The sequence below is a fragment of the Catharus ustulatus genome, chromosome 29 (genome assembly GCF_009819885.2).
Source record: "Catharus ustulatus isolate bCatUst1 chromosome 29, bCatUst1.pri.v2, whole genome shotgun sequence".
NCBI classification, from domain to species: Eukaryota; Metazoa; Chordata; class Aves; order Passeriformes; family Turdidae; genus Catharus; species Catharus ustulatus.
In genome coordinates this window covers 5,434,991-5,574,774 of record NC_046249.1, presented here as the reverse complement: position 1 = coordinate 5,574,774, position 139,784 = coordinate 5,434,991, and the positions used below count along the sequence as shown (strand labels likewise).

The window sequence follows — 139,784 nt, the reverse complement described above, 5'->3', positions numbered from 1 at the left end:
CCCTCCAGCCCTTGTCCCCAGTCCCTCTCCAGCTCTCCTGGAGCCCCTTCAGGCCCTGCAAGGGGCTCTCAGCTCTCCCTGGAGCCTTCTCTTCTCCAGGTGAGCACCCCCAGCTCTCCCAGGCTGTCCCCAGAGCAGAGGGGCTCCAGCCCTTGCAGCATCTCCGTGGCCTCCTCTGGCCTGGCTCCAGCAGCTCCACGTCCTCCTGCTGCTGTTCCCCAGGGCTGGGGGCAGCTCTGCAGGTGGGGTCTCACCTGAGTGGGGCACAGGGGCAGAATCCCCCCCTCCCCTGCTGCCCACGCTGGGGGCTCAGCCCAGGGCACAGATGGATTTTGGGACTGGGACCTGTTCAATGCCCGGAGCAGGAGCATCTGTGGGAAAAAGGAGAAGGCAGACCCAGAGCAGCGTCACCCAGCCTGAACAGGGACAAATCTCCCTGTGGCAGATGTCCCCATTGGTTCCTGCTCCTGCCCCCAGGCTGGCACCTTTCTCCCTGGTTCCAAGGAAATAGGAACAGGTACCAAGAGAGGGTCCAGGCAGAGAGACACCGCAGCTAGCACAAGAATTCATATATAGTAAAAAGTCTTTATTAAGAAGGCTTTGAAGTCAAAAAATAAAACTCTTGATACAATTTTCATAACCGTCAAGTCAGCTCAGCAAATATATAATCAGTACTTTAGCCATGTAAGGTTAAAGGTCCGTTATTTTCTTTTTAAAATAAAATATATTTTAGTTTTTAAAATTTATTCAATAAAGTACATATTTTCCTATAAATTCCCTACATATACATAAAGAGGTAAAAAATAAAAAAATAAAACAAAAACAACAACAACAAAAAAAAACCCCAAACCCAACCAAAGAAATAAAAAGCAAACCAAAAACAAAACAAAACAAACAAAAAAATAAAATCCCCAAACCAACCCTAAAATAAAATGGAGATAGAAATCTGTCTGGTTTTTGTGACACGGTGTGTTAACTGGGCCCCCTCCATTCCACAACCTCCTGAAATCACATCACACATTCCTGGGCAGTTTTCACATTGGCAAAACACAAGATAGACCTGCATTACAAAAAAAAAAAAAATATATATATATTTATAGAACAACTGAGAATCATCCAAAAAAAAAAAAAAAAAAAAAAACAACCAAACAACCCTACATACAAAAAGAACCACAAAAAATTATTATAATAATAATAGAATGATTTTAGAAAAATAAAAGACAACCCTTGCGTGTCCTAAAATAAAAAGTGCAACCGGACCTTTTCTTTCTGGTTATTTCAGTTTGCAAACGGAATACTGGTATTTGGGAAGGACTGGTGGAGAACAGCCGGGCTCCCTACCCAGCCCCACAGCCAGGTGAAGAGTTAAAGCTATTCTGTAAACATCGGAGTTTCCTCCTCGCGGAATTCACGCCCCTCTTTCCTCATCCTCATCCTCATCCTTGTCTTCTTCTTCTTCTTCTTCTTCTTCTTCTTCTTCTTCTTCTTCTTCTTCTTCTTCTTCTTCTTCTTCGGCCCCTTCGCCCCCACCCTCCCAACCCCCCGGATTCAGCCTCCCCCCGCCCCCGCCGTGCCCTCTGCGCCTCTCCAGCTCCTCGCCAACGCCTCTCCCCCCTCCCGCCCCGTGCGCCCATCACATCTGTAGTTAAATAAAAAGCTTGATTTAAACAGTATAAGTCCTCAAAACGCCGTGGTGTTGGGGTGGAGGAGGGGACCACTGGGCGAGCCCCCGGGCTAGGAGAAGATGTGGATGGCTTGGGTGGCGGGCACGTGGCACGCGGGGCACTGCGGCTGCGCCCGGCCGCAGATGCGCAGGGCACACTCCATGCAGAACAGGTTGTGGCCGCAGGGCACCAGCGCGGCCATCACCTCGCTCTCCAGGCACACCATGCACTCCCGGGAGCTCTTGCGGTGCCCGTCCGAGCTGCTCGAGTCGGTGGGCGAGCCCGAGGCGGCCGAGATGCTGCCGGGCAGCGAGGAGGAGGAGGAGTAGCCGGTGCTGTTGGAGAAGGAGGAGAGCGAGCCCTGGGCGGGCAGCCAGGCCAGGGCACCGGTGGGGTCGCTGGGGATGCGCCGCGCCGAGGGGTGCTCCAGCCCCGCCGCCCCGCTCTCGGGCAGGGTGGGCGAGTGGCGTGGCGTGGCCGGGCCGCTGTTGCGTCTCTGCGAGCTGTTGATGGAGGAGCAGCTGCTGAAGGCTTGCAGGGGGTTGCCCGAGCGCTCGAAGGGGGACCAGATGGTGGTGGGCGTGGTGAGGTCGAGGGCCAAGAAGTCGAAGCCGAAGTCGCACTCGTCGGAGCCCAGCGGGGCCGGGGGCTCGCTGAAGGTGCTGTAGGGGCTGGTGGGGCTGGCGGCCGCCACACGCCCGCTGTAGAAGGACTCGGTGGAGCCGCTGCCCAGGGAGCTGAGGCTGTCGTTGCGCAGCGCGGCCGAGGGGCGCTGGGCGGGGTGCGGGGCCTTGGCCCACGGGGCTGCCGCACTGCCCTGCAGGTCCAGGCACACGTCGGTGCCGTTGGAGTGGAAGTCGTTGTCGGCGTTGACGTCGATGAAGGAGCCTGTCCTCATGGTGATGTGCGCCTCGATCTCCTCGCGCGCCCGGTCCACGTTCTCGGGCATGCCCGTCACCTCGAACACGGGCTCCTTGTCCCGGCTGGGCGTCACGATGTACGTGTGTGTCTGCTGCTGGATGCGCTTAATGGTGGCTCCCTTGGGGCCCACCACCAGCCCCACCACGCGGTAGGGGACCCTCACCTGGATGGTGGTCTGGCCTGGCAGGTTGGGGGGCCCCTGCAGGGCCCCTGTCAGCCCGTTGACTTTGTTGCGCGTGGCCCGGATCATGGAGAAGTGCTCGGCGGCTGACAGGATCTCCCGCTTGGCCATCTCCACATCCTCCTTCCTGCCAGTGACGATGAACACGGGCTCCTCACCCCTGACCGGTGTCTTGATGTACGTGTTGGTCTTGGCACGCAGGGCTTTGATTTTGCAGCCTGCAGGGCAAGGAAAAGGGGGAAAATGACACATCAACGGTGAGAGCTCAGCGACCCTCTGCTCACCCAGGATGGGACACAACAGAGCAACAGGAACCTGCAGGTCCCTTTGGCTCTGTATCTGCAGCAGGGACACCCATGGAGACAGGGGTCCCTCCTGCTTCCAAGGCTCATGGCTCAGCGCTGGGAGGCTGCCCTGGCTTCTCCCAGCTCCTGGCACTGTTCTGACCCTCAGGGGTTGGGGATCAGCAGGATGCAGACTGCAGCCCTGCTCCAGAAGGCTCGGCAGAGGTGCCAGGACAGGCAGTCACGGGGGGCACCATCAGGGCAGGTGAAAAGCTGGATTCACTCCAGAGGTGTTTAAGGAGGTACAAGGGAAAAAAAAATTGCCAAGATGGAAAGGAAGGAAGAGGCTGTTTGGATCCTGCAGGTCCATGGACACCTCTGAGCCAGCAGCTGAACTTGAGGAACAGCCCTGGATGCACTCCTGGAGAGACAGGGGAGCTGGACAAGGCAGACACAGCCACCCTCTCCCTCTCCTTGTCTCATGGGAGGGATCCCCAGTGCCTGGGCTGGGGCAGGGGTGCTCCCTGGGCTCCTGCTTCCCCTGCAGGAGGAAGGGGATTCAGCAGGTAGAGCTGCCCACGGCTGGCTGTGGGATCATGAGATGGTGCTGCAGCTCTGCCTTTGCCCCGTGCAGCTCTGGGCACAGCCCTGTCCCAGCCCAGCTGGGCTCTGGCTGCAGGTCCTGGCAGCATTGTCCAGCCAAAGGCTCCCACTCTCCTCTGGGGCTGCAAAAGGCTTCAACTCTCCTCCAGGGCCACTTTGCTCTGCTCCACTGAGCAGCAGTCTGTGGCTGCCAGCCCAGCTCCACTCCCTGCACCCCCAGCCCTAATTACATACACTCTTCATTAAGTCCCTGCGAATCAGGCACAGTGCAAATGGAGCTGAGCTCACTGGCCACTGGCACACAGCAGTGAATGGCCCCTGTCTGCCCCCTCCCACCCCTGAGCTTTGCAGGGCATCCAACACAAAGCTGGGAGCCAGCAGGGATGGAGGGTGCTCCACTGGAGCTCTGAGCTGTCCCTGTCCATGGCACTCACTGCTGCAGATGCCTGTGGATAAACAGCTCCACTCCTCCGGGCACAGCCGAGCAGCTGCGAGTGCCTGCCTGGCTCCTCTGTGAATGGCTCAGGGCACTCCTTCCCCTCCTCCTCTTCCCAGACGCTCCCTGAGGAAGGGCAGGGCTGCTCTTCCAGCTGGAGGCTGGAGGAGAGGCCTAGAAGGCTGAAGGGCCTCAGCATATGAAAGATGCAGAGCTGCTGGAGAGAGTCCAGAGAGCTGCTGCAAGGGCTGGAGCCCCTCTGCTCTGGGGACAGCCTGGGAGAGCTGGGAGCGCTCACCTGGAGAAGAGAAGGCTCCAGGGAGAGCTGAGAGCCCCTTGCAGGGCCTGAAGGGGCTCCAGGAGAGCTGGAGAGGGACTGGGGACAAGGGCTGGAGGGACAGGACACAGGGAATGGCTTCCACTGCCAGAGGGCAGGGCTGGATGGGATATTGGGCAGGAATTGTTCCCTGGGAGGGTGGGGAGTATTGGGTTTCTGTAGCCAGGTTTTGCTAGCAGTGAGGTTACAGGGGTGGTTTCTGTGAGTAGCTGCCAGAAGCTTCCCCTGTCTCCAGCACAGCCAATTCCAACCAGCTCCAGAATGGACCTGCCCAGCAGAGATGGTGGGGACACCTCAGGATCATGGATTTAAGAAGGAAAAAAGGTCTTGTGCAGTTGTAATTGGGTCTAGAGAAGAGTAGGGATAGATGTGAGGAGCAGTCCTGCAGACACCCAGGGCATGGCAGGAGGAAGGGCAGGAGCTGCTCCAGGCACTGCAGATTTCCCTGCAGCCTCTGGGGAAAACCACGATGAAAGCCATGGAGATCCACAGGGGTGCATAAGATGCACCTGCAGCCCCAGGAGGAGCCTGTGCTGGAGCAGGGACATGCCCAAAGAGGGCTGTGACTCTGTGGCAAGTCCTGGCAGGTAGCTGCAGACCCATGGAGAGAGGAGCCCATGCTGGAGCAGGTTTGCTGGAAGCACTTGTGACCCTGAGGGGGACCCAGGCTGGGACAGTGTGTGACCTGTGTCCCACGGGAGGGACCCCACACTGGGGCAGGGAAAGGGCTCCCACTCCTCTCCCTGAGCAACAGCAGGAACAACAGCAGTGGGATGAACTGTGATTCCCATTCCCATCTCCCTGTGCTGCTGGAAGGTGGAGGAAGAGCCCAAGAAGGAGGGAGGGAGGAGTAAGGGGAAGGTATTTTTAAGATTTATTTTACTTCTTATGGTCCTGCTGTGATTTTGTTAATAATAAATTCAATTAGTATCCCCAAGTTGGGTCTATTTTGTCCTTGACAATATTGAGTGAGGGATCTTCCCCATGTTGTATTTTCTCTCCCCTGTCCACTTGTGGAGGGCAGTGATGGAGCAGCTTTGGTGGGTGCCTGGAACAGGCCAGAGTCAACCCACTACAGTGAAACAGGGTGCCCAGAGCAGCTGTGGCTGTCCCTGGATCCCTGAGGGGCCCAGGCCAGGCTGGACATTGGGGCTGGGATAGTGGAAGGTGTCCCTGCCATGGCAGGGAGGGGCACTGGATGAGCTTTAACATCCCCTCCAACATAAACCATTCTGGGATTCTGTGACTCAGCCAGGGCTGGAATGGCACAAGGTCAGGTCTGTTCCAACCAGGTAAATCAGTCCAGGCTCTCCAGCAGCACCTGGAAAGCAGAGGGAGAACAAGAGCTGTGCTGTTCCTGCAGCCCCAGGTGCGCTGCAATTCCCAGAGCATTAAGCCTCGTGGATGACAAGAAGTAAAAACCTGTCACAGTACAAGAGCAGCAGGAGCTGCCCTGGGTGTCACAGCCAGGCTCTTCTGCACTACAAACCCCTGGCAGGTGGATTTATGGCTGGGGCACACAGTAAAGCAATGGCCCAAGACTGGGGAAGGACAAAACCATGGAAAAGTGACATTTACTGAATTATTATCATGTGCCAGTTCCTACAGGGCTGTCCTGGAAGAGACGCCTACAACTCCCACGTTCCCCTCCTAGATTCATCCTGCTGTAAGATCTGCCCCTGCTCCACTGCTTGGCAAACCAGGACAAACCCAGGGCAGCGGGAAGAGGCTCTGCTGGTGCCTCCCATGGGCATCAGCCTCATGCCCAAGGTCTCAAATTCATCCCCTGCAGTATCGCAGAATCACGGAATATCCCAGCTTAGAAGGGACCCACCAGGATGGAGTCCAACCCCTGGCCCTGCACAGAGACCCCAACAACCCCACCCTGAGAAGCCTGGGCAGTGTCCAGCACCCTTGGGGGGAAGAACCTTTCCCTGAGCTCCATCCCAACCCTCATCAAGTGGCAGCTCCAGGACACAAAGCTATGGCAGCTCCAGGAGCTGCATACAGAAGCCACTCAGGAGCCACATCCCACGGGGGGCATGGCCCAGTCAGGCTCTTCCTCACCCCACTCTATCACACCAGCAGCACCAGTGGGACCCAAATGATGCCATGTCAGCACCAAAGAGAGGAAGAGTTTGTCTGGCTGCTCCTGTGAGCTCTTCACAGTGACAAAGCCAGAAACCTCGGATAAAAATCAAAGAGGTGCCTGGCTTGGCCAGTTCCACTCTCCTCAAACCAGCAGCACAGGAATAATGCCTCCAACCCATGGCTGCTGGATGCTGCCAGGGCCATGGATGGCACCAAACACAGCTGGAGTGGGAACTGGGTTTCCCAGGGGAGGGGTAGGAGATAGCAGATCTAGGAGGGTGGGGGTGTGAGGTCACTCCCCACCTGTCCCAGAACCAGGAAGCACTGGGAAGGGAGGCATGGGCCAGGGAAGCCACTGCCTGAGGCCATGTGCTGGCACCAGCACCAGGAACTGAGCCTGGAGGAGTCTCCAGCATGGGGACACACCAGGAGACCAATCTGTCCTGCCCTGTCCCCAGGCCCAAACTCCTCCTGAGACTGTCAGGCAAAGATGCCAAAGCCTGGAGCGGGCAGGATGGGCAGGATGAGCTGCAGCCTCCCCAGGCTGGCATTCACAGAAGTGCTGAGCCCTGCCCAGCACAGGGAGCACTGGCTCTGGGACACCAGGAACTGCTGAGGAGACACAAACACAACCTCCCAGCAGGACTCCCCTGTCCTCCAGCACACCTGCACCCCCTGAGGGGGCTGAGCCACGGCGCCCCTGCTCCTGCTCGGGCTGGGGGGCAGGGATGGGACCTCCTGGCTGAGCCCCCAGAGCCAGATGGACCTGAACTGCAAACTGGGGGTTTAACCAGCAACTGCAGCTGGGAGAATCATAGAAAGGTTTGGGTTAGAGAGGACCTTAGAGTTAATCTTGTTCCACCCCCTGCCATGGCAGGGACACCTTTCACTATCCCAGGCTGCTCCAAGCCCCATCCAACCTGGCCTTGGACAGCTGCCCTGTGCCAGGGCCTCCTCACCCTCCCAGGGAACAATTCCTGCCCAATATCCCATCCAGCCCTGCCCTCTGGCAGTGGAAGCCATTCCCTGTGTCCTGTCCCTCCATTCCTTGTCCCAAGTCCCTCTCCAGCTCTCCTGGAGCCTCTTTAGGCCCTGCAAGGGGCTCTCAGCTCTCCCTGGAGCCTTCTCTTCTCCAGGTGAGCACCCCCAGCTCTCCCAGCCTGTCCCTAGAGTAGAGGGGTCCAGCCCTTGGAGCATCTCCATGGCCTCCTCTGGATTGACTTCAGTAGCTCTGCATCTTTCTTGCACTTGGAAGAATCCAGAGCAGTACGAGATATTTCAGATGAGGTTGCCCCTGCAAACCTCCACCCCAGCATGCTGTGACACCATCCTGGATGGCCACACCCCTGTGAAGCTGCTGCAGGATCAGGGTCACGCCAGAGGGGCTGTGGCAGGGACCTGGAGCTGTCTGGAAGTGCCGGTGAGCCCCCAGCCCAGGCAGTGCCACACCTCAGCCCAGCACCAGCTGGTGGCATCTACACATTCCCCTGGCCAAGGGCTGCTGTGCAGCACCAATGGCAACAGAGTAGAACAAAGTGCCACACTTTGCTGCAAGTCTCCACTGAAGTGGCTTTAAAGATCCAGATAAAACCAGCCCCAAACCAGAAGCAGGATGGAGGGGACAGACCCAGGGATGTTTCAGCCCCAACAACCCCTTGTGAACACCAGAGCCTGGGTCTTACCGGAGCCCCAGAGTGGTTCAGCTGCTGTGTTACATCTCCCTGGTGGAGCTCTGAGTTCCAAACTCCTCCTGACACCCCACAGCCACACTCAGATGCCAGCAAACCCGGGCATTCCAAAGGTCTCACCCCCCCTCTAAGTCCCAGCCCCCTGTGCCACCACACCCAGCTCTGCCCTGCAGGGACAGCCCCGATGGAGGGGTGAGCAGGACACTCCTTCCAAACCTTCTGTCTCAGCTCCATGCCCTCCTCTTTCACCCTCTCCCCATCCCACACAGCTTCCATTACACTCCACTCTGCATAACTGCCCTGGCTGAACCCATCCCACCTGCCCTTGGGATGGGATATTGGTAATTTCCAACAAGAAACAGAATCCCAGGAAATTCTCCCTGGGATAATGGTGGTGATGGAGGCAGCACTCCAGGAAAGGCAGGTGCTCTCCCTGGACATCCTCACTTGGCATCACCAAAGAAAACTTGGCCCCAGACAGATCAGGGCTGAGACCACTGCAAGAGTCCATGAGAACCAGTACAGTCCTGGAAGGAGGGCTGGGAAGAGCCTCTCCATCCTTTGTGCTCCAGCGACCACACTGCAGGTGACAGATGCCACACAGCTCATCCACACCCTGATCCCAGCATGGCCCAGCAGCCTCTGCTCCCACATCAGCTGCCTCCTGCACACAATGAGGACAGAGCCACATTCCTGCTTGACCAAGGAGATCTGTGCTGGCAATGCCCAGCTCAGACTGGTGAGCTGGTGAAAACCCAAAGAACACCAGCAGAGCTTTTCTGGAGGAGCCTCTGATGGCAGCAGGCAGGAGGATGGTGTCTGTCACATGTTTAGGAACCCTCTGGTGCCTCACCCTGGAGTGTTCTACCCAGGGCTCTTCCTCTTCCCCAGCTCTGCAGCATCTTCCGGCCTCCGATCCAGAGTTCTGGAGCTCTCAGTCCCCTTTATTACCAGTGAACGGCACAGGATGGGTCAGCACTGGGGCCAGGCATGGAGAAAATGCTGCACCTCTATCAGAGCTCCTCTCCCCTTGCTGAGTGCTCCTTCCCAATTCTGCACACAGGAACAAACTCATCCCTGCAGCCCTACTGCAGGCAGTGAGCACATCACACCTTGGCTTCTCCTCCAGACACTGAAGAGCAGGGCAGGGAGGCTGGGCTCCTTTCCTTGAGACACAGTGTGCAGCCAGTGCCAGTTCTCAGATGTACAGGCAGATCCTTCAGCAACCAGATCCATCTGTGTGACCAAGCTCAGGAGTTCCCAGCTCTGCTATGACCCAGCTGCCAGAAGGATGTGCCAGGTGCCTCCAAGGACATGGCACCTGGGCAGGAGACAACAGAGCAGCAACCCAGGGCTCTGGAATGAGAGGATTCCTTGCACCCCTGTGATCCACGGCAAGGTTACAGATGCTCAGGCTGGCCCAGAGAGGCCCATGGTCACTCTGTGCATCCTCTCAGCACGGGAATGACATCCACACTCCAGCAGCAAGGAGATGTGCCATGTGCCATCCTTCCATGGATCTATCCTTCCAGCATCCCAGCATCTTCAATGAACAGCAACTTTCCTATTGTAGAGCTGTGACAGACCCTGGGTGTCACAGATGGAGAGAGAAGCTGTGGCTCCATCCCATGGGAGTCACCTGGGAGGGGAGAGCAGCAGCTGCTGGAAATGCCCCTCCAAAACTGGGGCAGCAGGAATCCACACCAGCACAGCACCCACATGCCAGAGTCAGAGCAGCTCTAACACCTGCCCCGTGCTCCTGGTGATTCCTGTTATCCCCACGGCTCTCTCTGCTGCATGGCAAGAGGAGCCCGTGCTGCTCCAATTGGTGCCCACAGCACTTTTTGGAGATGGTCCCTCCCACAGCAGGAGTCATGACCAGGCTTGCAGGCAAAGGCACAGCCAGGGAATCCCGCCCGGCCACGGAGCCGTGTAGGCAGGGGGGAGAAGAGCTGCAGATCCTGGCTGGAAGAGGAGCCACAGATCCCAGCAGGAAGAGCCAGATTCCAGCAGGCAGATGCTGCTCCACAGGGTCACTGATGTCAATCTAGACATGGGATCATGACAAACATTCCTCCAGCTCAGGGAAGAAAACACCAATTTGATTCAGAGAACAAAGATTTACCTGATGGGCTGCTGCTGCTCCTTTGTGAAAGGGTTAAATTAGGATATCTGGAGGAGAGAAATTGAAGAAAAGGGCAGTGTCCAACTGCCTGTCCCATCTCAGCCTGCACAGGACAGCACATCCATGTGCTGGTTCTGGCTGCCAGCACCCCCCTGGTCCCCACTTGCCACAGTAGCGAGGTCTGGGCAAAGCAGGACCGGTCCCAAAGTGCCTCAAGGTGTGTGGGGAGAGATCCTGAGCCTTGCCCTGACTCCAGGCCCTGCCAGGGCACCCAAAACGCACATCTTCATCCCTTCCTATGTTCCAGGCACGGTGGCACTGCAAATTTCTGCTCCCTGGGTCACAAGCAGGCTGGGCAGTGAAGGAAAGACAAGAGTGACAGGGCATTGGCACCAGCAGGGCACATTTTGTCACCATGATGATGATGGTCCAGCCAAACATCCCAAAGGTCAGCTCTACAGCCAGACCCCACTGCCATGGGGCTGCCAAAACTGAGGGAGACTCACAGGGATGAGCTGGGAACCAGAAGGACCTGGGAGTCAGCACAGGGTGAGTGTGAAGGGCTCTGCTCAGCGTGAGCCCTGAGGAATAAGCTCGGTGTCGCCCAGAGCATCCTTACTGTAATCCAGCTGCCAGTGGCATGGAGAGCAGCTGGAGCACAGGCACTGCCAGCCCTGTGCCCCCAACCACCCCATCCTACAATGTGATTGAGGGTGCCGAGTGCCCCTTCCCAACACAAACCCAGTGCAAGGCCACCACACTGCATTCCAGCAGGCCAAGAGCAGGAGAGGGGCAGGAAACACAAGGGAAACCCCTGGGGAGGGCTGGTCCCGCTCATGGGCTGGGGCTGCAGCAGGGAGCTCCAGCTCACATCTGGCCCCAGGTCACCTCCAAGCCCACCCGGTACCCCTCAAGCACCCTCTTCAAGACAATATAATAATCTCTTTGGTAGTATTTCTTTCAAAAGTTTCACAAGCCCGTGAAGCTTAGTGAGCACCCGAACTCCACCAAGGTGTTTGGGCAGGGACCCGGCTGTGCACCAACCTCCTCGGGGTGCTGGAGGGGCAGCACCGGGGTCTCACCACTCCCAAACACCGAGGGAAAGGAAGGCACCGACCGGCAGCTCCCGGGCCGAAGGCAGCCATTCCCCGGCAGAACCAGCGGGCTCCCAGCAGAACCCAGCCCCCGGACAGGCTCGGTCTCAAGCCGCGGGACCCCGTGGCTCCGCAGAGCTCGGCGTGGCCACCAAAGCCAGGTGTCCATGCAGCCCGGGAGGAGGAGGAGAAGCCTCGGGAGCAGGGCGCGGTGCCACGCTCCGCTCCGCTGCCCCGGCTCTGCCCCGGCTCTGCCCGGCCCGGCGGGGTCCGGCAGCCCGGGGCGACCCCCGGCCGGGGCGCTGGGACCGCGGAGGGGTGCACGGAAAGTTGGGAGGCCGGGAAGCGGGGCCGGCTGGGAGGCAGCGCAGGCCAATGGGAAGCGCAGAGCATGATGTCACCGCGCTCATCACAGCATGGCTCTGGCTAACAAAGAGAACAATGAGCCTGCCCAGTTCCCCGCTTCTCCCCTGGAAAAAAAGCCCCCCGACCCCCGGCCCGCAGCCCCCCGGGCAGGGAGGGCTGGGAGCTACCGGGCGGGGGCAGGGCTGGGGTGCCAGAGCCCACAAGGGCAAAACACCCCGGAGGTCACGCTCCCTGCCAGGGGATTCCTGCCGGGATCCCTGCGGGCAGCTGCTCTCTTCCTTTTCCTTTTTTTTTTTTTCTCCTTAAATCCTCCGCCCTGGGTCTTTGATTTTTCAAGGTGAAAGTTTGGTTTATTTGGTATGTCCTGGAGACAAAGCCCACTCGAGGCACACCCACCCGGCGGGGCTGGGGCGTCCCTTTGTGACAGCTGGGTGCGAGGGGCTCCTCGGCCGCCTGCAGAGCTCCGGTCACCTACAGACGGGCGGGTTAATGACCATTTATATCGGATTTATCGGTAGGATTTGTAAACGAAGTCTGAGATGAGTGGCACCGTTTACACGCCGGGTCTGAGATACGGAGCTGGAGGGAGGAGGCAGAGGCACAACTACAATGAAAGCAAAGCTCTCGCCTCGCTCCGTGTCCTGGCAGCTCCCATGGACTCGCGTGGCTCCCGGGAACTTTCCGTGGGCACCCGGCGTTATCCCACCCGGGCCGATGGAGTTTAATTGCTATTTGCAGGCAGTTCGGTGGGACCGGCGCGGCGCGCAGCTCCCGGGACCGCGGCCGACTTTCGGGGCCGCGGGAGCTGTCGCCGTTGAGTTTCCGCCTCCGCACGGAGACAAAGCCCCGAAAGTGCCCCAAATCGCGGCGGGCCGGCGCGAGGGAGGGGGGTCCCCGAGTCCCGCCGTGTCCCCACGCCGCGTTACCTTGCCGGCCCACGATCTCGGCGACGTGCTCGGAGCTGGGCACGGGCACGCACTCAGTCATGTTCACGCTCTTCTTCCTGCTCGCCGGCGGCTCGGGCAGCAGCGCGGGCGGCCCCAGCGGCGGGGCCAGGCTGCCGAAGGCGCCCGCGGCCGGGGCGGGGGCCGGCACCGGGGAGCCGCCGCCGCGCTCCCGCTCCCTTAGGCCGCCCGGCCCCGCGCCCCCCGCCGGCTCCTCCGCGCCCTCCAGCCCCAGCAGCGAGAGCTGGTCCAGGGCGAACCTCAGCGCGGCGGCTTCGCCCTGCGCCGGCGGCCCCGGCGGCCCCTCCCGCTCCCGGCCGGGCTCGGGCTCCGGCGGCAGGTCCTGCCCGGCGGGCGGCGGCGGGCTGAGCAGGGTGAGGCAGCGAGGCGGGCCGCGGGCCGGCTGCCCGGGCTCGGGCTGGTACATGGAGCCGGGCATGGCGCGGAGCGGGCGCGGAGCGCAGCGGGCCGGGGCCGGGGCGGTGCCGCTGCCCGGGGCCGCCGCCGCCGCCTCCCTGCGCCCCCCGCCCCGCCCGGCGATGGGCCGGGCCGCGCCCGCCGCGCGCATGCGCGTCCTGCGCCCCGCCCACCGGGCAGGGCCCGCCCCGCCGCAGCCCCGCCCAGCCAGCCACGCCCTTGGGGACCCCGCCCTCCCCGCGGAACCGCGACCCCGGCCCGGGCCGGCACGAGGGGTCCCAGCATTTGGGGGGGGGCCCGAGCGTGGGGCACGGGGGCCCTGAGCATCGTAGGGCGTGTCCGAGCATCGCTGGGGCGTTCTGAGCATCCCGAGGAGCTCTCAACATCCCGGGAAGGAGCCGAGGGGTTCGAGCATCCCCAGGAGCCACGAGCATCCCCGGCGCACGGCACCGCCCCATCCACAGCTCAGACCCGGCTGCTCCCATCGCGGAGCGGCGGCTGGGCTGCCTGAAAAACGCTGCCGAAGCCGAGAGAGGCGGGAGGCAATCGGCGCGGAGGGGACAGCCCCGCAGTGCCACCGCTGGCACCGTCACTCGGCAGAGGGGACCGAGCAGGGCACTGGGGACGGCTAGGCACCGCAGGGACCGGGGCCGCGCAGCGCCGGAGCAGCGGCAGCTCCTCCCGCTACCGGGCAGCCGCTGCCCCCGCCCCTCCCAGGCACTCGGGGACAGAGCCACGGCACAGCCCCGCACCGGGACCCTCGATTCCTCCTTCTCGCCGAGTTACTAAACTTAAGAAAACATAAAATTTGTCTTTCCCTCTACCATTTCCCTTTGGATCTTCAACTTCTATTTCACACTGTTATTTCACGGAGTCCCAGAGCACTTTGGGGTAGAAGGGGCTACCCAGTTCCAACCCCCAATTTTGCTGCTCACGCTCAGCAGCAGCGTCACCTGGTTCTGCCTGACAAAGCCACAAACACCTCAGCAGCCCGGACACCCCGAGACCAGGGATCCCAGTCACCCTCCCCACAATAGCAGGTCACCACCACAGCAGGTCCCTGGAGCCACGGATGTCCCCTCCATGGCTCACTGCCAAGCAGCTGCCTCCAACCCCTTTGTCCCAGCCAGGACTTGAGAAAACCTCCCCTGGCTGTGCTGGCACAGCACACTCCTTCCCTGGAAAAACACAGACCAATTCCCAGCTCACCCAAGATCTCACATGCCCAGACATTCCCATTCCACAGCTCCACACTCAAGTTTAATTTTCTCCATTTACACATAATTGTTAATTGTCTTTCCCAATCACTGTCTTTGGGATTAATTCAACCGTTTGGCTTGGGATTGTTTTTAATTGCAAGAACCATCAGTGTCTGGGCTAGAAACCCCCCCTTCAATCCACCCACTCTGTTCCCATTTCAGATCCCAGGAAACATTAACTCCTGCTTCTCCATGGCCCCAAAACAAGCCACATGGGCTGGCCCTGTGCTTCCAAACCAGTGACTCTTCTATGGACAGAGACTTTCACATTCTGATACTTTGAAAAGCACACCTGAAACTTCTGTGGGATCTTTCCAGCAAGGTAACAGCCACCAGGAACTGTCTCCTTAATTCTTTCCCCTGCTTTCACGTGACAACTAAACTCACTATCTTCCAGATGCTAAAAAGTTTAATGAAAACAGTTAACAAGCTGCTTCTCCTCCTGTTTTGCCCCTTCTTCCTCTCCTCCTGCATTCTCTCCAGAGGACTCAGCTGTGAACTCCCACCAGCCCTTTCCTTCTGTCAGGCTGTTGCAGAGAAAGCTGCAGCAACTTGTTTTCCCCCCAGACAGCTCGATTTCATGGAGATGTGTCCGTATCCATCCCAATTCCTGTGCTTACACAGATCCAACAGCATCAGCACAGCTCTGGGAATCCTCCAACTCCAGACCTGCCTTCTCCATGCCATGAGCTGTTCAGAGAGCTGGCAGGCTCCAGGATTATTGCATGGAATCCTTAAATATCCCAGCTTGGAACAGACTCACAGGGACCCCTGTCCCTGCCCAGACCCCCCAACAATCCCACCCTGAGCATCCCTGAGAGCGGTGTCCAAACGCTCCTGGAGCTCTGGCAGCCTTGGGGCCAGGACCATTCCCTGGGGAGCCTGGGCAGTGCCCAGCACCCTCGGGGGGAAGAACCTTTCCCTGAGCTCCATGCCAAGCCCTGACACAGCTCCATGCCATTTTTGGCTTGATGGTTTGCACCTATTGAGGAGAAGCTTCTCCTCCAGGAACAGGCACAGGAAATCCAAGTCTGAGTTTGAGACATCTCCCCTCTCTTTGCCCTTTCACTTCCCAAAATATTTAACATAGTAAGTTGAAACAACTAAAAATAGTGGGGTTTCCATAATTTGAGACAGAAGGGTACAACCCCTTCTAAAGCTCCTTTTGTTCCCAGATAATGGAGGAAACTCAGGCATGACCAATGCTGGCTCTCCACCAGGCAACCTTGAGCAACCCAAGAGGAGTACACAGGTACCTGAACAGCTCCTCAGGGATGTCCTTGCTGCAGTTCCAACACCAAACACAGGCCTGGCCACTGCAGGCCACCACATCCCCTGCTCTGAAGCCACTGACACGTCCTGTACATGTGCTTTCAAACCCCCACTCAGGAGCTGCACTCCCAACACTGCCATTTTTGTCTCTCTGCTCTCTCACTCCTTCTGGGAAATTTCTATGTCAAGTCCAACAACACCCAGGGAAACTGCCAGTTGTTATTTTAAGCACTTTGGCAAACCTGGTTTGTAGATGTTGTGCCTCTGATCTGTTCCATTTTCAGCAGAACTAGCTCACACTTTCTTCTGAGAGTCTTAATTCCACACATGACACCAAGTGGCCTTTGGGGTTTTTTTAACCTGAGCAATTAGCAGTTCTTAAAGAGACTTGTCTTCCATTAACAGAGGAAATGAGTCTACAAATCAGGGAAGTTGTTCAGCACAATTATATTTTTTTACCAAAACATGATCATGAAGTAGAACCAACTTCACTAAACACAAGAGGAAAGAGAAGGCACTTGCTGCTTCCAGGCCCATCTGTCCAGGTGCTTCCACATTTCCTATCAGAAGTCATTCCCAAATGTTTGTACAACCTGTAACCATTTGGTGTCTGACCATTAAAGCTGTGGTTGCCCCATCCTTGGAAGTGTCCAAGGTCAGGCTGGACAGGGGTTGGAGCAACCTAGGATAGTGGAAGGTGTCCCTGCCCATGGCAGGGAGTGGGACTGGTTGGGCTTTGAGGTCCTTTCCAACCTAAACTATTCTGGGATTCTTCCACCTACAGAATAAAGATATCCCCAAAAAGAACAATAGAATCCCGTGTACAGACAGGGAATTCCAGAACACTGGGCTGAAGCATACCAGGTGTCACAGCCCATCAAGGTATTTCCTGTATGGAGAAAAAGCAACAGAAGCTCAGCAGAGCATCAGTGCTACCTACCACAGCTCCCTACTCCCTCAGGAACAACTCTGCAACTGCTGCTTATTCCAGGTCAAATGTGCAATGGCAGAAGTGACCATATCTGAGCTGGAATGCTTATTCTGCAATACAGATCATCCTTTGTAGATCCACCCCTAAAGATGGGTGAATGCACACAAGGGGGAGGCTCCTGCTTCCCCAACAAAAAAATCCCTAATTTTTCATAGAATCATCCCAGACTGATTTAAGTTGGAAGGGATGCTAGAAATCATCCAGATCCATTCCCTGCCATGGCAGTGAGACCTTCCACTGTCCCAGGCTGCTCCAAGCCTCAGGGTCCAACCTGGCCTTGGACACTGCCAGGGATCCAGGGGCAGCCACAGCTGCTCTGGGCACCCTGTGCCAGCCCTGCCCACCCTCCCAGGGAACAATTCCTGCCCAATATCCCATCCAGCCCTGCCCTCTGGCAGTGGAAGCCATTCCCTGTGTCCTGTCCCTCCAGCCCTTGTCCCCAGTCCCTCTCCAGCTCTCCTGGAGCCCCTTCAGGCCCTGCAAGGGGCTCTCAGCTCTCTCTGGAGCCTTCTCCTCTCCAGGTGAGCACCCCCAGCTCTCCCAACCTGTCCCCAGAGCAGAGGGGCTCCAGCCCTTGCAGCATCTCCGTGGCCTCCTCTGGCCTGGCTCCAGCAGCTCCACGTCCTCCTGCTGCTGTTCCCCAGGGCTGGGGGCAGCTCTGCAGGTGGGGTCTCACCTGAGTGGGGCACAGGGGCAGAATCCCCCCCTCCCCTGCTGCCCACGCTGGGGGCTCAGCCCAGCACAGGGGGGTTTCTGGGGTCAGTGCCCATGGCCAGGGCAGGGTGAGCCTCTCACCCACCAACACCCCAAATCCTTCTCCCCAGGGTTGCTCTCTGTATTTTACCATTTGTCCAAATCACAGCACTTTAGCCAAATTCTATGTAATGGGATCCAAAATCTAGAGGGAAAACTACTTTTAAAGAACGATAATAGCTGCTCTTCTCCTCTTCAGGAGGTCAATCTCTACTTTGTGCAGCTCTCCAAGCACATGCAAATCCCATGCAGAAAGCACAGGCTTGGAGCACAGCACAGTAGAGGTGCTGCAGCTCCAAGCAGAATCACAAAAAAGCCCTTACTCTGTGTGGGAAGGCTTAAGTGAATATTTCAGCACATCAGGAGCTGAATCACTGCATGTGGGTGGAGCCAGACAGATTGACAAGATCTGGAACTTGAAAGATGACCTCAGCCTGAGATCAATCATCCCACAAAGTCGCTGACTGAGGGAACAGCATATGGGGACAGCTCAAGGTGATGAGGCTCAGTGTCACAGCTGCAGTACAGGCACAAGCTACAGCTGAGGTCACCCAAAGCCTGGCCCACTGTGGTCCCTCAGAACCAGCACAGCCTTCTCTGTCACTCTGGGCATCCCCATCACCCGGGCATCTGCAGACAGACCTCCCTACAGCAGGACGTGAAAGAGGCACCTCAGGGGAAGCCATTAGAAAGGGGCTCTATTTAATGCATTTGAAGAATGAAGAATTGAGCTGTCAGGTAATGACTTTGGAGTTGTGGAGAAGCCAACTTGATGGAAAGCTAAGAATTAATTGCAGATCAGACAAAAGCATGAAAAAATAAAAGCTGGTACACCACACTTTCAGGTTTTACAGCCCTTCAGATCACTAAACCCCAGAAAATGTGCTCAGTAGGCTAATCCAGGACATGAACTGGCCTCATCTCGCAAACAAAAACATGATAGGAACTTTTCAGGATCCAACTTTTTCCAAAAGCTCAAGCTTGGGGATGTATACCCTCCCTGGAGAACCTTGTCCAGGTCTGAGTCCACAACATCAGGGGGATGTGGAGCTGCTGGAGCCAGGCCAGAGGAGGCCACGGAGATGCTGCAAGGGCTGGAGCCCCTCTGCTCTGGGGACAGCCTGGGAGAGCTGGGGGTGCTCACCTGGAGAAGAGAAGGCTCCAGGGAGAGCTCAGAGCCCCTTGCAGGGCCTGAAGGGGCTCTCAGGGACACAGGGAATGACTTCCACTGCAGAGGGCAGGGCTGGATGGGATATTGGGCAGGAATTGTTCCCTGGGAGGGTGGGCAGGCCCTGGCACAGGGTGCCCAGAGCAGCTGTGGCTGCCCCTGGATCCCTGGCAGTGTCCAAGGCCAGGTTGGACAGGGTGTCCCTGTCCCTGGCAGGAGATGGATCTGGATGGGCTTTGAGGTCCCTTCCAATTCAAACCATTCTGGGATTTTATGTATCAGAAAACCTCTCATTTGTAAATTCAAATTAAATCAGATTTCTTCAGCAAAGCATTTCTGAATTTTTCTACTGAAGATAAACCAGTTCAGGTCACTCATCGCCCAGTTCTGTGCAGTCTCCAACTGCTGATGATTGTGGTTCTGCAAGACATGAAAAATCCTCTCAGACTTACTAATGAATTGACTAGAAGTTTTCCCATTGGATGCCAAAGTTACTTCTTTACTAGTAGTTCATGTCACTAGCTAGTCAGTAGTAGTTATGGATATTGGTAAGGAACTAGCAATACTAAATGAGATGGCAAAGCAATGCCCTGACAATTCCAAGTGCATTTGGTGGGTCATTCAGGAGTTCAAAACGTTTTTCTCTCCCCACCCTCCCAAATGTTCTGTCACTGTAAATACAATTTAGCACACACTGTTCTGTGCTGTTCTCTCCTACACTCCAGCTACTCACGGGATCAGCCTGGGGAGGAGGGGGAGAAAGGTTTTCCCTCATTAATTCAAGTTGATCCCTGCTAATCTGAGAACAAATCCAAATTTTTAGCTCACTACAGCCCAGAGAGGACATTATTTTCTGTGCTGCAGAATTAGGACACCACCTTCCCATGGCTGTGTTTCATTAAAGCAGGAAGGTAAAATAGGCAACACCAGGATCCTCAACCGACCCCAAAGTCTGGAGCTATTCCAGCAGATGCAGAAATTCCTGTTCAGAGTGACAACAGCTAGGAATATGCATTTTATGTGATAGGGAAGAAGTGGTATTATACAAGTATTTGCATGGGCATCTGGACTTTAGAGATTGTTCTTATGCACATAATCCCAAATAACTAGGATTTCCTGATAGGAGAAAAAAACTTATTTTTTTTTCTCCATTAAGCATACTTCAGCCTCCTCCTCCTTAAAACACATGATCTCACACTCTTTCCAAAGGACCAGGATAATCAGTCCAGACAGAATGGTCCCTCCTTAAAGCAAGACAAAAGCACATGACTCAGGAGTCCTTCCAGGTGTCCTGCCTCATTCATATCCCACAGAGCAGCAACAAGTATTTAGATGGCACACTGGGAAGAGATTCCTGGCTGTGAGGGTGGGCAGGCCCTGGCACAGGGTGCCCAGAGCAGCTGTGGCTGCCCCTGGATCTCTGGCAGTGTCCCAGGCCAGGTTGGACATTGGGGCTTGGAGCAGCCTGGGACAGTGAAGGTGTCCCTGCCATGGCAGGAGTGGCACTGGATGAGCTTTAAGGTCCTTTCCAACCCAAACTCCCAGGCATGGTGTCACAGCCTCCCCAGGCAGGGTTCAACATGCCTGCATTCCCAGAGTCCAGCCATGTCATCCCTCCCTCTCCTCTCTCCTCTTCCTGGTGTGCTCAGTTTACAAGCAAGAAAACTCCTCCCTTTCCTTGCTCAACAGCCAGTTCAGCAAGTTCAATTTCAGATGTGAATCGAGCCAACTTTTCCTGGGCAGAACCACCTCCAAGAGCTCTGCTGGCCAAATCCAGACTGCACCAATATCCATTCCAAGTCATTCTATGGTTTGCACAAAATTTCATCCAGCTAGAATTCAGTAAAAATAACACTCCTCAAAGAGCAGAATTATGACATTCCCTTCAAGTTTTGTAAAAACAAATGGAGAGGAAAAAACTGTAGCCATCAACACCTCATACAGAAGAGAATATTAATTAATGAAATACAAGCTTTGCCTCAATTCTACTCAACTGCTTTTAAGTACATTATTTACTAATCATGTGCTTAACAAGTTATACCTCAAACAAGCTGCTTTCTCCACCCTGGGGACAGATTTGATGATAGCAGACACTTTATGCTCATCAGTCATGTCCAGGACTGAGATAAGACAAACTAATCCAGTTGTTATTGCAGCAACATGAAAAAGACACCATGGGCAGTGAAAATAAACAGTTGATTTCCTTACCTTGATAAGCAGGTAAAGTTATTGCACTTTCTTTGGCTGTGAGAGGAGTCCTGGGTCTTTTTTGGCACTTTGCACAAACAACTCCTCCGTATCAATGAAAACACAATAAACTTTGTAAACTGAAGGAAAGAGCTGAACTAGGAAAGCAGGGGGTGAGGAACAAAGAGAGTTGGCAATTTAAACTTGATATTCAGTACTTCAAAACATGAGTATCAACATCTCAATCACCTGTGTTGTGGTCTCTCAATGGTATGTTGAGATTGAAGTAGAAGTAGATAAAAACATCGCCAGATATTAAAAAAGTTTTCAAAATGTGTCAGAGGAAGACTGCTCTGGTCACAAAGACACTTCCAGTGTGGGATATGAACTGCTGGACTTGAGATCCAAAGGCTACATGGGAATAGACTCAAGTTGAGCCAGGAGAGATTTAGATTGGATTAGATTGGATATTAGGGTGGTTTTTTGTGGTGTGGGGGTTTTTTTGTTGTTGTTGTTGTTGTTTTTTGGGTTTTTTGTTGTTTTTGGTGGTTGGTTTTTGTTGTTGTTGTTGGGTTTGTTTGTTTTTTTATCTCACAGAAAGGGCTGTCCAGCCCTGGCATTACTGGGAGTGTTCAAAAGCAGTGTGGATGTGGCACTTGGAGACATGCTTTGGTGGTGAATGTGGTGGTGCTGGGCTGATGGTTGGACTTTATTATCTTAAAGATCTTTACCCACCTTAACAATTCTGTGACTCTGTATCACCAACCTGCCCAAGAGATGGGACACCCTGGCAGCCTGTCCCTTGGTGAGGACACAGGAGAGGATTCTGCAACAGGAATGAACTGCTTTCCATGAGTTTCCCTCCACATTGCCCTGTGCAGGCCCCATATGCCAAGATCCAAATCTTAGCGTGTTCTGCTCAGAGCATCTCCACTGGGAGAAGTCGGAAGGACAGAGCACAAAACTCCAGGTAAGGGCTTGAGGCAGACCAGAAGAACCTCTTCTTTGTGAGAAACATTTAATTCATCACCGTGACTTACAAGAGGACAGGTTTACAGAGTAGTAACTGTAACAGACTGTTCAGAAAGGAAAATAATGGTCACTGCCTGCAGTGCCAGGTAAAACTCCCCAAAGCAGCACCTGGCAGAGCAGCAGCAAAGTACAATTCAGCCTCCTTGCAGTACTCAAAATGAGCAATATCAACCAATTTTGTGTTTTCAAGCCTTTAAGAAAGGAGTGAATAAAGGATCAATCACTTTGGCATGGGATATTTTTCAGGGATCACTAAGCTGCACTACTCCCAAAGGCAATTCCCTGGCCCCTGGCTGTCCCTGCTAATCTTTCTCACACAATAAAGGCTCTGGGAGCTACTTTCTTCCCCAAGTTTTGGGATACCAACAACTTATACAATTGGTTGGTGGCACAATATTTAATCCACCACTCTGTAGTGTTCTCTCAGCCGAGACGGCCACGTATGGATTATGCAATGGATACCCTAAGATGAAAATAATTTTTGCAACCCAGTCAACACATTCCCCAAGCTATCAACTCTCATCTTCCTTTCCTCCCCTTGTCTCCCTTCCCAGAGATATCCATTTTTAGCCACAAGTTATGCCAATATGCTCAAAGAGGTACTGGATGAGACTGAGGAATCAATCAAGGTACCCATGGTGAAGCTGAATACTTATGAACACATTAAGGCAGGTTTCACATCAGTCCAATTTTTGACACGAAATGCTGGTCACTTCACTGCACATGCAAATAAGAAAGATTCAATACTTAATAAAAAGCTTTAAATTCATTTTTTAGATATCAATTATAGAAAAATCAACCTTTTTCCTTTCTTTTTTTTTTTAAGAGGTCAGAACATTACTGCACACAAAAGCAGGTGTGTAGTCACACCTGTTGGAATGGATCCCCTTCCCTCCACACTGAGGAACAGAGGGCAGGTTCTTGGCACCAGAAGAGAAAAAGGAGGAAGTTTTCCTCATTATCAGTCAGAAATGAGTCATCCTTCCATCCCCAGTTGAGAAAGTCCTTCTGACTGGACTTAAACCAAAGTAAAATATACCTCAGGTTGGGTATACTTGCCTCCAAGCTTCTGTTCAGAATGTCTGGACACACAGACCTCTGTATCCAAACCGTGGTGTGGAATAACCCAAATCCCCAATTCCCAGAGCTGGCAGCCCAAGTCCTCGAGTGCAGCTTCTCCTCCTCACCCAAGCTCAGGTGGGAGAGGCACTGGCAGCTCAGCTCTGAGACTACACTTCCAAGACCAATGTGGTCTTGTGAGGAAATGGTAATTCAGTGACTGCAATTCACACATGGAATGAACCATTCACAACATGAAATGACCTCCCTACAGTCAGGTACAAACAGGTAGCCCACAGCAGAGTAGCCAAGGAATGAAACAGCATCTCCCTCCCTTGGGTTAGAGAAAAAATTTCTGTGGGTCATTAAAAGTACTTCAATAGAAAAGCTTAAAAATGTATCACCCAGCACCGACCCACAAAAAGTAATACCAAAAAAAAATAAAATAATAAAAGCCAGCAAATTCAGTTCCTAGGATATCCCTCCCACCATGTGATATTCCTTTATCCCCTCCCACTTCTGCATGCCCAATCACCCTATCCCATTAGAAAAAGGAAGGGGAGTAGAGTTTAGTCAAGTTCCATCTGCAAAACTCCCCAGCAATGAATGAACCATCAGCTTCCACGTTTCCTGAAGTCCATCCAAAGGCTCTGGGGTACAGGTGGACTGGTGGTGCACTCTTGGCTCTGTGAATGGTTGTGCTGACCCTGCTGAATGGGTTTTTACTGGGAATTCTTAGATGGAACTTCCTGAAAGAGGAAAAAAAACCTTGTAACTCAAAAAGAATTTTTGTATCTTTTCTTAAGAAGAGAAATCCCACTGTCACAACACACACATGTCTTTATCTCCTGGATTTCACCTGAGGCAGACAGTTTGTTCCGGCTCCTGACTGCTGCCAGACCTCTACAGCAGAGAGGAATTCAAGGTATTCACTGTCCAAATAATGCTGCTGTTGGTGATACAGGAAAATGGGAAAAAAGAGCCCAGACACATGATGGAGTCTGCCAAAGGCCAAGCAGACTGTACATTATAATCAATCTTCAAGTTTTAGGGATTGCTTAACAAAATCAATCTTCCTCCTACCTGAAACCCACATTCCCTCCAAAGAAGCTCTTCTGCTATTCATCCTAAAAAGTCCCTTTACTCCCCCACCATATTCTTGGTTCTTGTCTGAGAGGCTCTAGAGGAGGCCAATGAGTTGATCTTAGGGCTTCACTATAGAGACAGGGGCTGAACCCTGAGCCTCCTTTTCTCCAGTCTGAGCTCCCCCAGTTCCCTCGGCCACTCTTGGTGCTCCAGAGCCTTCCCCAGCCTGGTCCAACCTGGCCTTGGACACTGCCAGGGATCCAGGGGCAGCCACAGCTGCTCTGGGCACCCTGTGCCAGGGCCTGCCCACCCTCCCAGGGAACAATTCCTGCCCAATATCCCATCCAGACCTGCCCTCTGGCAGTGGAAGCCATTCCCTGTGTCCTGTCCCTCCAGCCCTTGTCCCCAGTCCCTCTCCAGCTCTCCTGGAGCCCCTTCAGGCCCTGCAAGGGGCTCTCAGCTCTCCCTGGAGCCTTCTCTTCTCCAGGTGAGCACCCCCAGCTCTCCCAGGCTGTCCCCAGAGCAGAGGGGCTCCAGCCCTTGCAGCATCTCCGTGGCCTCCTCTGGCCTGGCTCCAGCAGCTCCACGTCCTCCTGCTGCTGTTCCCCAGGGCTGGGGGCAGCTCTGCAGGTGGGGTCTCACCTGAGTGGGGCACAGGGGCAGAATCCCCCCCTCCCCTGCTGCCCACGCTGGGGGCTCAGCCCAGCACAGGGGGGTTTCTGGGGTCAGTGCCCATGGCCAGGGCAGGGTGAGCCTCTCACCCACCAACACCCCAAATCCTTCTCCCCAGGGTTGCTCTCTGTATTTTACCATTTGTCCAAATCACAGCACTTTAGCCAAATTCTATGTAATGGGATCCAAAATCTAGAGGGAAAACTACTTTTAAAGAACGATAATAGCTGCTCTTCTCCTCTTCAGGAGGTCAATCTCTACTTTGTGCAGCTCTCCAAGCACATGCAAATCCCATGCAGAAAGCACAGGCTTGGAGCACAGCAGCTCTGCAGGTGGGGTCTCATTCTCACCTCCCCCATTCCTGACCCAAGGCCACCACACCTTTCAAAGCACAGGCTAAAAAAGCCAGTCTCATCAATATTTAAGATTCCTCCTGAAAACCTTCCTGTCCCCAGTGTTTAAGGTGAGACATGGCACCTTACCTGGACTATACATTTTCCATCTCCTGGTCATGGTCCTGCTCCTCCTCCTCCTCTTCCTCTTCTCCTTCCTCCTCTGCTCCTTCTTTCTCCGAGGGAGGATCCCCATCCCTGGCGATCTCCTCCACGTGGGCCAGCATGTCAGCCATCAGGGCCTCCTCCAGCCTCTTCCTCACCTGCTGCACCAGCTCCTCCTGCTTCCTGCCCAACACAAGGGACACCCAACATCAGCCCCCAGCGCTGCCCCTGCAAGGGAAAAGAGTCTCCAATCCCTCCAACAGAACAAAGCATGGACTGGAAAAGCCCTCTGAGAACTCCATTGTACAACAGCAACAAAAAAAACCAAACCAAAAAACCCCACCTTGCATTGTCATGCAAGTGAAGATGAAAAACACTTAAAAATTTGTCCAGTATTTGTATTATGAGTCCTGCACCTGTTTTCTGGCTGACATTTGGCTATTCTAGGAGTTGACTTTTTTTTTTAGCCTAATGCTAATTTTTAACTCCTACTACTAATACCTAACAGGTCAGCCTACTCTGCACAGACTTTCAAAAATAAGATTAGAGAAAATGAAGTTTTAGGCCATTTATTTCTGCTCATTTTCCTTTTGAGTTCCAACTCTAAGAAGTCAAAAACACAGCAAAGAAGTGATCTGCAATCAGTGGCTCATGGGGCTCCTATTTCAGCTCAGCCACAGGACATCAAAGTTACAGACTGTTTTTCCTGGTCATTTATGTCTCAGTCAAGCCCAGAAAAGTCATCCTGCAATTCCAAAAGATTTATCAAGCAATCAAAACAAGGACTGCCTTTATACAATGAATGCAAATTGCATGCTGCAGGCCTTTGGTATATTCAGTTCTTCATCAAAAGCTTCAAGTTGATTTTGACCAATCCTGATTTAACAATATTTCATTACTAAAGCAACCTATAGCAGAATAAACTGCATCCTTGTACACTGTCACCACAGCAGGCACGCCTTGGATTTGATCAATCCATAAGCTTTATTTAATTAATTTACTGACACAGAGGAAGGCAAAGAGAATCCAATCCCACTGTTTGGGATTTCTCCAATCCTTTTTTGATCAGAGATGCCTCACTCAAGGTTCCCCCAACTCAGACACTTTTGTAAAACAGGGAAACTTGACATGAAAAACAAACGTGATCCCAAAACTTCAGAGTAACTGAGCACAGCCAAAATAAAAAATAGTGGGGCTTAAGCACATGACAGAGCTTAATGGAACTACTTTTGTCTACTCAATTGCTAGAGAGCCATTCAAATTAATTCCCAAGCCACAGTGCTCCATCAGACATTCAGAAAGAAAAGTAAAGCACTGTTTGAGCACAAGGAACCTTGCTCCAGGACAGCAAGTGCTATTTCCAGTTCACACCTGATATCTTCATCTGTCACCATGAAGGCTTTGCAGAGAGGCTGGGAGGTGTTCAGCCAGACCCCAGGGTTCTTCTCCACGGCTGCAGAGAGCTGGCCAGTGATGGGCATGGTGCTGGTGTGCAGGGCACTGGCGATGGCAGAGAGCAGAGTCTCATCTGTGCAGCCTGGACCAACCCCTGCAATGGGGAGGAAAATCCATAACCAGCACTGCCCCAGGCACGGAGCAGGAAATCAGGACAAGGGGAATTAAATTTTAATGCCAAGCACAGGCTGTCAGCTTGAAAGCTCACACGACATAAATCTAGACCTAAATGCTTCTAACAGCACCTGTGCAGCTCTCTGAGGGTATTTAAACTTAGAGCACCTCCTCATTTTGTTACAAGCAAAAAGATAGTAAAACCCACCAAATTAGGAAGGAAAGATATTCCCATTCTGCTTGAACAAGGCTCAGAGAGCTGGAGGTGCTCACCTGGAGAGAAGGCTCAAAAGAGACCTCAGAGCCCCTCACAGTGCCTAAAGAGGCTCCAGGAGAGCTGGAAAAGGACTTTGGACATGGGATTAGAGGGACAGGACACAGGGAATGGCTTCCCACTGCCAGAGGGCAGGCCTAGATGGGATAATGGGAAGGAATTCCTGGCTGTGAGGGTGGGCAGGCCCTGGCACAGGGTGCCCCGAGCAGCTGTGGCTGCCCCTGAATCCCTGGCAGTGCCCAAGGCCAGGCTGGACAGGGCTTAGAGCAGCCTGGGACAGTGGAAGGTGTCCCTGCCCACGGCAGGGTCTGGAACAGGATGAGCTTTAAGGTCCCTTCCAACTCAAACCCAAGCAGCATTCTGGGATGCTCTGTTGTTTCTGGAAAATGAATCCCCCAAAATGCTGACAAGCTTTGCTTCAGCGTCTCCTCAGAACAAAGAGCACTGGGATCCCCAGGCAAACCTCTACAGCTCCTGCTGCAGCAGGAATGGCCATGGCCCTGCCAGGCCCTGGGAACAGGGAGCTCACCTTCAGCACCTTCATTCACTGCTGCCAGGTGCCAAGATTCCAGCCCTGAGTGAAGGGCACCCTCTGATTACCTTGCAAGCCTTTGGGAAGGTCCATTGTCTTCACCAGCTCCTCTGCAATGTCAAAGGCATTCAGTCCACTCAGCTTCTTCTCCCAAAAGAGCTGCAATCAAAGCAGGTGGTTATTGGTGGTTATTGGCACAACCAGAAATGGAACTGACAGCTCCACAAAATCCTTGCTTCCTGGGTAGAGAGGAAACAGCAGTGCTGGGGACAGTTTAATGTGGATGTACCAGAGAAGGGATCCAGGAACAATCTTCACTGCCAGTCAGCCCCACAACTCCTCTCTCCCAATTTGCTGCCTTGGAAATCTCTCTTTTCTTCCAGGGCCTGGTACTTTCATTGCTCTGGGTTGCAGCAGCAAGGCCAGGCTTGCTGACTTTCAGCTGCAAGCCCACAGTGTGAGACAGCCTTTTTTATACCCTATTTCTCTCCTACATATCCCACAGAAAGTTAAGGAATGCAAGACCTGTATTCAAGGCAAAGTATTATTTTCTTCCTGTCCAGCAGTTTGGTCCTTTCTCCCATGTCTGGTCCTTCACCAGGTTTTGAGACATGGGCTCTCCCCAGGTTTAAAAGCACCTGAATGTCTGGTGTGGTAGAAAGTCAAATACGTCACCTTGATAGCAATGCATAGCTGGAGGATCAACTATCTTGCAAATAACCACACTCTTATTGAGGTTTTGAGAAATCAAGAATTCACCTCTAGAGTCCATGCACACCCCACTCCTTTTTCCTGCCTTAAAAATCCAAGTGGAATTGACCCTATGTGACTTTTCCAAAAAGGGGAATGAGGGCACTCAGAGCCCAAACACAGGAGGGATGTCCTCTAGCTTTTCAAATAGTTGTTTTCTGGGTTTTTTGTTACTCAGAGAAGCTGTGGTTGCCCCAGTCCTGGAATTGTTGGATGTGGCTTGGAGCAACCTGGGAGAGTGCAAGGTGTCCCTGCCATGGCAGGGGGTGGGACTGGATGGGCCTTTAAATTTTGCAGAAATATCTGGAGTCTGCTGAGCAAAAGTTGAAATATTCTGCAGTCCAGTCAAATATCTTAAACAGGAACACAAATCCAGCTTGGAACTGGAAGAGGGCATTTTATCTTTAGTGCTCTCTTTTATAGCCTTAACTATAAAAACTGCAGGAATAGCAACAACACAGTGAGCATACAGGATCTACTTCCCCAGAAAACCATGGTAAGACCCTGTCAACCTGTAAAAAAACCAGAAAAAATCCACCCCAACCACCAAAAAACCCCACATATTTCAGATAAGTTCTACCTCACACCTAGAGGTTCTAGTTGAACTAAATTTACGTAGTTCTTAGAAACTGCCTTCAAAATGTGTTTTCTAAAGTTTTCAGAAAAGGTTTTCAGTGTTCCAACAGGTACAGCTCATTTTACCAGGGCCTTCCCTTGTCCTGAGCACCCTCTCCTTCAGTTTTGGTGTGTTCTCTTGCTTGCAAATACACACTTGTGATAAGAAAAACACTTTGATTTTGTATTAATAATAACATTCTACGTGAATTTATGATCTTATACTGGCAGAGTTGACTTCTACTGATGTACAGTCCCTTGCACTGCAACAAACACCACACTGAATGTGATCCATGCAGGAACATGGATTTAATGGAACATGGAATTCTTACACAGCTGCAACATTTGATAGTGATTCTAAACCTAAGTGTCCTCTAAAGTGGTTACAATGTCTGAGTAATTTTGTAGCTAATACTTAATTAATGACATTCAGGTTTAACAACACCAGAAGTGTGATCTAACCAAAGACTGGAGTTTGTAAAACCCAGTGCACAGAGACTGGGAATGGGATTTGTTCTGATTTTAAGAGCTGAAAGCTCTCCAAGCCACTGCTTCTGAAAGATCAGATTTTTCTGAAGTGTCAGAGATCAGGAGTTGCCAGGGAATATTTGTTCAGCATCACAAAATTAAAGTGGATTATTTTGGGATTCTCCCAGTAGCAAATCCAGGAGTTTCTCAGCCTTACCTGCCTGGGTTGGTCCACAGCTTTCTGGGGGTCACTCTTCACCTTGTTGCTAGGGTGGTTTGTGATCTTTGTGACAGGCTGTTTGAAGATAGAGGCTGTCTGTCTCACAGGCAGGGCAGTGTTCAAATCAGGCTTGCCCTGTTTCAAACAAGAAGAAAAGGAAAAATCCACAAAAACAGTTTCAATTTGCTAAAATGCTATTACAGACACAAAGAAGTGCAGCAGGGAACAGTTCCTGGGCTTGAAATCTTGGCTAATCTCAAGTTATACAAGTTAGGCTGCTAAAAATACATAACTAAATTCAAATCTTGCCTTAGACCTATCAAAGTTTTCCTCTCATTCTCTTTAACATAGCAGTCTCCTCCCATGTTAGTTCACACACATCAGTTTTACTCTCATTTTTAATGACTTTAGGAGTCAGAACAAACCATGTGTGATCACTAAAAGAGAGGATTACAACACAACAGTTGTAATAAATAAAAAAATTACGAACAGGGTTTTAGAGGCTGGTTTCTGAATCCCAAAACTACTCCAAACTATTCCTTCTAAACTCAGTTATGACCAAAAAGCAAATCAACACAGCTGGAAGTTGAATCCCTTTTTTAACCTTTGGTTCTGAACAAAGCTCAGCTTTTAAATGAAGCTGATAATCAATTTTGCACTACATGACTGCATTTTCTGTTAGGGGAAGCATAGGAAGACTGTTCCTCGTGCCCAAAATCTAACACACAACTCTTGGAATGGCTGTAGGACACGCTTTGTTCTCAGGGATGCAAACACTGCGTCTGCTTCACAGATTTATTCATGAGATGTAGAAAAGATGCATTCAGGACAAATATAATTCTGAACCATCTGGGTGCTAATCCATTCAGAAGCCAGTGATAACATTTGTACATTTATTGAGAGTTTTGGGCAGAATTTTTAGCCCAAGAGGTGTGTGAGCTGCTGGTCTCTGCCTCAAGGCAGGTCTCGAAATATCACTGCAGCACCCAGGACTGCAACAAATGTTCCCAGCACTCTTGTGATGATGATCCTTGACTGGCTGATGTATTTTAAAAATGAGCATTGTGCCTTTTCCACATTCAGTGTTTAGGTGCATACAAAGTAGCTTTTGGGTTCTGGGAAAGATTTTAGCACCTGATGAAGAACCTCAGGAATGACTTGGGACAATCAATTCAGACAGGGAATCTGTCACTGCCATCCTGACACCTCAACAATCTGAATTACCAGCTAGAGAATCTTTAATTTTGTTCTACAAATAGACCTCACAGTCCTCTTCCCTCTCACACTTTTTGCCCCAAATGCCACCTCCCCTCCCATCAATGCCAAAGCTGGGTCACCAGCACAGCCTGAGAGAGCTCCAGTGAGTCACAGGCAGGAGTTGCAGCATCTCGTCATCCCTGTGGACCCAAATCCCTCCTCTCCTCTCAAACCAAAGGCAAGGGCAGGGCAGAGCTGCTGCACAGCCCCAGGAGATGTGGGGCTCTGGAGCAGATTGCACTGGAGGAGGTGAGCTCACGCTCTAGGCAGGTGGATCACAGAATCATGGAATGGTTTAGATTGGAAGGGACCCTAAAGCCCATCCAGTCTCACCCCCTGCCATAGGCAGGGACATCATCCACTGTCCCACTCTGCTCCAAGCCCTGTCCAACCTGACCTGGGACACTGCCAGGGATCCAGGAACAGCCACAGCTGCTCTGGACACCCTGTGCCAGGGCTCCCCGCCCTCCCAGGGAACAATTCCTGCCCAATATCCCATCTCTGAGCTCTCCCTGGAGCCTCCTTTTCTCCAGGTGAACACCCCCAGCTCTCCCAGTCTGGCTCCAGAGTAGAGGGGCTCCTCAGCACTCATTCCCACAGGTCAGTGCCTTTCTTGTATTGGGAACTGAGGAAGGTGACAGTCTCTTCCCTGCCCTCCTCCACAGAAAACTGAGCAGTGACACAACTCTCTTGCATAGCACCAACCCCCTGGCAGCAGCATTTGTCCAACCCTTACCAACAGAGATCTTCTGACCCAGCTCCAAGTTCACACTTCAGTTACCAAATGCTGCCTTTTCCCTCATTCCCAGACACTGCTCTGGCAGTCCCACAGCAGGGGAAGTGCTGCTGCTGCTCAGTCTTACTTTGGCTTGGTTGGAGCAGTCGTAGCGCATCCTCTGCCTGTTCTTGTTCATTTTGTTCATCAGCATTTTCCCCGTGCGGAAGTCAAAGGTGCCCAGGTCCATGGAGCTGCCCAGGTAACGCGCCAGCTGAGGTTTGCTCCGGAACTTCTTCCCACTGGGGCTGGAAAAAATACACCAGAGAGAGATGGAGGCAAACTTAAACCCTGTGGGCTTCCACAATGGCACCTCTGCAACTCAGGAGAGAGAATTTTTATTTCCTTCCTGAAAAACACATGCTGGAATTTCAAGAATGAAGCTCACATTCAACTCTAAAACTCACGTTTTTGCTTTCATGTTGACTCCTTCTCGCGTGGAACACATAAGTTAAGCTAAAATGTTTTTATATGTCAAGAGAAAGAGTTAGTTTAGGTAAACAAATGCAGCACAATAACCATCAAGGGAGATCTCAGCACAGAAGTACTTTTTATTCAGTTGACTCTCATAGTAAATGCCCATTTTCAAGTATAATTTCTTCTCCCAGGACTATTGTATTTGACCAGCACTACAAATGCTCCCTGTCTCCTCTCCCTGCCCCTTGAACAACACATTCAGGTTTGATTCTATGTCTTTTGTAACATCCTGAAGACTTTAGAAAAGGAGAAAATCAGAAGTTACCTACTGACAGGCTGCAAAACAAAGAATCACAAAGTGATGCGAAGATAAATGTCAAAACCTCATAAAACTTTCCATGAATGGCAAAAGGGAAGAGAGATTGTTCTGCAGCACCTGGGTTTCCATGAAGACTTAACTTGGAGAGCAGGTACAAATAATTCCAAATCTTTATTGCTTTTTTCTTTGGGTTTTTTTGTGGGTTTTTTAATAATCCAATATCATAAAGTAGAATAAGTCAGTGTGTTATGGTTGCAGTGCAGGACTATAAGCACCAAGTATTCTTTACCTTCTCACTGAGCATCATAACACCTCTGTATTCCCTTGATTGCTCTCACTTCTGGTTTTCTCCACCTTGCAACTTGCATATTCAATCCTAGTTCACATCCAGGAGAAGTCCATTCCCTGTATATCCATCCCACTATCACAGGTTAATGGGCTGGAAGGCATTTTAAGACCAAAAATGCCAGTTACCACCTTATCTCACACTGGTGAGATACTGGCAACCTTACCAGGGTCTTAACAACAACAAAACAAAAAGGAAAGTCTATTTTCTCATATTGTCTCCTCCTCTGAAGCTTTATTAGGGAAAAACCAGCATAAGCAGAGAATTTCTGGTATAGGACACTGACAAAGCAATTAGGCTAAGTCAGACTGTACATGAAAAAAAAAATAGGTTAAGAAAAAAACAAACCCAGAAAGTACCAAAGTATTAAAAGCTCTCCAAAAACTGAGATAAATTTAATAGAAATTACACTAAAACTGAAATTAGAATAAGTGTCTCGAAGGAGTTAAGACTGAAAGGTTGTGGTGATCCCACACAGCATCTGCTTAGGAAGCTCCTGGCTCCAACTGCTCCCAAGCTGCTTATCCTGCCTGGATCTCCTCCCTGCCACCACCACTGCTCACATATGCCAGTGTTCATGCAAATGAACCAGCTGAGGAAAATAATCCATCTTTGCAGGGCAGGGAGAAGAGAAGGAAGCACTCCCTCACTGGTTATTCCTCAGCTGGACCAGCTCCCTGTGGAGCTGCACTTGGGCCAGGAGACAACACAGAGTAAGACCAAGCAGCCAGGAACAGAGCCTGTGTCCAGCCTCAAATTTATGAATCCCTTTTTCATACTATAAAGGGAGTTATTTGCCTCAGTCCAGAGAGAGGAATAACCAATCCAGCAGCTTCAGGGCAGAGCTGTTGCTGCCAGTGAAGCCAGGAAGAGAAACTCCTGCAACATGAAGAACATGGCACTGCTTCCTCTTCCAAGATCTGCTGCTCCAATTAAGGGTTTAGTGTCTTAGCAGGTTTAAAAATAACACATTAAAGTGCAGAGTAACTTCCAGAACAGTCAGTACAGTCAAAAGACAAGATTTTAAGTGAACAGAGCCCTTCATCTCTGTGTGTTTAGTACGTGCTGTGGTTGTTTTGCAAGGAAGAACTGAAAAGCTGCTCAGAGTCTCAAAAAACCCACCTGAAATGACTGAGAGTCCTGTCTCTTCCTGGGGAAGCTTGGCCCAAAGGAAAAGCACTGAAATGTTCAGAAGAAAAACTTTTATTCTGATTAGGTCGTGCAAAAGGCAGGATCATCCCCAGGCTCTCTGGGACAACAGCAGACCAGGGAGCAAAGCTATGACCAAAAGGTGACAGTGAACTGAGAAAGGGGTGGGGTGCCCTGGAGCTCCGGGGGACCCTGTGGCAGGACCATGCAGGACACTGGGGCACCTACACACACCAGGGAGGGTCAGAGGTGGTGGGAGTGCCACAGGAACCCAAACCTGAGTGGGACTCCTGCTGCACACCGGGACACACAGAAACTCCCCCAGCACCACAGAACTCTGAGCCCTGTTAAAGTGCCCTTTAAATGTCACAAAATACAAAATTTACCTCCTTCTGCTCCTCCTGCACTCCTGGTTTTGCACAAAGAGGGCCATTTTGGTATAAAGCTGCAAACCCCAAGCTCTGCTCTGTAACATCCCCCCAGGCAGTGACGCTGAGAGTTGGATTGATCCGGGCTCCCGAATGAGGCTCTGTCACAGTTGCCCGTGTGTGAAAGGCAAGGACACGGCCAAGTTGCAAAGGAGTTAACAAGTTGCAAAGGATTTTCCATGCTCATCCATCACCAGCTCCGGGGCTTTATTCGCTTGGGCCGCCTGGCTCCGGCTAACAAAACAGACCTGGCTGCTGGGAGCCGCCCCGAGCCACCCCCAGCTCTCATTCCCAGACTTTTCCGCGCGGATTAAGCCGCGTTCGGGGCAGTCTATTGAAGGGCCAGGTGCCCCTGCTCTCCATGTGCAGCTCACCCTTTGTTTCCTGCCTTATATTCTTAAGGAGAGAGCGGCTGCCCAGGCCCTCTCCCCTCCTCCTTCATCAGAGTCTCCTCCCCTCTGCTCTCCCATTTAGCCTGCACAGAATCTGCACAACTTGGGAAGCAAGGGACAAAAGAAAAAAAAACAAAAAAAACCAAAAAAAACCCAAAAACCTGAGCAAACCCAGCCACCGCCTGCCTCTGGAAGAAATGGAGGCAGGATTAAGCCAGGGAAAACGGGTCACTGAAAGCAGACACTCAGAGCCTCGTTCCCTCGCTGGATGGGGCAAGGGAAAAACACAAAATTATTCTCCTTGCTTTCCATCCTTCCCTCCCCAGCTCTGCTCCAGGCAAATCCCAGCACCAGGGGCTCCTGGAGTGCTGCAGGACCTCCCGATGGTGCTCCCAGGGAGATGGGGACCCCAGGACACTGCACAACCCACCAGTGTCAGCATCTCTTTCACAGCATCCTCACTTTATCCCTGGATGCAGCATCCACACCCAGCCCTGCCTCGGGGTCCCACACTCCAGCTGGGTTATGCTGGGATGAGCTGGTACAGCCATAAAAACCATGCCAGACCAGCTGGGGACACCTCCAGCTGCCACAGCCCATCCCACCCCACACCCTTAGACACATCCACAGCCCCATCCCTACCCCACATCCTCACACATCCACAGCCCCATCCCACGGCTCTGCAGGAGCAGCCTCGTGGACCCGACCTGTCCCAAGCACAGAAGGGATGATGTTCCCAAGGGATGATGCTCCCTGCCCCACAGGTCAATGGGGGGGCTTCGTTCAGCAACTTGGACTCCAACCATACCAACCCCCCCAAAAAAACCCAAACAAAGCACTTGGAAACACACAAAATATCCCAAATTTTCAGAGGCATCACATCCCTAAAGAAGAGCCCAAGTGGCAGCTCTGCAACCTCCCGGTGCTACAAACACAAACACAACCAGATGATTTTGTAGGGCTCAACTCAGGCATCATGGAATTGTTAAGGATAAAAAAGACCTTTAAGATGATCAGATCCAACCATCGCCCCAGCATCACCACCATGGTCACCACTAAACCACGTCCCCAAGTGCCACATCCACAGGTTTCTTGAACATTTCCAGGGATGATGACGCCACCACCGCCCTGGGCAGCCTGTTCTAATCCTCTACAACCCTTTCCATGAAAAAAATCTCCCTAATACCCACCCTAAACAGCCCCTGGTGCAACTTGAGGCCACTTCCTTCTCCTGTGAAAAATCATGAGCTTTCCTGCAGCCAAAGCAGAGCAACAGAGGAAAAGCAAAGCACAGACTCGGTAAAAGCATTCTGCTTCACATTTTTTTCAAAAAAAGATTGCACTGATCAAAATATCCCTGGAGGAGTGTTAAAAACATTCCCTTCCAACTTCTTACATTTGTGCTGCAAAGGTAAAGAATTCTCAACAAAGTAAGTTTCACACAAGAGTGTGAAGTTTCCCAGCACAGTGATGTCAACAACTTGAGGCAGAGATGAGCAGCAATCCCAAATTTCTGACACTTGGTCATCAAACCGTCAGGAGAAAAGCTCTGAACAAAAAAGCCCCACAAAGCAGCACTAAACTCTCCTTCTCCTGTGTGAGAACCCTGAGTTTGAAGAGAGCCAAAACTCTCTCAAAGACAACATACCACTTGGACAAAATCCCTGTCACGATTTTCTTCCCGAAATCCTCCATCCCTGCACTTTTCCTGCTCACTCCAAATCCAGCCCACAGGTCCCACCATATCAGCCAGAAGCCCTCCTAATGGTGAGGTTCGAGGACTGGCTTTAAAAACCTGCCCAGGGACTCACACCTCGAGGAAGATGTAATTTCCAGCCAGAGACTGGCTCGAACACACATCTCACAGGAGGTATTCCACAAGCCCTCCTTGCATCTGTATATCCCCAGGAGCTGGACAGAACAATCACCCAGCTAACAGGCAGAACTTGCACAGGTATTACTGAACTGCCACACCTGTATTTGCCACTCTGAGGTAATGCAAAATGCAACAGAAACCAAAAATTAATGCAACAAAGTTCTGTTCTACCTTTGATCTCTGTCCAAATTGATACAAAGGGAAAACCCGTAATTTGGGAATAAAAGCGTGCTACTTATCCTCTCTCTCCCTTTTCTAAAGTTCAGCTTAGACATTGCAACTTAACAAACAAGTTCTGGGAAAAACAGGATATTTGAAGCTTTCTGCTGCTGGTGGTGGTCTCATCCTGCCCTCAGCCCCCAAGCTGCAGCAGCAGAATCGGCTTCACGCTCTCGAGGATGGCATTTTCTGGATCGCTCACCCTTTTCTCACAACCACAATCTGATTCTAAAAACGAAACCTGAAGCTAAAGCTGTGGCTGCCCCATCCCTGGAAGTGTTCAAGGCCAGGTTGGACGGGACTTGGAGCCACCTGGTCCAGTGGAAGGCGTCCTGGCGGGGGGTGGAACGAGACCGGCTTTAAAGTCCCTCCCAACCCAAACCAGCCTGTGAGGGAGGATTCTGTGACAGATGCAGAAGCCGATGCTATGTATGGATCTTCCCGACAAGCAGGGCCAGGTGAGGACACAGGGACAGCTCCTGCCGCGTTCCCAGCTCCCGCCGGACCCGAGTTTCACACCTCAGCCCGCGGGTGCGGGGAGGATCCATATGGCCACCTACAGCCGTATGAGCCATGCAGGGCTATAAATAGCAAGCCTCCAGCTCCCGGGCCATGTGCTCCCCCACAGCCACACTCCGGGAAGGTGCATGCCGAGCCCGCCCCGCGGCCGCCACCCCCGGCAGCCGACGCTGCCTCCCCACAATTCCTAAGTACGCCCAAAAAGCAGCAGGGCGAGCCCCGAGAAACAAGAAACAAGAGCCCTGCTGCTCATTTGAGAATGAAGAGCCCCGGGTGTTCGCAGGGCTCCGAGAGGACACGGGGGCTCCTCAGGGCGCTCCCCCATCCCTGAGGGGGCCGAGCATCCCCGGCCTCCCCCGGGCCGGGGTCCCGCTCCCTTCCCCTCCACCTGTGGCTGCAGCCCCGGCCCGGCCTCCCGCGGCCCCCCCGCGCCCGGGGCGGCCCCGCCGAGCGCTCCCACCTCTTCCGCTCCATGGCGGCTCCTCCCGGCCCGCTCCTGCCTGGCTCCGGCCGCCTCCCGCCGGCTCTTCCCGGCCGCCGCGCTCGCCTCCCGCCGCCGCCTCTTCCGCGCTCCCGCTGCCCCCGGGAGGCGGCGCCACGGCCCCGGCTGGTCCCGCTCCCGGTCCCGCTCCTTTTCCGGTCCCGTTCCCGCGGGCGCCGCCGGGCCCTGGCCCCGCTCCCGCCGGCCGGTGTACGCCGCTCCCTCCGCCCGCCCCTTCCACCCACCGAGCCACCTCCCACCGCCCGCCGCGCCCGGATCCCTCCGCCCGCATATAGTCCCTCCCCCCGCTGCCCCCGCGTGGGACCCCCCCCGGCCCAGCCCCGCTCCCCACGGCGAACCCCGACGGTCCCGGCCTTACCCCAGCGCCGAGCGCCGCGGGCCCCCCCGGTGTCCCGGCAGCGCCGCTTTGGGCATCTTCCCCCGCGCCCGCCCCGGCCGCACTGGCGGCCCCGCGACCCCCGGCCCCGCCCCGCGCCCTGGGGATGCGGACCCGCCCGGACCCCCGGGGAGAACCGGCCCTCGCAGTGGGGCTGCCCCTGGGGGGGTTCGTTCCGCGCAACAGCGGCACGCCAAAAATAAACGCTAAAAAAAAAAAAAAGAACAAACAAAAAAACAAAAAATGGGGTAAATCTGCACATGAGGAACTGGAGTGAAGACAAAGCAATGAAAAGTTTTTCAGGAAAGCGTGTAAAGCAACACCTACTGCAGCTGCACTAGCAAATCCCCTACTGTGGTACCGCCAGGAGAGATGTCTGCCTCCTGCCACCAGGGAACATCCACCTGGGAGCCCCAGCTTTGGGAATGAGGTACCACCCAGCACCTGAATTTCAGCAGCTCGTGTTCCTTGCCATTCCAGTATCCACATGCTGGGAAACACCATAAGGCAGCCTCCTTCCCAAAGCAATCAGAAGAATCAATTTTCCTTTAATGAATGATGTATTAGATTTTTGTATAGAATACTGCTTGGAGCAGTCAGGAGGGATCGGTGTCAGACATTACAGCAGGGTGTCCATAGCAGTGTGCCCGCTCTCCAGCCACTGCACTGGTCTGACTATGTCAACAACCAGTGTTTCCTCCAGTCAGTTTAGAATCCTGGAATATCCTGACTCAGAAGGGACTACAGGGTTCCAGTCCAAACTTGCCCAGACCCCCCAGCAATCCCACCCTGAGCATCCCTGAGAGCGGTGTCCAATCGCTCCTGGAGCTCTGGCAGCCTTGGGGCCGGGACCATTCCCTGGGGAGCCTGGGCAGTGCCCAGCACCCTCGGGGGGAAGAACCTTTCCCTGAGCTCCATGCCAAGCCCTGACACAGCTCCAGCCCTTCCTGGGCTCCTGTCCCTGTCCCAGAGCAGAGCTCAGCCCCTGCCCCTCTGCCTCCCCTCGGGAGGAGCTGCAGCCCCCGAGGAGTCTCCCCTCAGTCTCCTCTGTTCCAGCTGAACGAGCCAAGTGCCCTCAGCTGCTCCCCAGACCTTCCCCAGCTCCGTGTCCCTCCTTTGGACACTCTGCAACAGCTTTGGGTCCTTCTGACCTTGTGGTGCCCAAGGTGCCCCCAGCACTGGAGGTGAGGCTGCCCCAGTGCAGAGCAGAGTGGGACAATCCCTCCCTGGTTCTGGTGCCCCCCAGGACACGGTGACCCTTTGGGCTGCCAGCAGTGACTCAGATCCAACTTGCCACCGACCAGGACCCCCAGGTCCCTTCTCACAGTGCTGCTCTCCAGCCTCTCATTCCCAGCCTGTCCCTGCACCCAGGGCTGCCCCATCCCACGGCAAGAACCAGCACTGGCCATCGTTAAACATCACATTGTTAGGTATTACTTATTATCTTTTTTTTTTTTTTTTTTTTTTAAGTCAGGACTCACTCGTTTCTAACAAGCAGCAGGAGATTGAGGGAGGATGCGAGACGAGTCATGGATGGGAGGAAAGCCCACACCCCCACAATGGGCTGCAAATTGTCCTGACGGCCCAAACTGGAAACAATTTCCAAGCGCCAGGTGTGACTGTAGGTGCTGGGTTACATTTGCTTCGCTTAAAAAGGTTTAAAATCCATGAGGGTGGAGGTAGAGTCTTTAATTCGATCAATGCTGAGCTTTGCCCTGAAGGCATTCCAGCTCCCCAGGGATGTGATAGTTTATGTTTTCTCCTCTGGGCTCACAGGTAAGAAATATCTTGGTCTGCCACTGCTATTATTTCCTGCAATCTTGCACAAAAGACATTAAAATCTTCCAATTCCCACTATTGATCAAACCCACTGTATTTTCCATAAATGCACTTCCCTGTTTTGTTTTTTTAATGAAAACACCCCAAATCTCACAATACAGCTCAACTGATACTTTTGTAACCAAAAATTTGTACTGACATGGAGTTCTGAAGTGCAAAAGGGAAACGAAGCACGGTGAAACCTTCAGTTGTATTTTTTAGGAATGAACTGGCAGAGCTGGGAGCAAGTGGAGCTGTGGGTTTGGATATGGAAAAGCATCCCTGAAATGTCGTCTGGACCTGGAGCTGAGGGTATCAGGAGGTAGAAAATCAGTTTTCACTGGCAGCTGGCACTGGTTTGTGGAAGGGAAACATTTACTCTCTCCTAGGACTGCGTGAAATGTTTGGGTAGAAATGAACTCTTGAGCTGAAGGGAAAATATTCCAGCGTTCCTCTGGGAACACTGCCAAGGTGAGGTATTTGCAGGTATAACCACCAGCTGAAAGTGGATGCAGCTGCCAGAGACTCTGAGTTGCCCCCAAATGAGCAGATAAAAATTAACCAAAATCAACAACCAAAGTTGTTGTCAGGCATGGAAGGAAGCAGCAGGATATCCTGACAAAAACTCTTGATTTCACTCTGCAGGCATCCCTGGTTTGAAGCTTCCTACTCTGCATTCCCTGAGCCAATTGAGGAGTTTATTACAGACCAGGACTGGCCACGGAATTCCCAATCCAGGAGCCCCAGCAGAGGCTCTTCCACCAGGAGAGACCAACAAGGGCTGTTGCAGACTCACAGTGCTGAGGTGGCTGCAGTAAAAAAATCCTGTTACATCTCCACTTGCACATTCCACGAGGGAAGTGAAGTGGGGGTACCACAAGGACAAACACTTGGAAAAGGCAGGCAGGAATGCAAAGTCTCCCTTTTCTTAAGGGCTGTTTCAAAGTTACATCATCAACCCCCAGCTTGTTTGATCCCTGTAAACCCAAAGTTACCTCTGTGCCCTCTGCAGGTTTGGAAGGGGAAGCTTTTTCCCCCTCTGTCTTTCCCCCTGACAGAAAAAAAAAATTGTTCTTTTAATTTTGTTCCTCTAACATATGTGGTATTCATAGCTCATTATGAAAACAATTAACTGTTAGAAGAGAGGCAATGCTAGGATATTAAAAATTAGAAAGATCACCCATGCCACTTGAACAGTAATTATTTGAAATTTAACAGAGACTTGCCCAAGAATGCAGGAAGTATTTTCAAGAGTGTTTCTTGCTCTTGTAGCAAGAAAAATATAGCAATTAAAACAGTTATACACTAATCCTAGGGTTAATTAGCAATAAATCCATCACTGGAAACGCTGCACAAGAACAAGGAACTGAACAATCCCCAAACAAATCCAAGGTCTGTACATTCCTTGCAGTGCTGCCTGTGCACACAGCTGGGATTTTAAATATGTTTTTCTTCTTTCAGTATCCCATCTCACCTGCTGGGCACACCTCTACCACTGGGGCTGTGTGAAGGTGACTGTCACACTGATTGGCAGCTTGGGGACCTCAGGCACCTCAGACAGATGGACACCACAACCCCTAGCTTCAGGCTTCCCAAAGAACTCCAAGCCATGGGAACAGGTCACTCACCCATGGGAACAAGGAAAAACCAGGGAATTTCTGAAGCAGCAGGTTACACCCATCCTGTCCAGGCGTGTTACACAGGTAAAGTAAGAGCAGGGACTGAGCTGGCCAGACCTGAGGTTACAATCCCGCTGCTGTGCAAGGACAGGCTGACAGAATATCCACTTTTCAAGCACAATTTGGTTGGCTATGGATCAGTATGAACGCTCACATATGGCAGAGGGCTGCTCTTGTCAAAGCTACGCTCTCAGTATCCTGAGGTTCAGGTGAGGCTTTGGCCTCCTGCAGATCAGTCAGGAGCATGGCTGGAGCAGGGAGGGACAGCCTGAGGAATCAGCACTGGTATCCCATTATTCCATAGCTTCTGTTCTATCAGATCCCAGGGAAGCTGCCCCAAGGCTGCCAGAGCTCCAGGAGCGTTCAGACACCCCTCTCAGGGTGGGATTGTTGGGGGGTCTGTGCAGGGCCAGGGGCTGCATTCGAGGGTCCCTCTGAGTCCCTTCTCACTCAGGATATTCCAGGATTCTGTGATTGCATCTTACTGGACATAGCAGAGCAGCAAAGGCAGTTTTAGTGTGTGAAAATGATATTCTTTGTCCCTAATTAATTAACAGTGATGCTGCTGAAGCAACACTAAGAAATTTTACTGTTAATTAAGTAATTCAAGTGTCCTGCATAGTGCCACTGTTCAGGCAGGTTTTCCAAGAGTTTTCCATAGAAACATCCCAGAGGGTGACACAGCCCTGACAGTGACACACAGACAGCACAGCTACTACAACTGGGATTTTCCCCTAAAGAGATTCAAACCTTGCATTACAGCCAAACATTCTAGTAAGTGAAATTGGGCACTAAGCAGAGAGAAAACAGTGACCCTGTTGTCACACAGAGGAAGTTTGTTTGTAAATTCTGGTCTTTGTGAAAAGGGATGAACTTTTCCCCCCATGAGTCTGAGTCATCTGTGGCTGAGACCAGAGCAAAATAATCCTCTATCTTCCTTTTTTGAACAGCTACAAACTCTCATCTAAAGAGTTGTGGTAGGGGTTTTCTAACAGCTAGGAACTCTCACCTAAGGGTTTGTGTTTGGGGGTTGTTTCATCACTGATTTAAGTTCACAAATAAACAGATCTATGAATTGAGGATACAGATACCTTTTCTACTGAAACCCCAAATTAAGATCTGAGCAGCTCTCTGAACCCCTGGTTTTCATCCTGGTACAAAGAAAGACAGCCAGGATTTGAGGCCAGCCTTCCTCAAACCCCTAGATGAAGTCAGAGAAGCTTTAAAAACAGACCATTTAAGGGGTCCATGAACTGATGTCAAAAACCCCAAATCCTCTCTTTAAACTACATTTCAGGAATCTGTTACCATGAAACTCTGCAATATGGGCTATGAAAAATTAACTGTATCCATGAGGCCATAATGACCCAGGAATGATGAGCCTAAAATCAACACATCCCTTAGAGTAGCTCAAGAGTTGTAATTGATATAAATAAATCATCAAACTCAGTATCCTAGCAGCCAGTGGCTGATTCCCAAGGAACCTGCACAAGGAAAGAGGCAAACGTGGCAGACCTGCCTTAGGACACACAGTCCAAGAAGCTGAAGACATAACACAGCGCCCAGAGCAGCTGTGCCTGCCCCTGGATCCCTGAAGTGTCCAAGCCAGGCTGGACAAGGCTTGGAGCAATCTGGGATAGTGCCAGGTATCCCAGTCCAAACCAGTCTGTGATTCCATGATTCTGTAACCCAAAACCAAACCAGGAGTCTGGTCTTAAGAATGTGGACTAAGAAGGTAACACACACAAATAAACCCAAAAACCCAAACACCCCAAAATCATTCACTTGGTTTATTTTGTACACCAGGTTTATAAATTACTCCCATCAAGGCAAGATGTGCTGGGAAAGTGCTCAGAGGAAGTGGTCAGTGAAGGTGAATTTGCTCACAGCTGTTCATGGGACAGACAGACAGATCACAGCCTGTTGCAGAACCTGTACTGGGCATTTCAGGGTCAGCCCAAGCAGGGTCTCAGCGGACGGATGCTCCGAACACTCTCCAGCAATAACAATCCTACAACAAACACAGAGCAGAGGTTAAGCACAGCTTCCTGCACAGTGCCATAGCAGCCAACAGCACAGATCTCAAAAGCCTCCAGTATCCAGGCAGGAAGTTTCTAGTACAGGAGCTGATCTGGGTGCAGGTGTGCAGGTCTGGAGTCCCTTTGGAAGGGAGCACAGGCCACCACAGACACATCCCCTTTCTCTGCTCCTCTTTCCAGAGGACTGACACACCAAGTTCTTACTTCAAAATGGGAAACACAGACTGTTGGCTCAGGAACAGAGCTGTGTCCCTATTAGTGACAACTTTTAAGGAAGGAAAGTCCTTAGAAGGTAATTTAATTGCCCCTACATAACTTGAGAGCTTTTCCACTTGAAAACTTTTTCTATCTCCAGGTTGGACAGGGCTTGGAGCAGCCTCAGATAGTGGAAGGTGTCCCTGCCCATGGCAGGGAGTGGCACTGAATGGGCTTTAAGGACTCTTCCCACCCAAACCATTCTGTAAACATCACAATGACCCAAAATGACTCCAGCTCAGCTGACTTCCAAGACAAGTTTCATTCCTCTCTTGGTTACAGAAGGATCAGTGCAGTATCAGATTTGCAAACAGTAAATTGTTTAAATTGCAACAACTCTTGCTGAAAAAAAGACTTAAAAAGTACTGTTTGTGCTTTCCAAACTGAAAGTAGCTCACTTTCACTGATCAACGTTCAGATGTAACTGTTGTTCTGACCAGAAGAGGCAAACACTTAGGTGCACAGTTTTCTCCGGAGTCAGAATTTCCCCATTACCATCCTTTAATGAATGGAAAAATCTTCCTGACCCCCCCTCTATCTACAGCAAGGAGTAAAGAAATCTGAAGCCTGCCTAGGAGAAAGAATATGCAGTTACAGCCCCAATAGAGGATTGTCTAGTTGCTGCTCCAGCTTTAGGAATGGTCAGACTTTCAGAACATTCAGCACAGCACTTCTGATATGCATTTAAAGAAGGAAAATAACCAAAACCTTGAGAAATCAAATCTTCAAAGGAATTTGTGGAATACAATAACCAGCTCTGAAAATTCAATTTACTTTTAATACCAGTTATAAAGGGCAGAAAGGAGCCTGAATTTGCATAGTCACAAAAGTAGTCCTGAGCTTGTAGCCCTTCTGCTCAGGAACAGAAGTAAACAGATACGTCAAAAGTTCCAAATTAGCTTGATGTGACCTTTTAAGAACCACATTGTGCTGTGGAAAACCTACTGCTTGCAAAATAATCACTTGAAAAACATATTCTAATGAATATTTCATCTTTCTGGTGCTCTGTGAAGCTCGATTTAAGAAAAAAATTTAACAAAATATGATTGTGCCCCAGGCAAAGAGGAACATCCAGTGTTACACCAACACAGGGTTATCGTGTTCAAGTATTCCAGGCCAGGCTCTCCTGGACACAGCTTGGAGCAATCTGGGATAGTGGAAGTTGTCCCTGCCCATGGCAAGGAGTGAGCAGGATGAGCTTTAAGGTCCTTCCAACCCAAACCCGTCTGGGATTCTGTGATATTATAATTCTACTGATTAAGCCAAGAGATGCACAAACAAAACTCACCATTAGAGGGAAGCTCAGTCTTCAGTTTTGAACTTGCCGCCGATGTAGGGAACATACTGCAAGACCAGCTTCCAGTCAGTGGCCCAGATCACACCGACACCAGCCACACCACCCCATGTCACAAGGGTGGGGGTCCTAAAGAAGAGACACACACCTAGGTAAACAACAAATTACCACTGTGAAAGGCCTGGCAGATGCTCATGGCTGAAGTACTTGAGAAAATCACTTCAATCAGGAAAAAAGCTTAGAATTCCAGAATATCCTGAGCTGGGAGGGACCCTCAGGGATCATCAGAGCAGCCCCTGGCCCTGCCCAGACCCCCCAACAATCCCACCCTGAGCATCCCTGAGAGTGGTATCCAAACGCTCCTGGAGCTCTGGCAGCCTTGGGGCCGGGACCATTCCCTGGGGAGCCTGGGCAGTGCCCAGCACCCTCGCGGGGAAGAACCTTTCCCTGAGCTCCATGCCAAGCCCTGACACAGCTCCAGCCCTTCCTGGGCTCCTGTCCCTGTCCCAGAGCAGAGCTCAGCCCCTGCCCCTCTGCCTCCCCTCGGGAGGAGCTGCAGCCCCCGAGGAGTCTCCCCTCAGTCTCCTCTGCTCCAGCTGAACGAGCCAAGTGCCCTCAGCTGCTCCCCAGACCTTCCCCAGCTCCGTGTCCCTCCTTTGGACACTCTGCAACAGCTTTGGGTCCTTCTGATCTTGTGGTGACCAAACTGGACTCATAAATACTGAAACAACCTCACAGACACGGAACATCATTAGTCCTCAGGGCAGCCTACATATTTGACAAGAAAAAGGTCATAGTCTTTTACTTAAAAAGACAACCAGGCAGCAAGGAGAAGTCACACTGCCATACACTGCTGCAGCCCCACCCCCTCGGTTCTACCCCCCACCATCCCCCCGAAAAAAACTTCGTTTTCCCTCCCACAGCCCTGCAAAGGGCACCCACGGGGACTGCTATATTTATATATGTGAAATACAGACTGCGCCGGGTGGGCCGCAAGCCCTTTCCCTCCCCGGCCCCTCAGCCCCGGCCTTGCGCTGCTCCGCACCCCGGGACCGGCCCCAGCGACCCTCACAGAGCGCGGACGGAACGGGGAGGCCCCGGCACCGCTTCGGGAAGGGGTCGGGCCGCCCTTCAGGCTCCCACAGTGTGCGGCCGTGCCCGGAGGGCAGCGCGGAGCCCCGGGCCGGGCGGACAGGGCCGGGCGGGGCGAGTAGAGCCCGAGTCGGAGCGGACAGACAGCCCCGGGTCGGGGTGGGCAGGCCCAGCCAGCCGCAGCCCCAGGGCCAGGCGGGCAGCCCGGTCCCTCCTCACCAGGTCTGCAGCAGTTGCGCGTAGCGCGGCCCCAGCAGTTGGCTCAACATGGCGACGGCACCGCCTCAAAGTGACCCCGAGCGCCGGCGCGGCCGTGGCGGCGGGGCCGCTCCGAGCACGCGCGGGGCTGCGGCGGGGCGGGGCTGGCACCGGGGCGGGCCCGCGGGGGTGAGGGGGGAGGCCGTGCCTGTGGGGAGCGGGCTCAGGGGGACGGGCTGTGCTGGCGAGCAGCCCTGATGAGACTCGGGCCTTGATGGGATATGAGCCCTGAGAGGACGGACTTGTCTCTGTGCTGGAGGGGGGGACGCGAGTCCTGAGGGGACACGGGCCGAGGGGACCAGCTGTTCCCACACCGGAGAGGGGACACGAGCCCTGAAGGGATGGGCTGTCCCTGTGCTGGGGAGGGACAAGTGCTCTGCCACCAGCCCTGAGGGGACATGGGCCGAGGACGGGCTGTCCCCACACCGGAGAGAGCACAGCAGTGGGGGAACAGGCACTGCACTGCAGAGGGGACATGAGCCTTGTAGGGACAGGATGTCCCCAGGCTGGAGACGGGACGCGAGCCCTGAGGGTGGCAGCGCTCCCGCACTGAGCTGAGACTGCTGCTCGGCCTCTTGTGCTGCAGGGAAGGGCCCCCTTCCCAAAGCGCTTTCCCCAGCGCCCATCCGTGCCTCCCCAACCCTTCCTGTCATGGCCACTCAGTGTCCCCCAAGAGGAGAGCGAGTTTCCAGACAGGTATTTCAGGAGAGGGTCATAAAATAACCATAAATTCCATAAAGTTCCCAGGCTCTGCTCAGAGCCTGCTCAGCCTACTATGAACATGCAAGAGGAACACTGGAACAGATATCCCAGAGAAGCTGTGGCTGCCCCTGGATCCCTGGCAGTGTCCAAGGTCAGGCTGGACCAGGCTTGGAGCAGCCTGGGATAGTGAAGGGGTCTCTGCCCATGGAATGAGCTTTAGGATCCCTTAGAACCCAAACCATTCCATGATTCTGTGCTTGTCTGGCAGTGTGAACATGCCATTTGCCCACAAGATCTGGTAGTCTCATCCCAGCTCATCTCCAGGGAGGGAGTGCTGGCAGGAAGCTCACTTGGTGGCCACTGCTCAGATCTTGGGAAGCTGTATGCTCTCAGCAACTCCTCTGTGCTGCTCCTTGCTCCTGTCCTCGATGGCTCTCCCAGCCCAAGCCTGCTCTGGACACCAGCACTTGCCTGCTTTCTGCTCCACCCTGTGCATTTGTTGAGCATCCATCTTCCAGGCTGCTCCCAAGCCCACACTTCTCCCTTGTCTGGATCTGAGTTGTGAACCGCTGGCACAGGCTGCCCAGGGCAGTGGTGGAATCACCATCCCTGGTGAAGCATTCAAAAAATGTGTGGATGTGGCTCATGAGGACATTTTTAGTGGTGAACATGGCAGTGCTGCCAGGTTAATGGTTGGACTGGGTGATCTTCAAAGTCTTTCCCCATCTAATAATTCTGTGATTTTATGATGGAGTTTAAGGGACTGTCATTCCATGCACCCAGAGCAGCCTGGGGAGGGCAGAGGTGCCCCACTGCTGAGAGAAGGCACCCGAGGCTAAGGGAGGTGGTCCAGGGGAAGCTGTCCCTGCTTGTGGCAGGGAGTGGAACAAGATGGGCTTTATGGTCCTTTCCAACCCAAATCAATCTGTAATTCTGTGAAAGTCTGGGGACACGGGAGCCCAAAGGGCAGGAGGATGCAGCCAGGTGGGGATTGGGTTCTGTTCCCAGGGAACAAGGGACAGGATGAGAGGAAACGGCCTCAAGTTGTGCTAGAAAAGGTTTAGGTTGGATATTAGGACAAATTTCTTCCCAAAGAGGGTTGTCAGGTACTGGAACAGGCTGCTCAGGGCAGAAGGGTAAAGTCAGCATCCCTGGAAGTGTTCAAACAATGGATGTGGTGCTTGGGGCATGGGTTAGTGGAGAGCTGACAGTTGGACTTGATGATCTTAAAGGTCTTTTTCAACCTTAACGATGCTGATTTGATGAATTTCTCTCATCACCAGCCTGTGCTGGGCTCCTGGGATGGGCTGGGGGCATTTAACTGGATTTCCCACTTGTGGGTGCTCCCCAGGGGCAGAGGCAAGGAAACAACAGTGATGCAGGGGGCAGGATCCACACCCAGATCAAGTGTCTGAAAACCTGTCTGCTGTTTTCTTTAGTTTTTTGTTTTTTAGTACAAGGCAAAGCCTTTATTCCAGCTTTTCATTCCTAGGGATACAACATCTGAAGGACACAAATGGGGATAAAAAAAGTAATATTGTTATAAAATGTCACATTTATTGCTACATTACTGTTATATACAGGACAGTTCTCAAAATCTACTTTAAAAAAGTTAGGATTATTTAAAAATTCCAAATAATCCAGCCAGCTGTTTTGACACTTGTATAAAATTATTTAAAAAAATGAAAACAATTCATATCTTGAGGCACTCAGAAACACAATTTCATCCCCCAATTGTGATTCATTTCAAAGAGCAACGCATTTCCCACCCCCAAATACTTTATTTTTTTTTTTTTTTTGCTGGGTTAGGCATATATATATATATATTTACTATATATATAGTTCAAAACTATAATGTGTATCTGATTTAAGAACAAGGATTTCAGCCACTTAAGTACATCTGGATTTACAGGTAGGCAGCATAAACATCAAAAGCAAGGACCATTTTTTATTTTAAAGGCCAAAAACCAAAAACAACCCAAAACTTTCTACAGGGTTAAAAATAAACAACTTCCGCAGGCATCTTCCATCTGCTCTCCCACCCCCAATCCTACAAAAATATAAAGAACATCCCAGGAATGCTTTGTTTCCCCAGAGAGCAAGAGCCCTGGGCACCCAGCAGGTCATTCCCACCGTGGGGTTGGGATCCTCCCTGTCCTGCCTCACCAGGCGCCTCTTTCCCCTCTCCTGGCACGTGAGCAGTGCCTGGTGCGTGGCTTCCCACGGCTCCTTCCCTCGAGTGGCTCCACGTTACAAGGTTTGCTCAAAAGCTGCTGGGTTTGAGTCATTTGGGAAGACGTGGCCCTGGGAAGGGGGACCTGCGGTGTCCTGGAGCTCCAGCCCGCCACAGCCCGGGGATGCAGGGCACGGGGATGCTCTGGCAAAAGGCCTCGGTAGCAGCACACCCCGGCTGGAAGCAGCACACCCCGGCTGGAAGCAGAAATCCTCTGCAATCCCGAGCTGGTGCTGCAGCTGAGATGTCCCAGGGTGTGTTACAGCCTCGCCCTCCACCACGGCATGGGCTGGGCTGGGCCAGGATGGGAATGGAGAGCCCTGAGGAGCAGCAGGGGTACAAAACCAGGGGAACAGAGATACCAGTGTGGAGACCCATGAGAGGACTGCCCTTGGCCCTGAGCTGGCTGAAGATAGACACACAAGGTTTGGCAGAAGGTGACGTGGAGCCTGCACCACCCTCCTAACCAGAGCCCACCTCCCCGTGGGAGTCCTGCAGGCCAAGGCACAGCAGTGCTGGCTCCCCAGAAGGGCTGAATTGTCCTGGAAATCAAAGTACAGAGCACCAGGTCCCCTGACACCTGCTCCAGGGCAGGGAGAGGCAGCTGTGCTGTGGGACACTGGCAGCACCCACCCCCAAATCCTCCTGCCTGCAGCCCAGTCAATGGGCACTGGGAGGAAGGGGAACACCCCTCAGGCTTGGAGTGGCTGAAGGAAGAGCAGCCCCAGCCGAGCCTGAGGCTCGGGTGTTAGAACAGGGCAGTCTGGGCAGCACAAGGTGGAACAGAGCTTCTCCTCTCAGGGGGCTGGGGGATGAAGGATGCTGGCAGTGCCCACCAGCATCAAGCTGAAGGCACAGGAGAGTGAAGGGTGTGTGGAGGAGCCCCAGGAGCAGGCCTTGCCCCCTCCAGTTCAGTGCTCAGTGTGGCTGGATGTTCCCACAGACTCACCTGCCCCCTCCCAGCTCCAGGGCACAAGTCTCAAATGCTTCTGGAGCTGCCAGGAATGAATCCGGACCCTGGGGGCAGCAGGGAGCAGGAACTCAGGAGCAATCATGGACAAGAGCAGAGAGAATGGGCTAGGCTGGGATCTGCAGAGTCCTGGGACAGGGGAGAGGGATAAGATTTGCATAGGATTTTTAACAGGGCAAAGACCTTGTGCAAGCTCAGGGTACTAAAAACAGGCCTTGCTATTGCTGGTGTTGAGCAGGAATGCGGGAGTCAAGTGGCCAGGGCTTGCTCTGGGTTAGCCAGCACTGCAGGTGGGGGCTGAAGCTTGTCCTGGCCCAGCTCCATCCCCAGCTTTGCTCCACCTCCCAAAGCTCAGGGATGGAAATGGAGCAGGCCCAGGCTCCCCACTATAGCACAGCAGGGCCTGCAAGAGGAACTTGGGTTCCACAGGCCCCAAAGTTGGCAGCAAAGCTTAGGGGGTGCAGGAGACTGGGGGTTTCCAAAGCCTCCTGTTTCTCCAGCTCCCACAACTGGAACCACCCAGCAAGGGCCCAAAGGCTCTGCTGGATTCAGTGGGGGCACTGGTGAGACACAAAGGACCTTGGAGAGCAGTTTCTGCACTGACTCTGGAATTGCAGCCTCCTGAGGAAATGACAGCTTGATTCCATCTTTCCTGCCAACACACCTCTATGGGATAGCTGGGACAGCAGGGGAGCAGAGAGCCCCAAGATGCTGGCTGGGGCTGTGAGTAGGGGGTCATGGGCAGGGGTGAATGCCAAACAGCTGGAATTCTGCTCCCTGGGGCTGAGAGCAGGAGCTGCCTCTACTGCCTGAGCACCAACCCATGGGAAGCTGCAGCTGCTTTGAAAAAGGAGAAAAAAAAATCTGCAATTTTACTGTTCATAGACTGGATTCCAGCTACTCCCCAGTATTGTGGCATGCACAGCTCGTGAGCAGGGAGGCAGGGGCTGGCTGAGTGGGGCAAGAGAGGCCCCTGGGCTGGGGACACAAGAAATGTCCCATGGCAGTGTCCCAGTTCTGCTGCTTCACTGGGATGCAGCCTGGGGAAAGAGGAACAAGAAACTGCACAGAAGGGAAGGCAGCCCCATCTGATGAAGGAAGCTTTGGGGGGGCTCAGTGGCCTCAGAGGAGGGCACGTGTCCCCAGGAGCGGCCACGCAAGCAAAGGCTGAGAGAGGAAGGAGAAAATGGAATAAATGGCACTGTACAGCATGTCACCCACGTGTGACACCTGTCCTGGCAGCACCACTGCTGTGGGGACATGCAGACAGGCAGAGGAGCAGGTCTGGGGATCTGTAAGATCCCAAGTGGAATGGAGAAGAGCTGTAGGCTGGGGAGGGTGCAGAGCTGGCCCTCACTCACCACAACACCTAAAGACAAAAGTTTCATTGCTACAGGGTGACATTTCAGGGCTGGGCTGGTGGTATTTTGGGGACAGCACCTGGCAGTGATTGTTTTTAGAAAAGCCACTTCCCCTGGCTGGTTGCAGGCACCATGTTCACACTGAACAAGACATAAGAATTTTTTCTTGCTGCTCTTCTCAATTGTTCCCTGAGCACCTGGAAAGCAGAGATGCCACATTGGGCTGGCACACAAAGCTGTCACCCTGTGCCATCGAGGCAGCTTCAGGGAGACCACTGACCCCCCCTTACATTGTGCTTTTGAAATGATCTTTCCAAACCCTGGCTCTGAGGGCCTGTGCTCAAGGACCTTCACCCAAGCCTTGCCACAGAAGGAAGTTGGCTGGATTTGCTGTCAGAGTAACCACTTAAACCACCTAAATGCAGCTGAAAAAGCCCCATTTTTGTTGCAATGCCTGGGGATTCAGGCACTGTGAGAAAGGCTCTGGCTTACTGGGATTCCTCCCTGGCTGCAGGACTCAGAGGAGATGAAGAAGTTCAGCAAATTTGTGAACAACTCATAAATCTTCTCAGATTTCCAATTTTGTTGAATTTATGGAATTTTCTTGATTAGTCTATTTAAGTCCAATTGTCCATGACTGCCACCTCCAATTTGTGGGGCAAAATCAAAGGGTTTGTGAACCACTTTTAAGTATTTTTTAATAGGGTTTCAAGCTTTCCAGGGCTGGGACACTGCTCCATCTCTCCTGGGACAGGGGCGCTGAGCCAGCCAAACCCCTGAGCAGTGGGTACTTTGCAGCCCCAGCACTGTCCCACCAATGGAGCAGGAATTCTCATGGAGGAAACAAAAAGCAGTGCTGAGCCCTCCAATTTGCACTCTAAAGCATGAATGGGAGTCAAGGTTGTCACACATGGAGGAAAACCTCATCCATTTCTCTGCCCACTGCTTCAGCAGCCAGAAGAACCCAAGAGAGGGAAGCATAACCTGACGAGCTGATGAGGCTAAAATGTGTCTGTTGACACAGGCAAGAAGAACCTGGGTTACTGGAACCACTGAGCTTTCCTGGCCTTCCCAGGGACAGAGCTGGGGCTGCTGAGGTTTCACCATACAGAAGGAATGGTGGGAGCAGCAAGCTGGGGAATGCCAGGAGCACCAAAAAGCTTCAGAGTGATGGCTGGATGTTGGGGAGCCCCAGGGCAGGGCCAGGAGCAGCAGGGACAGTCCCAGCCTGCCCTGGCACTTGGAGTGGCTCAGCTTGGAGCTGCCACAGGGGCTGAAGCCACAGTGCCCAGGTGTGGGTGGGAGATAAGCACTTGTAGCAGGGTTTGCCAAAGCACAGAGCACAGCCATGAGCATGGAGGAGCACCAGGCTATGCCAAAGCCTGGGGTTGCTGGGAAGTACCACAGGACCTAATCCTGTTTGCCAGTCCTTCCCTTTCCCTGTGCCAAAGCAACAGAGCTTCCCCAGGAGCCCAGGCTGGAGCAGCACAGGGGAGAGATGGACCCTGCAGGGGAAAGGGGTTACAGCACCACATCCCCCCAGACCAGCACCCACGTCCCATACACCATCCTTCCTGACTGGGGGCTCTGCAGAGCTGGGAAGAACCAGGCACAAAATGTTTCAGAAGAGGAAGGAGAAGGAAGAAACAAGAGTAAATTCCTGGTGGATGTTTTTCTATGGCCATCACCAGACCAGCTGCTGCAGCTCAGCACTGCCCAGCACCTCTTTGCTCCACACACCTCCGCGGCACCCAGAGGGGCTGCCAAGGATCCTTCTCCTGCTGAGCACTCCAGAGTGGTCTGGAGTGACTGGGAATCCCTTGGAGTGAAGGGTTGGCTGGCCCAGGTTGGCTGCTGGAGCACACGGTACAGGACAGGCACTCCTGCTGCCCTCCTTCCCAGTGCTAAGAGAGGAGCCCACGTGCAGGTGATGGTGCCCGCTCAAAGCCCTTGGCACAGTGCTGAGCTCAGTTTGCCTCCAAGGATGCCTGGGAGATGTGACAGCAGGTGACAGCAGGCAGTGAAGCCACCCCTCTCTCCGAGCCAGCACTTGGCATTTCCGATGGCAGCAGCTCCACTGCAGGAGGGGATCCTGCTGCTGGTCATGGCTTTGCCGAGGCTGGAGTGAGCCAGGTCCCTGCTCCCTTCCTGCTCCAGCATCCTCAGGTCTGCTGCTGCCCGGCTTCCTGGCCTTGTATCCACTGCTGCTGCTGTGCTCTGGCTGCCTCTGCCTCTTGCCTGTGCTCCAGCTTTGTTCAGTTGGTCTTTGTTCAGTGCTGCTCCTGGAAGTGCCTCCATAGCTCTGGGAAGAGGCGCTCCTCTCGTGCATCCCTTGCTGCTCTGCTCACCTGGAAGCACCTCAGTCCCTTGGTTCTCCTCCACCCGGGGCTGCTCTCTCTCAGCAGCTTGTCCTCCCCTCGGGATCTCCGGGAACAAAGCAAACCTTGCGAGTCACCTCAGTCACCCACCGCCGGGGGGAGCGGGAGCACTGCTGCCACTTGCTTTGCTGTTCAACTTCCTTTTCCCAAATCAGAAGTGGCCGAAGCAAAGAGATGGTGAATTCAGCACATGAGTTTGTTTGTTTTTTGTCATGGAAGGTACAAGCCAGGCAAGGAAGAACATTCCCTCACTGTGGCTACATTCGCTTTTAGTGGCTTTCTGAGCCGAATCTGAGAATTCCTCTCTTTATATCCAGTCTCTCTTAATACAATTTTAATATTCTGGTTGATCCTAAAGATGCAACGTTAACTATAGAAACAGCAGCAGAAAAGCGGAGGGTACAAGACATGTTTTTATACAAAAAAAAAATTTTTCGTTGCTTACAAAACATATGCAAAAGAAGCTAAAAAAAACCAAAAGGCATTGCTATTTGTTCTACATAAAAAATCTCATAACTAATGTTCTTTTTTTTTAAAAAAGAAATATCAAGCTTAGGCACAATTTTGCTGCTGGCTGCTTGTGAACAAGCCAAGAGAACACGCCACCCCCTCCTAACTGAGTGATATGTATTGACTGTTCTGCACTTTATACTTAAGGCAATTTTTTGTTTCCGTTTTGTTTCTGACAAAGTGTTTTTTTTTTCCCACCCCTTACGTCACACCAGGATCCGTCTGCATGTGTCAGTATGAGCAGTACTACAGTTTGTGGTTCAACAGGGTTGCAGGTCACGCCAAGGGTTTTCTTCCTACAGATCTCCATACCCAGAGGAACAAAAAGATCTAAAAAAAAAAAAAAAAAAAAAAATCTGAAGTGATAGGAACCCAAATGAGAATAAAACTGTGCTCCTTGCACAGACCCCAAGGCTCCTGCTGCAGCTTGTCCCGGCAGGGCTGGGCAGGGCTGCAGCTGAGCTTTGCCTTTGTTCTGGTCAGGCCATCCCCAGGCACCCACTGGGGCAGGGGACACCAAGGGACTGTGTCCTCTCCATGCACTCTACGGAATTAGCTCCTGACCTGCCACTCCTGGATCTGCTCAATCCCCCCACCATCTCTGCACTGCTCAGATGCTCCTAGGTTCCCTTAAAAATGGGAACAGCCCATCAGAGTCTGTGCCTGCCAGCACTTTACCAGGGGATTTTCACCTTCTCTGACTCGCTTGGAATTTCTGGGACCTGCCCATTCCCTCTCACAAGGAAAAGGAAGTACTCATTCCCAGTAGCTAAATGGGGCAGGACTGGGAGGTGCAGACAGAGCTGAGCCCACTCAGAGAGCTCCAAACCCCCCATCCCAGCTATGGGGCTGCACTCTACTGTGGGCCAGAGGCTTTGGGTGTCCACAGGGCACATGACACACAGACAGAATCATGGAATGGGTTGAGACCTTAAAGTTCATCTTATTTCACCCCCTGCCATGGGCAGGGACACCTCCCACTACCTCAGATTGCTCCAAGCCCTTCCAACCTGGCCTTGGACACTTCAGGGATGGGGCTGCTCTGGGCACCCTGTGCCAGGCCTTGCAGGTCATTGATCTCAGGGAAACAAAGCAGGACCATGGCTGGTGCTGAGGGAGTGGGGCTGACCAGACAGAGCAGAGCAGGGCATGGGCACAGGGCTGGACCCACACTGGGATCAAAGGTGGGAACAGTACCTTTACATGTGTCCAACAGGGTTGTGACCATCTCCTAGACCAGGATGTGAAGCTGACAGTGTCATCTGGGGGTCTCCTACCACTCCGGACACTTTCTCCTCTTCCCGACGCTTCAAGCAGGCCGCTTTTGGGTTCAGATTGCGCTCTGTGCCCAAAACAGCAAGGGAGAGGAGCAACCTCAGTCTGGGCACAGCATCACCCCTGGTAGCAGCATCCCAGAGGGACAGCGGGGACAGTGCCAGGCAGGCCCATGGGAGGAGATGAGCTCTGTGCAGGCCCTGCAGGAATCTGCCAGGCCCCTGCTCAAGCAGAACCCCAGGCCCAGCTGCACCCCCACTTAAACATGGAATCATGGAATGGTTTGGGTTGGAAGGAATGTTAAAGCCCATCTTGTTCCAACCCCCTGCCATGGGCAGGGACACCTTCCACTATCCCAGGCTGCTCCAAGCCCTGTCCAACCTGGCCTTGGACACTGCCAGGGATCCAGGGGCAGCCACAGCTGTGCCAGGGCATGTCCATGTGCTTGTTACTGGAATCCCCAAGTGCCTCAGCCAACACTCAAAGTTGTGGACTGAATTTTCCAAAGCTGCTTAATGGGATCCAGGTGCCAAATCATATTAAGCATGAGCAGAGAGAGAGAGGAGCCTCAAATCCACCCCAGGCCGGGGCTGGGGAGAGCTCAGCACCCAGAGGTGCTGCTGGCGCTGCAAACACACACCTCACACCAAAAGCAGGAGTCAGGACAGAGAAGCACGAGCATGCAGAGACAGGGGAAGAGACAGGCCCCAAAATGCACCTGCCAGTGGTACCATACCTCGTACTTGCTGCTCCAGGCCCAGAATGACCTGCACCGCTTGCTGTAGGATGATCAGTTTGGTCTGTGCTTTGTCCGTTTTTAAGTGCATCTGGCACATGCGTCCCAGTTCTTTAAAGGCCTCGTTAATGTCCCGCACACGCACCCTTTCCCTGGCGTTATTGGCCATTCTCCTCTCCCGGTCCCTCAGATCTTTGTCCTCCAGTGACAAGGCCTCGTCTGTACTGCTGGGTTCATAGCACCACAGGGGTTAGTCAGGGGGTGCCACCGAGGTGGGGCTCTATGTTGCCGTGCTGGAAGTGCTCCGGGTGTCCACTGGAAATGGCCCAAACAGCCTCGCTTTGCAAAGCATATTCCTCTGGGTGCTTCCCAGAGCAGCCCAGGCTGTGCCACCTCTGTGAGCCCAGGGAAGGTGCTGCCAGCACAGGGCCAGGTTGAAGGGGTGACTGGGGACAAGGGTGGGTATTGATGCAGCATCACCCACCAACACCTTCTACCCTCTGCAAAATTTTATTTTCAACTGAAAACTCAAAGACTGGGAGAGGGTCTCTGCCAAAAACATCAGGTTTGTCCCCCAAGGAGAGATTTTGGCAGGAAGCAAATCCTTCTTTGTAAGATTTCCTTCCCAAATTCCACCTGCAGCTCCCAGTGCTGGTGTTTGGAGCAGTGGTGCTGCAGCAGCAGGAACAGCCTGGCCTGGGCAGCGTTGGGAGCAGGAGCCAGGGCTGCTCTGAGGATCAGACTCGGATGCAGACACTGAATCCCGATCTTTCCACATAGCCAAAAGCCCACCAGAAGGGGTGACTTTCTTTTCCAGGCACAGTCAGAAGCTCTGGGAGAGCCCCCACTGCTGAGAGCACCCAGGGATGCCTGACACATGCAGGGATGGGGGGAAGCAAAGTTGTGCTGGCAGCATCTTGAACCGTGGCCTTGCCCAACCCCTCAAAAGCCCCAATTTAAGCCCAGACGACTTTCTCCCCCAGAGCAAAACTTCTTGCAGGAAGACACCTGTCTGAGGAGGGTCCTTGGGTGAGACCTGACACTGGGACAGCCTGTGGCCTTGGGCTCCTGGGGAGCAAGGTGGGGATAAGCCTTTAGCAAAGAGGGGCCGCAGAGTCAGAGCCTTCCTGGAGAGCCTCCGGACAGTGTACGGCCATGTGAAGGGGAGCAGGGGCTCCCCTGGCAAGCACTGCCTGTGTGGGACAGAGGGCTGCCCACTGCCCCTGCTGCACCCTCTCCTTGCTGCCTGGTCCCTGTCTGTGTCCCCTCGTCACTGCCCCAGCTGCACTCTCCACACGCCCAGCACAGGCTGGGGGACAGGGCCATCCTGGCACCTGTGCCCTCCACACAGGATCCCAGATCCTTCCTCCAACATGGGTTGGTGCCTGCAGGTCCTTGCTGGTGGCTAGTCCTGGCTGGTGGCTCCCCCAGCAGGGACAAGGCTTGCATGTCACACCAGGGCAGGACAGAGCTGTGTCCCCACTACTGGCAGCTTGCACTGGGTGAGGATGGGATGCTTTGGCTGCCTTGTGCCCCTGGGGGTCACCAACCAGCCTAAAACTCCTCATCTCCTCCTTTCCCTTCCTGTAGCTGCTGTGGCAGTGGGAGGATCCTGGCAGCCCCCCTGGGCACGCAGGGACCTGATGGTCCCATGCCCGTGGCAGTGTTGCCAGAGAGGCAGTGAGGTGGCATTCTCTCCTGGAAAGCAGCACAAACCCATGAAAAGGACACTGCCTGTCTGCACTAACTGCTGATGGAGCCTGCAAGGCTCAGCCACCTCCCTGGCTGCCTCCAGGAAGGGTTTAAAAAGGGACAAGCTTGGGAGACCAAAGTGAACATGGTGCCAACTCTGCCTAAGCTCTGCCCCACCCTCGGTCCTGCCTGGGATCCGCGAGCAGCAAGTACAAGGTAGAGTGGGACCACCGAGAGGTCACGGCTGGGGCATGTCTGTAGGAGATTGGAAAGAACAGAACCAAAAAATAAAAACTCAAAATTAAAAAAAAAAAACAAAAGGAAGGGGAAATTAAAAAAGAAGACAGGAAAAAATATACATGTTATGAAAGGCAAAAAATTACAAACTGAAGAGAGGCACAAAGGACTCCAACATCAAGGCACAGCAAGGCCAGCAGAGAGGAGCACAGGCAGGCACAGCCCCCGACGCGTGTTACGACAGCTCTGCAGAGAGAAAGGGTTATCCTGCCCCAGCACCCACGCTGCAGGGGGAGCAGGAGCGGGAGCAGGAGCAGGGGCAGGAGCAGAGCATGCACTGCAGGGTGCAGGACAAAGCAGCCATGTCCTGGGAGCAGGACAGCCAGCCCTCGCTTCCCTCCCTGGGACGCTGCACACACACCATGGTGCACACGAGCGTGGAAGGGACAGAAGGTGCCCTGAGGGTGTCCTGGTGAGGGGCAGAGCCTGCAGGTGCCTGCTGACAGCGCCAGGCTCAGAAGGCACAGCACTCCCAGCCTGTGTCAGACACCAGCAAGTGCAGGCAGCGAGGGCTGCTCAGCTCAGGGCACCCCGCTGCCCTCGCACAGCTCCCGTGGTGCCAGGGCTTTTGCCAGGTGCCACACTGCGGAGACAGGAGCACAGAGTCCCATCAGGCACACAGAGGGGACAGGAATGGGCTCTGTGCTCACAGCAGCCCTTGGAGATGGCAGAGCTGGACCCCTCTGGGAGATTTTCTAGTGGTGTTTCTGTCACTTTGCTGGCCAAGCACTGAGCACTCTTGGCTGGAGGAAGCAGGATGGCACAGGTGTCCCCACAGGGACCAGCATGCAGCACACACGGTGGCAGCGGGGGACAAAGGAGGGTACAGCAGGGATGGATGCAAAAAAGGCAAAAAAAAAAAACAAAACAAAAAGGACATTGACGGCCTTGGGTTGGTCCCCAAGGCCACAGGGCAGAGAGACAGTGTGAGGCACCACAGCACGTCACAGGAGACAGACAGACAGACAGCCCCGTGCCGATCAGATACGTAAAATATCACCACTCCGGGACCCTCACTGACCTCTAACTTGTTGCTCCAGGTTCAGTATGACTGATACGGCCTGGTGTAGGATTAGCAGTTTGGTCTGCGGTTTTTCGCTGTTTAGGTGCAGTTGGCACATGCGTCCGAGCTCTTTAAAGGCCTCGTTGATGTCACGAACCCGCAGGCGCTCACGGGCATTATTGGCGACCCTCCTTTCTCTCTCTCTCTCGGCTTTTTGCTCTGGGGGAAGAAGATCGTCCTCCTCATCCTCATCTTGACTAATGGTTTAAAATAAGAACGAGACAGGGACATTCCTCGTGTGCACTCTCAGCACTGGTCAACTCACAGACAAGAAACACACGGTGACACACAGAGATGCCGAGCCCCCCATGTGCCCTGCCAGGACCTGCTGGCCTGTGCCACATGCAGGGGCTTCGGAGAGAAGCAGTGAAGGCTCTTCTTCTGCCTCTTTTTTGTTTTGTTTTGTTTTGTTTTTAAACAGTAAAGAAAGAAACCACAATGTGATTAAGGCCTGAGCTTGTTGCCAGGAAAGTGCAGGGTGGCCCAGGCAAGGTGAAGGCCAATACTGGAATCGCCAGCTGGAATTTGGGAAGATGCAGCCCTCTGCCCCCAGGGCAGGAGTGGGGCTGGTGCTGCCTCTCTGGACACCATCACCCTGGTGAGGTCTCTGAGTTGGTGGCAAGGCCACAGAGCAGCCAACACGCTGAAGGACTCTACCTGAGCCACTGCCTCTCCTCTGGCTGGATGTGACAGAGGATACAAGAGCCCAAAGCAGAAGTGCCTCAAGGCAGGGAAGGGGTCAAACCGTGTCTGACTGGGGTGGAGCACTTGCTCCTTCCCTGCACAGCACCAAGTGCCCACACAAGCAGGCAGGGGATCAGGTGCATCCCTCTGCTTTAGGAGCATGAGGACACCCTGAGGCCACAGGGACAGGAGACAGCAGGAGGGTGGCAGAGACCCTTTCCCCTGGGGCAGTAGCAGGAGCCCAGACTGTGTGAGACCACACCAGGCTCCAGGGTGGGCAGGGGCTGGGGGTTTGTGCTGCAGGCCAAAGCTCAGTGTCTGGTGGGTCCTGGCAGCCAGATCCCAGCCCAAACACCCCTGGCCTGGGAACAGGGAAAGTGAAGGGAGAGACCTGTTCAAAGAGCACCTTGTTCTGTTCCGGGAGGGTTTCAGCTCCTTCTTCTCCTCTTCTGAGTTATCTGCCACTGACGTGTTCTCTTCATCCTCCTTCTCTTCCCTCTTTATTTCGCTCGTTCCTGAGGAGACGCTGCTCCGGCCCAGCCCCCCAGACAGGCCTGCAGAGAGAGCACAGCCACATGCACGGCTTGAGGGGCCTGTCCCACACAGGAGGCTGGGGGGTCCCCCAGGCCCTGCTTCTGCAGTGGCATCCCAAACTCATCCTGCACTGCTGCTCCACACTCAGGGAAAATGGCTGGCTTTGCCTTGCTGACACATCCTGTTCTCCCTCTTACTTCCCAAACCCTCCAGTTTGGGAACTCAACTATATAGCAGAGCACTGCAAACTGTGCACCCACACGTGTCAAGGGGATGGGAAAATACAGGTCAAACATGTAGGGTTAGATGGGATATTGGGAAGGAATTGTTCCCTGTGAGAGTGGTGAGGCCCTGGCACAGGGTGCCCAGAGCAGCTGTGGCTGCCCCTGGATCCCTGGAAATGTTCCAGGCCAGGTTGGACAGGGCTTGGAGCACCCTGGGATGGTGGAATGTGTCCCTGCCCATGGGAGGGGGTGGAAGAGGATGAGCTTTAAGGTCCCTTGCAAGCCAGACCATTCCAGGATTCTGCAAAACCTCTGAAAAAGGCTCCAAGTAGAAACTAGCCTGTGAATGCTACACCAGCCCTGCAGATACATCCATCTCCTCCCAGGCTGCTGCTGCACAGTTCTGAACTCAAGCCCCACAGGTGACTCCCCAGCAAGTGATCCTTAGCACAGATGAAACCCCAGCACAGGTGAGCCCTGGCACAGGTGAGCCCCATCCTGCACCCGTGCAGAGCTGCCTTACCACTGTACGTGTCCTGCTGCCTGCTGAGGTCTGGGAGTGAGCTGGGCTGTGATGGAAGTGTGACATGGTTGTGGAGCAAGCTGGGGTTGCTGGACAAACCATCTTCAGGGTGGCCTCCTCCCACCTGCAGCACAACGAGCAGAGCAAGCCTTAGGTACAGGGAAGTGTCACAGCCAGTGGACAGTGGGGACGTTCACCTGAGCAGTCACCCCAGGACACCCTGGGGGCTCCAGACTGGGGACCAAGCTGAGGCACAGCTGTGTGCTCCCCTCACCCTCCCACCCCTGAAGCTCTGGAATCCAGGAGGGAAGAGCCAGCCTGCCCCAGCACCAGCTCTCTGGGACCGTGGTGGGGACACTGAAGCTCCCTGCTCTGAACAGAAGATGCAGCTGTCCCTGTCCCTGTCTCTGCTGTCCCCCACCCTGAGGAAAAGCCCCTCTGTGCCTGGTGCAAGGCCAGCACACCTGAGAGGACACGTGTCCTGTGTCCATTGAGCACCACTCTTTCTGCCACCTCCCCAGTGCCACCAGAGCAAGGGACATCCCAACAACATGAACTTGGCTCCAAAGGGGCTGGAGGCAAAGAGTGAGGGCCCCTTCTGAGCCCACAGCCCCGAGGCTGTGCCGCACAGGCTGGCAGCAGCTTGCAGAGGACATGTCTCATTCCCTGCTCAGGAACAGAATCCAGGGAGCCTGGAAGGGGATCACAGCTGATTCTCTGGAGACTGCAGATGTGTCACTGTTTGCTGCAGCAGGCAAGCAGCTCTGCCAAAAACGTGCTACTGTGGTCACCAACCTCTAGACAAGTGTGGACCCAGGTGACCCTACATAGGACCCCAGCATCCACATGCCCAGGGCGCCCTGGATCCATCACATTCCCTGGAGCTGGAATGAGCCCTTATACACCAGCACTCTCCATGTGCACAGAGGGACATGGTGCCTGCCCTAGCCATTCAGAGTAGGGAATTCCTGGTGACACTTGGCACTCCTGTACCCACTGGAACCCTCTTTTCCCTGCATATTCCAGGGATGCCTTGAAGTTATTTTGAGGGATTTCCAATCATGTTGCAGGGTAAGAAGAGCAGCTCCCTCATCACCTCTGCCTGCCCTGAGAAGGGGCACAGGGAAGGGCAGAGCTTGTGTCAAGGGTGGACTCAATGTCCCCAGAGCAGCTGTGGCTGCCCCTGGATCCCTGGAAGTGTCCGAGGCCAGGCTGGACGGGGCTTGGAGCACCCTGAGGTAGTGGAAGGTGTCCCTGCCCATGGCAGGAGGTGGAACAAGATGAACTTTGAGGTCCCTCCAATCCAAACCACTCTGGGATTGTGACTCAACTCTCCCTTGCAGGAACATGGGAAGTGACTTCTGTCACCCATGCAACGCTGCCAACGCCTGACCCAAGCTGAACCACACTGTGCTATTCTTACCCCAAAGGCAATGTCCCCCTGAATGCCAGAGCATGCCACACATGACATGTGTCTCCAGAGTGTCCCTGCCAGCTCCCACACTCACCAGACTCGGGTGCCTGTTCCCCAGGGCCATGACTGAGGCAGGGAAGGCCTGGCCCAGGCTGCCCACGGCGGCACTGTGTGGTGGTGCTGAGCCCAGCAGCCCGTGCATGTCTCCGTGGTTGCTGGACATGGCAGAGGTCTGGCCCACGGCATGGTTCCTCAGCACGTGGATGGCTTCATCCAACCTGTCTTCCATTTTGTTTTGCTGGAAGGGCAGGACAGAGACAGGTCTGTGTTAAGTGCCCCATCCCTGCAAGTGTCCAAGGTTTGACAGAGCTTGGAGCACCCTGGTCTAGCAGTAGGTGTCTCTGCCCATGGCAGGGGGTGAAACTGGATGAGCTTTAAGATCCCTTCCAACCCAAACATTTCCATGATTCCAATCCAATTCTATGACTGCAATCCCATAAAGCCAGCAGCCCCCTGCTTCTCAGCACTATGGAATGACTGATGGCAATCCTGGACTCAGGCGCTCAGGGATGGGGAGAAATAACCCCACCCAAGCAGTGCCATTCCCCAAAGGCACAACAGGTCACACGAGTGGAACTGCTCAGGGCAGAAACTGCCGGGAATGCCTTGGGCTGGGCCATAACCCCGGGATGGGCCTGGGCTGGGGGCAGGGGGAGGGTGCTGGGGGACTCCAGGTCAGGGATGCAGCACTGAGCTCTGCTTAGCTGCTGCCACCCAAATATCCATTCCTGACCAACCAGCTGATTCCAGGCGTCCAGGGGAGAGGGCATCACCCAAAAACCCTTCATCACCAAGCCCTGAGGGATGAGAGAGTAAAGGAGAAGCTGGAATTTTTGGTGCCACTTACCAAAGTGTGGAGGCTCCCTTCGTAGCTGGGAGATAAGGCACCCGCTCCACCCGCCCGCGGCCACTGCGATGAGCCTGGGGACAAACGCACAGTTGGGGACCGGCCATGGCCACGGCTGCCACTAGATGGGGCTGGAAGCTGGGGCACCGCAGCGGCCACCGTGCTAAGCACAGCACTGCCCACCGTGCCCAGCACAGCACTGCCCACCGTGCCAAGCACAGCACTGCCCGGGCACTGCTCGGGCCACACCAGCACCCCCAGCACTGCACAGGCTCCTGTGGCACCACACGGCACTGCATGGGCCACCACTGTACTGCATGGGCCACCACAGCACTGCATGGTACTACATGGGTCACCATGGCACTACATGGGTCACCATGGCACTGCATGGGCCACCATGGCACTGTACAGCACTGCACTAGCCACTGTGGCACCACATGCTCTGCATGGGCCACTACAGCCCCATACAAGCTCCCACGGCAGTGTTCAGGCCACCACGGCACTGCTTGCCACCTCCTGGGCCACCACAGAGCCATGTGGCACTGTGTAGCACTATGAGCTCTGCTCTGGCTCAGACCCTGAGAGGTGTCCAAATGTCCCAGGTCCCTGACTCGCTGTGACCTTGGGGCCAGGTTATGCTGCACCCCAGGCAAAGGGAGCCTGGGCACCAGCTCTGCTGGCCACAACAGGACCTGTCCTGTCCGAAGGGAGCAGGAATGGGCTCTCAGCAGGTGCTGAACATGGGTTTTAACCCCTTGGCTGCTTCCCAGTTCCCACCGTGCTTCTCCCATGGGAGGCAAATCCAGCCACAGCCTCTCCAAGATGGGATGCTCAGGGACAGGTTCAGGAATGGCACAAGAAGGTCCTGAGGCTGGTGCCAGCTGAGGCTGAGGGTTGGGGGCTGACCTGGGAAATTCACTGCCTGGGAAGTCCCCAAAGCAAACCCGACCCCCCTTACCCCTGACATTGTCACTTACCTGCAAGGCCCTGTGGGGACCCGACGGGGGTGGAGGGGTTGGACGAGAAGTTATTGCTAGAGTGGTCAGGGGAGTAAATCTGCAGGGACAGAAGGGGGATGGTCAGCAGTGCCACCCTGAGCTAGCTGTCCCCTCCCAGTGGCACCCACCACCTGTTGGGACTTCCCTTCCCAAACCCACAGCCAGCACAAAGACCGAGCCCAGTTCCCCCATTAATCCTGGGGTTTCTCTCTGTCCCTACTGTCACCACCCTGAGTGCAGCCTCTGTTCTTCAGGTCCCCTGTCAGGAGGAAGCAGGAGCTCTCAGGAATTGTTGCAGGGTGCACTGTCACCTGCAACCTGGGGTGTCATAGACACCCCTCTGCCACCTGCAAAGATCACTGAATAGGACAGAGGTAACTCCCTGAAAACCCAGTGAAACCACTGCCCTCCAGTTTGAACCAGCACACACAGGGCAAGCACTACTGGGACCTGCAAGACCTGTTACAAGGTCTGTGTAGGGTGGTCTTGGCAGAGCAGCACCTGGCTGGGAGGGCACAGAGCAGGAAATGGGGCTGCAGGGCCACCACAACCTGCAGTGCCTCAGTTTCCCCATCCACCAAAAGGTGCCAGGACTGAGATGACAGCACATGGAGAGGGGAAAACCCTCCATCAGAGGCTGCTGTGGATTTGGGGTGCATTCACCAAATGTGGCCATGTTCCCTGCTGGGTAGAGGGTCCCTGCAGCAGCAGGACTGGGAGGGGGTCAGGACTGTCCCAAACTCTTACCGAGGCCAGAGCCTTCCCAAGTGCATCTCCAGAGCTCCCAGCTGTGGTTCCTCTGTTACCTGCCAAGAGAGGATACAGATGCCACTGCCAAGGCCCCAGACCCCAGCAGTACACAGTACCCTACAAGACCTTCTTTGAGGTCACCTGCTCTGGGCTGAGAATTTTCTGCTTTTAGTGCTTTGCTTGAAAATTAAATGTTTGTCCAGCTCGGAGCAGCTTGGACATGGGGCACCTTCCCCTAGAAGCTGTCAAGGAGCTGCAGGGACATCTCTCCAAGCTCTGGGCTGGAGGTGTAGTGACACCAACATCAACCAGACATCTCTGCTGCAGCACAGCCATTGCCATGGTGCATCTCAAACCCCAACAACCACTGGATGATCCCAGAGGTCTCCTCCAACCTTAATGATACTTCCATTGTATGAATCCCAACCTTACTGCTCCATAGAAAAACAAGTTTTTTTCGACAAATCTGTGTCAGGATCCTTATTTCCTGGGGAGCACAAGCTCATTTCAGTAACAGGCTTTGTAACAGGTTCAGCAGGGTCAGAGACTAAAGCACTCGGGTGTTAACACGGTATCCAAACCCAGCACGAACATTCCCGTTCTGGATCTAGGGGAGCAGCTTCACACAGGTGCAAATCCATCCCACAACTCATCTAAGCCACATCACTTCCAGGAGATAATGACAGAGCTCCTGGGCTCCTCCCAGACCCACCCCACGCGGTGTAAACACCCAGGTGCTCCAGCAGCAAGAACCTCACTGTGTCTGTTCCCCAGGCAGGGACTCCAGGCACAGGTGACACGCGAGGGACCAAAGGAATCTGGGTGTGTTGGATGCCTCAGGCACCAGGTTTGCACCATCCCTGGTTTTCCAGGTGAGCCTGTGCCCAGCTGTGGAGCAGGAGGGTCACTCCTGGCCATACCCATGATGCTGTCTGTGCCGCTGATCGGGGGGGTGTGACTGGACACTCCGTACGCCGTGGAGGCTGAGGAGAAGCCGGACACAGAGGGGAGTCCACCGTTCACCTCTCCTGTATGCAGCTGGTAGTTCTGGCAGGGAGGGGGACAGGGGTGAGAGGGGCCCTGGACAATCTGTGGGCTTCAGCAGCTGGGACAGAACCCAGGTGGCCTGAGCCCACAGCCAGGGGAGAAGGTAGCAGGGAGGTGACACAGCCATGGGGACACGTTACCATGCGTTCGTGCTGATGCAAACTGTTGAAGCCACTGGACTGCGGGAGCGGGGACGAGGAACTGCCCAGCATGGCACCGTAACTTGACTGGCTCATGGCACCTGGGGAACTCCACAGGTCTGCTGAGTTATGGAGTCCGTCTGCAAGGAACCCAGAGCTGAGTGGGGCAGGGACAGCAGCCCCCAGCCCCCAGGGAAGAACAAGTCAGCCCTGGCTGAGGGGCTGGGACTGCCCCCACGTCCTGCCTGTGCTGAGCATCATCTGCTGAGCAAACCAGGACAAACTCTCTGGGACAGGGACAGGAGCCCAGGAAGGGCTGGAGCTGTGTCAGGGCTTGGCATGGAGCTCAGGGAAAGGCTCTTCCCCCCGAGGGTGCTGGGCACTGCCCAGGCTCCCCAGGGAATGGTCCCGGCCCCAAGGCTGCCAGAGCTCCAGCAGTGTTTGGACACCGCTCTCAGGGATGCTCAGGGTGGGATTGTTGGAGGGTCTGGGCAGGGCCAGGGGTGGGACTCCATGATCCCTATGGGTCCCTTCCCACTCAGGATTTTGGGGCTGCACTGTGTCTCATGCACTCCTGCCCTGAGCTCCCTCCAGATGTGCAATCCCTTCCACAGTCCATAATCCAAGGCTGCCTCTGCTCTGCCCAGCATGTGGGATCACAGTCTGGGCATAACTCACCTGTCATATAAAAGGCTCCAGGATACACAGTGCTGGGAGGTTTCGAGGGAGTATATCCAGCTGCATCCCTGCTGTAGTCATCACCTGAGTTGGATGGATACACCTGTGGGGCAGGAAAGGGGTTGAAGAGGAGGGCTTGGTCAGTCCATGGCCTCACATCCTAACAGTGGCTGCCCCTAACCCTGCACAGCTTAAACTTCGAACTTCAAACTTCAGTAGTGTGTGACCACCCCTCCCATGGCAACAGAGCAGCAAGGGCTTCACTCAACTGACCTTTCAGGGCATGGAGGGACAGGACACAGGGAATGGCTCCCACTGCCAGAGGGCAGGGCTGGATGGGATATTGGGAGTCCCTGGGAGGGTGGGCAGGCCCTGGCACAGGGTACCCAGAGCAGCTGTGGCTGTCCCTGGATCCCTGGCAATGTCCAAGGCCATGCTGGACAGAGCTTGGAGCAGCCTGGAATAGTGGAAGGTGTCCCTGCCATGGCAGTGGTGGCACTGGATGGGCTTTAAGGTCCCTTCCAATCCAAACCATCTGATGAGTCCAGGAGCTTTGCTTTGACTCATTCCACAGCAGATCTGGGGGGGGGAACTGGAGCAGCTCAGCCAAAATCCTCAAAAGGCACAGCCCTGCATGGAGCAGGGCAGGGGACAGGGCACAGAACACACAAAGGGCACAAAGAACAGCACAGAGGGCACAGGTGATAGAGCACAGAGCAGAGGGCACAGGGTGCAGAGGAGAGGGCACAGAGGTCTGGGCAGAGGACACAGGGCACAGGGTTTCTCTCTGCTCCTGTCACCCTCCTTGGTCCCCAGAACCTGCCCAGCTCCAGCAGAAGTTTCGACTCTGCTCCAGTTCCGTTTTCCATGGTTATAACTTTTTCTGGGTAACCACAAAAGCCACCACTGCTGCAGTGACCCCACACTGGGGGGACAGGTTGGGTGGTGGCAGCAGGCACCCCCCTGTGCCAACCCTGCCCTGTGCCAGGCTCCTGAGCACAGCCCCTGCTTAAATCCCACAGGGAAATCGGGCTGAGGGGGAACTGAGGCATGGGGGGCTGAGCAGCCCCTCACAATCATTGTCCCAGGGGAGGGGACAGCCCTCACACAGCTCTTGGGTCAGATTTCTGCAGCACTGCTCAGATATGTGATTTAACAGCACATTAAGCACAAGAAAAAGCTTTTCCTTCCCTTCTAAATTAGCCAAACCCATCCTAGAAAGCCCTGACTGAAAATCAGCTTCTGCCAGGACAGACTTTTTTTAAAGCAGAAATTGAACACGCAAAGGAACCGAAATGGCATTCAAAGAAACTGAAATAGCACTCAGATGATGTGAGAACTTTTGTCACAGCTTATTTTCATCCCCTTTGATTCATTCTGAAACCGATAATCTTTTTATTTAAATCCAGCCGAAAGCAGAGGTGGGGCAGGGGCCGGGCTCTGCCTGGCACACACAGTTCTCTTTGGGAAGGAAACTTGCCTGAGTTTCTTTTTCCCCACAGCCAGCTGCTCCCTTCCAGCCCTCGTCTTCACCAGCAAAAAGGAACAAAATTGATGGTGGGAAATGAAAGACACAATCAGAGAATCCTTAATGTTGGAAGAGATTTTTAAGTCCAACCATAAAAGAAGCACCACCACCATGTTCACTACTAACCCACGTCCTCAAGTGCCACAGCCACATGTTTTCTGAACAATTCCAAGATGGTGACTCCACTACGGCCCTGGAGAGCCTGTGCCAGGCTTCTTTTTCTTTAAAAATCAACCCCAAAGTCTCCCAGAAACAAGGGTCAATGGAGCTGGGGAAGGGGCTGGAGCCCCAGGAATGGCTGAGGGAGCTGGGGGGGCTCAGCCTGGAGAAAAGGAGGCTCAGGGGGACCCTGTGGCTCTGCACAACTCCCTGACAGGAGGGGACAGCCAGGGGGGTCGGGCTCTGCTCCAGGGAACAGGGACAGGAGGAGGGGGAACGGCCTCAGGCTGGGCCAGGGGAAGTTTAGATGGGATAGTGGGAAAATTTCTTCACTGAAAGTGTGATCAGGCAATGGCACAGACTGCCCAGGGCAGCAGTGGAGTCACCATCCCTGGAAGTGATCAAACAACGTGTGAATGAGGCACTTGGGGACATGGGTCAGCAGTGGCCTTGGCATTGTAGGGGAACAGTTGGACTCTGTGACCTTTAGAGGGCTTTTCCAACCTTAATGGCTCTGTGATTCTACAGGGAACTCATAAAATAAAGACAAAAAAAAAAAAAGAGAGAGGGGGAAGGGCAAATCCTGACAGACACTAGCAGCTGCCCTTTGTCCCTTTCTCAAAAAAGAGAATTCCAGGCCCTGGTCCTCAGGATGCTGCCGGTGCTGTGGGCAGAGGGAGCTGCGCGTGGGCTGGGGGATGGGGGAGGCAGGGGAGAACGGGAATCCAGCAAATTGACTTTTCCTATAATTTGATTAAATAGCGGGAGCCGGGACAGGGAATGGAGTGCAGCACGTCTGAGAGCCCCGCGCCATCTGGCAGGGGCTGGCTCGGGGCCAGGCGCCCGGCAGCTGCACCAACAGCCAAGCCAGGAACCCACGGAGAAAACAACGGGGATAAAATGGCAGCGATGGAGGGACCGGGGGTGCAAAGCAGGGAGGAAGAGCAGGGGGAGGTTCACCTTGCCGTGTATCCTCCCTGCTCCAGCACTCCCAGAACATCTCCTGCTGGATCCTGGGGGGCCAAGTTTCACCACAATCCTGGCCCTGACCCCTGCTGATTTTATCTTTTGCTGCCCAGCACAGGGAGGCTGTGAAAAGCCAATTCCATCCTTCTGTGCACGGAGCCAGGAGCACGGAGCCGGAGCCGTGTGCTCCTGTAAATCAGGGCCAGCCCCGTTCCCCAGCCCATGGCCCCAACCCTCACGCCAGCGGCCTCAGGGACCTCCAGGTGAGGTCATTTCCTCTGGTTAAAATTTGCCAGCACGGCGAGAGTGGCTCGAAAAGCCCCAGCGCTGGGATTCGCAGCACTTTGTGGTCTTGGGTTGTTTTTCCCTCCCTGTTTTTCTTGCTTAAAAGCAGGAGCTGGGGTGGGACTTTGGGCAGACTGAGGCTAAACAGAGCAGCGACCAGACTGGGAATGCACAGCCTGAAACAGCTCCCAGGCACTGAACTCACTGCAGCAACAAAATCCTGCAGGAACCCAATTGCACAAAATCCCTCCCTGGGTTCCTCTGGCACTGCAGCCAAAGTGGGGCCACATCCAGCCCTGGATCCCGTGCCCAGACACAGCAGCCCGTGGCCAGGAACTCCAGACAGACTCCAAGGGGCTCCATGCCCTGAGGGCAGCCCTAACTCAGCACCTACTGCATAGAATCATCAGATGGTTTGGGCTCAGAGGGACCTCAGAGTTCAACCCATTTCATCCCCTGCCATGGCAGGGACACCTTCCACTGTCCCAGGGTTCCAAGCCCTGTCCAGCCTGGGACACTCCCAAGGATCCAGGGGCTGCTCTGGGCACCCTGTGCCAGGGCCTCCCCACCCTCACAGGGAACAATTCCTGCCCAATATCCCATCCAACACTGCCCCCTGGCTCCTGGAGCCCCTTTAGGCCCTGCAAGGGCCTCTGAGTTTCCCTAGAGCTTTCTCCAGGTGAACACCCCCACTCTCCCAGCCTAGCTCCAGAACAGAGGGGCCCCAGCCCTTGGAGCAGCTCCGTGACCTCCTCAGGACAAAGCCCTGAGCCCAAAGGCCCTGGATTCCCAGCACAGGTATCTCTGTGTCCATTCCTGCCTGGCACTGCTGCTCACGCCCCCTGAAGCCCCTCATGCTGCCAGTGCCTCTCGGTGCCTTTGGCATCACTCCCTGTTCACCCACCCACCCTCAACTCCTGCAGCCACTGACCTCAGCGAGTTTTCAAAGCAGCTCGGGAATTACAGATTAAAGCACTTCAATTTAATGAGATGCTGATTAACCTATTTATTTTGCACGGGGTCCAGCGATAACATGGGGCGGGCTCCTGCATGGGCGAGTCAGACAAGAAAGAGCCTTTGATCCACTGCCTTTGAGGCCACTCCTGCTTCACACTTCTCCTGCTGCCTAGGCACAGATCTGCCTCTCCAGGTGTGGAAGTTCAAAAACAAACCAGGAAGCTGGAGCTCCCAGCACAGGGAGGGTGAGGGAAAGAGGCAGAACCAGCTCATGCTCTGAAAATTGGAGCTTTGGCATCAAGGGGCAGCTGAGGCAACAGCCAGGGCAGAGAGGGAGATTTAGGTTGGATATTGGGGAAAAATTCCTCCCTGTGAGGGTGGGGAGGCCCTGGCACAGGGTGCCCAGAGCAGCTGGAAGTGAACAAGGCCAGGCTGGATGGGGCTTGGAGCAGCCTGGGACAGTGGAAAGTGTCCCTGCCCATGGCAGTGGAGGCACTGGAAGAACTTTAATGTTCCTTCCAACCCAAACCATTCCATGATCTATGAAAGGCTGGATTGCAGGGGTCACTTAATCACAGGGAAGGGGCTGAGCTGTGGCAAATGCCAAGCAGGTCTTCCTGTGGGAATCAGGGCCCTCCAGAGCCCTGCCAGCAGGATGGGCCAAGCCCCAGCACTTTGAAATTCGAGGCCAATAAAGGCCATTTGTCAGGGCGATGTTTTCCCCACATGTCGACTGGGGTAAAGCTCCAAATTTCACACAGAAACTCGAGGCAGCAACAGGGATTGTGATTTGAGCAGGTTTTCTCTGTAAAAACGGACTCTTAGAGCTGATCTTTGCCTCACATGGATCCACACAGATCCTCCAACAACCCCAGGTCTGTGAGTCCAGCCCGGCAAGGTCTCAGTGCCCTCCTCTCCCTCTGTCCTCCAAACCCAGCACCTCGGGTCCTATCCCAAAGAACACAGCCTGTGGTGGAGGTTCCAGCTCTGCACCAGTAGTCAGGGAATGCCACAGCATGGATTTCCCCCGTGGAAGGGAGTGTTCCCTGGGGAATGGGGGAAGATTTCCCCTGTGGATGGGGGTGTTCCCTGGGGAATGGGGGAAGATTTCCCCCGTGGATGAGGGTGTCCCCTATGGAATGGGAGAGCATCACATCAGCTCTGGCAGAGAGTGAGGGCTCATCTCCAGCACAGCCCCGGGCTGGGGACAGAGCCCGATGGGACAGAGCCGTCCCCCTCCAAGCACTCCAACATTCCAGCCAGGAATGCAGCCCCGGCCGCCAGACAGCTCCCGTGTTCCTGCAGGAACCCTGCAGCCCGCTCCAATTAGCTTTCCTGGAGATCCCATTACTTGCAGCCACAAAGCCATTGTTGAGTTTATTCCCCTGGAACAGCCGCGGGAGCAGGGATCGCGTAGTCCCGCTCAGCTTTCCTATAAAGCAGCGCACACCTGGAGCGGGCTCAGCTGCCTCCCCCGGCGCAACTGCGCTGAAAGCCGAGCCCCGGTGTCGCCTTTCACTCGCCACATAGCGGCAAACCCGGCCCAGGGGCTCCTTCCCCACCGAGCTCTGCCGTTCTGGCACACGGGAAATCCCTTCCCCACCCGCTGCAATCCCACCGCCGTGCCCGGGATTGTCCGGCCTGCAGGGATGGTCCCCAGGCTCCGCGGAAATGGGGAACACGCTGCTGCCACTTACCGAGGAGGGGAGTCCAGGAGGCACCTTCCGAACCTTTTTGGGCTGTCCATCTGGGGCAGAGAAGAGAGGATCTGAGTTTTCAAGGGGGTTACAGGGAGGGGAAACGAGCTGCAGCAAAAGTCTCCGAGGTTGGAAACTGCAGGCACACACAGGGCTGAGATCCCAAATGTCCCGTGGGCAAGGAAGCATCAGCAATGACAATGTCCAAGCATGAGCCTCTCCAAATCTTGTCTGCACCCTTTGGGGGCAGATTTAACATCCACACAGAGATCCCAGCACAGCAAGGGCTTGTTGGGAGACACTGAGCCCATAAATATAATAACATGTAATATCATAACCCCTCATTGGGGTTTTCTTTGGAAACACTTTTAATTTGAAGTGGGTTTGTGGAGAGAGGATACAGAAAGGGAACACATACAGGGCTGGGCTGTATTTTCATTTGCTTCCTACACAGGGATAGACTTGGGAAAGCTTCCCTGCTGCAGGAGGCAGGGATGTGCTCAGAGACAGACCCCAGCCCATCCCTCCAGTTCCAGCTCTGGAGGGGGACACAGTGTCCTGGAGGAAGGTGACAGTTCAGGGAGGTGGTGGGGAAACATCCAGAAGTGGCTCAAGGGGAAGCACAAGCTAAATAATAGTAATAATAATAATAAAATCTATTTTTCATAATAATTGTTTTTATAACTATTTCCCAAAAATTATGTTTTATTATTTTTCATCATGATTTTTTACGATTTTTCATGATTAAGGAAAGCCCTGGCTGGGGGGTGCAGGGTGCTAATACAGCAACCTGCCAAGCCAGGGACTCTGCTGGGATGTACCTCCAGAACAGAAATTCATCCCACAGAATGCTAGAGAATCTTTCCAGGCTAAAATCAGAGTAGGTGCCTTTTTCTGAAAAGTACTGAAATATGCACCCATCACTGGGTCACTTCTGGTTTCATGTGTTGGGGAAAGCCCAGAATAGCAGCAGGAAAGTGGCTCTGGAGGGTGCAGGGGGAACTGTGATGAGAAACACGAGTTCTGGGGAACTGGAGCTTGTCTTCTCTCTGAAGTTAAACTCAGACTTGGCTCCAGCCTTTGGTAAAAGCTTATTCCCAGGTGGATCCAGACATGGGCAAGCCCTGCTTGGAAACAGCAGAGCGGGCAGGGAGAGCTCCTGGAGCACAACCCTGTGTCCCAGGCACAGCTGGTCCTGCTGCCTCCTACCCTGCTCCTGCCAGTCCTGCCTGTGGCAGCTCCTGGAGGGCCACCAGCCACAGGGACAGCCTCCATGGCAGCCCAGGGTTTGCCAGGAAGGACAAGTCATGTGCAGTGTGGCTGGAGGTGTTTTTACAAGAGCCTCAAGCCATTTGCTGCTTTCCGCTAATCTGGCATTTTCCAGAAAGAGGAAAATTGTACCTGACTCTGAGCACCCCTTTTCTGAGGTTAGATATCTCTCTCTCTCTCTCTCTCTATACATATATATATATATGTATATGTAAGAGATATTTATGTACATTCCCTCCCCAGAAAAGAGCAAAAGCCAAATTCATGCCAGGGGCACACATGGCAACATCAGTCCCTCGTTCCCAGCATCAGTGTCCTCATTCCCACGGGCAGATGTGACAAGGGCAGGTGCCCAGGTGGCATGGTGGCACCCGGGGGACACGCAGTCACTCACCTATGCTGCTCTCAGCACCTCTCCTGCGAGGATTGTTGGGGTAAGAAAAATACTGAGACCCCCCTTTGCCCCCCGTGGGGGAAAGCGTGCTCGGGCTGGCGATTCCCATCTCGCCTGGCAGGAAACCGGGCTGCAAACAAGGAGAGAGAAAAGCCCTTCCATGGAATTACACTGCAAAATGACTGGCTGGCAGAGAACAGAGCTGCTTTGAGCCACCTTCACACCAATTCAGTTGAGGGGAAAAATAAACATGAGCCAAGGGGCCAGGAGGGAAAGCAAATGCGTAAATATGGGGGTGGAGGGGGGGGAATAGGTGTGGAGGAACAAAAGGGGCTTTCAGCTTGTGCTTTCCTGCTGGACCCCAGCAAGGAACCTCTGCAAACCAGGGGTGCAAACCAGCAGGTGCCATGGTGGGGGACATCGTGGTCCCATGCTCACCCTGATGTCCAGGAGGACAGGATGGGCTCCATGTCACCAGCCCATGTTGTGACCAGTGCCCTGGAATGGCGCTGCCACTGCTCAGGGTGGTTTTCTCCTGAGTTTTATCAGGGAAAAGCCAAATCCCTCTTTCTAAAGCCAGGAAACTCCTCCCTCGTGTTTATCCCGGCTGACCTTGGGCACGCTGGGAAGCAGCACGGAGCTGGGGAGCTGGAGCCCAGGGTGCTCCCTCCTGGGCTGGAGCCTCTCGTCCAGCACTGCCCCTCTCACCTCGGGAGGAAGTTCAGTGTATTTACATGGAATTGCACAGGGCTGGCAAAGGGCCCTCAAGTCCCAAAAGCTCAGCTTTGACCCATCTTCCGAGGGCAACACATGGAAATAAAGAAGGATTTCAGGCTTTTGAGAAACTGGAAAGAAAAACCTTTGCTTTCAAACTCTGTCTCCTCCAGAAAGGGGTCAGGGAGGGAAAGAGGAGCTCGTGTGTTCACAGCTGGTGACATTCCTGCAATCTGTTCCACTGCTCAGGTTTCCTCTGCTCTGGACCCGCTCTGTGCGCGGCCAAGGAAAGCACCCGGAGGGATCCCGGGAGCTGCTGCCCTGCTGCTCCTGCAGGCAGGAGCCACGCTGGGATTTTGAGGCAATTTCCCAGAGAAAGGGGTTTTTTTTCCATTTCCTCTCTTTGGGGATGCCCCAGGAGATGGTTCAGGGTTAAACAAGGAGGAAATGCCTTCCCTCGAGCAGGGCATTTTTTGGGGAAGAACCTGATCCCCATCTAGGGCATCTCCAACAGACAATTTTTTATCTTTTTAAAAATAGTTTAAAAAAAAGGTCAACCCCCCTCACTCCTGCAAATTGGAGCCAGAAGCAACAACTGCTCTAGGGGCCACAGAGGCTCCATTGGCCTCCCCCCACCCCCACAAGGGGGTTTTGTCTCCTCTCCACATCAAGTGGGATTTGCCACCCGATCCCAAGCTCAGTGCCTGCCTCTCCTGGGGCCTCTCCCGGCCATTTGCCCCCCCCCCCTTTTGTTACCTTATATTCCCCCTCCTCCACGAAAGCCCAGCAAAACCATCACATCCAAAAGTAACACTTGGCACCGGGCCCGGTTTTCTTTGAGCAGCTTCAGTGGTAAATGAAATCCACTCTGGCACAGCCAGCACAGCTGCTCCAGCAAAGGAAACATCCTCACTTCAGAGAGGAGGAAATTATGACAAATTTGTGTAAAATTAAAACATGTAATATGTGTGTGTGTACATGGATAAAATATAACTGTCCAGCCAAAAGCTCCTCCCTTGGCTGCAGTGCTGGGACTGTTTCCTCAGGGCCATGCCAGGCACTGAGGGGGCACTTGGAGCCACACATCAAAGGGAGGTGCTCACTCCTTCCTGACAAACTATTTCTGGATGCTGGTGGCAGCAGGGGAGGTTATCTCAGGGCTCCTCACTTGGTTCCAGGCTTGGATTGACACCTGTGGTATTCCCCACAGGAACCAAAGTTGTTCCCCCCAGCAGAGCCCCGGGGTTCACATGGGGTGACCCAACAGGGCTGGGCTGTGTCTGCAAGAGGTGGCTCTGGTGTGCTGGGTCCCTTCCAGGATTGTGGAGAACATGGAGTCCCAGAAGGATTTGGGTTGGGACCCTCACAGGGAACAATTCCTTCCCAATATCCCATCTAACCCTGCCCTCTGGCAGTGGGAAGCCATTCCTCATCCCTTGCCCCCAGTCCCTCTCCAGCTCTCCTGGAGCCCCTTCAGGCCCTACAAAGGGCTCTGAGCTCTCCCTGGGGCCTTTTCCAGGTGAGCACCCCCAGCTCTCCCAGCCTGTCCCCAGAGCAGAGGGGCTCCAGCCCTGTGAGTATCTGTGCCTCCTCTGGACTGGCTCCAGCAGTCCTGATGGGCTACCCCAGAGCAGGACAGAGAACTCCTGCTGCAGGTCCTGCATCAACAGCCCCACCATAAAATCTCAGCTCCACCCAACAGTCACTTGATGCTGCAGCAGCACAGAAACCACTCAAGGGACCCTCCCTCCCCAGAACTGGGACACAGGACACTGGCCAGGGAACTGGGAGATGCTGCTGAAGCCCAGGGCAGGCAATGGAGGAGGAAGGAGCCTCCTGGAATGCTCACCTGGCCCACGGCCAGCCTGGCACAGGAAAAGGTGTTGCTTGGATCTGACTCCCTGAACTCCCCAGCCAAGGCAGCGTGGCTGGGTCAGGGCTGATCAAATCCAAACCAGGAGTAACAATAACAAAACGAGTGAGGCTGAAGAAGGTTGGGAAGGAATTGAGAGGTTGCTACAGCCAACATTCTCTAAGCTCTGACAAATCTTCTAAGCCATCAGCACACACCAGTATGAACCACCAACACTCTACAGAGGTTTTGGAGCAGAGCAGAGGCTTCCCAGGACCCCATGTACAGAGATGAGATGTAAATCCAGGCTGGTTTTCATTACCAGACTCTCACTCCCAGGAGCCAGTAAATGAAGCAGAAAATCTCACTGCATTTTATCATTACCTGGTTTAGTCCTGGCATCCCTGTGTCTCTTCCAAATGTGGAGTATGAAGCTCTTTCACTGCTCTTCCCTGCAGAAGGAGAAAAGACAATGTTTGGGATAAGAGAGAAGTGGAGAGCTTTTTTTTTCCTGCAGGCACCTGGATCCTGCTAAGGCACAAATACTGTTCCTGTGAGGCAGCTCGCCCTGACCTCCCATGAAGGGACAGCCTGAAAAGCTTGTGCTAAAGCAGGAGCTGCTTTCAGTTCATGGAGAGCAGGTCCATAAACACCAAAAGCCTGGAGTTGCAGCAGCCTAGAGAAGTGCTTGTGGCCATGGAAACTGGCAGTGTCAGCCTCAAGCCAAAAGCTCCCTGCAGACACCAGAGAGCTGCCAGCTGGACTTGGCAGGGCCAGGCCGGAGCAGACCAAGGGCCAGGAGCAGGGACCAGATCCCGGGGGTGCTTCCAGACAACAGGAAATGCAATCCCAGCACATGGGAACTCAGCTCCTGCTCCACACAGGGCTCTGGGCACCTTCTTCCCCTCTCCTGGGGGAGGTTCAACTTCCCAAAACCTGCAGTTCCTCACAGCCAGAGCATCTCTGCCAGCTGGGATCTGTGTGCCAACAGCCCCGTGCCAGCAGTGCCTGCGCACCCCTGTGAACTTTATAGAACTGCAGAAGGATTTGGGTTGGAAAGGACCTCAAAGTCCATCCAGTGCCCCCCTGCCATGGCAGGGACACCTTCCACCATCCCAGGCTGCTCCAAGCTCTGTCCAACCTGGCCTTGGACACTGCCAGGGATCCAGGGGCAGCCACAGCTGCTCTGGGCACCCTGTGCCAGGGCCTGCCCACCCTCCCAGGGAACAATTCCTGCCCAATATCCCATCCAGCCCTGCCCTCTGCCAGTGGGAAGCCATTGCCCCTCATTCTGGCACTCAGTATCAATGAGGGCTTCTCTCACAAGCACATCACCCTCTACACATGCAGCTGGAAATTAAGTTTTGAAGGGCCAAAAAAAAAGGAGCCCAGAGTCCTGGTGGGATGTTCCCTCTCTGAAAGACCCTGGCACTCTCCTGCCTCATGGGCACTGCCCTGGGCACAGCATGGCCTCAGCCAGCAGCAGCCAGGGTGCCAGGACAGCAAAGGACACAAGAAAGGGAGGAAGGGAATGGTTCTGTGCTGTGTCTGGAGCAGCTGGAGGCACAACAATGTCCTCTGGGATTCTCTCCATCCCCCTAAAGCAAAACCAGACACTCTCCTAGTGGGGAACAGGCACTCCACCTGCCCCCACCCCCAAACCCTTCCCGAAAGGGGGATCACAAATCACATCCTGCCCGCCGGTCTGGCTTAGGGAGCAAAATTGGGAGGGGGAGGATTTTGCCAATCTGCTTAGCCTAAAGCCAGCCCTGAGGCCACTAAGATGCAGGTTAATGCACTGGGGCGACGCTGAGGCTGGCAGGACTCTCCCCACCCCACTAAGAGGTTTCTGGGGAGCAGATTAAGAGGGGAGGGGAAGCAAAATGCCTCAAACCAGCCCCCCTGAAGCACAGGGCCCACAGACCAGAGAATGCCAGAGTGGTTTGTGTTGGAAGGGATCTTGAAGATTTTCTCATTGCAGCCCCTGCCACAGACAGGGACATTTTCTACTACCCCAGGCCCCTCCAAGCCCAGTCCAACCTGGCCTTGGACACTTCCAGGGATCATGGGGGTACCCTGTGCCAGCTGCTCATTTTGCAACATTACCATGGAGAACTTGGTTCTTGAACTCAACCCAAAAATTTTAGACCGGATTCCTCCACTACAACCCCCAAGCCCCAGACCTCCATTCTGGACGGGAAGGTCCTGGGGTGCAGCCTCCCCCTCCCTCTGTCCAGCAACAGCCGGAGGCTCTGAGTGCTGCTGCCATTTCCTTTCAGAGGCTTAAATGTTAAGTAAACAAAGGTCAAAATGTCAGAGGATGGATCTCCTAAATGACCTAATTTCTAAAAGAGCTTAAGAGCTCGATCCGCCACAGCACCAGCCACAGGCACAAAGGACTCAGCAGGTTGTGGCATCAGGCAGGTCCTGATTACTCCTAAAGCAGAGGAAAAGCAGGGTAAAGCCAGGGGGGTTGGCTGGACAGCAGCAGCCAGATCTCCCATCTGAAAACACACTGCTGCTTCCATGTGTGACTGCAGTGGGGAATCAAGGAATCACAGAATAGTTTGGGTTGGAAGGGACCCTAAAGTCCACTGAGTCCTACCCCCTGCCATGGGCAGGGACACCTTCCTCTATCCCAGGTTGATCCAAACCCCATCCAGCAGCCTCTGTCATCACCAGAGAACTTGGGCTGAACCAAGGGAGGGGCTCCTGGACGTGTGTGAGAAGGTGAAGGGACACTGGGCAATCCCCAACCGTGAGATGTTTAACAGGGCAAGTGTCAGATCCTGCCCTGGGAGGGGACAGCCCTGGATGCAGGGACAGGCTGGGAATGAGAGGCTGGAGAGCAGTGCTGTGGGAAGGGACCTGGGAGTCCTGGTCGGTGGCAAGTTGGATCTGAGTCACTGCTGGCAGCCCAAAGGGCCACCGTGTCCTGGGGGGCACCAGAACCAGGGAGGGATTGTCCCACTCTGCTCTGCACTGGGGCAGCCTCACCTCCAGTGCTGGGGGCACCTTGGGCACCACAAGGTCAGAAGGACCCAAAGCTGTTGCAGAGTGTCCAAAGGAGGGACACGGAGCTGGGGAAGGTCTGGGGAGCAGCTGAGGGCACTTGGCTCGTTCAGCTGGAGCAGAGGAGACTGAGGGGAGACTCCTCGGGGGCTGCAGCTCCTCCCGAGGGGAGGCAGAGGGGCAGGGGCTGAGCTCTGCTCTGGGACAGGGACAGGAGCCCAGGAAGGGCTGGAGCTGTGTCAGGGCTTGGCATGGAGCTCAGGGAAAGGTTCTTCCCCCCAAGGGTGCTGGGCACTGCCCAGGCTCCCCAGGGAATGGTCCCGGCCCCAAGGCTGCCAGAGCTCCAGGAGCATTTGGACACCGCTCTCAGGGATGCTCAGGGTGGGATTGTTGGAGGGTCTGGGCAGGGCCAGGACAGGGACTCATGGACCTGTGAGGGTCCCTTCCAGCTCAGGATATTGCAGGATTCTATGAACCCAGTGCTAGCTCTACACTGTTCCAAATCCTCAACCTTCTCTGGATGTCTCTCATTCCTCACTCAGCATCTACTGCACGCTTGGGTCTGCGGGTGCCCCATGGGATGGGGGCTATTGGGAATGACAGGGTAGCCCTGGCCAGCCCCAGCTCCTGCACTCTCCATCATCACATAATAAGGGAAAAAAGCAGTAAAAAACTCAGCAGAAGAAATTTGACATTTAAGTGAAAACAAGGCAGAAGAAAGAATGGCAAACTCTTCTGTGCCTAAGCCTGCTGAAATTCAAAAGGTGCACAAGCTGGGCAAGGAAAGGCTGAACTTGCCAGCAGAAGGAGCTGTTTCTGTGGGCAGGGAGATGGCACAGGTGGCAAACTCAGACCCACCCTGTCACCCCTTAGCAGCCACAGCCAAGGGCAAAAGGTGGAAAAGGTGGAAAGGTGGCAAAGCCCCAGGAAGGAGCTAAGGACCAGGATGGAGACAAGTCTCAGTAATTTGGGAAAAACCCACCAGGAAGCTCTCCAAACTCCATCTTGCTCCCAACAGAATTACTGAAATCCTGCAGATGGGTGTGGAGGGATCTTACAGGAGGAGGAGAAGAGTGGAAAGGAAGTTGAAGAGGAAAGGGTATCCTTTGGAAAGGAGGTGAAGCACAATGGAGGCACCTTGAGTCAGTGCACCAGACACTTCCAGATGCACTTCCAGAGCATTCAGCATTTCCAGACCTTTCTGGCATCCCCCTCCTGCCTTTCCCCCTGCCAGCTCATTCTCTTGCCCCTCATCTACTTGTGCTGCCTCCAGCCCTGCCTAAGGAGCCATTTCCCAGCCTCTCTCCTCTTCCAGCATGTTCCTTCTTGCAGGATCTGGCTGTGTGGGGCTCTGGGAAGCCTCCCCCAGCCCTGCCTTCACCCAGGGCTTTTCCAGAGGAACCCCCCACACCGTTTGTGTGACTCCTCCCAAAGGCACATCTGCTCCTGAGCTTGGAGACAAGGTGGAAAAATAAAAACTGCCCTTCTCAGAGGTTCCCGCCTGCTCTGCCAGTGTCAGGGATTGGCTTTGGGCACCCTGGATCATGGTAGCATCTCACCTCCACCAGAGCAAACTGCTTTTACATAAATCATGGGTTTGCCATTTTTCACACAGATCACAAAAATCACAGAATAGCCTGAATTGGAAGGGATCCACAGGGATCATCGAAGTCCAGCTCCTGGCCCTACACCTGACAGCCAAAGAAAAAATATTTAAATGCTGCCTACACGTTTTTCCAGCACTGGCAGAACCAGTGCCCCCACATCACCCCAGCCCCAGCACAGCCACCACCCACCATGCACCTCCCCCAGCCCCACACTGCTAATTCCATTAGAATTCCGGCCTGGGGGAAAAGGGGAGGCAAAACACAGCCAGGGATTAAGAACGGGAGGAAAAAAAGAAGTTAAAAATCCAGGAGCAGCAACAACACCCTGATTAAACCCATTGTCCAGGAAGACCCCAATCTACAGGCACTGACAATACCCACCCGATTAGGAACACTGCTCTGAAAGGCAGCTAATTACTAGAAATAATTACTAGAAAGAAATCTGTTATGGCTTATCAGTTTCCTCACTGTTTAACCACCCCACTCCCTGCCAGTCCCTGCTGAAGACGAATGGTAAATTGTGAAATTGGTGACTTCAGACAGACAAAAAGCCCTTCTCCCCCTCCTCATCCTCCGGGAGGAGCCAGTTTGTCACTGTGCTGTGTCCTGGCACCACCCCGGGACAGCCAGAGCTGCTCCTGTCACCTCTCCCTACCCCAGGCTGGAAAGCTCAGGACTCCCCAGGAGGTTCCCTGTCCTCCAGGGAACCAAAGGCTCAAAGCTGGAAAAGTTGGAGGAGGGAACAATGGAGGGCTCAGACATTGGGTCTGCACCTGCTCACCTGTTTCAAAGCCCCCCACCTGGCAGGCTGGGATGCTTCTCACTCAGAGCACTGATGATGTTTCCACTCTGGGATTTAGGATCACGAAATCCTGAAATACCCTGAGCTGGAAGATCCAAGGATCATCCAGTCCCTATCCTGTCCCTGCCCACACCCCCAACAATCCCACCCTGAGCATCCCTGAGAGCGGTGTCCAAACGCTCCTGGAGCTCTGGCAGCCTTGGGGCCGGGACCATTCCCTGGGGAGCCTGGGCAGTGCCCAGCACCCTCGGGGGGAAGAACCTTTCCCTGAGCTCCATGCCAAGCCCTGACACAGCTCCAGCCCTTCCTGGGCTCCTGTCCCTGTCCCAGAGCAGAGCTCAGCCCCTGCCCCTCTGCCTCCCCTCGGGAGGAGCTGCAGCCCCCGAGAGTCTCCCCTCAGTCTCCTCTGCTCCAGCTGAACCTCAGACATTCCCCAGCTCCGTGTCCCTCCTTTGAACTCCTTCTAATTTATTTTCTTATTCTTTTGACAAATTTAGGTTGTACATCCAGTGCAACACAGCCCAGAGCTTTCTGCCCTTCCATCCTGCAGAGAACTCTGATTTTCTCCATCACCTGTGGAGCTGAAGCTATGATAGAGGGAAGTGACTGTAGATTCTCTTCCCACTGTGCCTTTAATGAGAGCAGGAGGGGCATCACCCACAGCCCTATGGGAGCCCTGGATGGGGGCAGCATCTCCCCCAGGTGCTGTGTCAGTGCAGCCCCTCTCGGCTCTGTGCTGAAAGTGCCTCCCAAAATCAAGCTTCCATCATGCCCCATGTTCATCCAAAGAATACCCATGAGCTCAAACTCAACAGCTGAACAGAAATCAGTGCTTTTATTTTCAAACTGCTTTTGGATCAGGTGTGCACAAGGTCAGCACCCCGAGACTGGGCTGGACTTGGGGTGAGGAGCAGTGACCATCCTTCCTGCTGCCACCCACCACTGCTGCTGCTGCTCTGGGACTACTGCAGGGAATGATAGGGATTAAATCAGAGCTTTGTACTCCCCCAGCTCCATCCCAGGGAGCAGCTCCTTCCTCACTGCCCCTAGAAGAGGACTCAGGTTGGGGAAGGGGACCCGGGGGCAGGGGAGGAGGGCTTGGGCTGGGGTGGCACCAAAGGGCCCAACCACGACAGAACAAGGGCAGGGACACAGCCTGTGGGGATTTCAGGGATGTGCTGGCAGTGTCCTGCTCCCCTCAAACTCAGATCTGCTTTCCTTCTCTCCTGGGCCAGGCAGATCCCTCCAGCACTGCCTTCCCTATGCAGTTTGCTGCTTGTGGAGTTTGTGACAGCAGCTCCCAGCACAGACACGCTGGGCAGAAATCTGTGTGGACACATTGCACTGCTCCCTTAGCCAAAGGGCCCCTCCACCCTGCAGCTTCCCAATTCCTCTCCTTGCTCCCTGCTCCTGTCAGATCAGTCTGAGTGCTGACATGCAGGAAGGGGAGCGCTGGTTGCACCAGGGCCCCAAAATGCCACCAGCCTGCAGGGACAGGGGAAGTACTCCCCCTGAAGAGATGTGATCACTGCCTCAAAGCTCAGGCTGGCAGGAGCTCCTCAGCCCCACAAAGACTGGTCAGAGCACAGCCTCCTTTTCCATGTGGAAAATTGAGGCAAAAAATCACTATTTGCTGCATTTCTCCAACAAGTGCTGCCTGCTGTAGTGTCCCTTTGCTGTGGAAAGGTGCTCCCTGCCCCCAAAGCCCACCCTCAGAGGAAAGGAGGCTGCAGCCTGGCCCTGGGGCATGCATGGACTCCAGGAAGACAAAATCCAAAACTGGGGGTCCCAGGAGGAGCCATCACCACCCTGACTTCTCAGAGCCTCAGCACTGACTTTGGGGTGCTTTTTCAGCTCAGCCTCCCTTTCTACTGACCCAAGCTACCACTGCCAACACAGAGCATCCATGCTGCTCCCAAAATTGTTCTTCCCACAGTTCCTGATCCTCCCTGAAGAAACAAGGTCGAGTGGGAAAGAGATAAAAATTCTGATCTTGGAGATGGGCTTAGATGTTTCAGACAGTTTTCATCCATCAACTAACACAACATGTTCATCCCCATCTGCTCCCTCCACCTCCTCAGATTTTAAAATTCCCTGGTTCCACTCAACCACCCCATTAACATGAACTTTCCCCCTGAGGGGCACCTTGTAGGAAACCAGGACCTGGCACACAAGGGAACACATTTCCAAAACTCCCCTTTCCCTCCCATTTTTCCTCTATTTTACAGAAGCATTATTTTATTTTCCTGCCTTTCCTCTCCCTTATGCCTTTGCATTTTGCCACTCTAAAAGTTTTCAGAAGCAGCTTGGAAAAGAGGAAAAGAAAATCCAACCCTGCTCTTTCCCATGTCCTTCCTTCCCAGCACATGAGCGAAAAGCTAGGTTTAGATTGGATATTGGGAAGAAATTGTTGTGAGGGTGGGCAGGCCCTGGCACAGGGCGCCCAGAGCAGCTGTGGCTGCCCCTGGATCCCTGGCAGTGTCCAAGGCCAGGCTGGACAGGGCTTGGAGCAGCCTGGGACAGTGGAAGGTGCCCCTGCCATGGCAGGGGGTGGCACAGGATGGGCTTTGAGGCCCTTTCCCACCCAAAGCCCTCCATCATTCTTTGATTCTACAATGAAAACTGATTTATGTATTTTGGAACATGCTCCCAGAATCAACACTCTCTATTTTAACCACGTTCAATTTTAGCAACAAAAGGGACCTGAAAACATGAGGAACTCTTTCCCCCCTGCCTGTTTCCTATTTCAGTGGTGCTGCCCCTGATCCACCCGGGGAGACACAGCCCCTTGAGCCTGGGGCCAGAGTGTGGCCACAGTCCTGCTGGCCACAGGGCCAGTGCTCCCCCTCAGCTCCAGAGCCCCTGGAACTCCCCTCACGTGCTGGGGACTGGCTGGGCTTGCAGGGAGAGCTCTGGTGGCTGCCAAGGATCCGGAGCCCCGGCTTTGAGAGGGAGCCAAAGGCGTCTTCCCCGCACACATCAAAGGGAAAACCTCAGTGTTCCTCCCGGGGTAGCTCCTTCTCAGCTGGAAACTCTGAAAGCTGCCTTGGCCCCGGGTGTGGGATGGGCTGGGATGGGTCCCCCCACACACATCCCCCCAAGCCCTGGAGCTGCAGCAAGGCTCCCCTGTCCTGCCCCAAAACCTCTCTGTGCTCCACTCACATCGTCCTGGGCCACACAGGGAGAAGGATGATCCTTCTTGCAGAGGCACAGGGAAGCTGCTCAGAAAGGCTCCTTCCCCTGCACAGGATCCCCAAGGGACACCCAAACGTTGTCCCCACAGCACAAGGGGTGAAGTGGGGAGCAGAGCTCACACTGAGCCCCGACCCTGACCCAGGCCAGGAAGGGCCAATGTGTGGCTGCTCCTGTCCCAGAACCACCCTGCTCTCTCTTCCCCTTTGCCACCACATCCACAGGGTAATTTGTGCTGGGGGGATTTTGTGTTTCAAACATCCTTCTCTTTTCTTACCCCTCCCTTCCAACCACGAGCAAGCCCTGCCCCAGCCCTTCTCCTTCCACATGTGCAGGAGCATTTTAATCACCCCTGCATGGGCAAAGATGGGGAGGACTAACCCCAATTCCTGACCTAATGCCATTAGAGGTCTCTAAGCCCTCCAGGAGGGATATTTTCTGCTCTTAATCTCTCCTCCCACCCCCGAGCTGGGGGAGGTGACTGGGTGAATGGTCACACGCATCCAGTCATGCAGGATCACCTTCCCCAGCACTCACCATCCCTGTGAGCTCCTCACACTGCCTGCCTGGAGCTGCGGATCCAGGGGCCAGACAAAGCTGCTGGAGCCTGGCAGGATACGGGAAAGAGACTCCTTCAAACCCCACTGCAGTAAAGGGAGCACTCCCAGCTCTCTGGGAAATGACACCAGCCCTTTGCAAGTCACAGTCACCCAGTGGGTCTGATTGGAAATGAGCATAGTGGGATCAGCTGGTGCCACCTCCCCACTCAAGCAGGGTCCTCTCAAGTCCTTAATAAATCCTTAACAATGAATATCTCTCCCACCCCTAATTCCCAGCTTCCAGGAGCACACTCAGCCCATCCTGGTGGGCATCGACCCCTGCCACTGCCTCGGGGTGCTACTATACAGCAGGGAAAAAGAACCACACAGAGAAAACAGCTGGCACAGCTGGCACTGGTGGAACCCTCTGGGTACCACCTCTCTAGACCACAGCTTGGAGAACATCTGGAGCAAGTCCAGCACAGGGAACAGTAATGCTGTCCCAATGCTCCCCCCACCAGGGGCCAGGCAGTGCCATGTGTCCCCTGCCCTGGCAGGCAGCTCAGCACTCACCCACAAGTCCAGCTCCCAGGAATGGTGACGAGGAGATGCTGTTGTGGGATGGCAGGTCCCGGTGCTCACCGTAGTGAGGGCCTTCACCATAGCTCTGCTGGGACAACAGGGGACAGTCACACCTGAGTGTGGGGACACTGACCCCAGTCCCCAAACACGAAGCTGCCAGGGCCCAGCCTCACCCAGGAAGGGCAAAGCCAAAGGCTCCTTGTGAAAAGGGCATGGGAAGGATTTTATCCTCATGCCAAAGGAGTGCAGAGTGGTGTTGGGAGGGGACATGGCAAGAGGTGACATGGAACCATGCTTTGCCCCGGGTTGGCAGCTCTTGGGCAGTTTGGCACCCACCAGGTTAGAGCCAGACAGCCCCTCCCTGAACCAAGGGAGTGAAGGGGCAAGAAAAAGCAGGATAAATATAAATGTATATTTTTAGATATATTTATATAAATTCTAAATATACAAATGAGAGTTGACACCACAGCCCCAACTCTGCTGCTGAGCAGAGGGGAAGGAAAAAACAAATCACACAAACCCATTAACACAAAGGTGACACCATTTCCATGGAGTTTGTGGCATTTCTCTCTTCCCTACCCAGGCCCCACTCATGAGGCGTTGCAGGCTCAACTCCCTCCCTGCAAAACCCTTCCCAAGTTCTCCATCCCCACCAAGGGTGCCATGGCCAGACAATGTGGTGGATTGCAGGGATTCCCTCTCAGGTTCTCTTGTGGGGTGTGTGCTCAGGAACCTTTGCCATCAGATAAGATCCCTCAACCCACTCAGATCCCTTGACCCACTGATCTGTGTCTCCTCTGGGGACTTGTCCCACCCCCTGGGCCCTCTCTCCCCACACCAACACTGGGTGCAGGAAGGAGATGCCTGAATAGCCACAGGAGCCCATCCTAGTGCAGGTCTAGAGAGGTTTTTGGAGGAGAAACCTCAAGGGGACCTCAAGGCAGCAAAGCCTGGGGAGAAGGGGATGGGGGAAGCCCTAGAGAGTTCACAGAACCCATGTCCAAAGTGGGGCATGAGAAGCTGTTCCAGGGTTAGACCCAAGGGTCTGAAAGGACCCCACTTGTTTTGGTTGGAGTTTGGTGTTTGTGCTTTGTCCTTACCCTTCCTTGGTCAAACGTGGAGCTGTTTTGATCTGCCGTTCCCCAGGAACCTGATCCTGGTCTTTCATCCAAGCCTACCGAAAAACAGGAAGAACAAAGGTTACTCTTTGCTTTATCAGCAAAGCCTCAAAGGTGTTCTCGTAAAATTAACTCTTCCTTCTACAAACAAAACAATATTTTCATTAATAAACCACTTCCACTTGGCGTGACTGAGCCTCCCCTCTGCCTCCTCACCTTCCCACTCCCGCTGGGAGTTATTCCACAAACTTCAAAGCAAATCCCACCACAGCTTGGAAATGATTCAAAACATGGGACAGTGGGAAGAGGAGAAACAAGTATTTTAACTCCTTTATTGCAGAGAGCATCCAAAAACCTCCTTCCCCCAGAGAGTGATGGTGACAGGGACTGAACTTTAAATCAAAACCCCATTGATCCATTTGGATGCTCCAGCAGGACTTGAATTTTGCCCATTGTGCTGCAAGATCATGGCCAAACTCTGTTCAACCTGAGCAGAGTGAAAGAGTTCCCAGAGGCAAAATCCTCGCATGGGAATCACTGGGGGTGCAGCATTACAGAGTCACCTGTCCAGGGGTGTTCTTTCAGCCCCCAAAGGTTCCCTGAGGAAGTGGGGCCATCAGAGCACACCCCAGCCTTCTCAGCTTTAGTCCTCTCAAGAACATCCTCAGCAAAAAGGGACCCAACCCAAAGCAGCAGAGGAGCAGGCAGAAGGTTTTGCAATGTTTCTGCACAGGCTGCGGTGGGAAATTGGCTCCTTTCATCCCCTGCCAAGTCCATGCAGGCAGCACCCCCTGGGCTGCACCAGGGGAATCAAAGAATCATGGAATGGTTTGGGCTGGAAGGGACCTTACTCAGCTCACCCCACTCCCTGCCATGCCCAGAGACACCCCCCATTATCCCAGGGTGCTCCAAGCCCTGTCCAGCCTGGCCTTGGGCACTGCCAGGGATCCAGGGGCAGCCACAGCTGCTCTGGGCACCCTGTGCCAGGGCCTGCCCACGCTCCCAGGGAACAATTCCTGCCCAATATCCCATCCAGCCCTGCCCTCTGGCAGTGGAAGCCATTCCCTGTGTCCTGCCCCTCCATCCTTTGTCCCAAGTCCCTCTCAGCTCTCTTGGAGCCCCTTCAGTGAGCTGGGAATGTTCATCATGACACAAAAACTTTGGGATGTTGCATCAGCACAGCTCCCACATTTCCAGCTGATACCACAACCACAGGGAAGGAACCTTCCCTGGAAAACAGCCTTGACCTGACTCAGCTGCAGGATCTCCAACTGTGCTGCTCCATCTCCTGCTCCAGTGGGTGACCAGGGGCTGGTGAACAGCAGTTGGTGTTCAAAGGGGGCAAATCCAGAGATCTGAGAGGGGCTGGGCAGGCTGGGGGCATCCATCATCTTTGGAGGGGCTGCACAAACACTGTGAACTCTGCTGGGTTGGACAGGGAGAAATCCCAGCTCTGCAGAAGGCTGAGAGTGAGGGTGGCACCAGCCATGGGCACTTCCCAGCCCATGGACACCCCCTGCCCCCCAGCAGGGATCCTGGCTACACCAACCATGGATGACACCAGACTCTCCCAGCAGCATTGCCCTGTGGCAGCACCAGGGTCCTGTGGCTCTCTGGGGACTCATCCTGTGCTGGTTCTGCCAACGGGGATGGCACCTCCAGACACCCCAGGATGCTCTTTTGGGGCAAGGAGCTGAGTGGCAGCAAGGACATGGGGACAGGGGGGCAGGGCTCACTCCCATTTCGCTTGGCAAAGCTGATTATTATGGCAAACATGCCTCAGATTTGTCTCCTCCGCTCCCCTCACTGTTCATTTAACCAGAAACTTCTTTCAAATTACATCCTTCTATTTCTGTGCCTTTGTGTTAATCATTTCCCCAGAGAATTGGTGTTTAATTGCTGTCTAATTTGCATAATTATGCATATTAATCTCCACACCTAATGAATATTCATAATTCTCATTTAGATTTTGTTTTCTAATCAAAAATTTCCAATGTGATTACTGTGCAGAGCAGGGATAAGCCTCTAATAATACCTTGGATACTAGGGAGAATTACTGCCAATTCTCCCACCTCCTACTTCCTAGAATAAACTTTTGCTTTGCTAATGTGTTTTTCCAAAGCAATTCATCTGCAATCCCTGCAAACCCAGCGAGGCAGGAGGCAGAAACGCTCCTTTGAGTAATTTTGCTGTCATGGGTGGTTTTAAAGCTCCCTAAGGGTCGGGGAGAAGACATGAGCAGGATCAGCAGCCTTGGACATCCTTGGAAAAGTGACTCCTTTGGGCTGGAAGGACAGGGACTGCAGCACCACAGTACCCATGAGGAACCTCAGAGGCAGAGAGGAAGCCAAGGTGGGGGAGTCCAGACCCTCAGACCCATCCTGCCCCACACAGGAGAGGCTTTGAGGGTCCTGGGTCACCCTGCATCACCCAGACCTCTCACAGAGCCCTTGGACCTGCCACCACCCTGCACACACCACAGCAGCATCCCCTGGCCAGAATATGCCTGGAGAGGATGCTCAGGGAGTTTTGGAGGGAGATAGGGTGCCTGGAAGTCCAGGAAAATTTTCCCCAGGTTGTTGAGTCTTCCTCCCTTGAATGTCCCTTCAGATATTCAAGAACCTTCAGACATTCTCTTGAGTTATGCCAAAACAGTCTGAACACAAATCTGTGCCCTGTGCTCTGGGGATGGGACCAGATGAGCCACTGTGGTCCTTCCAACCTCACCCATTCTGGCCTTCTGTGCAAAAATATCTGAAAAATAAAAGTAAACCCTTGCCCAATCTCCCCAAGGAAGGAGGGAGAGGAGACAGTGAGTGGCACAGGGGGCAAAGGCTGAGGGTCACACATCTCCTAGACAAGGACAAACCCCTGGCACAAGCTGCTGCACCCTATGGTGCCACCACCATGGCAGAGATGCTGGAGAGGGGCCAAAGCCCTGAGTGCTCTCAGGGACTGCAGAGGATGAGCCACTCATCCAGAGCATGGCCAGGGCCCCAACCTCTCCTTGGCCCCTTTGTGACCCCACATGGGATCACAGAAAACCAACCCTTGTTTTTTCAGAAAGAAATTCCTCCCTGGGAGGGTGGGCAGGCCCTGGCACAGGATGCCCAGAGCAGCTGTGGCTGCCCCTGGATCCCTGGCAGTGTCCAAGGCCAGGCTGGACAGAGCTTGAAGCAGCCTGTGACAGTGGAAGGTGTCCCTACCCATGGCACAGGGTGGCACTGGATGGGCTTTAAGGTCCCTTCCAGCCCAAGCCAGTCTGGGATTCTGGGATTCTATAACCCCTGGGCAAACCCAAAAGGTCTCTTGTACCCTCCAGGTAGTTCCTGTGGTTGCCAAGGTGAAGTGAGGCTCCACTCTCCCACCAAAGCAGCAAAAAGCATCCCAAGGTTCTGGAAGCACCTCTGAAGGGCCCCATGCCAGCTCTGTCTGATGTCTCCTGGAAAATAAAGTCTTGCACCTTACTCAGGCTGCAGCCAATGGCTTGAAAGGTGCCAGCAAACATCTCCTTATTTTCAATGCCTGCAGGTGTTTTAGGAATTCAGGGATTTCTGGGATGAAGCCAGGAAAAATCAGACTGCCCTCTTTCAATGTCTGGCATCTGTCCTACATTCCCTGCCAGCCCACTCTTCCCTCCCTTCACATTCATAAGGATCTACAATTTGGCAGCAAATGCCCTCAGCCAGCCCTGCAAAATCCCAAAGTTTGGCCATGGGCAGGTGTGTCTGGAAAAGCTCCCATCAGCAGGATTTGCTCCACTCACAGCACAAAGCCTCCAGACATGGTGTCACCCAACCACGGTCACACATGCTGGTCTGGGAGCAGGGGCAGCCAGGCTGGACACGAGGGAGGGACAGGAAGGGGAAGAAGAGAAGGAAGCTGGGGTGGGAAGGACACAGCCCAGCAGCCCCAGGGCTCATCCAAGGGTACCCCAGTAGCTGTAGAGGTGAGCCAGGTGCCCAGGGAAGGGTCAGAGGTACCTTGGGGCACCTGGGAATGTGTTTCCTGCCTCTGGGCATGCCCAGGAGCTGCCACAGGAAAGACGGAGATCCCGTGAGGATCTTCTGGACCCCAACTGCCCCATCCTTGGGGACAGATCTGCTGCCTTAAAACACCCACACTGCTGGAGAAAAAAATCATAAATCCAAGTCACCAAAGGGAGATCATGTCCAAAGGGCCATGGAGATGCTGCAAGGGCTGGAGCCCCTCTGCTCTGGGGACAGCCTGGAAGAGCTGGGGGTGCTCACCTGGAGAAGAGAAGGCTCCAGGGAGAGCTGAGAGCCCCTTGCAGGGCCTGAAGGGGCTCCAGGAGAGCTGGAGAGGGACTGGGGACAAGGGCTGGAGGGACAGGACACAGGGAATGGCTTCCACTGCCAGAGGGCAGGGCTGGATGGGATATTGGGCAGGAATTGTTCCCTGGGAGGGTGGGCAGGGCTGGCACAGGGTGCCCAGAGCAGCTGTGGCTGCCCCTGGCAGTGTCCAAGGCCAGGCTGGACAGGGCTTGGAGCAGCCTGGGACAGTGAAGGTGTCCCTGCCATGGCAGGGGGTGGCACTGGATGGACTTTAAGGTCCCTTCCAGCCCAAATCATTCTGGGATTTTGTGATTCTGTGACTGAAAACTCCCATGGCACTGAGGTAAATTCTGTCTGCACGAGGGAGCTCCATCCTGGTAGGGCTTGGCTTTGCCACCCTTCCAGGGCTCTCCCACTGTGAGGTGTGCGAGTTTTGGAGATGCCCACGTGCCCATGCTGCTGGCAGGAGCCAACTTGATTTTAAAATAACCCCATTTCCCAACTACACAAGCTAAGGAACACTTTCCAATTGAGAAATGACAGAAATAGGAGCTACCTCCTCTCGCCATTAATACAGTTATTAAACTGAGTACAGATTAATTGTGCATTTTAATAACCTTAAGCATGAATATTCATAACACATTTCTTGCTCATGTTCTAATTAAAACATACTAATAGAATAAGATGTAGCTGTCAGACAGTAATTTTTTTTTCCTCACAGTTTTCCTGCCACAGCCAAGAAGAGCTGATAGACAAGAGCTGTCCTAAGCTTCAGCAGGGACAAAAATAATTTAACCACATTTAGGCTCAGAAAAACCATCCTAAATACAGCAATGAACCCTAGTAAAGACTATGAACAAGTGTCCAGTGACATAGAGCAATGAGAGCTGATCCCATCCAGGAGGAATAGAACCACTTTGGATGCACAACAAAGAAAATACAGGAGAGTGACAGGAAAGGAAAGGGGGACTGTTTTACCTAAAGGACGACAGATTTATTTCAGATACTGGGAGGAAATTCTCCCCTGTGAGGGTGGTGAGGCCCTGGCACAGGGTGCCCAGAGCAGCTGTGGCTGCCCCTGGATCCCTGGAAGTGTCTCAGGCCAGGCTTGGAGCACCCTGGGATGGTGGAAGGTGTCCCTGGGCATGGCAGGGGATGGCACTGGATGGGCTTTAATGTCCCTCCATCCCAAACTATTCCAGGATTCTATGTAAAGGCATTAAAGGGAGCAGGGCTTTGTGATCCATCCCACATCCCACATCCCTCCTGCACAGTTCCCAGCCTGTGCTTCCAGCTGCCATCCACAGGAGCCAAAAATGCTGCATCAAGAGAGGCTGCCCTGGTTTCAACAACCAGAGACCCCAAACCCACCTGGGCACAGGGGCTGGTTCTTGAGCCCTGAAGGCCCCAGTCTGAGCACAGCACTTGGATGTGGTGTGGGAGGGAATGTGGCTCTGCAGTCAGCTCTGACCATCTGGACACAGTCAAGGACCCCACAACCCATGGCCTTTGTGTGAATGGGACAGGGCCAGGAGCTGGACTCGATGATCCTTGTGTGTCCCTTCCAACTCAGGATATTCCAGGATTCTGTGAAAGGTCTTTCACAACAAGCTCAGTCCCTAACAATTGCTTTGTGCAAAGCAATGCTCAAGGGCTGTGCAGCCATCTCTCCAGATCCAGAGGACATGCAGGGATGGAGAATGGGGTATTTTGCTCCTGAACCTTCTCAGATACCATTTGTAAAGCAAATACAGAGTTTTTGTTCTTAAATCCTGTCCCTTGGTACAGGATACCCTGAGGAGAATATGCACTGCTGGAAAGCTGCAGCACTGCAGGCTCAAATCATGGAATGGTTGGGCTGGGAGGAACCTTAAAGCCCATCCAGTGCCACCCCTGCCATGGCAGGGACACCTTCACTGTCCCAGGCTGCTCCAAGCCCCATCCAACCTGGCCTGGGACACTTCCAGGGATCCAGGGGCAGTCACAGCTGCTCTGGGCACCCTGTGCCAGGGCCTGCCCACCCTCACAGCAAGGAATTTCTGGGATTTCTTCCTATGACTCTAAATGTCACAAACACACTTTGTTTTCACTTGTCAGGAGCAGGAGGCAGCGAGAGACCCTCACAGCAGCCCCAGGGGTGACACTGGGGGACACTGCTGTGGTTCCTGTGCTGCTGGAGCTGTGACTGAGCCAGGCTGAGCCTCTCCCCCTGCCTCCACAATCTGCCTTCCCTAATCTGATTCCAGCAAAATGACTGGGCCAGGCTTTTTTTTTTTTTTTAATAAATTCTATTAAAAATATTTAGGCCAAATCTCTCGGTGGCTGGAGGAGTTTTGGAAGCAGCTGTAGCTGCCACGAAAGTGCATCTTCCATCCTCAAGAGAGAACACACAGTGCCCATGGTGGGGATTTGAGGGCCAGGAGGGAAATTCCAGCTCTGCAGCCACAGCAGTGCCCAAGGGTTGGGGCAGGACAAGGATGTGGTGGCAGCTGGGAGTAAAAACCCCACAACCAGCAGCTTTTCAAGCTCATGGAATGGTTTGGCTGGGAAGAAGCCTAAAGATCATCTAGTTCCAAACTCCCTGTCATCGTTATTTAACCCAGAGAAGCCCTGCTCCCCACCTGCCTCCCTCGGGGTGGGACAGCACAAGCCACCACAGGCAGGGCCACCACAGGCAGGGCCACCACAGGCAGGGCCACCACAGGCAGGGCCACCACAGGCAGGGCCACCACAGGCAGGGCCACCGGTGCCACCGTAATTTGATTTGAAGCAGAGGTGACAGAAGGCTGCTTGATAAACACTTCCAAATTAAGCGGCTTTGTGTGCTAATCGCTCTGGCAATCAGCCCCACAGCAAAATCTCTGCTAAAAGGGATTGGAAATCAATAAAATTAGTCGACTAGTAATTAGCTTTAGTCCCCGGAAAACCAGCAAAGTTGTTTTTCCTGATGAGAGTTGGCTCCACTCGGTGAGGAACAACCCAGCCGGACACCCCCCAGGAAAGGCTCTGAGGTGCTGGCACAGCCCCTGCGAGGAAAAAGGGGGTGCTGGAAGCAGCTCCCAGAATTCCTGTTTATTTACCAGCCCCATCCACCCCCAAATAGGAAAAAACAGCTGTGAGTGGAAGGCAGCCGGGAGCTGTTTACAGGACGTCGATTGTGGAGGGGACCATACAATTTGTTCACTTCCTTTTCCCGGTGCACGACAAAACAATTAAAATAAAAATAAGGGGGGAGGGGGGGAATAAAAAATCCACCCTGAACACCTGGAGGGCAGCACAAGGTCCCTGGGATGCTTTATCCCTTTCACTGCCTTGAAATTTGAAGTTGGACCAAAACTGACTGGTTGGACAGTGGGGCTCAGCTGTTGTGCTGCCCTGGAAGTGTGAAAGGCCAGGCTGGATGGGGCTTGGAGCAGCCTGGGACAATGGAAGGTGTCCCTGCCCAGGGAAGGGGGCTGAAATGTCCTGACCTGTCCAAGGGCATCAAATGGGCCAGGTGGCATTTCCCTCTGGGACAGGGCCAGGAGCCCAGGAAGGGCTGGAGCTGTGTCAGGGCTTGGCATGGAGCTCAGGGAAAGGTTCTTCCCCCCGAGGGTGCTGGGCACTGCCCAGGCTCCCCAGGGAATGGTCCCGGCCCCAAGGCTGCCAGAGCTCCAGGAGCTCTCAGAGATGATCTCTGTGGGTCCTTTCCAGCTCAGGATATTTCAGAACTCCTTAAACAGATGGTCTGGACCAGGAGAGCCCAGTGACACCATCCACCAGACCAGGCACCCCAAGGTGGGGCACACAACAGCACCCACATTAAACTCACTGCACCATTTCTGAGGCAGATTCTGCCCTCTTTGTCTCTGTGATGATGAATGAACCCAGAACCCAAAGCCACAACAGGCCCATCCACCCCACACACCCCCCTGACTCAGAGAAGCACCTGCTGCTGTCACCCCATCCCCAAATGTGCACTCAGGGATAATTTTTGACTTCAAAAAGCTGATGCGACCACTTTGGTGATTGTTAATTCCTCTGCTCAGCATCTGCTCGGCATCTCCTGCACTGTATTCCAGTTCAGCAGTTTTTGTACACACACAGATGGGGTTTAGGAAATGTCTGAGGTTGGGGAAAAATAGGAGAGAACCAGGGAAAAAGTGGGGGAAAATGATCCATTCCCCATTGGCTTTCCATGAGGGATAACTATGGGGAGAAACTGAACCTACACCAAAACCAAACAAAGCCAGAAAGAGGGGGCAAAGAGTCAAAGAAGAACTTGAGCACCTCCTGGTCTTTTGGAAGATGCTCTGGTGTCAATGAAACTGCTCTCAAAAGGACAAGGCAGGCTCCAAGGCAGCTCCCAAGCTGGTTTTGGGGGTGCTGGTGTGGCATCCCAGAAACAGAATCCTGGACTGTCCTGAGCTGGAAGGGATCCACAAGGATCACTGAGACCAACTTCTGTCCCTGCTCAGGACACACCAATAATCCCACCATGTGCATAGAGATAACAATTATATACAATAATAAATGTGCAAACCAGTGCCCAGGGATGAGGAAGTTCTGGAAAAAACCAATAAAACCCAACCAGCAAATTCAGCCATCCCTCACTTTAGACACAAGTCATATTTGCAGATGTAAAGGAAGGTCTCCACTGCATTTTAGGGAGTGATTTTACATTAATCAAAATAAAAGCTTGCCTTTAATTCATCATTACAGAAATTAAAAACTTGGGGCAGCCCAAATCTCACCGTGGCCTTGCAAAATGACTGCACAGGGTGCCCATGGTGGCACTGGGGCACAGCCACCATCCCCTGTTCTAGAACACGGTCAAGGATCTGACTCAGGGTGCCAAGGTTCACACCAGTATTGAATTGTTGGGGTGTGCTCCTCCTGAAGGATGGGTGGATTTCTTAAACTAAAAAATGGGGAGGGAGAGAGGGAGGGAGGGATGGACGGATGGATGGATGGATGGATGGATGGATGGATGGATGGATGGATGGAGAGCAGCCCTGGGGAGAAGGATTTGGGGTGTTGGTGGGTGAGAGGCTCACCCTGCCCCAGCCATGGGCACTGACCCCAGAAACCCCCCTGTGCTGGGCTGAGCCCCCAGCGTGGGCAGCAGGGGAGGGGGGGATTCTGCCCCTGTGCCCCACTCAGGTGAGACTCCACCTGCAGAGCTGCCCCCAGCCCTGGGGAACAGCAGCAGGAGGACGTGGAGCTGCTGGAGCCAGGCCAGAGGAGGCCACGGAGATGCTGCAAGGGCTGGAGCCCCTCTGCTCTGGGGACAGCCTGGGAGAGCTGGGGGTGCTCACCTGGAGAAGAGAAGGCTCCAGGGAGAGCTCAGAGCCCCTTGCAGGGCCTGAAGGGGCTCCAGGAGAGCTGGAGAGGGACTGGGGACAAGGGATGGAGGGACAGGACACAGGGAATGGCTTCCACTGCCAGAGGGTAGGGCTGGATGGGATATTGGGCAGGAATTGTTCCCTGGGAGGGTGGGCAGGGCTGGCACAGGGTGCCCAGAGCAGCTGTGGCTGTCCCTGGATCCCTGGCAGTGTCCAAGGCCAGGCTGGACAGGGCTTGGAGCAGCCTGGGACAGTGGAAGGTGTCCCTGTCATGGCAAGGGTGGGATGAGCTTTTAGGTCCCTTTCAGCCCAAGCCATTCTGGGATTCTGTGATAAAAATCCAGTGAGAGAAGTGAAGGTAGAGAGGCTTTTGGGCCTCCCAAATGCATGGAAGATCCTGCTCCCTGCAGCATGAATGCCCCGAGAGCAGCAGGCAGTCTCTCTCCCAGCCCCTGGGAGAGCCAGCAAGATGCCACACGGAGAAAGAAAACAAACCTGTGACGACAACCAGAGGGAAGAAAATAAACTTTAAAGCTCAAAACACTTCCCCCAGCTGTAAAAACAAAGGCCAGCAGTGACCAAACACGAGCACAAAGGAGCGGCAGGAGAAGGGATGGAGGATAACAGTCAGGGCTTCCTAAAGGTCACTAGCCTGAGGGATGAACCCACCGTGTCCCTTGTCCTCAGCCTCTCCAGGACAAACCTCCCCATGTCCCTCATTGCCAGCCTCCATCCAAGCCTGACGGCCCTGCAAGAAGCAGGATGTCAAGGAGGGTCCAAGGGAAAAAAGTGCAGGGAAACAGACCAAGAATAACACTGGGCTGAGTCAGACCCACAACAGGTGTTAGAGGAGTCGCTTTTCTTCGCTATCCCTCAGATCTCTCATGTTTTGGAGGGGTAGCTCTGCTCCCTCAGTGCAGATGGAAACACACTCAGTGTGAGGTGACAGTGGGGACACCACAGCCAGGCTGGCCAGCCCTGCAGTGCCACTGCACTGTGACAGGGTGGGTTACAGGGACCCTGGCAGCTGCAAGAGCACAAGGGGATGTCCCAAAGCTCTGGAAGTAGCTCGGGATAAACACAACTCTGCAGAACAACGAGGAGCTGGCCTAGACCTACCTTTGCAGTAGGGTGTCACAAGCACAATGTCTGTCATTACAGAATCATGGGGAGCTTTGGGTTGGAAGGGACATTAAAGCCCATCCAGTGCCACCCCTGCTATGGCAGGGACACCTTCCACTGTCCCAGGCTGCTCCAAGCCCCAATGTCCAGCCTGGCCTTGGACACTGCCAGGGATCCAGGGGCAGCCACAGCTGCTCTGGGCACCCTGTGCCAGGGCCTGCCCACCCTCCCAGGGAACAATTCCTGCCCAATATCCCATCCAGCCCTGCCCTCTGGCAGTGGGAGCCATTCCCTGTGTCCTGTCCCTCCAGCCCTTGTCCCCAGTCCCTCTCCAGCTCTCCTGGAGCCCCTTCAAGCCCTGCAAGGGGCTCTCAGCTCTCCCTGGAGCCTTCTCCAGGTGAGCACCCCCAGCTCTCCCAGCCTGTCCCCAGAGCAGAGGGGCTCCAGCCCTTGCAGCATCTCCGTGGCCTCCTCTGGCCTGGCTCCAGCAGCTCCACGTCCTCCTGCTGCTGTTCCCCAGGGCTGGGGGCAGCTCTGCAGGTGGGGTCTCACCTGAGTGGGGCACAGGGGCAGAATCCCCCCCTCCCCTGCTGCCCACGCTGGGGGCTCAGCCCAGCACAGGGGGGTTTCTGGGGTCAGTGCCCATGGCCAGGGCAGGGTGAGCCTCTCACCCACCAACACCCCAAATCCTTCTCCCCAGGGCTGGTCCTGATTCATTCTCCCATAAATGCACAGACAGCCCCAGGGAGAACCCTCCGTGTTTCTGCCTCACATGCAGTCAACAACATCAACACATCTGCTACCACAAAACAATTGAAATTCAATAGATACAGAGCTATTCCCAAAACCAGGGCTCATATTCCATTAAACAGAAAGCTTCAGGGAGAAGACTGAGCGTAAATCCACATCCTATTTTTTCCAGGTCATTTATTGTACCACAGAGCTGCACACTCATGACAGGCGCAGACACTCCACACTCACACATGGATTGCTGTCCAAAGGGAGAAAACTCATTTTGCTGAGCGAGCATGGGAACTCAGCAGCCTGAAGGCAGCGAGGACTGAAACGCACTGGGTCCCCTGGGACTCTCTCAGTAACCTCTCATGTTCCTCGGGCCATGGGGTGTTTTGCACACCCCCACAGATGCTCAGAGGAGCTGAAACAACCCCATTTACTCCACTTAGCAGCACCCACCTCTATTTCCGCTCTGATTTGCATCTTTCCAAGTATTGTTTAATTTGCAATGTAAAATCAAATTACAGCCACAGAGATGCAACCGGAACGCCAGGGAACAGAAATCTCCCACTTGGTTTCCATTACTCACCAAGAAGACGAATGGGGACAGAAGCTTGTTTACTTAAAAGTGACCAAAAAAACCCCCAGAAGTTTGCCAGAGAGGCATTTGAGATCCAACAGGCAGGCAGTGCCAGCTGTGCGTACGTGAGCCCTCCCAGCCCTGCACTGCTGCAGCCCTACAGGTAGGGAGGCCAGGGGCTGTTAAAAATTAGACAAATTAAGGATGGCTTCCAAATAATGTGGAAATTATGCAGGGAAGTGGCCAAACACACGTACACCCCACCAGGGTGGCCTTGGCAGTTTGTTTGTGAGCCTTCTCTCAGTAGGGAGAGGGATGGTGGGAAATTACTTGTGCACTAATGCATAAGTTCCTGTGAGCTTCCTTGGGGAAAACAGACCCCAAAGGGGTGAGGAGACAGCCAGAGATGGTCATTCCAAGCCCAGGGGCTGTGATCCTGCGCGATGCTGGGGCCCTGTGGATGCCCCAAGGGCGCAGGATGCGGCCCGAGAGCCAGCACTGGCCCAGACGATGATTCAGCCCACAGGAAGGATCATCTCAGAAGAATTGTTGGACACAATGAGGAAAACTTTCCCAAACAAAGTGTTCTCAGCACCACCTGCCTCTCTCCCTCAGCCCCGGCTCCTGCTCGCGAGTAACCTCCAGGCTCTGGTCACCACAACAAAAGTCGGTGTTTTTGTTTTCCCCTTTCCCAAGCTGAGCATTCCTGGGGCACAGCATGCTCAGGATTCCATCAAAGCCCCTGGCCATGTCCAGTTGCAGCCAGCAACCTCAGGGCTGCAAACTTCAGGAGCTGGATATACCCAAAATATACAAGCCAGGCTTCCTAAGGAATCCTCAAAGCAAATCCCTGGGTCAGAGCACACCAGATGCAGAGTTTTGAGGATAACTGCACGTTATCCAAGGAGTTCTCCCTGCCAGACAGCAGCCCTTACAGAATTTGGTTCATGTGACACCACACAGTGAGGTTTTTACCTGAAGAACAATTTAAAGACAGATGTGACCTATTTAGAGCTCTGCCAAATACTTTGGTAATTGAATAGACCATTGATTATTTAAATTGCATTAAAAAGGGCTGAATTCAATCCACCTGCTCCTACAAAGCACCATTTTCATGAACTACAACTCTTTTTCCCTCTCTTGAAACTTAAACACCTCTAGATGTTCACTTGTCCCTTGCCCTGAAAATATCCACGTTTGTATAACCATACTCCATGCCTTAAATTCCCCTAGTAGCCCCAAAGCAAAAGGACAAGTCACAGGAAGAGTTTACCTGAAGACAAATCCCAATCCATCATCTTTAAGGCTACCAAGGCTTATGGTGTGTATGGGGCAGGGCCACCAGCCCTCATGACCTTAGCAGGAGTCACTGATGCATGGCACTGTGGGTTTAGGCTGTTAATCAGTCCTCCAGACTTTACTCACCACACACTGCTCAGGAGACACCAAAAAGTTGCTCCAGCCCTTCGTGCCCTCATCCCCAAATCCAGCTCCCAACACTCATCTCCAGGAAGTGTCCAAACACTGGAGAGATTACGGCACCGAGCTGGTGGGGAGGAAGGTTTTATAAATCTGAATGTGTCACCTGGTTTGGGACATAAAGAAGTGCCTGGGGCAGCTCCAGGAAGAGGACAGGATGGAGCCAAGGGCAGCCTGGATCCAACCTGTGTGTGATGGGTTGTGGTGGCACCAGCCCTGGCTGGGATGTGCCACCCTCCAGTTGCTGCTGGGCTCCTCCTGCTCTAGGAGGGGCAGGGAGTGCAAAGGGAGCCCATCCTCACCATCCCTTCAGGCTGGGCACCCACTGTGTCCCCCACCTCACCCACGCTGTCCCTGCGCACACGGTGGCATGGGTGAGGTGCCAGCAGATGGCACTCAATGAGTAGCATGGATCCTCCTCTTTCCCAGGACTAACCAGCAGTTTTCTCCTGCCTGCACATTTTAAATAATTTCCTGGGTGCAACTTTGGTATCAACAGCGCCTGGAAGGAGCTGGTGCTCCTTGGTCTCATCCCTTGTTCTGGGCAACAAAAAACGCTCTGAAAAAATCCCACCGCCCAGCCCCCTGGAAGCCCCAGAGAACTCAGGAAAGCAGATTTTATTATTATTGACATGTCTCATGTTGCTCTGGGCATACATTGACCATTGTTTGGGTTGTGGATGGGTGACCCCAGGAAGGTAAGAGGCGATTTCCCCTCCCTGCTGCACAGCCTGCGTGGCAAACCCACAGCAGCATCAGCCTGGCCTCACAGCCCACACCAGCTCTGCCAGGGTTCTCTGCCGCTCACAACAAGCTGGAGACAAAAAGAGACCCATTGGATTATCTTGTCTGTGTCTCTTCTACATGAGGCTTCGATTTCTGATACTTTTGTCAAGCCAAGCACTAACTCCTTATCAGGAATCCTAATAAAATTGTCTAGGAAAATTGACCATTAGCAAGCTCCTCTGATATTTTACTCAATGATTGCTTTCTTTTAAGTATGAGAAGCTCAAAGAAATGTTTTCCTACATGAACAAAAAGAGCTGTAGCAGTTAAAAGCCTGGAGCTGCAGTTTGCTGGGATGGTGAAAGCTGAGCTCACCACTGTGGATGAGAAGCTGCTGTCTCAAAGGAAAGTGGCTGCATTTTCAAATGCAAGTTTGAAATAATTTTTTTTAATTATATGTATAAAAATGAGAATTTAAAAAAAAAAAAAAAAGCGCCATTCCCAGCCTAGTGCTGCAAGGAAAACAAGGACCAAAGTCATCCCCAAATCTCTGGACTGCCTCCAGCACGTGAGCTCTGCTGCTCTGCCGGCAGCTCCCACCTCTGCTCTGGGGACACTCAGGGCCATGTTGCTCCCTGGCAAAGCTTGCTGCAGATCCTCACTGCAGCAGGTTCAGGAGTGGCTCAGGGCATGGCAGCACTGCCTGCTGCGGGAGAACAGGGCCCTTCTCACCCTGCATTTCTCTTGAATGAATTCTGGCCTTGCTGGACTTTCCAGGGGCTGCTGAACATGTAAGGCAGCAGGAAAACCAAAGAAAATCAGTTCCCCATTTGAAGCACAATGTGCCCCAGAAGCCCCCAAGACGGGGCAGGCCAGGATGGACGGGAAGAGGAAGATCTTAGCTGGCAGCTGGTTTGCAAAACCACAGCCCCACACCTTTGCTTCTCAGAGCCCCAGCGCCGGTGCCACCATGGCACAGGGAGCAGGGACAGGCTGGAGGGGACAAACTGCCCTGGCTGCTCCAATCAGACCCCTCATTTCCCAACAGAATCAAGAGGAAACAAGCTGATATCAACCTCTCTGGTGCCCAGGATCCAGCACACTCTGGGGCTGTTCATCCAGCTCCTGCTCACACTGCTGTGGTGAGGGTGAGGAGCACACACCAACCTCTGCTCACCTCGGGCACAGAGCTTTAACTCTCTCCCAGAGCCCCACAATTGTTCATGTTGGAAGGGACCTTAAAGCTCATCTTGTTCCACCACCTGCCATGGGCAGGGACACCTTCCACTATCCCAGGATGCTTAAAGGGAACTTGCCCCTGGGCTTGCACAGCTCTGTCCACCAATTCCCCCTGATCTTGCAGCATCCCAAAGCCTCAGCTGCTCCCTGGCATCCCAGAGAGAGCCTCATCTGCAGCCAGGATGCTGCCTCATCCACACACAAGCCTATGTTTACTTAAAACTCAGAGGTGCAGGTTTCCCATAGTGTCCCTGTACCCCATCTCAGTTCAAAGCAGGCACCATGTGCAGCAATTCAGACAAAATGGTTCCTCTTAAGTTACAACTCCACATGCACAAGTCACTCCAATCAAAGCCAGACCACCTCCAGGGAGCTGTGCCTTGTTTGATTCATATCTAAACCACCCGAAATAAAAACCATCCCACGAGCCCCTTGTAGGGCAAGGAAACCCCACACCCAGGCGATGCCACCACAGCAGCTAACAATACAGCAATTAACAATACAGCAATTAACAATACAGCAATTAACTGTGCCAGTGACAGACTCACAGTATGGGGACCACGGGTGACCCTACACAGGACACCCCTAGCTGGCACCTGAACTTTGTGCTGTGTCCCCTCTCCTCCTGCAGCCCTGCCCTGCTCACAGCTCTAACAGGTTCAGGGGGCTTAGGCACACACAGTGGGGAGGCAGCAAACAAAGCTGAGCTGTTCCTGCTCCCAAAAAGGGTTGAGCGTTCTCAAGAGGCTTTAAGGCTCTCAGTTCCTGCCCAACAGCACTGAAAAGGACTCCGAAGGTGAGGAGGAAGATGCCTGCACAATCCAGCCTGACCCTCCACAGCCCACCGCGATGCCTCGAGAGCACAACTCCCAACCGACCCTCTACAAATCACCCTCCACACTCCATCCTCCCGCCCTTCCCCAGAACACGCTGCCAGCTGTGTGGCAGCAGCACGTACCCCCGGGCAGCTCGTTCCGGGCTGCCATGTCCCCGGAGCCGCTGGCACTCAGGAGCCCCGCTCCCTGCGCCGAGCTCCAGCCCAGCCCCGGCGAGGGAGGAGCAGCTCCCGGAGCCTCCGTCCTGTCCTGCCCACCGCTGCCTGCCTTTGTTTGGGGACTGCGGAGAGTTCACTGCAGGGACAGGCGGTGAAAGGAAAGTTAATGAAGTTTATGGGGTGGATCAGGTTTACCCGGGAGTTTATGAAGCGCTGCCTGGAGAGCAAAGAGCAAGTGGACAGCATCTCTTTCAGATCAGGATTGTTCCTGGGGTGCCATGGAAAAAATCACCCAAGTGCTTCAGTCATGCTCTGATCTACAGATGAGGGTGGGCAGGCCCTGGCACAGGGTGCCCAGAGCAGCTGTGGCTGTCCCTGGATCCCTGGCAGTGTCCAAGGCCAGGCTGGATGGGGCTTGGAGCAGCCTGGGACAGTGGAAGGTGTCCCTGCCATGGCAGGGGTGGCACTGGATGATCCCCAAGGTCTCTTCAGCTCAAAGCACTCTGTGATTCCCTTATGTTATCTTCTTATTATCTCCTTGCCAGTAGCCCATTAAAGACCAGGTCAGCACCAGTGCTGCAGCTGGAGCAGTTTTTCCCTCTCACAAAAGCCACCTCCACCCAATCCCGCACAGCTCTGCCATGGTGATCCTGGGGACTCCTTTGGCAGCCCTGGGCACTGGTTATTGTTTGGCTTTCCTTTATCGGCAGATCTCAAAGCATTTTGTAAATGTTAAACCTCTAAGCCTCTCCAGGGAACAAAACTCTTTCTGCTATTGTACAGATGGAGAGACTTGCCCAAAAATGAGGGCAGAGCTAGGGAGGCAGCAGAGCCTAGAGCTGAGCCAGCTGAGCTTTTTATTGGCACAAAGTACAGTGACACAGATTATCCCTGGAAGACCTGTGTGGACAAACACAGCTCCTGAGAGAAGCACTCACTCTCCAGGTGGGAAAGCTTGGCCATGCTGGACCACCCAAAAATTTATTTACAACTGGTGCTCCAAACCACAATGTCTCACCCATCTTTCAGTTTTCTTTGGGTAAAAAAAAAACCAGTTCTACAGTTTCAACTTTTTAGAAAATTATTTAAAGAAAACAGAACAAAAAACCACAATGATTTTAAAAATACAAAGCAAGCTGGGGGAGAAGGGCTCTTCTCTATTTCTGAGCTGACCCAGAAGGGTTGGGCAGGGCAAGGAACTGGGGGAGATGCTCCTGCCGGGCTCTCAGGTCCTGCTGGCCATGGGGAGCTCCCCATCTTTTCACTCAGCTTTATTTCCTATAGTATTCAATTTAAAGGAACCTGAGGGCCAGCAGGAATTGGGAATTCAGTGCCACCCAGCATGGCTTTGCCCAGTGCTCCAGGGAAATGCTGCAGTGAGCCAGATGGGATGGAATTGTAGCAGCACTTCACTCAGAACATCACTCAGTGCCTGTAGGCTCCAGCTAAGGGAGAAACCCCAATTTACTGAATGTCTGGGATGGGAAGGAGCCAGCACAAGGGTGCCTGGGCAGCTGGAAAACCTCACAGGAATGAAGATAAGCAGCAGCAGGAGCAGCCCAGCACAGGCATCCTCTGGGATGCACAAACCTGCTCTGCTCGGGCAGGTGTCACCAGCAGCTCCCACAGGAAGCAAGTGAAGTGCTGGGCCTAAGGAACCTCCAGTGGTGACTAAAACAAGCAACCAAAGAGAGCCTCAGAAGTTTGCTGTGAACTCAGGATTCCAGACATCTTCCCTGAGATGCCTCAGTTCCCAGACCCTTCTCAGAGCATCATCTCTTCCCAAGCCCAGGATCTCAGGTGACAGACACTCCTCCAGTTTCTGATCTGCTCTGCACCACAGGAAACCTGGAAGAGCAAAACTGGCCATGAACAAGGCATGGAGTGACAGGACAAGGGGGAATGGCTTCCCAATGCCAGAGGGCAGGGCTAGATGGGATATTGGGCAGGAATTGTTCCCTGGGAGGGTGGGCAGGCCCTGGCACAGGGTGCCCAGAGCAGCTGTGGCTGCCCCTGGATCCCTGGAAGTGTCCAAGGCCAGGCTGGGGGGGCTTGGAGCAGCCTGGGACAGTGGAAGGTGTCCCTGCCATGGCAGGGGTGACACTAGATGAGCTTTGAGGTCCCTTTCAGCCCAAACCAGTCTGGAATTCTGTGAAGAGCACGTAAAAACCTCACAGGACAGAATTCAGCACTCATTTTCCACTCCAAGCTGCTCATATCCAAGTGGTATTTCCAGCATGACTGAACTCCACTTGGATCAGCCTCACGCTTCCCTGTGGAGCCAGGCAGTTCCTGGAAAGTCAGCGCAGGGACAGCAACACCTCAGTGCCACGAGCCCTGCAAAGGAGGAGCACCACAACTTCAGCCTCTTCCATGGCTTCCCTGCAGCTCAGGAAGGAGCCACAGCCATGGGAGGACACAAGGCAGCTCTGATGGGAGAGGCCAGGCAGAGCCTCCAGGCACCTTGGCCAGAAACAGCAGCTTAACATCAACAAGCCTCAAGTTTTGAGTTCTGAACTAATGGAAACCGAGAGGACCTGAGCAGGGTCTCTGCTGCCCACAAAGCAGCCCAGGCTCCTTCCCCTTCAGCTGTTTCGCCCCCGGGTGCTTTTGCAGCCGCTCCAACCTCAGAGGTGCTCGTTACATCACAGCCAGGCAGCAGATCATGAAGGAAACACAGCTGGGACGGGCTCTGCTGAGGCTCCACACTTGGCCAAAATTGGACTCAACCAAACCCAAATCAGGAGTATCAGGCATGAAGGTCAAGCAAGAAGGTGCAAAGTGGAGCTGTTTGTGTGAGGAGAAGCTGTGGACAGCAGCCTCAGGGTGCTGGGAATGCTCCCCAAGGAAGCTCAACATGCAGGTCCCTGCCAGCAGTTCTGATCTGCTCAGCTGCCAAACCCACCCTGCTCTTTGTCTCCATTCTGCACCTTCACTGCCCACTGATTTCCACGGAAGTACTTAATTAATTAATTAAAGTGGTGATGGCTGCTGGGCTTCATGATCCCAACAGCGAGTCAACAGCATGTGGGTGGGCAAAGAGGAGGGGAACATGAACCAGGAGAGCTCCAGGGTTTGGGGCAAACACTGCCCAGATGGGAGCACTGCCACCGAGAGAGCAGCCACACACCCAGGGACAGGAACTCAGGACCCACTCCTACCATGCCCACCAGTGCCACGTCCCCTAGGCTGTCTGTGCCAGGATGGAGATAGCTTTTGCTCTGCACATCCCTGGGCTCAGATGATACTTTTGGATTGTCCCAAGTGACCCTTCAGAGAGGCAGAGACAACAAGGCTGACCCAGAGCTCGATGGTGCAATCCCAGACCAGACTAACCCTTCTCCTGGGATGCACCTCCCATCCCAAAGCATCCACAGGGTGCAGACGTGAGAGGCCTCCCATTAATGGCACAGCCAGAGCCTCCTGCCTCAGTCCCCAGCAGCTATAAGGCCAGAGAGCCCCTCATACCATGGGAAGGTGCCCCAGCCCTCCTGAGACACAGCCCCCAGCCTTTCCTGGGAGAGATTTTAGAGTTAAAGCAACACCGGTAGTGGGATTGTCAGCAGCACAAATGCACAATCAGGAGGGGAAGATGTGGGGGGAAAGCATCCAACTGGCAAATATAATACTTGGAAGGAAAAGCAGATTTTTAAAAAAATAAAAAATGAGGGGGTGGTAAAAAAAAAATACCTCAGGAAGTCATCTAGTCATTCCTGCTCTTTGCAAAAACAATAGACTCGGGATGCTGGCTAAGTTATAAATAATCCCGTTGGCTATACAACACAAATCCAAGACAGGAGCAGGGTAACTATCAGCTCTATGGAAAGTGAGTCACTACCTTCTTACAGCATTCCCAAAAAGGGAAAACGCCATGGCCCCAGTCCTGATCTACTCCACTGGCCAGGACTCCATCCTGGGGGCAGGAGCATCTCAGTGACACAATGTGGCTCTGAGACATCATGGACACCCCGAGCCACAGTGAGCTCCAGCAGCGGTGAGGCTGATCCCAGAGCAGAGCAGGACACACAACCTGACACTCACAGCTTCACAGAATCCTGAAACACCCTGAACTGAAAGGGACCCACAAGGGATCATCAGAGCAGCCCCTGGCCCTGCCCAGACCCCCCAACAATCCCACCCTGAGCATCCCTGAGAGCGGTGTCCAAACGCTCCTGGAGCTCTGGCAGCCTTGGGGCCGGGACCATTCCCTGGGGAGCCTGGGCAGTGCCCAGCACCCTCGGGGGGAAGAACCTTTCCCTGAGCTCCATGCCAAGCCCTGACACAGCTCCAGCCCTTCCTGGGCTCCTGTCCCTGTCCCAGAGCGGAGCTCAGCCCCTGCCCCTCTGCCTCCCCTCGGGAGGAGCTGCAGCCCCCGAGGAGTCTCCCCTCAGTCTCCTCTGCTCCAGCTGAACGAGCCAAGTGCCCTCAGCTGCTCCCCAGACCTTCCCCAGCTCCGTGTCCCTCTTTTGGGCACTTTCCAACAACTTTGGGTCCTTCTGATACTGCAGACACTGTGGGATCAGTGGCAAAAAAAGCTCAAATTGGGCAAAATAATGGGAAGCCACCAACTCCACAACATCCTTCTCTTTTTAGAAAGGAAGTTGCCATCATGAGATGCTTTGGCTGAGCTGTTTTCCAGATCTCTCCTCTAAACCTGAGAGCAAACACAGAGATGAGCAAAGCCAACATGCCTCAAGATGCTGGTGAAACTGCCCCAGGAAAGGTGGGTGTGCCAGGGCTCTACCCCAAGCACAGCCCTGCAGGAGGGACACGGCCCCTATGGCCTGGCAGCTCTCAGGGCAAAGGGCAGATGCATCTTTTTGAGCACCCAGAACATCTTTGTCACTTCTCTGTGTTTGTGGCCAACCAGGACATGGAGCACTAAGTGCAGTACCCAGGGCCAGGGTGTCCCTGCATGGCTACAGCCCCCAGGAGCCCTCATGTCAAGAGCAGAACATGGAATCAGGGAATGGTTTGGGTGGAAAGGGACCTCAAAGCCCACCTCATTCCACCCCCTGCCATGGGCAGGGACACCTTCCACTATCACAGGCTGCTCCAAGACCCATCCAACTGGACTTGGACACTCATAGGGATGGGGAGCCCTCAACGTCTCTGAGTGACTGATAAAGGGAAAGGGCTTCCCAACTGGAGACTTGGAAGTGACATAAGTTCTCCTTTCTTTTAAAAGAAAAAAAAAAAAAAAGCTTCCTGACTTGTTATTCCATTACCCAAATCTGGAAATGTAATCATATTAGTTCAGCTGCATTAACACAACAAAAAACCCCAACAAAAACTGTCTTACAGATTGAATTGATCTCCAAGGAGTGAAGAGAAAGGAGAACAAAAGTCAGAAACCCAGAGCAAGCAGCTCCCCCTGTGAACACCATGGCCAGCCCGGCACCCAAGCCACTCTGTGATGACAGATTCACAGAGGATGTGAAATAATCAGGACATGAAGCGATTTTTAAGAGCTTTTTTTGCCAGGTAGGTGAGGTAAAAGGTCAGTAAGAGTCATGTAATGTAATACTGACTTTGTCACAGAGGTTAACTCAGCTTAAAGAGATCTCAGTCAAGGAGAAAAATCCAGCTTCAAGCCAAGTGGGAAGTGCAGGCAGCTCTGAGGGACTGTGGGGATGTGCAGTGTCAGCTCAGCCATCCTATGGCTCCCAAAACCTTCAGCAGCCCAAGCAGCAGTGAGGCCCCTGCTTCTGTTCTCTGGTACCTGGAGAGCAGTGCCCCAGCCATGGCCTTGTGTGGGAAGGGGCTTGGAGAAGCCACTGCCCCAGCTGAAGTCAAAAACCAAAAAGCCTCAATCCCCAGCCTGGGAGCTGCAGCCAGGGAACAGTGGGAGCAATGTGAGGGGATCCTGCACAAACCCACCTGATGGGCTGGGAAAATGCAGTGAATCCCACCTGGTTTGGGCTGAAAGGGACCTCAAACCTCATCCAGTGCCATGCCCTGCCATGGCAGGGACACCTTCCACTATCCCAGGGTGTTCCAAGCCCCATTCAGCCTGGCCTTGGACAGTGCCAGGGATCCAGGGGCAGCCACAGCTGCTCTGGGCACCCTGTGCCAGGGCCTGCCCACCCTCCCAGGGAACAATTCCTGCCCAATATCCCATCCAGCCCTGCCCTCTGGCAGTGGAAGCCATTCCCTGTGTCCTGTCCCTCCATCCCTTGTCCCCAGTCCCTCTCCAGCTCTCCTGGAGCCCCTTCAGGCCCTGCAAGGGACTCTCAGCTTTCCCTGGAGCCTTCTCTTCTCCAGGTGAGCACCCCCAGCTCTCCCAGGCTGTCCCCAGAGCAGAGGGGCTCCAGCCCTTGCAGCATCTCCGTGGCCTCCTCTGGCCTGGCTCCAGCAGCTCCACGTCCTCCTGCTGCTGTTCCCCAGGGCTGGGGGCAGCTCTGCAGGTGGGGTCTCACCTGAGTGGGGCACAGGGGCAGAATCCCCCCCTCCCCTGCTGCCCACGCTGGGGGCTCAGCCCAGGACACAGCCAGGAGTGGAGCTGCCACCAAAAACAAATTTTTAAGAGTAAATATAACTGCTCTCCATTGTGGGGCTGGAGCTCCAACATCTCACAGGCCATGGAATGACCACCCAGCCAGCCAAATCCAGTTTGGGAAGAAAGGTGTGAACACTTTGAAACATGGGACAAGAAATGAAGGAAACCTGCTTTAAAATTTTTTCTTCAAAAAGGAAAAAACCAACCAACCAACCATATGCGATGGGGAGGCACATCCACCTTCCCACAGCTTTTGGGGCCATTCATCATTTGGATAAAATCCAGTTTCACATTGAAATTCAGCTGGACTTTCAAATGCAAATCCGAGGAGAAGAGCAACATATGGTAGAGGTTAGTGCGTATTTTTCCTAATTAGATGGCAAACTGCTGCTTTGTATAACAATGTTAATGGGGCAGGAGGAGCCTTTGCAAGGGGGACCACATCACTTCAGAATAAAATGTCCCAGAAAGCAGAAGGGGCCCAGGCCACCCCCACTCTCAGGGAAGGTCATGCACTCACTGCCATCAGGATGGGTTTTGTCACTTGTCAAAAGTGAGATTTGTCCCTCCAGCTTGGGAAGGATGAGACAGAAAGAGGGGAATTGGCAACACCAGTGACCCCAAGGCTTGTCCTGAAGGATTTTGGCTTCTTCCAGGTCAGGTTGTCCCCTTGGGCACCTCTGGATGCCACACACACACCTGGGAGGGCTTTTGGAGGGGGAAAGTGTTACCAGTTCTTCACCCCAGGGGCCAGAGATGAAGGAAGGATGGGCAAAAGATGCTTCAGAACTCCTTGAGAAGGGGAGAAACAGCTCTGCTTTGAACAGTGCCCAGCAGCCACCACCAAACCTGTCCCAGGAGAGGCAGATGCCACCACCAGAGGTGACTCCAGAGCTTGCTGGCCACATCCAGTGCCCTCAGACAGGACACAGGAAGCATCATCCACTTTTCTGGCAGGTTATTCCCAGCTGGGACAAGTCAAGATTTATAGATTACTGTCCCTTGCCCTGCTTGGTCTGAAAAAAGCCACCTCCTCCTATCCCTGTGTGCTGGAGGCTGCCCTCCCTCCCAGCCTTGGCCCCAGAGGCTCTGATACGAAGCTCATTTATTTATTTTCAGTCCCTGTCTAACCAGGCAAACTCCCCTGCTAGAAAAAGCTTATGCCACATTAACTTCACCTCCTTCTTACTCCTGACGCAATCCTCAGCTAAATTTAGAGGAAGACATTGCCTGAGGTCACTCTGGAGGTGGGGATGTGCTTCCCAGGGTTCACAGGCAGATGGACAGTGTTTTTTTCATTTTTCTCCCTGCTGGCTTTGGAGCTGGGTTATGTGGTGAGTTAATTGAAAAATTCAGGATTAAAAAATGAGGGCAGCCCTGGACTGCCTCTTTCCCTTCTTTACTGGGAGAGAGGCACTGGAGGCAACTTCCCTCCAGAAACATTAATCAGGGCAGGGAGAAGAGCATCCAAATAGCCACTGCAGAAACTCTCAAAAGTTCAACCAAGAAATCTCCTCTCACAACTCAGATTTTCTCTTTCTGATTTTTGATTGGATGTACCTCCATCCTGCAAGACAGGGACAGACAGACCGGGATCTCTGCAACCAACTGGAAAAACTCCCACCCTCCATCCTCCCCCAAGCCTGAGGCAAATCCCTGTGTGGATGGCAAAGAATGGCCACAGTGGCTGCTCCTGGGGAGGACACACCTGGGCACCCTGCCACCAGTTTCAATCTGGCCCAGGAGTTGGATCCTCTGGCAGAAAAGCCCCAAACAGTGACAAAGGTGTGGGCACAATGACATCTCTGGGCACTGCTTTGCTGTGGTGGGGGTTGGCCTGGTCCCCAATCCCTGGGAGCACTGTGGGGGTTCTGTCCCCAGTCCATCCCCCCAAACGAGCTCTCTGCACTCACACAGCCCCGTTTTGGGGCCATGAGAGCTCCATGCCTGGCTTGCCTCAGGTGATCCCTGATCCTCAGCTGTGCTCCTAGGCCCCTGTACAATTACACATTCAACACCACAATGTATTTCAAACTGTATTTCATGCCTCATTTGGCAACAAAATTAATTAAACTCTAAGTCACCACCGAAGGAGTGCGGCACCTCTTCCCTCCGTGGGTGTATAACTCAATTTGTTTAAGCTAATGTGCTAATCAAAGCTTGTCAGGTATTTGGGGAGCTCCTGGCAGAGGGGGCTCTGAAATGTGCACAGGCCTGCCACCAGCCTCTGAAAAAGCTCAGATTTCCTAAAATACAATCCTTCCTCCACCAGCACCAGGAACCTGCAGTCGGACCAACAGCCAGGGGTTTGTGGGTCTGGGAGCTGCCCACTAGCTGGAAATCACAGAATCCTGGAATATCCTGAGTGGGAAGGAAATCACAGGGATCATCAGTTCAGCTCCTGGCCCTGCCCAGACCCCCCAACAATCCCACCCTGAGCATCCCTGAGAGCGGTGTCCAAACGCTCCTGGAGCTCTGGCAGCCTTGGGGCCGGGACCATTCCCTGGGGAGCCTGGGCAGTGCCCAGCACCCTCGGGGGGAAGAACCTTTCCCTGAGCTCCATGCCAAGCGCTGACACAGCTCCAGCCCTTCCTGGGCTCCTGTCCCTGTCCCAGAGCAGAGCTCAGCCCCTGCCCCTCTGCCTCCCTTCTGGAGAGGATCACTGCCATCCTGGCTTCCCAAGCTAATCAGGTTGAAGTTGCTGCATAGATCCAGCTGGGCTTGGGAATGTGCCAGGGAAAAGCCAGCAACCAGCCCTGACACTGCCCAGGTTCCTTGTTCTGGTCCCACAGGGACTGGTGGACAGTTCAGTGCCCCTACTCCCAGCTGTTTGGAGGTGCTGGGAGAGTGCAGGATATCCCAGCCCACATAGATGGGAATCCAACAGGTAGACAGAACCACAGAATGATTAGAGTTGGAAGGGACCTTGAAGCTCTTTCCCACCCCCTTCCACGGGCAGGGACACCTTCCACTATCCCAGGCTGCTCGAAGCCCCAATGTCCAACCTGGCCTTGGACACTGCCAGGGATCCAGGGGCAGCCACAGCTGCTCTGGGCACCCTGTGCCAGGGCCTGCCCACCCTCCCAGGGAACAATTCCTGCCCAATATCCCATCCAGCCCTGCCCTCTGGCAGTGGAAGCCATTCCCTGTGTCCTGTCCCTCCAGCCCTTGTCCCCAGTCCCTCTCCAGCTCTCCTGGAGCCCCTTCAGGCCCTGCAAGGGGCTCTCAGCTCTCCCTGGAGCCTTCTCTTCTCCAGGTGAGCACCTCCAGCTCTCCCAGCCTGTCCCCAGAGCAGAGGGGCTCCGTGGCCCCTCTGGACTTTTTCTTGATGTGGGTAAACTTTCTGACATCTCTGAGATAGTTCTATTGTCCCTACACCCACCACTGGCTCCCCCTCGGCTCCCCCCCTCCCCATGAGGGAAATGGCCCTGGGTGAATCCCACCATCCTGTACCTGGAGCAGGGAGCACAGGCTGGACACAGTGAGGAAGATCCTCTCCAGAAAAGACACAAAGAGACAACAGTCAGGAACCAGGTATTTATAGTACAGTGACACATTTCTAGTGTCCTTCAGTTGTGTGCATTGGGGAATGTAGTGCCAGGTGAGAGATGAGGCCCTCCAGAGTAACAAAATAGAACTTTGCATTAAATCCACCCCCTTAAGACACCAATTTGTTGCCACTAATTAAAAATAATACTACTAATAATTGCAGTTTGAGTGTCACTGCACACAACCATTAACGATGGAGATGCACCGGGCTGAGGAACTGGTCACACGTGGGACACGTGCTGCAGCAGGGCACCCTACAGGGCATGAGGAATTGCAAATTAACAGCAGCAAGGTCCAGCAGCAACACTTGCCAGACCTGCTGGGCCCCTTCCAAAGCCATCTCTCCCCTTTGGAAAGGGCACAACAAGTGTGGAGGCCTCAAGCTGGAAGGCTGAGCCAGCATGTGCTGCTTGGGCAGCCCTGGGCTGGGGCAGGATTAGAGGTGAACTCAGGCAGAGCTGCACCAAACCCCAGAGTCTCCTGCCCTCCAGAGACCATCAAAGAGCTCAGAATGGAGATGAGAGTCCTGAGGAACAGGGCAGTGAGAGGGAATTCACAGAATCCCAGAATGGTTTGTAAGAGATCTTACAGCCCATCCAGTGCCACCCCCTGCCATGGCAGGGACACCTTCCACTGTCCCAGGCTGCTCCAAGCCCTGTCCAGCCTGGCCTTGGGCACTGCCAGGGATCCAGGGGCAGCCACAGCTGCTCTGGGCACCCTGTGCCAGGGCCTGCCCACCCTCACAGGGAGGAATTTATTTCTTCCCAATATCTAAGCTGAACTTATTCTCTTTACTTACTAATTGCTGCCCACCAGCTCCTCTCATTAAAGACAGGGCAGTGCTGGAGCTTGTACCGTTCTTTTAGAAGGTGCACACCAAGCCCAGCTTCCCCTCAGCCCCTCAGATTTTTTTACACAAGACACAACTGATCCCATCAGAGCCCCTGGAGCAGGCACAGCCTCACTGGTACGGAACTGCCTCATCCAGGGGAGGAAACAGCTGTGTTGGGAAGAGAGTCCTGCACTACTTCAGCAATTCTGGCAAAGTTAAAACTGTGCTTAAACAAGGTCTGTGGCAAACTGGCAGTTTCTAAACAAAAGCTGTCACTTATCCCAGTACAGCTTTGGCTCTGGCACCCCCAGCATTCTTTGTACTCTTTTCCAGTTAAAGACCTTAAATCCAGTCAGGAGGATTCTTCTGCAGGTCAGAGATGAACAAAGAAACCCCAAAAGAACCCCCCAAAACCTTCCTTTGAAAACATCCACCCTTCACCCCTCAAGATAAACACACACTGAGACAGAGACTGGGTTTTATTTGCCTGTCCCCAGCTGCAAGAGGAGCCCTGAGCTGCTGCCAGAGCATCCCCACAGCACTGTCACCATGGCCCTGCTCTTCCCAGACTCACTCCTTGTGTGTCCAGCTGTACCTCAGGACAGGACACCCTCACTCCCAGCAGTGAAATAAAATTCAAGGGGAAAAAATTAATTGCAAGAAAGAGTGAGCCCTTCATATTTCAAGGCCAGTTTGGACAGGGCTTGGAGCAACCTGGGACAGTGGAAGGTGTCCCTGCCCATGGTAGGAGATGGAATGAGATGGGCCCAAATCATTCTGGAATTCTGTTTCAACCTCACCACAAAAAGCACAGGAGAAACATGTGTGCACATGGGGAAGGCCTGGGAGCAGGAACATGCACCCCAGGACACGAGGATCAGAGATGGGGTGTGACCTTGGATTAAGGCACACAGGTGTGAAGACATTCCTGCCATTTGTTGCCCCAAACATGTTATTTCCTGCCAACCTGCACTCCCTACCCCCAGCTTTTGGGCCCTCCAACTCTTTTCTTCCAGACCTTGCTTTCTATATCCTGGTAAATGGGGTGTGCCCCACGGGACAAACAGGGAGCACAATGGGGAGAGGGAGGAGAACAGGAGCTTTTCAAGGGCAAAGACAAAACCAGCAGAAAGCAGAAAGCCCGACTGGCACAGAGGAGATGAGCCCCACTGAGTGTCCAAGCTTTGTTACCAGCAGGGTGGGGACTGCAGCACATGGGTGTGTCCCTGCCATACCTGGAGCACTCTCCTGCATCCCCTGGGCTCTGCCAGCAGCAGGAATGGAAAGGCTCCAGCACTGTGGAGAGCAGGGGGGTGCAGGGACTATACTTGGAGGCAATGAGACTGCACAGCTTGGCAAGCTGGACCTGGTCATGGCAAGGCTTTTCCATGGAATCCCAGAATGGTTTTTGGGTTGGAAGAGACGTTAAAGCTCATCTCCTACAAACACCTGCTGTGAGCAGGTTCACCTTCCACTATCCCAGGCTGCTCCAAGCCCTGTCCAGCCTGGCCTTGGACACTGCCAGGGATCCAGGGGCAGCCACAGCTGCTCTGGGCACCCTGTGCCAGGGCCTGCCCACCCTCCCAGGGAACAATTCCTGCCCAATATCCCATCTAGCCCTGCCCTCTGGCAGTGGAAGCCATTCCCTGTGTCCTGTCCCTCCATCCCTTGCCCCCAGCCCCTCTCCAGCTCTCCTGGAGCCCCTTTAGGCCCTGCAAGGGGCTCTGAGGTCTCACTGGATTATTCTTTTCTCCAGGTGAACACCCCCCAGCTCTTCTTTTATTTCCTTTTATAATGGCTAAACAGTAACATTTACTTTGAAACAAACGGTCACACCAAGGGCCTGGCAAGTGAATTTTTCTGCTTTGCCTTTTTCAGTTGTGGTGGCTTTGTGTTTGGTATGTTTGGTGACAGTTTGCACGGGCATGCCACAAAAACACGCAGCCCGGATCCAAAACTTGAACGGGAAGTGCCAGTTCTAAATATCAAGTCCCATATTGCACACCTCATGTCTGCCTTTCATCATCCATCAAAATAGCAAGCACTCCCACTTCAGCATAAGCAAAACATGTGGGAACTCGAGGCAGTTAGTAGGAAAACGTGATACAGCCTTGCTAATAAAAGCTCCTACTTTCCTCACTATGGAAAACAGTTGCAAATGGGTTTCTGCAGCCTGGGACTCAACTGCTGACAGCATGGCAACAGAAATGCTGTGCTTGGCTCTTCCCAGCCCTGCCTGGCGTGCTGTCCCTGCAAACTACCCAGCTCCAAGAGCAGAGGGCCCAGCACCATCCTGCTGCACCAGACCCTGCCCATCCCGCTCAGAGCTTCCCAACACAGGGCTGCCTGCACACTCAAAATAATTAAACCTTCAAACAGCTCCCCCATAGCACCAATTAAAGAGACAACCCCAGCTTTCAGAGAATTTATGACTCTCGGTGCTGTTGCCACAGGTATCCAAGTTTGTGCGTTGTTTAAAGTGAGTTTCAAAGGGGATCCGGGCTCGCCTCCCTCCAGGGAGAATCCATTTGCTTTGTTCACCAGACTATAACTTAAAATTTGTTACAAGCACCAGCTTGTAACCCTTTGAAAAACTCCCTGCTTCACCAGCTTCAAATGGACTTGATGAACTTCCCCCGATCAAAGCAATTCCCTCCCAGGGAGCCTCAGCTCAGGAGCAAGGAAGAACCCAACGAATTTTGGGGGTGGGAATCACAGACGGGCCAGGAGGGGCTTCTCCCTCCCATACCCACCGGAGAGCCCAAGCAAAGAGCACAACCCCCTTTGCTGGCACAAAGCATGAAGGAAAAGGCACTTAATGCTGAATTCGCTTATTTAAAAGGGGAGTAAAAGAATAAAAAATTAGCAGAGGTTTTTCTTGTTGAGAGCAGAATAATCTGTCAGCAGGAGACCCCATGGCTCCTGTCCCATCGGGACCCCGCAGTGCTGGCACCCCACACCATCTGGGATGGGAAAGGAGATGGTTGCACACCCTCCACATTACCCACAGGTGGAAGTGCTGCTTGTGTGCAGCTCCAGGAGATGTTTTACCTCACACAACCACGTGCCTTAGGTTTATTTCCCTGCTCTGCAGAGCTCAAAGCCCTTTGCTGGAGCAAAGGTGCAGCCGGCACGCACCAACCCTGCCGAGAACTCAGCAGCCACGAGGCCACAGCACAACCCTGCTGCCTCTGGCTGCTCCCACTGCCTCGATGGCAATTAAAATGGTCATTTCCATGTGAAATTCAGCCCCAGTGGTTTCCTGCTTGAGGGAGCTTGCTGCAGCTCAGATTAGTCATTTATGAACTATGATACGACAGGGGATACGCTTTGAGATGTTTTGCTATTGCAAGTAACAAACACTTACTGGAGAGGGGACAGCGAACCCCTTTGAGGAGTGTGACAACAGGAACGAGCTGAGCACCCTGGCTGAAATAAAAGCCCAGCAGCAAACAGCCCATGCTGGAGAACACTGGCTGCAGCTCCCAGCCCCAGGAAGACCAACTTCCCGCGGTGACCTATATGTGCTATAAATGCTGCAGCGACGGGCTGGGTGACGTCAGCTCCATCCTTGTGGCAATTGTTGGGACTCTCCTTGCCAAGAAAAGGCAAAGCGGAGGTGCTGAATTGTCCATGCGGCGGGGGAGCGAAACCAGTTCCTCCCCGGAGCATTTGAGGACAGAAATGAGAGAAACAGTGGCAGGGCTTAAAATAAAAGCAGGAGGCAAATAGGAAAGCAAAGGGATCTTGAAGCTGGAGGGTTTGCGTGAGCACTTTGAATTTTTCTGGCCTAGGGGAGGAAAAGGGGTTCCCTTGGTAAAGGGGCCACCAGCATTTGGCCAGGGCAGTATTAGAAATATGGAATTGTTAAGATTGGAAAAGATGTTTAGGATGTTCAAGTCCAACTGACAGCCCAGCACCATGTCCTCAAGTGCCACACCAACACCTGTCCTGAACACTTCCAGGGATGGTGATTCCAGCACTGCCAATGGTTAGCAACACATCTGGTAAAGAAATTCTGAATTTGGGACAATTTTGTCACTTTTTTTTGGGGATTCCCTGTTTCAAATTTGGAAGCAAGAATGTCATTTTGGCTAGGACTGATCAGTAAATGCTTTGCTCCCTTCCCTCCTTACTTCCCTGGGAAGAAAAGAGCCTGGAGATAACAGCTCCTCTGGAGGGGAAAAAGAAGAAAAGCTGCACACTGCCCCAGCACTTCCACAAGGAGATGAGAAGAGTGGGATCATGAATTCTCATGTCCAACCCAATTAAACCAAGCCAGTGACAGGCTCCCATCCTGGGTGGGCCTAAAGATAAAACACCAATATTTCTGACACATGAGACAACATTAGTTTGTTATCTTGAGGTTACCACAATAAGCCCAAATAAAGAGATCCTGGCACTGTGGTGCACAGCACCGAGCTAAGACTCAGACAAATCAGTCTTTGCTTCTCCTTTGCAGGCAGAGGGGAAATGCTGCACTGCCTTTGCTGCTGGTCCAGGCCCCTGACTGAGAAGTGCCTGGAACACACGTGGCACAGTAAAGAAGCAGCCCAGACCTTCCTGCATGGCAAGATTTAGGGTGATCACCTCCAGGTCCAGGTTATGGTGTGGCTGGGACGTGCTCTGTTCCCCCTGCAAGTCCAGATCCCCAAATCCAAGGACCATCTTCTCTCCATCCTCTGACTACATCAAGGTGAATGATGACTCCACTTCAAACCAAATTTTGAGCTGGATGACTGCCTGTGTCTTGGAGGATGGACTACCTTGGGGGATGACCAAGACCAGGTTGGAAGAGGCTTGGAGCAACCTGGTCTAGTGGAAGGTGTCCCTGTCCATGACAGGGGTGGACAAAGATGAGCTTTAAGGTCCCTTCCAACCCAAAGCCTTCCTTAATTCTGCAATTCTAATTAGTACCTGATTGCATCAGTGAATAAAGCTAAACCAACAATCTGTGAGAACGACCTCTTGCCATTTTCTAGGGCCTTCTTTAGACACCCTGGATCCTTGCAACAGGCAGAGCACAGCCTCTGCATGGCACAACTCACTGATGTCTTACTGCAGTTATTCACCCCCCCCCCAACAAAAAGTCAAATATGCAGGAGCAGGGAGAAGTCCCAAAGCTGACACTTAGATGAAATTTGTCCCCTGATCTCCAGGTGAGGCCAAGGATGGCTGACCAAGGGCTAACTGCTGCTGGAGCAAAGCTCTTGCCCTACACCGAGCCCTGAGCTGCATTCCCAAGGCAGGATGCCCATGGCAGGATGAGGGAGCCTCTGCCGTGTCCGAGCTGGGACAGCAGGGATTGTGCAACGTCCCTCAGTGCAGTTGTATAACATCAGTGCTCTGTTTTTATGAACTGCTCCCAGTCAGGCTCAGAGCAGCAGCCCAGAGGAAGGGTGGTGTCAACATTACCTTTCACTCACCCGAAAGAAAAGAAGGGGTGGGGGAAGAATCAAAGATTTGGTGTCGTTTAGGCTGGAGGGGGTCCGGCTGTGCCGCAGGGCCCTGCTCCAGCCTCTGCTCCTGGCCAGCACCACAGACCTGGCAGCCAAGGCAGGCTTTGAGCAGGAAACGGATTAATGGGAGCTCCTGCACTGCTCTTCTCCCCTCAGCGTGTAGCACGTCTTTTGTGGATTATTTTAACAGCACAAGGAACACTCACTGGAGAGATCAGCTTCCATCTGGGTTAACCCGAGACTTTTCTCCCCTCCAATTTCCTCCAGCGCCCACTCAACAGCTTCCCTCCCTGCAAAAGTGTTTGCTCAAAACCATCTTGACATGCAGCTAAACAGCTCAGTGTGAGAGCATCACATTTTCCTGGTCCAGAAGGGCAGGAGCAGGGCAGGGCAGGGCTCACACCCCACTGCTGCAGGTTTCCCAGTGCCCCCACTGGGGCATCAAAGCTGCTCTCCAGAAATCCCAGCCCAGTCTCTGGGATGCCTCCCAGTGTCACAGTGTCACAGGAGTTTCCCTGCACAGCTGGAGGCAGCCCAGGGCAGGGAAGGTCGAGTTTTAACCATCCACAAAGTGTTCAGCAAAAAGGGCAATCAGCTGAACTTCCCTCCTGCCAGGGGCTGTGTGAGCCCAGCACAGAGTAGCTTCCCTGGGCATTAAAACCCTGGCTCAGCACCGTCCAGGAATTCTCCTCCTGAGCCTCAAGCCAATCAGCACATTTTCAGCCTCCACTTGCAGCCACTTCTCCAGCCCACTCCTCCCCACTGACCTGGTACCTCTTGGTAACCTGGAGGGCTTTGCAAGATCCCTTTGGGAATGCTGAGATCCCACTCAACAGCAGGGAGCTGCTGGAGGGGCTGCACAGAGCAGACCCACAAAGTGCACCAGGAATGAACCACCACCACCCCATCTTCAGAGGGGAACAGCAAAAGTCTTCCAGGGCAGTGCAGACACATCTAAGCAGCTTAGAGACCAGCCCTGTCTGCTCTCAGGTTCCTGGAGCAGTGTGACAACAACCTCCAGCTCAGTCAGCCATGACTTAGTGGGAGACAACTCAGCAAGAGCAGCACTGCCCACCCAGAGACACATGGAGCAACAAGGAAACCATCCACAGAAACAGTAGCAGAGCACCACCACAAAAATACATCACCAAAATACAGAATCCCCTCCCCTATGGTGTCTCTGGAACCAAACACAAATTTATTGCAAGAAACATTTTGGTATAAGGGGGAAAAAAAGTAAGATGACAGTACCTGATCCTCCAAACTGAGTGCTCGCAAGGGTCGCGGGTCTGTTTTTTCCATTAGCCACTGGCAAGGGAAACATCTAGAAAAACAAGGAGATGAGAGAGAAGGGAAGAGAAAAGAGATTTCACTATGTTGATTTTACTGTGCTGTTGCAAAGGGGTCAAACTGGGGGTGGGGAAGAGGGATGGGAGCCCATTATTGATGCAAAAACCTTTCCTGGTGTCCCTGCTCCATGGCTCAGGAGGGGCAGGATGGAGCACAGCCCTGCTCTCACACACATCCCCTGGTTCTGCAGGGGCAGGAGGGAGCACAGCCCTGCTCTCACACACATACCCTGGTTCTGCAGGGGCAGGAGGGAGCACAGCCCTGCTCTCACACACATCCCCATGTGCACAATCCCTGGTTCCAGAGGGGCAGGAGGGAGCACAGCCCTGCTCTCACACACATCCCCTGGTTCTGCAGGGGCAGGAGGGAGCACAGCCCTGCTCTCACACACATCCCCTGGTTCTGCAGGGGCAGGATGGAGCACAGCCCTGCTCTCACACACATCCCCATGTGCACAATCCCTGGTTCTGCAGGAGCAGGAGGGAGCACAGCCCTGCTCTCACACACATCCCCTGGTTCTGCAGGAGCAGGAGGGAGCACAGCCCTGCTCTCACACACATCCCCTGGTTCTGCAGGGGCAGGAGGGAGCACAGCCCTGCTCTCACACACAGCCCTGCTCTCACACACATCCCCTGGTTCTGCAGGGGCAGGAGGGAGCACAGCCCTGCTCTCACACACATCCCCATGTGCACAACCTCTGGTTCTGCAGGGGCAGCTGGAAAACAGCAAAGGAGAATCCCTGATGTGATCCAACCAACAGATTCATCCCAAAATTGCTCACCCTGGCTACAGGTGAGCCCTGAAGAAAAGCCAACTCCATTCATAAAATGCTGGTAGGATAATGACAGCAAAGCTGTTTTATCCCTCACTATCCCAGCTCCCACAGGAGCCCTGGTCCCATCCCACACCTCAGCCACGTGCAGTGCCTGGGCAGGACCAGGGCTACCTGTGGGCCTGGCTACCACCCTGCTGCTTTGGGGGCTCCAGCAGCACCAGGACCTGATCCAGCCCTGGGGCGAGGAAGCTGCTCCAAGGGCAAATACAGTTACTCATGATTTAAAAAATTAATGGATTTCAGAGAATTGGTCGCTCTGGGGACTTGTTTGCTCTACTGCTGCAGCTTCATTATCACAACTGAGCCACTCCTGCCAGGAGCTTCCTCAAAAATACTGCACACCTCGTCACCTAACCTGTATAAATATTTTTAATAAAAGTTGGGAGAGTTTCAGAGGCTGCTATTTAATAATTTACATGCACCTGCGTGCAGCAGAAAACTAATTCTTCTCCACACAAATGGAGCTCCAGCCAATAAAACAACTGGTGGGAAAACGCTTAGTGAATTAACATTTTAATATCCTTTTTCTACTCAAGATACTTTCACCACCAAGTCATTTGAATTTTTATTATTTTTAGCTTCGTAATGTCTGAGTAACTCAAAAGTTTAATGCTTTGAAGATTAAACAATGTAATGGCACAAGAGCCTACAGAAAGGCAGCGTTTCATGCCCTGACATAGCTGATGTCTGGCTGTGGTCAGAAACATTCCTTTGTACAGAACCGTCTGCCCAGCTTTGTTTTCACAAATGCTGGGGAGGAGAAAAAAAACCAACAAAAACCAGTTAATGTGGTAGAGATGCAAAGAGAGCAGTTAAGGAACCAACTGCCATTCATAAAGAGCACAAATTTGGGATCATATATATGCATGTGAAGGGTGTAGGTGTTTTATACACGATTTAAATGAAGGTGTAAACAGTGCTAAGTGTTCACCCCGGCTGCCTGCACACACCTGCCCTCACCTGCCTGCCCACAGCCCCCTGGCCCCCTCGGATGTGCCCTGAGGCTGCTGCTCACCCCAGGGGCTCCCGAGGTGTTTGGGGTGGCCCAGCAGCCCCACCATCGGATAAGCTTTGTTTCCTCAGGAAGTTGGGCTAGAAAATAAAAACAAACCCCAAAGATTGCAGCTCACCTTCCTCTGCACTGCTGCAGGGCTTCCCTGCATCTCCCTCCCCCTTGCAGGGCAGAAGGGGGTTCTGCAAACATCTCCAAAAGTCCTGAAAATGGAACTTTCAGGGCTGATGCTACCCCAGCTGTGCTCACCCCCTCTTCTCAAAGTAGGGAAGAAGATTTAGATCAAACTCTATTTTTACCAAGTGCAAGGGGCAGGTTTGCGTATGTGAGCAGGGGGGTAGGGATGCACCATGAGCTGACTAGCAAAAAGCACACTCACGTATACAAAACAAAACAAAAAAACCCCAAACCAAAAACAAAACAAAACAAAAAAAACCATGCAACCAACTAACAAAAAAAAATTTAAGATCATCACTGCTGGCTCTTTTCATTAGTATTTCTGCTCAGCACTTGCTGAGGCTGAAAAACCCAAGGTTTGAGCAGCAAACACGAGTGAAGAAAAGGAACAGCCTTGTTCCATTGTGCATCCAGCACCTTCTGCTTCTGCAGAACAGGAAGGTCCCCCCCCAGGACAGCGATGTCCAGCACCCCCAAAGCATGTCCACACCCCCCACAGCCCGGGGAACCCCTCCCCTGCTCCAACTGCTTGGAGAGAGATTTTGAGGCTGATGCAACACCTTCCTGCTCTCCCTCCCAGGGATTCAGGAGTTATGGACCCCTTCCTGCAGTCAGGCAAGTGGAGATGCTAAAGCACAGAACCCTGGAATATCCTGAGCTGGGAGGGACCCTCAGGGATCATCAGAGCAGCCCCTGGCCCTGCCCAGACCCCCCAACAATCCCACCCTGAGCATCCCTGAGAGCGGTGTCCAAACGCTCCTGGAGCTCTGGCAGCCTTGGGGCCGGGACCATTCCCTGGGGAGCCTGGGCAGTGCCCAGCACCCTCGGGGGGAAGAACCTTTCCCTGAGCTCCATGCCAAGCCCTGACACGAGCTCATGCTGTCAAAGAAGGGTGATGGGGAGCAGGGAACCCCGGGTTACCCCTCCACACTTATCACATGCCAACCGCAGGAGGTGTTTTGGGCTTTTTTCTTGCCCCCAGCCTCTTTTTCCACTGTGGTGTGGGCTGAAGCTGCCCCGAGGAGCCCGGCACAAGTCATACATGAAGTGCCTTCGCTGGCGTGTTGCTCAGAGGCAAAGTTCATCCACCCACTGCAAATTTCCTTTCTGCTTTTAAATGCTGCTTTAAAAATAAACTCGGGGGAGGGAGGAGATGAACCGGAGTTGGCACCTACCAGGGGACCCAGGCATTGAGGAGGGACCCAGGCATGAGCTCTCAAGTGTTATAATTGGGTCATTTACTTGGCCTTTGTTAGATTTGAATAATGTAGATTTAAACGGTTATGTAAAATCCCCTACATTAAGTCACTGTATTTGGTTTTTAAAGTCCTGTCTCCAGCCTCTCTGAGTGCTGACAACAACTTCTGCATCCTTTCTAGCTCAATTTCCACCTCTCCCAAAGAATTTATTCTCCCTCCATTTCACCCTGGGTAAAAGAGGCAAATCCAGAGCATGGGAAGATGCAAATGCCTGCACCCTCCGCTTGGTTACAGCCAAGAGACCCCACACTTCATACAGCAAACTCCTAAGGAAGAAAGGGAATTTGCCAGAAACAAGGAGCATCAAGCATCATTTCATTTACTGTGCACATCTAGAAGTGCATCTCTTTTCAAATTAAATCAGTACTCACTCTCTCCTCTCCCACCTGATGAACTCCAGGCTGAACCAACCTCAGACCTGAACTCCAAACCTCAAATATATTTTGCAGCATGGAAAGTATCCAACTGTTAATTCGGGAAGAAGAGGGAATTTAACTCAAAATACACTGCCAGCAGGACATTTTACACATGTTCACTTAAGACAGACCTTCCTGACTACAGTTCCAAATGCCCATTGTGTGTGAAGTCAAACTTTAAACTCCACAACTGCTCCACTCTGAACACAAGTCAGTTTTATCATGGAAATGCAGGTGCTGGGCCTTGGCCGGAGCAGGGCATGGCTTCAACATCCTCCAGTGGAGCAGCAGGAGTTGCTCCAGCCCTGCTTGCTGCCAAGAGCTTGGCTCCCACCCCCGGATCCGGGGCTGGAGTCACGAGAGCCACGGTGCAGCGGGAGCAGCCGCAAGCACAGCAATGAGCGGCAGGTCCTGTGTGACTGCTCAAGCCCCAGCCCACCCTGCACCGAGCCAGAAAGCCCCTCTGCCAGGCAGCTCCCTGCAGCATATGGTTAATACTCTGCTAATAATCATGGCTGTTAACAGCACCTCACTCCTGCCAGAGCCCCCGGCTGGCACTGGCACGTGGCCGCTCCCAGCTCGGCGGCTGCTCGGTGCCACCAACAACCCAGGGCTGCTCTGCTCCCCTGTCCCCTGCCTGGGGTGTCCTGTCCTTCAGAGCACCCAGCACAGCCAGGACACCTGTGTGGCACCTTCCCACTGCACACTGTGTGCTAGCACAGGTGAGACACTGCCTGAGATAACCAGTAACCATGAAAAGTCCCAGAATCCTGGAATATCCTGAACTGAAAGGGACCCACAAAGATCATCCAGTCCAGCCTCTGGCCCTGCCCAGACCCCCCAACAATCCCACCCTGAGCATCCCTGAGAGCGGTGTCCAAATGCTCCTGGAGCTCTGGCAGCCTTGGGGCCGGGACCATTCCCTGGGGAGCCTGGGCAGTGCCCAGCACCCTCGGGGGGAAGAACCTTTTCCTCATATCCAAGCCCTTGTGGTTGAACATCTCTCAACAGCACAGGCCAAGTACAGCTCCCTCCATACACAGCCTGTGACCGTCAGGCTAAGCTGCAAAGCCTTGCAGCCACCAAAGCCCAGCCTAATCAACAGGCTGAGCTGCTCACTCGGGTCTATAGGCAGGATGCTTTCTCGAAAGCTCCTCTCCAGATCTGCCAGCCCATCTGGGCCTGATGCCAGGGAGCAGTGGTGAAGAGAGGCTTACAAATTACCTGCACTTTGGGGCAATTAGAAAAAGCGATTTATCTGGGGGTAGAGGTAAGCGTGGTGCCATGCACATCCCAAAGCATCACTGGGCCTTTCCTTTGATTCCTGCTCACTTACAGATTCCTTCGATTTCTGCCCTTTTGGCAAATTACAGCGGTACAAAGCTTTGGGTGAGTGCTTTGGAGTTCAATAGCTACCTAATGGATTTATTTATTAAAGAGGGGATGAGTCTCTTCTTTCAGGACTGCAAGCCCAGTTTGCAGCATCTCACACACCCCTGTCATTTACCGACCCCAGGAACTCATGGAAGGCCATGCCACTCCCTTAGGGCCTTAAAATTCCCTCGCTGCACAGTGCAGGGCTGGACCACAGACTGCTGGGGCTGAACACATTTTCCCTAGAAAAAAGGAATCAAAATACTGATCTGAAGCAAATGTTTCCAGTTGCTCTGAGTATCTCTACTTTTTCCCCTCCCCTCTACTCTCCTGGAGATGATTACTGAACCAATGCTCCACTCTTGTTTATACAAAGAAAAATCTAAATACACTTGAAAGAGCGAGCTTTGTGGTCAAAAATCCTGTATCCCAAGGACACAGGGAGAGCAAACCATGGAGCGCCTCTTCAAGAGACCCATCTACTGTCTAGGAAGCTTTTTCATTTCAGCTCCTCATCCTTGAGGAGAGATGTTAATATTCCCTTTATGCAAAGCGAGGAGAAGGGTGTGCAGAGATGAGGGTTTATGAAACAGAGCTGGCTGCAGTCCAGGCTGCACCGGAGCCCATCGGCCAACGGATCCTGCAGGGAACGGCTTCGAATCATTTGCTGGCAAATGACATTTGCAGGCCCTGGTGCTGTGAGCAGCCACCGCCAGCACCAGCCTTGCAGGAGCATAGGATGATTTCTGGTCTTCCCAGAATTATGCCAGTGGAAGAGCATTGAAACCAAACCCAAATTTAACCTTTTTGGTTTAGATTCACCTCCAAGGACAGAAACTTTTGTGTACAGAGGGACCAGGTCAAGACTCCTCCTGGGAATACAGCTCTAGGCATGCAAATGAGGATGGTTTGTTAAACTGGAAAAGAAGGCTTTTTTAAAGGGTTTTTATAAAGCTCTAAATGGTGAATGGGATGGTTTTTTTTTCCAAGAAGGAGAAAAAGCGAAGAGGAAGCTGCTGCAGCCCCTGTCAGGGAGCAGATTCTGGGTTACTGACCCAAGGGGCAGTTGATGAAAAACCCCAGGGCTCCTGCCAACCTGCAGGATCTCTGAGAGGAACAAATAACCACAGGAAGCCCTGAATGGATTCCTGGTTTTACAGGGACATCACTGCAGTCCTGTACCCACTTAAAAAAAATCCTACCAGAACAGCCCATTACCAGCAATTTAACAGAACCAGCCCCCCAATAGAAGTATGAAACTGGGAGAACTGGGTCTCTCCTGCAGGACAATTGCTCTTGGGGGGTTGAGAGACCCCCCCTCCAGCACAAAGCCCTGTCAGGACAGATACAACTCCCAGCTGTAGAAAAAGGTTCCCAGGGCTGAACCTCAGTGTGCAGATGCAGAAAAGTGGATGAGCCTCAGCACATCCACAGGTGTCACAGCCACTGGGACAGCAGGTGACCCTAGCTCTGCCACCACTTTTTGTCCCTTCCCCTCCAAGGGGCAGGAACATCAGGCCAGCAGGGCTGTGGGCTGGGTGACCCAGGCTGGGGTGACTCTCATGGCCATTCCCCCTCCTGGAGCTGTTGTTTCTATCTCTGCAGCACGTTTGCTTATCTCGACAGCAAGACACATGCTGTGAGTGCCATGAGGGTGCAGCACACAACAGAGGAACCCAACAGACAGTTATTTGCCTTTGAACACCAGCTCTGCCCTCCACGAGTCACCTGCCAAGAAGAGGCAGCACCACTGGCAGTGCCACCGCGGGATGTGCCAGGGACTAACCCCGCTCTGCTGTGACTAAAGGGACTTCTCCTCCCTCAGAGCTGTGCACACCCTTCAGGGGGAACTCTTAGGTCCTGTTTCTTTGAAAATAAACAGCTCCTAAATGCAGCTCAAGGTTTCCAGGATACAGAAGAGCAGAGCATGGGGAGCACAAGTGTCCAACTCCTGCAAAAATAATGCGCTGGAGAGCTTGGACACGTTTCAAACTGTGACAAAATAATCTGTGGGAGCAAAAGTTTAATAGTCTGGATCTAGGGAGAGGAAAAAAGCTTGATTAATCAGCTACTGAAGTTACATCTCTGCATGGCTGCAGAAACAGTCACCCAGTGAGCATTTAAACAGAGAACACACAATTCTATTAATTCCCCCAAAATTTCCCATCCAGAAAAGAAACCTCGAGAAACCCTTTCCTGCAAGGGAACAACACACATTTAAGGGGAAGAGGGGAGAGGAGGGGCAGAGGCTTTGCTTTAACTTGAAAATAAACAAGTTGCAGCACATGTGCACGCACACAAACACGGCACATCTGAAACCCATCATGTCCAATTTACAGGCTCACATTTCCTCCCCTGTGCAGCTCCCAGCCCCGGGGCTGTGCAGCCCCCCGGCCGCGCTCGCTCACCATACTGAAGTCCAGCAGGTCACTGAGCTCTTTGTCTGTCCCAACTGCAGCCATTCTCTGCTGCTGCTGATTCATATTCCCACAGACTCAACAGTGGCAGTCCTGGAGAAAGCGAGGGGGAGGGGAGAGAGATATTTTAATGACTACAGCAAACTACCCACCCCATTGATGAATATTTTTAAAAAGACAGAGCAGAGGGGCAAGAAAAGAAAAACCCTGAGCGTGTCTGCAGCATCCAACTCTGGGGCCAGAGCACAGTCGGAGTCCTCACACAGCACCCAGCGGCAGGAACAAGCGTTCTATTGACCAGACACACTTGTATGTTAGTTTTTTGCTGCCAATTCCACTAGTTCAGGCCAATTCTGTTCCTGGCGTGTGGCGAATGAAGGGGGGAAAAGAAAAAAAAAAAAAGGGAAAAAAAAAGAGTCAACTCATTTATCAAAGGGTTCAGGCAAGTTATCACTCAGGCGCTTGTCTGGCTCAGCTCGCCCCCTCGCCTTCCCCCACACTTGCTCCCCGCAGGAGGCTCTCTTGTCCTTGCCGAGTTTTGTTTAAAAAAAAAAAAAGTGAAAAAAAAAAAAAGTCTGATGTTACAGCTCTTTCCTTCGGGTCGCCGAGCACCTGCAGCTGCTTTTTCAGGGGCTGTGTTTGGGGATACCCAGCCAGGCCGTGTTCAGTGAGAACTGAACCTCTCCATTCCCAAAAGGGACGGGTAACAAAAAAAATCTTGTTTTCGGAGTGTTTTTGCAAAAATAAAGCCCTCCAGGCAACCTTACAAGATAGGTAAATATTATTCTTCCTAATTTTACAGATTATTTTTTTTCAAAAGGGAGATTGATCTTTTTGGCCAGCTTGCTATGATAGAAAAATATTTCTTTGGGAGGGAGGAAGAGAGGCCTGGGATGAGATAAAAGATTCCTTTTTTTTTTTGGCCTTTTTTTTTAGGAACTCATTCATGGTTACAAAGGGCAGCTGGCCAATAAATTTAACTCATTAATCGTAAGGTTAAGAAAAAAAAAGAAGCAAAAAGAAAAAAAAGACAACAACTCCACACGATCCAAAGTGTTTGTAGACTCAGACACTACGTTTCAATGAAGTTTCATTAAAAAAGGCTGAAATCAGCCCAGCATGTAAAAAGCCTTCACCACTATAAAAAATAGCTCGGGAATTTTCTTTTTTTTTTTTTTTCTTTTTTCTTTTTTTTTCATTTTCTTTGAAAAGCCTTTTTCAAAGTGTCATCAGTGCATCTGGTCAGTGTTTGTAAAGCCACTTTCCCAACCTTCTGCCCCGGCGCCTCAAGTGGGGCTGGGAGACACGAGACCACGGAGAGCCCGTGGAAGGAGGGAGGTAGGAGGGTACATCCTTCCCAGCCCCCCAAGTCCTGCACCCCGGAGGCACCCGGGGACAACGTGAACAAAACCTTGGCCAGGCTGGGAGGGTTATTTTTCTTTATTCTACCACACTTTCTGACACCAAAGCAGCCCACGGGGCCGGGGCGCTGGGCCGGGACCCCCTCCCAGATGTCCCCGCGCCGCCGGGGTCCCTCCCCGGCCCGGACAAAGGCTCGGCTGCCCCGGAACGGCCGCGGGCCGGGGCTGAAGTTGTTCGCTGCCCCCCGCGCCGTGGGGAGGGGGGTCCCGGCGGGCAGCCCCCGCCCAGAGCGGGGAGCGCAGGAAGGCGAAGCGGCCCCCACGAGCCCCCTCCCTGCCGGGGGTGGGAAGGAGCTGCCCCCGCGCTGGGTCCCGCGGCTCCTGCAGCCCCCGGGACGGGAAGGGGCTCAGGGACCCCCGGGGGGCCTGCGGCGGCCGGCGGGCTGTGCTCGGCTGAAGTTCGCAGCAGGACCGAGCAGCGGGGCCCTCTCCCCTCCCGGTGGCCCGCACGCCCCCCCTTCCCTCGGCCCCGGCAAACTTTGCCGAGGGGACAATAGCGCCGAGCCCGTCCCGTCCCGCTCCGCGCCCGCACCCCGAGCGCTCCGAGCCCCGCCACACCGGCACCCGAAGCTCCGGCACCCCAGCGCTCGCAGCGCCGGGACCCCCGCTCCGCGCAGCCCCAGGGCGGCGCGGCCGGGTTGGCTTGGTTATTATTTTATTATTTCTACATTTTATTTTATTTTTTACCTGTTCCAGGCCCGGCGCGCCCGGGGCAAGGGAAGCGCATGAAGGGTGTCGGGGGTCGCGGCGGGGGCGGGGGCGGCCGCGGCGCCCAGGCCCGGGGGCGGCGGCGGCGCCTATTGTTCTCCGCCGCCGGCGGATACAATGTAGCGAAGCGGCGCGATCGCCCCGCACCGGGCGGCGCGTGCGCCCCGGCCCGCCCCGCGGCCCCGCCCCGCGCCGGGTCGGGCCCTAACGCTGCTGCTGCCGCCGCCGGGGCCGCTGCTGCCGCCACCGCTCCGCCTCCCGCCGCTGTCCTGCCCGCCCGCCCCGCGGTCCCCGCATAGTTCCCCCCGCGGCGGCGGCGACGACGGCGTCTCCCCCCGCAACCCCCCCCCCGGCGCCCGCCTCTGCCGCCTCCCCCCACACGCCCTCACGACTCGCGGGCGAATGCCCCGCCCCCGCCGTATCCCTCCGCCGCCCATACGAGCAGCGAGGAGCGGGGGGCTGACACCGCCCCGCGCGCGCCTCGCGGCACCGGCACGCGCGTGGCCACACCGGGGAGTGTGGAGCGGGCCCGCGGTGGCGCGGCGGGGGCACCGCCGGCGCGGGGACTATATTTCCTAGCGGAAGGGCACGGGCTTGCGGGGGGTGAACCGACGGTGACGACACGGGAGCTCCGTGAGATGGAATGATAAGGCAGCGGGACCCGGACCAATGAAAAAGCTCGGTTGCTGTGATTGGCAGGTGATCCGGCCACCCAGAGTGCGGACTGTCACGGTCCCCGCCCACCGAGCGCGGGGGCGGGGCCCCGAGGCCGCCGCTGGTTGCCGTCGCCGCCCGCAGGTCCCGCCGCGCTGAGCACGGGGCCCCCGGCGAGGCAGGGCCGGGGTCCCTGGGGGTCCCGCTGCGGGAGCCCGCCCGGCAGCTGCTGCCTCGCAGCCCCCCGCGACCCTCTCGGAGGGGCGGGAGGGGCCTGGCGGGACCTGCGTGGCGGCCGTGGCGACGCCCCCGTGGGGAGCCCTGGGGGACCCTTCCGCGGCGCTGGGGCTGGCGGCCGGGGCAGTCCCACTGTGGGGTCACACGGGAGGGCTGAGGCCTGGACCGGCCGACGCGGCTGCGGCCCGGCCCTGAACGGACCCTGCAGTGCAGCGGGACAGGGATGAAGAGTCCGTGTGTGACATCCTGGAGTTGCCTCGGGGTGGATTGGATGGGGAGTGCCCTCAAATTTCGTCTCGTTCCACCCCTGCCATGGGCAGGGGCAGCCCCCACTATCCCAGGCTGCTCCAAGCCCCAGTGTCCAGCCTGGCCTTGGACACTGCTAGGGATCCAGGGGCAGCCACAGCTGCTCTGGGCACCCTGTGCCAGGGCCTGCCCACCCTCCCAGGGAACAATTCCTGCCCAATATCCCATCCAGCCCTGCCCTCTGGCAGTGGAAGCTATTCCCTGTGTCCTGTCCCTCCATCCCTTGTCCCCAGTCCCTCTCCAGCTCTCCTGGAGCCCCTTCAGGCCCTGCAAGGGGCTCTCAGCTCTCCCTGGAGCCTTCTCTTCTCCAGGTGAGCACCCCCAGCTCTCCCAGGCTGTCCCCAGAGCAGAGGGGCTCCAGCCCTTGCAGCATCTCCGTGGCCTCCTCTGGCCTGGCTCCAGCAGCTCCACGTCCTCCTGCTGCTGTTCCCCAGGGCTGGGGGCAGCTCTGCAGGTGGGGTCTCACCTGAGTGGGGCACAGGGGCAGAATCCCCCCCTCCCCTGCTGCCCACGCTGGGGGCTCAGCCCAGCACAGGGGGGTTTCTGGGCTCAGTGCCCATGGCTGGGGCAGGGTGAGCCTCTCACCCACCAACACCCCAAATCCTTCTCCCCAGGACTGATCCATCCTTTATCCAGCCTGTGCTTTTACTTGGGATTGCTCTGACTGTGTGCAGAACCCTGCACTTGAACTTCATTATTTTAGCACAATCTCGCCTCTCCAGCCTATGCAGGTTGCTGTGGTTCCCCATCCCTTCTCTCCAGCATGTGACATCACCCCACAGCTCCCTCACCAAGTGTCCTGGATCCCACGGCACCAATAGAACTCCACACCTCCCCTCCTGTTTCCATGTGCACTTGGCTGTAGCAGCCGGTGCTGGCACTTGGAAGCAGCTGGCAGGTGCTTGGGATCAAAGGTGCCAGTGGGGCCATGGGATGTGTGTCTGCCTGGCTCTCTGGGGTGAGGGAGTTTGTATCATTCCCTGGAATTCTGGGAACTGCTTCCCCCACCTCTTCTCCAGTGGGTTTTAGAGGAGCTGGGATTGGGCATGGGGGTGGAGAGATGCTGCCCAGTTACATATGGTTCAAGAGGTACAGGAGCAGAGGCACAGACACATGTGCCTCAGTGTTGCAGCAGGTGTGGGCACCTCACCTCCCTGCATCCCCCCTGGATCCCAGCACAGGGACCTTGGAGGAGCTGGGCTGCTCTCCCTGGCAAAAGCTGCTGCTCCTACCCTGCCCAGGCAACTCCAAGCTCATCAGTCAGTAGAGCTGGCTGGGCTTTCCCTGTGCCTCACCTTTCTGCAGCCAGATCTGGGGCCAGCTATCACCTGCAGCTTTGGGCCATTTGGCTTTTATTTTCTTTTTTTTAAAGTGGAAATAACTGCCTGCATTTAAATGGGGTCACTGGCCAAAGTCATCTCCTGTCATCAGGGATGGATCATCCCAGGGGTCAGGATGTTTCCTGCCCCAAATCAGCAAGGATGGGGATCTGGGCTGGCAGCAAGGTGCACGTGGATTCATAAAAGCCTTAAACTTGATCTTGTTCCATCCTCATGACCTGGGGAGGAACATTTTCCACTATCCCAGGGTGCTTCAAACCCCATCCAACCTGGCCTTGGATGCTGCCAGGGGCAGCCACAGCTGCTCTGGGCACCCTGTGCCAGGGCCTTCCCACCCTCCCAGGGAACAATTCCTGCCCAATATCCCATCCAGCCCTGCCCTCTGGCAGTGGAAGCCATTCCCTGTGTCCTGTCCCTCCATCCCTTGTCCCCAGTCCCTCTACAAGCCTGGGCAAAGGAAGGCAAGCATTGCCTTGTTGCTACTGCTCTATAAAAAGGAGCCATTCACCACCTTCTGCTGCATTTTCTCTGTGCCCAATGGCCCTTGGGGCTGGTGTCATCCCCCAGCAGCCCAAGCTCAGCCACTCCCCCCACTGTGAGGCCTCCTGCCAACATCATCCCTCTCCTGCTGCTCCCCCTCCGCCTTCCGCTCCTGGGGATGACAGGGAGAAGATGAAACATTTCCCTAATACAATTATGTTCTAATTTTGCATGTGTGGCCATAATTTCCCTGTCAACAATTGTAATTAAACCTTCGAGCTTTGCTCTCCTGCTGCTGGTGGCTTGGCAAAACCAAGTGGGGATGGGATGGGATGCGATGGGATGGGGTGGGATGGGGATGGGATGAGATGGGACGGGATGGGATGGGGATGGGATGGGGATGGGATGGGATGGGATGGGGTGGGATGCAATGGGATGGGGATGGGATGGGGATGGGATGCGATGGGATGGGGTGGGATGGGATGCGATGGGGATGGGATGGGGATGGGATGGGATGGGGATGGGGTGGGATGCAATGGGATGGGGATGGGATGGGGATGGGATGCGATGGGACGTGATGGGATGCAGCTGCCATGATCTTTGCTGGTTTCCCACAGGCATCTGTGGCCCGGACAGTGTGGGATGAAAGCAGTGAGGAGATTTTCCTGCTCTGAGCTGTTTTGGTGACTTGGTCTATGTTGAAAATAGAATTTGCATTTCACAAAATGGTTGGGGTTGGAAGAGACCTCTGGAGATCATCCAGTTCAACTCCCTGCCAAGACAGGATCACCCAGAGCAGGTGACACACAAACACATCCAGGTGGGTTTTGGAGTCTCCCTCTCTTGGACAGAGAGTCCACAGCCTGTTCCAGGGCTCTGCCACCCTTATGGAAAGAAGTTATTCCTCATGTTGAGGTGGGACTTCTGGTGGTTTAGTTTATGGCCACTGCTCCTTGTCCTGTTGCTGGGCACCAGAACAGAGTCTGGCACCATCCTCTGACACCCCTTGGAGATACCTGTATGGGTTGGTGAGATCCCCTCTCAGTCTCCTCCGGATTAACCAAGCCCAGCTCCCGTGGTCTCCTCATCAGAGAGATGCTCCAGACCCCAAATCATCTTTGGGGCCTCTGCTGGACCCTCTCCAGTAGCTCCTCGTCCTTCTTGTCCCAGAACTGGACACAGCTGTGCCTCACTATGGCCAAGTGAGGGGCAGGATCCCTCCCTGCCCTGCTGGCCACACTCTTCCCAGATGTTCCCCCCAGGGTCCCATTGTCCCCCCGGCCCCAGGACACTCTGCTGGCTCAGGGACACTTTGTCATCCAGCAGGACCCCCAGGTCCTTCTCTGCAGAGCTGCTCTCCAGGGTCACTCCCAGCCTGTGCACTTGGGTTTGCTCCTCCCTGGGTGCAGAACCCTGCCCTTGTTGAACCTCCTCAGGTTTAACCCCACCCAGCTCTGCAGCCTGTAATAATTAGCCCGTGATTAACAATGCCTCCTTCGTGGGCTGGTGGGTGGCAGTACCATGGCAAAAAGTGTGTCCCCAGGCCTGCTCATGGGGAAGCAAGAAAGCTTAAAACTCCTCTGACATTGTGGGGTTTTTTCTTGAAGTTGAGAAGTTCCCCCTTCCAGTTCACAGCACGGCCCCCTCAGTTTCCCATTTCAGGCTATTTTGGTAGGGCAGGAGGAAGCAGAGGGGCTGAGGGGATGCACAAAGGGGCACCACAGGGATGCTGTGCAGACACATCCACCCAGAGGTGACACCAGAGGGGCTCTGGTGACATTCCCCACCTGGAGAAGTGCTGGAACCTCAGGCTCAGGGGCAACTTCAACATCCCCTAGGCACCTCATGAGGTGGGGTAGAGTCATAAAACACAGTATGGGCAACACAGAACCACAGAATCCTGGGACCTCCTGAGTGGGAAGGGATGCACAAGGATCATCAGAGTCCATCTCCTGGCCCTGCACAGGGCAGCCCCAAGAACCATCAAAATTCCCCCAAGAATATCTTGTGTTTTCATTGTTTCCATCCCCTGAGCCTTTGGGATGGAGGTAGCAGTTTTCACCATCTTCACAATTGGTTGTGCTGATAACACACAACTGGTAAATAAGTAAATAATGCTGATGTTGTATCCAAGTGCTAGGAGTTGTGGCTGAAATGAAGCAGTTTCACAGCGACCCTTGAAATGCTCAGAGCTGGCAATGCCAGGGGAGAAAAGTGTGGTGGAGGCTCCAAAGGCAGCAGTGTCCAAAGGAGGTCATGGAGAGCTTCCCCCACAGGCAGAGCATCCTCCCTGATGTCATCCTCAGCTCTGCTGCACTGAGCAGCTGTGGCTGCCCCTGGATCCCTAGAAGTTTCTTGAGCAGGGTGGGTGGGGCTTGGAGCACCCTGGGGTAGTGCAAGGTGTTCCTGCCCACATCAAGGGGTGCAACTACACAGGCTTTAGGGCTCCTCCAACCCAAACCATCCCATGACTCTGTGATCTCCCCTGGAAGAGCAGCAGTTCCTCTGGCTGGGCGTTCATCTCTGTCCCTGCTCTCCATGCCTCAGTTTCCCCCCATGTGATGACATCAGGGCCATACTCTGCTCATGTAGAATCCTTGGAGACCATTGTAGGTGCTGTTGGGTGTGAGCCCACCATTCCTGGGCAGGGCAGCCCTGAACAAGCCCTGTGGCAGAACCTACCTGACCTGGGGGGCTGAATGAGGTGTCCTGGCCCCATTCCCAGAGCCAAAAACCAGTCGAGATCACTGAGATCACTGAGGACTTGCAGGTCCCATTTGTGTCTTTAGAGCTGCTGGTGCAGAGGGAAAGGCTGAGGTCTGAAGATGGATGGATGGATGGATGGATGGATGGATGGATGGATGGATGGATGGATGGATGGACAAATGCATTGTTCAAAGGCAGCTTTGGGCAGGTTGTTCTGCTTCTGACCCCCACCTTGGTCTGTCAGTGTCCCCAGGGCACATTCCAGTGGTTCATGAGATTCTGGGGAAGGCTCCCTGCAGTCCTTGGCCAGGAGAGCTTGGGAATGCTGGGCTATTCCAGTCTCTGTACAGTGGAAATGGGTGGGGAAGGCTCTCCCTAGCGGGAGCTGTGTGACAGCAGTCACTGCCCTCAGAGCCTCCCACCCCTTTTACAAAACTGGAAATTAATGAAGTACAAGTCAGTGCTGGGCAACAGAATAGCCTTTAGAAAAAAATTATATATATACTGGAGAAAAGTCCCCATTTCCCTGGAATTTCTTTTGAGCTGGGCTGACTTTCCACCCTGTGATTCCCTGGTCATAGTTCTGTCCCCTCCAGCGACCCAGACCTTCTTTCTCCCTTCCCTGGGGACACTGTGACAGCCACCCACAGCCAGGTCTGATGCCTGATGCAGAGGAGATGGATGGGCCAGGACCAGCCAGCGAGGCGTGGCTGCACTGAGCCCCCGTGCCCCAAACACCAGGACAGCCCGAGGAGCTCCCCTCACCATGGGGCACAAGCAGGCGAGTGTGTCCCGTGCAGAGCTGAGGTCTGGCCCCATCCTGCCCCAGGCTCCCTCTCATCCCTGCTCAGGGAGATAAAACACAGCAGGGCGTGCGGGGCATTGCTCGCTGCACGTGCCCATCCTGCAGCCACTGAGAGTGGCCAGTGTCCGGCCGGGCTGGGCCGCTGCAAGGGGCCACTGCCTGCGAGCTCGGGGCTGCTCGCTGGATCCTGAGGACTTTAAGGAGCAGGTTTGAGTTCATATTTGCATTTAGTCACAGTGTGAGTCAGACATTCCAGCCCCGGCTGCCGAAATGCCTCAGCTCTGACTTCTGATTTCCCACTGCAACCTTGGGTTGGTTTTTGATTTTCTTTTTGTTTGTTTGTTGGGGTTTTTTTTCCCCTCCCCTTTTCTCTTTCCCTTTCCCTTTATCTTCTTTTTCTTCCCTTTCTGTGTCCTTTCTGTCCAGCCCCGTTTCAAAGGCAGGCCGTTGTCACTGGGCATAGGTGGACAGGGCAGAGGGATGGGCAGGGGCATCTGCAGAGTTTATCCTTCACTGTAGCCCTGGGAAGCCAAGGGAGAGTTAAACCCTGCCAGGTGGAGGGGATTGAACCAGGGAGCCCCCACATCCCTCCAGCAGTGGTGGGGAGGGCACGGGGGTGGCACTGAAGCCACCAGCAGCTTTTGGCTCCCCTGGCCGTTGCAGAGAGGTCCCAGGGCAGGGCAAAGCTGGGGGGGAGGAGTGGGAGGAAATGGGACAAACTGCCAGAACAAGCCCAGCAGACCCTCCCCTCTGCTTCGGGGTACGTGTCAGGCTTGTGCAGGTTTGTTTGTCCTCAGCAAAACGCCAGTTCTTGATTTGTAAAGTTTTTAATTAAAACTGACCTGGAGCTCAGCAGGCTCAGAGCAGAAGTTGCCTCCCCCATGTGTCCCCACCTTGCTGTCCCCCTGCACCCAGAGCCAGGTCCCACGGGGACATCAAGGTATCCAGCCCAGACGTGGGGGCTGTGGGACCCCCACACCAGGGGCTGGGGGCAGGAGCTGTGCCGAGTGCTTGGCCAGAAAGGCAATTTTGTTTTTGGTTTCCTGGATGATGCATTCCACATGGCGTTGCATCACGCACAGCTGTTACATCACTTTAGC

The 139,784-nt window shown here is 53.9% G+C and overlaps 4 protein-coding genes across 13 annotated transcripts; all 4 read right to left on the bottom strand.

Annotated features, from left to right (window-relative positions):
- Window positions 1-1,578: 1,578 nt before the first annotated feature.
- Window positions 1,579-12,832, bottom strand: MEX3D (mex-3 RNA binding family member D). The gene is made up of 2 exons (XM_033082431.1): window positions 12,717-12,832; window positions 1,579-2,984 (listed from the first exon to the last, which is right to left on the bottom strand). The coding sequence occupies exons 1-2, from the start codon at window positions 12,775-12,777 to the stop codon at window positions 1,735-1,737; spliced, it is 1,311 nt and encodes a 436-aa protein (XP_032938322.1). The 5' UTR covers window positions 12,778-12,832; the 3' UTR covers window positions 1,579-1,734.
- Window positions 12,833-21,782: 8,950 nt separating this feature from the next.
- On the bottom strand, window positions 21,783-38,187 carry MBD3 (methyl-CpG binding domain protein 3). Of its 4 annotated transcripts, none has more exons than XM_033082397.2 (8): window positions 38,113-38,187; window positions 33,792-33,848; window positions 31,676-31,835; window positions 29,553-29,690; window positions 27,571-27,661; window positions 26,499-26,676; window positions 25,113-25,310; window positions 21,783-23,621 (listed from the first exon to the last, which is right to left on the bottom strand). In XM_033082397.2, exons 1-7 carry the CDS (start codon window positions 38,166-38,168, stop codon window positions 25,118-25,120), a joined length of 873 nt encoding a protein of 290 aa, XP_032938288.1. In that variant the 5' UTR covers window positions 38,169-38,187; the 3' UTR covers window positions 21,783-23,621; window positions 25,113-25,117. The 4 variants fall into 4 exon arrangements, with proteins under 4 accessions (XP_032938288.1, XP_032938289.1, XP_032938287.1 ...); XM_033082398.2 differs by lacking the exon at window positions 38,113-38,187 and adding an exon at window positions 37,713-37,776; XM_033082396.2 differs by lacking the exon at window positions 38,113-38,187 and adding an exon at window positions 34,205-34,760.
- A 5,215-nt stretch (window positions 38,188-43,402) lies between these two features.
- LOC117008545 (cytochrome b-c1 complex subunit 10) lies at window positions 43,403-46,639 on the bottom strand. Its single transcript, XM_033082500.2, has 3 exons — window positions 46,527-46,639; window positions 45,210-45,344; window positions 43,403-43,638 (listed from the first exon to the last, which is right to left on the bottom strand). Exons 1-2 carry the CDS (start codon window positions 46,574-46,576, stop codon window positions 45,224-45,226), a joined length of 171 nt encoding a protein of 56 aa, XP_032938391.1. The 5' UTR covers window positions 46,577-46,639; the 3' UTR covers window positions 43,403-43,638; window positions 45,210-45,223.
- Window positions 46,640-48,802: 2,163 nt separating this feature from the next.
- On the bottom strand, window positions 48,803-132,212 carry TCF3 (transcription factor 3). Of its 7 annotated transcripts, none has more exons than XM_033082061.1 (20): window positions 132,136-132,212; window positions 130,019-130,120; window positions 122,439-122,511; window positions 88,337-88,410; window positions 87,228-87,324; window positions 77,887-77,954; window positions 74,937-75,066; window positions 73,274-73,323; window positions 67,682-67,784; window positions 67,004-67,143; window positions 66,737-66,863; window positions 65,814-65,872; window positions 65,046-65,124; window positions 64,069-64,142; window positions 63,256-63,459; window positions 61,748-61,871; window positions 60,858-61,020; window positions 56,731-56,957; window positions 55,917-56,061; window positions 48,803-55,049 (listed from the first exon to the last, which is right to left on the bottom strand). In XM_033082061.1, the coding sequence occupies exons 2-19, from the start codon at window positions 130,091-130,093 to the stop codon at window positions 55,919-55,921; spliced, it is 2,010 nt and encodes a 669-aa protein (XP_032937952.1). In that variant the 5' UTR covers window positions 130,094-130,120; window positions 132,136-132,212; the 3' UTR covers window positions 48,803-55,049; window positions 55,917-55,918. The 7 variants fall into 7 exon arrangements, with proteins under 7 accessions (XP_032937952.1, XP_032937953.1, XP_032937955.1 ...); XM_033082062.1 differs by lacking the exon at window positions 56,731-56,957 and adding an exon at window positions 59,741-59,979 and having other exon boundaries at window positions 60,873-61,020; XM_033082064.1 differs by having other exon boundaries at window positions 60,873-61,020.
- Between the last annotated feature and the right edge of the window lie 7,572 nt (window positions 132,213-139,784).

Bases quoted from the DNA above. Each gene is read 5' to 3' on its own strand.
- LOC117008545 (XM_033082500.2), bottom strand. From the start codon at position 46,576: ATGTTGAGCCAACTGCTGGGGCCGCGCTACGCGCAACTGCTGCAGACC. The intron at 45,345-46,526 runs GTGAGGAGGGAC...TCTCTTCTTTAG, and splicing joins GCGCAACTGCTGCAGACCTG to GACCCCCACCCTTGTGACAT.
- MBD3 (XM_033082396.2), bottom strand. From the start codon at position 34,293: ATGTTACAGAGCAGAGCTTGGGGTTTGCAGCTTTATACCAAAATGGCC. The intron at 31,836-33,791 runs GTGGGTTTTTTG...TATTTTTTCCAG, and splicing joins AGGACTCTCAGTCATTTCAG to CCCCAGTGGGAAGAAGTTCC. The intron at 29,691-31,675 runs GTAAGACTGAGC...TGTTTGAAACAG, and splicing joins ACTGCTCCAACCAAGCCAAA to GGCAAGCCTGATTTGAACAC.
- TCF3 (XM_033082061.1), bottom strand. From the start codon at position 130,093: ATGAATCAGCAGCAGCAGAGAATGGCTGCAGTTGGGACAGACAAAGAG. The intron at 73,324-74,936 runs GTGAGTGACTGC...TCTCTGCCCCAG, and splicing joins AGGTGCTGAGAGCAGCATAG to ATGGACAGCCCAAAAAGGTT. The intron at 61,872-63,255 runs GTGAGTGTGGGA...GTTGTGCTGCAG, and splicing joins GGAACAGGCACCCGAGTCTG to GTGGGAGGAGGCCACCCTGA.
- MEX3D (XM_033082431.1), bottom strand. From the start codon at position 12,777: ATGACTGAGTGCGTGCCCGTGCCCAGCTCCGAGCACGTCGCCGAGATC. The intron at 2,985-12,716 runs GTAACGCGGCGT...CTTGCCCTGCAG, and splicing joins CGAGATCGTGGGCCGGCAAG to GCTGCAAAATCAAAGCCCTG.